General features: G+C 39.2%; 2 protein-coding genes across 5 annotated transcripts; one reads left to right on the top strand and one right to left on the bottom strand.

The window, feature by feature from the left end:
• Positions 1-37,095: 37,095 nt before the first annotated feature.
• On the top strand, positions 37,096-103,595 carry MORC4 (MORC family CW-type zinc finger 4). Of its 4 annotated transcripts, none has more exons than XM_036226715.1 (17): positions 37,096-37,450; positions 37,567-37,639; positions 43,271-43,403; positions 48,467-48,684; positions 49,427-49,574; positions 51,856-51,988; positions 52,301-52,429; positions 55,029-55,148; positions 56,553-56,653; positions 65,719-65,817; positions 68,580-68,708; positions 70,404-70,472; positions 70,880-70,931; positions 72,313-72,488; positions 81,853-82,546; positions 82,844-83,127; positions 103,508-103,595. In XM_036226715.1, exons 1-17 carry the CDS (start codon positions 37,349-37,351, stop codon positions 103,578-103,580), a joined length of 2,733 nt encoding a protein of 910 aa, XP_036082608.1. In that variant the 5' UTR covers positions 37,096-37,348; the 3' UTR covers positions 103,581-103,595. The 4 variants fall into 4 exon arrangements, with proteins under 4 accessions (XP_036082608.1, XP_016004060.2, XP_016004052.2 ...); XM_016148574.2 differs by lacking the exon at positions 103,508-103,595 and adding an exon at positions 83,440-88,362 and having other exon boundaries at positions 82,844-83,089; XM_016148566.2 differs by lacking the exon at positions 103,508-103,595 and adding an exon at positions 83,440-88,362.
• Positions 89,860-96,739, bottom strand: CLDN2 (claudin 2). The gene has a single exon (XM_016148597.2). The coding sequence runs from the start codon at positions 96,560-96,562 to the stop codon at positions 95,870-95,872; it is 693 nt and encodes a 230-aa protein (XP_016004083.1). The 5' UTR covers positions 96,563-96,739; the 3' UTR covers positions 89,860-95,869.
• Positions 103,596-115,813: the final 12,218 nt, after the last annotated feature.

Here is a 115,813-nt window from a genome sequence, read left to right as displayed (position 1 = left end):
GGAAGGAAGGAAGGAAGGAAGGAAGAAAGAAACTGTCAGAATTGACTTTTTAGGAAACCTCAAAATTAACCAAGGGCTTTCAGCAATATAAGGAGCACTTACACAGAAAAAACAGCTGATTCTCAGGAAGAACAGCAAGTTCTGTGGTGTTTTAACTTACTCTATTCCCATCCCCCACCATCCAGCTCAGGGTAATCTTGAAAATAGCAGCCCATGTTCCCAGTACCAGAGGTAGAAGAATGCACTGCATTAGTAAAGAATTAAACAATGTTCATCTTAGCTAAAAAGTGGAAACAACCCAGATGTATATCAACTGATGAACAGATAAACAAAATGTGGTACATTTGTACAATGAAATATTATTCAACCCTAAAAAGGAATGAGGTACTGATACATGGATTAACCTTGAAAACATTATGCTGAATGAAAGAGACCAGATACAAAAGACTACATGTTGTTTGATCTTATTTATATAAAATGTCCAGACCAGGCAAATCCATAAGGATAGAAAACAGATTAGTGGTTTCTAGGGAATGAGAGGAGGGTGCACTGGGAGTGACTGCTAACAGGTAAGAAGATTAATTTTGGAATGATGAAAATTTTCTGAAATTAGATAGAGGTAATGATTCCACAACATTGTAAATATGCTAAAAACTGTACAAATTAAAATGATGAATTTTGTGTTACTTGAATCTCAAAATTGCTCTCTCTCACACACACACACACACAGACACACACACACGCACACACACACACAGCTCAAGGAGATCAACAACTTCCCTACGACCCTATTAATTGTAGTTTTATGATTCGATCAACATCAAAATCCCTGTTAAAGCTGTTGTAATTAGGAACATTGTGTGAAAGTGACTAAGATGTTGGCATGTGGAAGAGAAGCTGTCCCACTGCTTAGGATAGCTGGTCTGGGTTACATACAAACCACCATCACAGGCTGTTCTCTTTAGGCTCAAGGCCAATTTTAGGAGTTATAAAGACCTTGGACACAGTCTTCTGAGGGGTATGGCAAAAGTCAGTCGATTTCACACTTTGTTGAGGAACAGCTAACATCTTGAATTCCATAAAAACACAAGGCCAAGACAAACAATAATGATTGAAAATGACCTATAATTAGATGAATGTAAGTAATTGAATTCTAAGTAGATTTCTGGTACTAGCTACAAAGTGGAAAAGAAGAAGTTGATGATCTTGATTTGAAAGATGTCTTTATTGTTTTACGGCCATCATTATCATGAGTATAAGTGATGCCACACCATTCTGGATAATTTTTATGTGCCAGACCTTGGGAAATGTGCTTTAAGTGCTAGTACATATAGAAAGTATTAGTATTATTCTCTTTATACGTATAGATTCAGTATAAAGAGGTCAAGAAGATCCAGGATTGGCACACGAAGCTCATGTTTCCAACTTATTCCCAAACTATCCCCTGGAGTGCCTGTCTAGTAACCAACTCCAATATCCTCTCATGAACATTTTAGCCTAAATTGCTAGTTTTTTGTTGGCACTGAGACACTGAATAGAAACAATTAGAGCTCTGGGAACCTGTCTGCATTCCCTTTAGAAGTATTGTATGGCTCCACTGGCCTTAGGGGAAGAGCCAATTCCCACATCAAGGTCAGGTTTTGTTTTGTTGTGTTTTTTTGTTGCTGTTGTTGTTGTTTTTGTGAACAGAAGGTAAGCTGAGACAGAGACTAACAAAAATTCGGTGGGGCCAGATGGAAGACAGACTCTTAAGGAAGAGATGTAGGTTCACACACAGTGGATGCTGGAAATGAAGAGCAGGTTTGGGTCTGAGAGAATTATAGGGAACTCACAAGCAGAATTTCTAGGCTATGTACTTCAAGCCTCACCCAAAATGGATGCAATGTGAATCCTGATTCCACCTATATCCTTATAGACAGCTACTTTCCTTCAATAGATAGGTGGTTGGGCCCTGGTCCCTTGGTTCCAATCAAACAGCCCTTACAGAGATAACATACTCAACATCATTAAGCTGAGTGTCCTCGTAATTGTGTGTGTGTGTGTGTGTGTGTGTGTATATATATATATATATATATATATATATATATATAGAGAGAGAGAGAGAGAGAGAGAGAGAGAGAGAGAGAGAGAGAGTCCATTTACCCCTTAGCAACATTTTCTCCAAAGGCACTCATATTTCTGACAAATAACAAACTAGCAAACAGGATTTAAAATGCCACCCACCTGAATTCCCAGTTGCAGAGATGAAGTCTTCAAACCTTGTTTCTTTTTTTCCTGAATCCACAGCCATAGCTGCATCATTGCTCACTCATTCTCTTCATCCTCCCATGTAGACCTGTCACAGAGTCAACCACTTACAAATCATCTGTGTAATTCCCATGTCAGATGAGAATGAGTCCTGCATGACTATGATTTTTTAACCAAATAAAAGTTTGAGCACAAATTTCAATAAATACAGTACCTACAGCCACTCAACTCAGTGAGTCTGGACATCAGCATCATACAAAAAAAGAAAACACACTAAAATTAATGAACACATTCTGTCTATTGATTCATGTGTTTTTAAATGGAAAACTGAAGGAGAAATTGGGATGAAAAATTCACAAATAATTGAAGCAGTCCATGTTGGAATGATAGAAATGAGATAGGTGCTAGAAGTGTATCACAACATGCATCTGGATGTGATATTTAGGCCATGCCGGTTAGGAATAAAAGCTACTAGACCATTAGGTTTGGAGGTGATTTTGTGATGAACTGTGTCTCCCGACTGATCAACAGGGTTAAGTTAGCTACAGTAGATGGTCAGAGAGGAGTTCTCTTTCTCTATCAGGAGCCCTATGTATGTCTCCAAAGCTAAATATTTTGTTGGAAAGTATATTTTCTCAAAATAAAAAGAGCCATTCTTTTCTAAAGAATCCCATGTAGACTCCCAGAACTGCCACATTTGTGCTACTCCCTTAAAATATAATAATTCTCCAATGCAATGAATCTCCACCATACAAAGCAGAGGTTATGGTATCATTAGATCCTGTACTCTTCAGTATGAGAACTCTTTGAACACACCAGGAAAAAAACAGTAAATTTAGTCATAATAAGGTAGAATGAAAACACCTTATACTAACAGATGTCAGTCAAGAAGAAATTGGCACTTTCACATTTGGGTAAATTTAGAGGATAATTCAAGGCTGTAACAGGCTCATTTTAAATAGGAAAGGACTTTCATGTGTAGTAGGTAATAGATATGCTGGCTAAGCATGTAGGATATCTGGAGTTAGAAAACTTGAGTAGAGTTCCTTCCTCCAACTCTTCCCAACTATGTGAACTTGAGCATAACTTAGTTAACCTAAATCTCAATGTTCTCATCTGTAAAATGATTTAGTTTTTTCCTCTTGGATACTCCAATGGCATCTTGTACATCCTGCTTTCATTTTAGTATTGATCCCGCTATGTCGTAATTGCCTAGTGACTTATCTGTATCACTCACATTTTCACAGTATCATTCCCTGTCTATAATGTAGAGATTTTCCTCTCACACCTACAGGTGTAATTACTGAGCCTTGGGGAATGCTTATCAGGTGTTTCTGAATGGCTCTCTAAAGTGGTTGAAACAATTTGTACTCCCATAAGAAGTGTGTGAATTCCTACTTCCCAACATTATCACCTCACTTGATGTTTTCAGTCATTGAATTTTTTCAATGATGACTATACAATGAGCAATCATTTTAATATGCATTTACCAGATTACTAGCAAGGTTGAGTATTTTTATATGCTTCTTGTCCAGTTGGGTGTCTTTTTTTATAAAGTGCCAAATTACATCCTTGGCCCATTTTCCTGTTGGGCTGTTTGTCATGTTGATTTGTTGTCACTCTATATATTCTATGTATAAATATATTCTATGGCTTTAGAAATCTTCAGTCTGTCTGTGTGTCTTGACTTTTCACTTTTTATAATGTCTTTTGAATCATTTATACCAGTTGGTATTAATAAGTCAGTATTCTGTGTATTTGAACATTTCATCACAAGCATTTGAAACAAGTAAATTATAAAGGGTTTAAATGTAGGTTACAAGGAATTAATTAAAGATTAGTAGTACTAGGAGAATTCTTATCTTTTCCTGTTCAAGTGCTGGGAGATTGAGAATAAGTTTAAAGCAAAAATGCAATTATCTTGAGACATTTCCTTGGCCTTCGAAATCTAGGTAGCAAAAGTTTATTCTTAAAAAAAAATTTAAAAGGCGACACCAAATACTAGCAAGGTAGTGAAACAACAGGAACTCTCATTCGTTGCTGGTGAGAATGCAAAATGGTATAGCCAATTTGGAAGACAGTCTGGCAGTTTCTTACAAAAATAATTGCTTCATCAAAACCATATAATCCAGCAGTTGCATTCCTTGGTATTTACCCAAATAAGCTGAAAACTTATAACCACACAAAAACCTGCACACAAATGTATATAGCAGCTTTATTCATAACTGCCCAAACTTGGAAGAAACCAAGGTATTTTTCAATAGGTGAATAGATTAATAAATTGTGGCATATCCAAATAATGGAATATTATTTAATGCTAAAAAAAGAGCTACCAAGCCATGAAAAGACATGGAGGAACCTTCAATGGACATTATTAAGTGAAAGAAACGAATCTGAAAAGGCAACATACTGAATAATTCCAACTACATGACATTTTTGAAAATGCAGAACTATGAAGACAGTATAAAAGTCAGTGGCTGTCAGGAGTTGGGAGAAAGGGATGAATAAGTGGAGCACAGAATAATTTTAAGGCAATGAAAATACTTTGTATGATTATATAAGGATGGATACATGTCATTACAGATTTGTTAAAACCTATAAAATGTACACCAGGAGCAGATTGTAATATAAACTGTGGACTTTGGGTTATGGATGTATCAGTGTAGGTTCATCAGTTGTAAGAAATGTACAACTCTGGTGGGGGACGCTGATAATGGGAGAGGCTACATATGTGTGGGTGCAGGGGGTATATGGGGAATATCTTTATATGTGCGTGTATAGAAGTCTAAGTTCAAACCTTCCTTTTAATTTTGTTGTGAACCTAAAATTGCTCTAAAAAATTGTCTAAATAAATAAAATGCATTTCTCCGAAGAATAAAGTTGAATACTTTTTAATATGTTTAGGTGACATTTTAACATTCTTTCTCATGACTGTCTTTTCAAACATTTTTTGCAGAACTTTTGGTCTTTTATTCCTCTATTAAAAAATTCTGCATATATTTGCAACATTAGCCTTTTAACTATAATATAAATTTTCTAAATGTTTTCTCCTAGTTTTTTCACTTTAATAATCGTTTGTTATTATAGAAACAGTACATATGGATCGTAATAAAATTCGATAATATAAAAGAGTGAGAATAAAAATTAAATTACATATCCCCACTATCCAGAGATTACCACCATTATCATAATTAGATTATTTTGTATCATCTCAAAATTTCTTGTTTAAATTCTTCTGAGCCATGATATAATGATTTCGAATACATAGCTAGGTTTCACTAATATTTTATTTATGACATACCTATTCTCATTGGTAAAAGTGCTCTATTGTCATGGTTCTTTTTCTCAGGTGTAATATTGAATTTACTATCGTATTTGGTTGCAGAATATTAATACAGGTTTATACAGATAATTATTTATAAACTTGTAGTGATTTAAACTTGTGTGCAAATTATTTCACATTTTTACCATTGAGAGGCAGGGTCTATATCTCCTCTCCTTAAATCTAAGCTTAAAACAGCTTACCCTGAAATAGCCTTACACTCTTCATTTACCTGATAGGAAAAGAAGCTTTATTCAAAAGTTTTTTCCAAAAATGAGCTAACTTGACAGCAGAATTTAATAAATTAGTGGTCTCTAATACTTTTGGCATGTGACATATCTAAGTATATTCATGACTTTTATTAGAGCTTTTTAAATTAAACTTTAAAAAAATGAAGTCAAAATAAAAGGTTATGAACTGATGTACCTCCGCTATACCCATATTAGTCAGCTAAAGTTGCCAAAATACCACAGACTGGGTGGCTTAAACAACAGAAATTTATTTTCTCACAATTATGGAATCTAGAAGTCCAAGTTTAAGGTGCCGTCTGGGTTGGTTTCTGGTAAGGATTCTTCCTAGCTTGTATGTAGATGTCTTCTCACATGGCCTTTCTTCTGCAGCGAGTGGGGCGGGGTTGGGCAGAGAGAGAGAGAGAGAGAGAGAGAGAGAGAGAGAGAAAATTGTCTGATATCTCTACCTCTTATAAGGACACCGGTCTTATTGGATTAAGGCCCTATCTTCATGACCTCATTCAGCTTTCGTTACCTCTTTACAGGCCCTATCTATAATATAGTCACATTGTTAGTTATGGCTTTAACATGAATTTTGGGGGAAAACAATTTAGTCTATAACAATATCCTCGAATTCCTGGAAACATATTGGGGGAAAAAACTAATCAAATTCAGCTTGCTTCTTTGTCCTATGAGGAAATAGGCCCAGAAGAGTACTGTGGCGTTCTCGACTTAATATAGCTAGACTATAACTCACGTCTCTCAACTATCGAGGGCTTCTCCTGCTACAACAAAAGAGATGCTTTTCCTTCTTTTGTTCTTACCCATTTTAGTCTAAAAGCTTCCTCTAGTTTTCCATAGGGCTCCTTGCCTAGGAGCATTCTTTACTGAACTGTTTGAAAACATCTATTTTTCCCAAGCAGTTGGCAGAGAACTAAGATTCAAAACCTAACTCAGCCTGAACTTGGCTGAACCTTGGTACTCTCCACTCCATAGCACACAGCTAACTCTGGCAAGTTATTGTCTCCTGGGCCTCAGCCCCACTGGTAAATTTGGGCCGACTATGCTTTACCTGCCAAATGGCTGGGCTGAGTCAGGGAAGCCACAAGACCCTCTAGCTCTAGGATTAATGAGAACTGACTGGAACCTACAATTCTGTGACATAGACTACTTCCTCCTTACCCTCTCATCATATTTAGTGATTAGCAGAAACACATTGTGAAAGGCATCAGCCCTCCTTTCCATTCCTTACATTGACAGAACCTCTTTCCATTCCTGGGATGGTGGAGGTTGTAAAGGTGGAGTTATCATTACACTAGCAGAGTCAGTTATAAGAAGGCCCTGGTCTCTAAAGCCCTTTCTTTACTTAGGGTATTCCAAGAAACCCTGACCTTGCTGAGGATTCTGTCTGTATAATAATTATTAGTTTTTTGTTTATTGAGATGTAATTCACACACCATCACCACAATCAATTTTAAAACATTTTTGAGCCCCCAAAGAAACCTCATATGCATTAGCATTTCTTTCCCCATTCTCTTCCCCAGCTCTAACCAAACACTAATCTACTTTCTATCTCTATAGGTTTACCTATTATGGATAAGCTTTTGATTAATTTCCAACATTTTTAAAGTTATTGTCACCATTTTTGATAGTACTTATATTGCTATTATGGAGAACTGTGGATGAAAAAGTAACCACATACAAAACCTGACAAGCTCAGGGGAGGCCTGCATAGAGAACCTTACAAACTCAGGTACTGAAAGTAACCACAAAGGACAGTTTGAACACAAAAATTCCTAAGTAAAAGCAGGTCGTGGTGGGTAGTCATGTCCTAGGCCTGTATCTTCCTTGACAAAGGTCAATCTTTATCTCAAGTGAGACTATCTATTGTCTTTTTGCATTTAAGATAACATACCTTTGAATGTCAGTGTAATCTTTTTTTCCAGACCTCTTGGGCACAACCACCGCACCAGAACACAAGACAACAGAAACCTTCATAGTTATCTTGTTCCCTGCATACCATCTCCATGTGCTATAAATGTTTATTGTTAACTCTCCTGTACCCACCAATGTGAAAAAAAGTGTATGTTTCTCTATTTTTGCTGTTTTATCCAATCTCAGAGATTCCCCTACTTTGCTTTCTCCCATCCATTTGATCTACCACCAATGGATTTCATGTAACCCTCCTTATGTCTCCTCCTTTTATTTTAATGTATAAAATAAGCTGCAAAACTGCCATTCTCCAGAGCATTTTCTAAATCTGTTGAGATTTTGCTTCCTAGAAATTGTCATCAGTTTGGCTCAAATAAACTCATAAAAATTCTCGACAGGTTTGGACATTTCTTACATTGACAGAACAGAATTTTCAAAGGTCCTTACTCTGAAATCGCTGCTGAAGTCACCACTCAGTAACTTTCATGTTTACAATTCAGCAGCAAGCCCAAACTGGCATGGTAGATTTTACAAGCTACTGTGGCTCCTGGTAATTGTTTAAATTTACTATATTTCCTTGTATTCGAACTTTAAAATTTCATTATGTAAGTCGGTACTTGAAACTATGTAATTATAATATCAAGATTAGTTTACAACTAAATCATATTATAATTTAAATAATTGTTTTTATAAATTGGTTCATATAAAAACTCAGGCAATATTGTAGAATTATATAAACCTAACAATCATTTCTATTTAAATCTTCTCATTGAAGTTTAAGAATGTAATTGTACTTTTTTTAAAAAATTAATACTTTGTGTTGTGGTGTCAACGTGAATATATTTTCTGACATTCAAAAAATGACACTTAGGACTTGAGACCATAAAATAGAGAGATAATAATATCTATAACTATTTAAATAATTATAAAATGTAGGTTTTAACATTAAGATATTCGGTATTGTTAAAGAGACAACCACAGGCCCAAAATGGTGTCGCTTGTGCTAAAGCCCATGTTACCAAATCTAGATTTAAAACCTGACCTAATTGCTATTTCAACCTCTCCCAGAAACATAATCTTAATCAACTAGTCTGGAATTTTCTGGTCAACACCAATGAGGTAATCAGTCAAGTGGGCCAGCTCCATCCCCTATGGAAAAATGAGGCAATTTGCATGATAAAAACTCTTGCCATTCCTTTCCCCCCACAAGAAGATATGTCTAAAAATAATCTTTTATTTTCTTTTGTTAATAGCTCCCTTGCCCCACCTGTGTTCCTACAAAAACCTTCCACTTTGTACAATACCTTGGGGTGGCCTTCTAGTTGCTAGATGGGATGCTGCCAGATTCATGAATCACTTAGTGAAGCCAAGTAGGTCTTCAAATTTACTCAATTGAGTTTTGTTCTTTTACAGTATAAAAATTAAAAAAAAAGAATACAAGGCCACTATACAACCCCTGTGTGAGCTCTATGTATTTTTGTCTAAATATAAACTACATCAACTTTCTAAAGCTTGAAGTAAAATGATAACTAATGTATTATGACTATTATCTTAATTATATATTTTAATAAGACAGCGATGCTTTTAAAACTTATTTTTATACATTAAATAGCATTACAATTTAAGTGTTAGGAATAATTACATATAGTGTAGTATATCAAATTTAATAAAATAAAATATATGAGAGAAAAATCAATAAATCAGGAAAAATAGAGAGGCTTTTGTAACCACAGAACCAGCTCAAAATTTTCCTATCTTGTTTAAGGAGATACTAAGTTGCTTTTCAGAGACAACAGTCTAAAATCACAAGTTGTGCACTAAAGCATGTGCAGAGAAGAGAACTTTGACTCCCCAGCTGCACCTGAAACCCAAAGTCTAGCCCTCCCCACCCCACCCCCACTGTCCCCGAACCAAAGGGCCAGGATATAACTGGAACTTGAACGTCAGAACCCTTTCAGAAGCAAAAGGTCCGTTGTCCAGGAAGAGCTGGTGTTGACGGCTCTTTACCATAAGCAGTCATGTTCCAAGGTCCTCCAATGAAAAGTTGTCACACCAGGGCTTCTGCATACTTGTTTTCCCTAACCCCTTAAAAATCCTTAACCTAGTCCAGCGAACAAAATGGATCTGAGACACTGTTAGGTCTCTCATCTTCTTGATTGGTAACTTCCTGATCAATAAACATTTTCTTACTCCAAACTCTGACATTTTGAGTTTTGGCCTTTCAAAGCATCATACACACAAACTTGGGTTAAGTAACACTTTCTTAAGAAAATAAAAAATGATAATAATGCTGTATTTTCATATTCTGTTCACTCTCCAATGTCTCTGTTTCTTTCATACCATCTTTCTTCTCATCGAATCTTCAACATCTTCTCCCCCATCCTCAACCTCAGCTGGTAACCTTGCTTTATATTCATTAAGAAAACAAACATTTAGAAGAGAATTGCCAATTAAAAGAATATTTTTATAAAACTACCACCTATGTAATCATCATCCTGGAGAAGAAATAGAATACTTTGATAACCCCCACTCCCCATTCCTCTTTCCTTCGGGCCCCCTTTTCCCAGCTGATGATGTTCCTTTCCTTATCCTAGAGGTAACCCCTATCCTAACTATAGTGATATCGTTTTTTGCTTTTCTTTATAGGTTTATATCTTCCCTATAAACATCCCTAAACAACACAGTTTTGATTTACAGATGTTTGAACTTCATATACTTGTAATTGTTAATATGTATTGTTTTGTGACTATCTTTTTTTACTCCACATTGTTTGTGATATTCTTACATGTTATTGCAAATAGCTGTAGATTGGTCACCTATATTGTGGTACAGTATACCATTGTATGAATATACCACAATTTGCCCATTCTAACTTTGATGGACTTTCTGGATGTTTCCATTTTTTTATTGTCGTACAATAGTGCTACCATGAATATTCTTGTACATGTCTCCTAGGAATACATAAGCACTTGGATTCTGTCTGATTGCAGAGCTGGTAGATTAATAGTTTTCTGGGGCCAATGTGCCTATGGGCTTGGTTTGTATTCAGAAGGTCAAAGAAGGAATTTTCCATCTGGCATCTGGGATAGGAATGGGAAGTGAGAACAACAGTGGGGAAGGGATGAGGGGATGCTGCTATAACCCTTCCCTTCCTTCCACCCTGACTCGCTTTTCACCATAGCACAGTCTTAACATCTCAAGGGCCAAGATCAGCCACCTTCTTAATGAATGGGAAATAATATGTATGCTGGTTAAGAGTGAAATGTCTAAAGTTAGAAAACGTGAGTATACTTCCCTCCTCCAACTCTTCTCAGCTGTAAGTGTGTGACCTTGATCACAACTTAATTAACCTAAGTCTCGGTTTTCTCATCTATAAAATGGGAATAAGAATAATTCTTTAAAGTGAGTTTTTGTGGGGTAAGATGAGTTGAGACCTGGCTGTGGTTAATGTGCTATTTTTACCTCTAACTTGGATTAAACAGAATACAGTGAAATCATCAAAAAGTGTTTTGGAAAACTTTAACTTTTAAGAACTTGTTTTTGATTACTTTGAAGAGCTGAGACTGACAGAAAAGTAATTCTGTTTAGCTGATGTCAGCACTAATAGAATGAATGATTTCTTCTTTTGTCAGAGCTCATCTGGCTAGCTGTGCTAAAATGAGTGGACTTGCACATATGGGCCATAGCTTGTGGGAGTCAGACTAATAGTTGGGGGGTTGAATATGGACTCTGCACTATTGTTTCAGTTATCAATTGCTATATGACAAAAGACAAAAATACAGTGACAAAGTAACCTGTTATTTGCCAACCATGATGAGGTCAGAGATTCAGGAAAGTGAGGAATAAAACTAGTTTCTTATTTAAAAAACTATATAGGAACTAAGAATGAAGAATAAAACCTTTTTTTATTTAAAAAAAAAGAAATTCAGGCAGGGCTCAGGAGGCTGCCTGTACTCCACATGGCCCCAGTCACATGTCTGGAATCTTGGTTCTGATTCTTGGGTGGCATGTCTCAGTTCTCCATGTAGCTTCTTTCCAGTAAAATAGCTCCCCAAAAAGCAAAAGCAGAAGCTACTGAGGCCTCTTTGGGAATTGTGCATCACTTCTGCTGCATTCTATTTACCAAAGCTATTCACAGAGCCAGCCTGGATTTAAGGACAAAGAAAGTACTCTCTTTTGCTTGATGGGAGGAGCAGCAAAGTCATATTGCAAGTGGGTCTGCAGGATTGAAGGAATTATCGTGGGTCATCTTTGGAAGCAATAGAGTGTGAGCCTTTGAACTTGGAGCTGATTTATCTTTATTAGAACTGGATGTGGCTCTATCTCCATTTACTAGTCCCAGGTGATGAGGAGGAAGAATATTATGAAGTTTTTGTGGGGCAAGATGTGTGGGGAAGATGAGAGAAATAGCAAAAGAGACTGAGAAAGTGCCTCCCATAAAGAAGAAAGAAAACAAAGAGGGCGTGGGGACCTGGAGGCTAAGTGAGGAGGGAATGATCAACAAATGTTGTTGAGGAGTTGAGTAAAATACATACACTTTTTCTGGGGAGAACTATAAGAAACTGATAAACAGTAATTATCTTAAAGAAGAAGTAGAGGGGGAAGGGAAGGCTTCCACTTATCATAACCTACCTTCTTCTGTTTGAGTTTTCTAACCTAGTATATGAATTACTTTTTTCTAATATAAATTATCTGAAAAGTGAGATTATGGACATTTTCTTTAAAATCTTTTTGTAAAGAGCTCCTTACCACCAACAACTTTTCTCATCCTCAGACTAAAGTTAGACAATAAAAAAGACCAAGTGCAAGATTATTCAGGTCAATGTTCCTTGTGTTCTTTGCCACTTTTTCCCTTGGGTATGATATATAATCTATAACGAGGGAGGCAGAAATCAAATTCAGTTTCATTAAGGGTAGTTTCTACCTTACAGGATGCTGTTCTATGAGAGAATTCAGTGAAAATTGGAAAGTGTTACAGATATGACTCTGAACCACTTTCGGCTGTTCATTCCCTTCTCCCCATGTTCATCGGTGGAAGGTCCCAGGGCAAGACCTGTTCCTGCACATGAGGCCCTTACCAACCTGTAACTTCCTCTTCTTCTATCTGTAGTGCCTGACCTCCGAATGTTCTGCTCCTTATCCTCTGCCTCACACTCAGCACTGTCTCAGCTAGGTCTGCCTGCCATGCTGAGAATCTTTGCATAGTCACACTTTCCCCATGCAAGTGCCTCACCACCTACCCCAAAGCCCTGCGGATAGGGCTGAGGCTTACCCCAGCTTGGGGCCTGACAAAGTCTGCAGCCTCTGCTCATCCTTCCACTTAGATTGGCCAAGGTGACCAGCCCTGATAAGGATATACATATATACACAAATATACACATTGAAATATGCAAATACACACCATACACACATACATACATACACACATTCATGCATATGTAGATATAATGAATAAACATAAAAACAGAGACACATGCACTTCGTTGGGAACCATCCTCAGGCCAGTACACATACAGCCTTACGAACACACACACACACACACACACACACACACACACACACACATATACATGCACAAATACATGCACAAATACACACACACACACACACATACACATACATACATTGGAGGGGCCACTCTCAGACCCAGTGAGGGCACCAGCCAGCCACAGAGACTATGTGTGGGTTTGATGTTATTTAGACATGATGGAGGATTCCAAATTGCTCTATATAGTATTAGAGAGGTCAAGTGATAATTTTAAAGGACATCCGGTCCATTTTACCAGTTCCTAGATAGTCCCACCACCCTCAGCTACATGGACCTTTTCACATACAAGTGAATAATTTCCCTGTTTTCATTTTTGGAAAGGTTACTTTGTCCCAGGTACCTTGCCAAGTATTTTGCATATATCACCTCATTTTATTCTCACAGTAACCCAATGATAAACACTGTAAACTATAAACACTATGCTATGCTGCTTCCTTTCTTAATACAACACAGGTGGCCTTTCCATCTTTTGGTTTCCAAAGCACTTTCATATGTATCACTTTAAGTTGATTTTGAGTCTTCCAATAACACTGTGAAACAAGAAAGCTTGGTGCAATTCCCGTTTTGCAGCTGAGACTCACATAGATTAAGAAACTTTCTTAAGACTATAACAACTAATAAATAAAAGCTTGATCTAAACCCTCCATCTACATACTCCAGTTCCAGTAATTTTGCATATTTATTATTTTGTCAATTTATTGTATGTTTATGCTTCCTACCCATTTCCAGAGACTGTACCAGGCAGTATAAAAACAAAAAACTGAATAAGATACAGTCTTGATTTTGAAATAGCTGACATTCTCAAAGGGAGGAAAGACTGGTAGAGAGATATATCATAATATCACATGCCAGATGCTCGGATAGAGACTTGGACAAACTGGGTGGAATAACTGGTTCTGCTGAGGAAGCCAGCATCAAAAGCAGGCCATGTATAACAGACAACTCAAAGGCCATGCTTTGTCCATGTCTTTGGAACATCTGCTTTGTGTGTGAAATAGATGGTGGTGAGCCTAGTTGGTCTCTGAAAAATTGTAAAGTCAGTCACATTCACCTTTTCCTTCTGCAAGGTATAAAAGTCAGTGGTAATTAATTGGAGTACTGTTTCTAAGCCAAAACAACTTAGTATATCAATTATATAGGGACCAATAGGATTTCTGTTTGTCACAAATAGCTAAGTTATTATAAGTGAAAAACTACATAATCGAATATGTCCCTTCATATGCTTGTGTAGTTTCCTAACTATTTTAGTGAGTTACAGGAAATAACTCTAGTCTACACAAGATCAAAAGTAATTTGCATAAGGGTCTTATGATTTTTTTTTGCTTTGTTTTTTACTTTTAATTATTAGATGCCTTTATTTCTCTCTCTCTCTCTCTCTTTCTCTCTCTCTCTCTCTCAGACATTTTCAAACCTACCCAAGAGTAGAGAGAATAATATAATCCATATCCATCATCTAGTTTCAATAATTATCAACATTTTATTAATCTTGTTTCATCAATTTTTTCACATAGCCACACTTATTTTTCTGGAGTATCTTAAAGTAACTACAGTCTTATTTTTGAGAAAAGTTTGAAGGGGTGTGAAATTAGAATGAGAAAATATATGTTTTTCCAAACCTCATGGTTCTTTAGCCCTAATTAAATTGCCAGCATGATTTTTAAAAAACTATTCCAGGTTTAGTAAAATTTCTTTTATGGCATTAGCTCAGCTAGGAATGCACAGTTCAACTGGGCAAGGTGTCTTTTGGCCCTTCTCCCTTTGAATGAGTTCTGCCAGAACAAACAGAATGGAAAAGTTTTTGACCTAACACTTTGGATAAGAACAAAGCATAGTGCAGAAATAGATACATAGGGGTTTTGGCTGAATATAAAGGATACCATTGTTGTCACTGTTCTGCAAGAGTCAGTATATTTGGGTTTTAAGGTAACGCATTTGTCCTTTCTGTCATTGGAACTATGATTTCATTTATTTCCTTGTCCTCTATTTTCAGGAGAGTGGCCTCTTAGTCAATAGGCTCAAGATATCCTGGAATTCACTGTGATGAATGCAAGGTGAAAAGTTCTAAGTACCTTACCGGATGGAGTACAAAAGTTAGGCAACCCCATCATCAGCATTAGAAATGAGCAATGTTTTCGAATTCAGGTAGTTTTATTCCTAAAGATACAAACTTCAATGCTACTTAAAATAGTAAAACAATAGAAACAACTTAAATGTTGAATAAAAGGAGAGTGATAAAGTAAATCAGAGTGCATTTATCTATATAAATGGAATCTTATAAAAGCATGGTTTTTTGGAAATTGCTTATTTTATCACATTACATGATAAAAGCAGTATATGAAATTATATGTCCAAGATGAGCTCAACTATGTAAAAAGTACATGGAAACAAAATTGGAAGGTAATAATGCCAAAAAGTTAACAGTGGTTGCCTTTGAGTGGTAGAGTTATGAGTTATTCTTCTGTTTATTTTAATACCTTCTGTCTTTTTTTTTTTAATTTACTACAGTGAGCATGTAATTACTTGTATAATCAGAAAAACATTTTTTTCTGAATAAAAAGGACAAGCAAGTCTCAAAAACCCAGTGTCAGAAGATTAGCAATCTGTTTTGAATGTTTCCAAGGCAGTGAACCAGGCAAAAGTAAGACGGATGATTTCAGAGTCCCCAGGGGAGACTTGTATAGTTAGTTCCTAGGAAACCAGAAGTTTTAGCCACTCAAAACACATGTAAGTGTTTTTTGGTGTGAATCAAAACCTTCCATTAGATATAATTGCAACAGCAGCTGTTACACAACCTGTATAAACTATTTTTGGTGTGAACCAAAAATTTAAAACATAGAAACTTTGTTAACCACTTCATGGTCACCACTGGCCAGGTTTGGCTGCACTAATAGAGGGGAAATTCCTGATGCTGTGGTGGAGCTTTCGGGGAAGGCTTAGCCAAGAATTAAGACTACTTGTCTGAATGTTTCTTTTTTCTTCTTCATCTTATTCTCTTAGGGGGGGGAAAAGCAATTCGGAAATGGCTTTAAAGTTTATTGGATTTCTTAAAATGTCATAAGTGATTCATGTCTATTGTAATAAGAATAACAAAAGTATATAAAGAAAGGTATAATCTCCTGGTTCTTTTCCATCCACTTCTTCTGGTTCCATCCACTTAGATACGTCCACTTAGATATATTAATTTGATGTATCTTTACACATTTTTCTATGCTCATATAGTATGTACACACACACACACATGAATAAAAACTTTCTCTTTCCCTTATTTTCTTTACAAAATGAAATACTTTATACCCAAATAAATATAATCATAGAATTACCTTGAGTATTTGTTTCATTTTTATTTTTTAATTATTTTTATTTAGTTTCAAGTATACAGTACATTGGTTAGACATCTATATATTTCATAATACAATCCCTTCAATTACTCCCTCCCTCCCTTGACCCTCCACCTAGCCATCATATTAATGCTAACTGCATTCCCTATGCCATGCTCCCCATCCCAGTGACCATCCATCAGCTACTAATTTGTACTTCTTTGGCCCTTCATCCATTCTCCCAAAATCCCCTCCCCTCTATCCAACACCAAATTGTCCACTATATTTGAGTCTGTTTTTGATTAATTTGTTCATTTTATTCCTTAAATTCCATATATAAATGAAATCATATAGTGTTTATCTTTCTCTGTCTGACTTAAATACCTTCTAAGTCCATCAAAGAAATGTCTTTTTCCATCCCCTTCCTTTTCATATGTAGAGATCTTGTTTTGTTTTGTTTTGTTTTTAATCTTTTCAGCTACTCTATCTTTTGGTTGGAGCGCGTAATTCTTTTCCACTTAAGGTACTTGTTAATAGGAATGTAGTTGTTACCATTCTTTATTCCTGTTTTTAATACATGTTTCTCTTCTTCTAAAAGAAGTCCCTCCAACATTTGGTGGTGATAAATTCCTTTAGCTTATTTTTGTCTTGGAAGCTCTTTATCTGTCCTTTAACTATAAATGGTAGCTTTGCTGGATAAATTATTCTTGGTTGTAGGCCCTAGGTCTTCATCCTACAGTATATTTTTTTGCCAAGTCCTTCTTTCCTGCATAGTTTCTTTTGAGAAATCAGCTGCCAGTCTTATGGGTGCACCCTTGTAGGTAACTCACTGCTTTTCTGTTGCTGCTTTTAAGATTCTTTCTTTGTCTTTAACCTTTGGCATTTTAACTATGATGTGTCTTGGCGTGGGCCTCTTTGGATCCCTGGTTTTTGGAATTTTCTGAGCTTCCTGGGGTTTTATGTCCATTTCCTTTACCAGGTTAGAAAAGTTTTCTATCATTATTTCTTCAAACAGCTATTCAACACCTTGATTTCCTTCAGTTATGCCAATCAGACGAATATTTGGAACCTTAATAGTGTCCCATATGCTCCCAAAATTATTTTTATAGTCTTGGCATCTTTTTTCTTGCCATTCTGATTAAATGTCCTGATTGGCCTTCCTGTTTTCTAGATAGGGCATTTGATCCTCTCCTTTATTCACTTTCTTTATACCTTTGTTTATTCCATTTAATACACTTCTCATCTCAGATAATGTGTTCTTCATTTCACACTGCTTCCCTTGTATAATTTCTACTTCCATTTTTAAGATTTTTAAAATCATTTTGTTAAAGCTCTCACTGAATTTATCTACATTTCCCAAAAATTCATTGAGCGTCTTTATAACCAGTGTTCTGAATTCTGCACATGTTAGATTAGTTGACTCCATTATATTTGGATCTCTGTTCTCTTCCCTCATATGGTTTCTGCTTCTTTGTCTTCCCATTTTGGCTGCCTTTACGTGTCTGTTTCTATGTACTAAGCAAAGCTTCTAAGTCTCCCAGTCTTATTAGTGTGGATTTGTGAAGTAGGTGTCCAGTGGCAGTCCTGAGAGGGGTTCAGCTGCAGGCCAAACTTAACCCAAGCCTCTGTCCCTCTAGAGCCACCTGTTAAGATTCAGCAGGCAATCCACAGATGCTGTGCTTATAGTTGCTTCAAAAGGCCACACCAGAAACCAAGGCTGCCTCCAGTGTCTCAGCAAGGAGCACCTGACTTGCTGAGGATACATCTGGATGTGGCTTGGGTGGGGCCGCAAGTTAGGGGATGTGGGGTTTGAGGGAATCCTCTGTGCGGAGCGACATCTGTTATCCAGTTTGATGACATCACAGCTCTGGTGGCGCTGTGTCCAGAACACTGGTAGTGGGGGAGGGCTCAACAGGGAACAATGGATAACACCGACATTTCTGTACTTAGCGAGTCTTGCCTCAGCCCTCAGACAATGTCACCATGTAAGTCCCTGATGCCCACTGCATGCAGCCAAACCAGCACTGATGCTCAGAGCAAGCGGGTCCATCATCATGAAAATCCACTCACAGATGTGGCCCCTTTAAGAGACGTCTGCCACTGCCACAGCCTCCATCCCACTCAGTTGCTCGGGACCAGGCAGCCCCAAGTCCTCGCTCCATCCCACCTTCTGCCATTGCAGTGTGTTTTCTTGGATTTCTCCCTAGTTGTATGGCTTGTTCATTTAGATTCCAGGGAATTTTTCCTTACTGTTGCTCCTTGTTTCTGTCACAACTTTGATTTGGTTGCCAGAGGGATGAACAGAGCCTCTATCATCTATGCCATTTGTTTCTCTCTATTTGTTTTTAAAACAAACTGTTTCAAGTTTGACTCCACCCTAAACGTATCAAATCTGAGCTTTCAAATAAGTTTAGTGAGTTCTGTTATCAAAAAAAAGTTTGATAAATGCTGTTCTATATATTATTTGACAACTTGCTTTTATCTCTTAACAATATATCATGGTTATCCTTCCAGGTTAATGCCTATACATCAAAGTCGTTATATTTTGGTAGGTATAGGGAAAGATGAACAGATTCAATTAAAAAAAAACCTAAATTATTTGTTTTGCAAAAGATATTATAAATGAAGTTAAGGCAAAGACAGACTAGAAGAAAATATCTGCAACACAAATAACAGAGGGTTAATATTCTTAATACACAAAGAGGTCTTATAAATGGAGAAATGAGTAAATAAATAGGTAAATAAGTAAAAAGGGGAGGCACTATGGTAAGAAGCAGACTCTTGAAATGGTGTTAGTAAGTAGCATGTTAATTAATTAACCTTTAGATTAATACCTAGAGAAGGGAGAAGGAAGCAAGAGTGAACATAGAGAGAATTAGAGCTGTGATGCAGGCCCAAAGATAGTTTCAACTATAATGGCCCTTCAAAATCATCCCTCATCACTTTCTTTCAAGGCTATCATGATTGGGGCTGCATTCATTTTCAGCTTACACCCACGCACCTTAGCAATCCATCCATGAAACATACTCAGGCTTTTTCCTCCTTTGTCAACTGGTCATAAGTGTGAGAATAAGAAGAGATGCTGGTAAAATAGTGGTGGATGACATAGGAATCTGGGCCACCTGCTCATATACCTACTTGTGCCTTCTGGTCCTTCTTGTGCTGGATTTATCACATCCTTATGAGAGCTTATTGTTATTCCCATTTGACCTTCAGATTTAGTTGATCTGACACAACATAGCTCATGATAAGTAATTGTGGCCACATGCTTACCTGGTATCCCATGATCAGCTTGCTTAATTTCTACCAGGACCAAGTAGCATACTGGGAGTTATTTTTCAAAGATATATAATTCTCCTCTGAAGATGGCACAGCCTAGCTCTAAACCCTAGGGGTCAACATTGTAATTATCCCACGAGATTTGCCATAAATGCCACATAGCATTTTTTTCTCACCATTACTACCTTTAATACCACAGAATATTCTGGTCATAAGGCTCAAACAGCAGGGCTGCTTCTATTGTACTATAGACCTACTGCATGCAGGGTGCTCCCTGCTTTGAGCTCCACTCAAAGTTGTCAGTCTTACATCACTCAAAGTATGGGTCAGAGCAGTATTCTCAAGTGAGTAATATACTGCCTCCAGAACTAGAAGAACCCTACCAGATGTAGCACTTTCCTTCTTTGTGGCGAGAGGTGCAAAGTGCAATAATTTGTCCTTTACCTTGGATGGCATTACTTGGTATGCCCCTAACCAATGGACACCTAAGAAATTTATTGATGTGCCAAGCCCCTGAATCATTTCAGGGTTTATCTCCCATGTTGTAAGTAATTGCATATTACTAAGATTACAAACGTGCAAGATATTTTTTGTTTATCCAGTTTGATTAGCATGATTTATTTCATATAATGGATTAACGTGATGTTCTGCAGGATATCCAGATCTCCCCAGACTGTATATGACAGAGGGTAAGAGAGTTAACATAGCCCTGTAACAAAATTAGAAATGTATATTGTTGTCTGTCCCATATGGATCGGAAGTTTTTCTGATCCTCTTTTCTGAATAGTATAGAAAAGAATACATTCACTGAATTAATGGCAGCATACCATGTACCTGAGGTTGGGTAATCTGGTCTAGCAGATGCTGTTCAGTTGCTCATGGGCGCCATTACACCAGCGGGAATGTGGCTCAATACCTAAGATGGCCGACGGCTCACGACCAAAGTTACAGCAGAGACTTCCCGGGCGGCAAGATCAGCCAAACAGAAAAGTCCCTGCCCTGTAACCCCACCGACATCCTGGGCCAAACCCTTTGAAAAACACGCCTATACCCCAGGCACTTGCGACTTCCCTGGCCCCTTTGCTGGACCAGCGAAGCTCGCCCGCAGACCCTAATAAAGCTCGTTTTATACTTCGCTTTGGCTCAATCTCACCCTCATTTTCATCTCCTCTGGCCGATCAGATATACCACATCTATACCACTTCTGCCAGTACAGTGGCAGAAGTTAGGACCACTATTTGTTTGAGTTTACAATAGTCTGTCATTCTCCAAAATCTATCCGCTTTTTTTTTTCCAGGGGTCAGATTGGTGAATTAAATATAGATATGACAGGGTCTAACACCCTGTCATATCTATATTTAATTCACCAATCTGACCCCTGGAAAAAAAAAAGCAGATTATTAAGAATGACACTAATTATTAAGAATGATTATTAAGCAGATTATTAAGAATGACACTAATTTTCATACTTCCTTGCCAAATACAGGATTATTCTTCCCACTATTCCATTATGGGAAAAATTTCTAACTTACAAGAAATTCAAAATGTGATACATTTAACCCCCTTTTAGACATCAATAAGGTTCTAAATGTTACATTTTATTATGTTTGTTTTATCAAATATTAATCATTTTTCTGTTTATCACACCACCTAATTTTTTGATGAATTTCAAAGTAAGTTGCAGAGATCAGGAGCTCCCTCCCCTTGAAACAATTCAGCATATATATCATTCGAGTTCAATGTTTACAATTATTATTTCAGGTAAAATTTACATATAATGAAAAAAATCTTAAGAGTACCATTTGATGACTTTGGCAAGTGCATATAACCTATATATCATACCGTTTAATTACCCATCCCCAAAATACACATACACATCTAGACTAGCTCCACCTGGGTAAGTGAACAGGCTACTCATCCAGTCCTTTGTGCATTTCTGCCTTCTTCCCTCTGAACACTGCGTATTTGGGGAACACATCTCTATGACTCACAGCAAAAGACTGACCCCATGGCAAGGTGGCACCAGGAGCACTCCCAGGGACAGTCAGCTTTTGGTGAGCTAACAGCACTCTCCTGCCTGCTCTGAAGCTCCCACCCACGCCATAGGTTCCTGCTTCCCATCCCTTCAGGCACCTGGAGTTTCCTCCTTCCCCCTGAGGTGCTCTGGGATTCTTGTTAGGTAGAAACCAGGAGACAGGCTCCCCCAGATCTGTCACAGTGAAAACGAAAATCACAAAGCACATATACTCTGCACTGACCAAGGCGCCAGTCCTGGGGCAGGTCCACTCAGGCCCCTAATTAGACCCTAGGAACAGAAAGAAGGAGAAAGAGTTCATTAAAAAGGCAACGAAGCCCAGAAACGAGAGTGACTTTTTCTAGGAAGGCTTTGTGCCAGCATTGAGTTGGAGGAAAACTGGGAAAAGAGAGAGAGCTGCATGCAGGCCTTGCTGGAGCACTGAGAAGGAGAATAAGAGGCTCATTCAACACTTTATTCCTGCCGTCTCCCTCAGACTGGCAGGTACACAGGTGAGTGTCAAATCCTCTCCCAGCAAGCCTTTTATGGAGCCGTCACTCTGACTGGGACATTCTTTAGTTGTCCATGCTATCCTGGCCCTTAGGCCTGAGCCCCAGATGTGCCCTCTGGGCATCTCCCACAGAGCTCCCTTCCATCCCTGGTCTCCTATCCAGGCCCTCAGCCAGCCCTGCTGTCCCCACCCCACTCCTTCCCTGGTAAGGGCTCCATGGCTTACTATGCTCCCTGCATCCCCCTGTTCCTCTTGATGTAAAGCTGCCTAATTTAGCTCTTTGGCCTTGATCTGTCATTTGGAGAGTGTATCTTTCTCCTCCTCAACACTTTATTTTTTTTTTATTTTCTGAAATCTGTTTGTCTTCCCCGAGTCTTCACAATTGGAACTGAAATCAGAGCTGTAAAACATATGTCGATGGCTGTAATGAAACTAAATCTCTGTTCAAAATGCGTATTTATTTTGTGTTCCAGATGTTCTGTTTCATATGCTGAAGCTTTTATCAGTAGCAACAAGCCATTGGAGAAATAAGTACTAAATGTAAATCAAGTTAGAACAACCGTGGGTCCTATTCGAAATAACTGGTCAGAACAGATAAATTCAAAGAGTAAAGTGGAAAGAGAGTTTTCTTAGAATTAGCAAACAATTATCCTCTCCATCAGTATGTTTTGTCTTTCTTTGTATCTTCTGTGTGGTAAGGGTGAAAGAAGTATCTAGAGAATGGGGAGGTTGAAAAAGCAAATTCAGTTCATCCTGTATCATTAATTTAGTTTGCAGTCCAGGTCAGTGGTGATTCTCCAACTTGATTGAGCCTGTATCAGAATCACCTGTAGTGGGGTATGGGGCGAGAACTGAGAATTTGTGTTTCTAACAGGTTCCAAGGTGATACCGATGCTATTGGTCTGGGGATCACACTTAGAAATCAGAAATTTTGAGTCCTCCTACTTCGTTCTTCCTTTTCTGGATTATTTTGGCCATTCTGGATCCCTTGCAATGCCATGCGAATTTTAAAAGCAGCTTGTCAATTTCTACAAAGAAAGTCAGCCAGGATTCTAATAGGGATTATGTTGAATCTGCAGATCAATTTGGGGAGTATTGCCATCTAACAAAATTAAGCCTTCCCATCCATGAACATGAGATGTTTTGCTATTTATTTAGAGCCACTTTAATATCTTTCAACAATGTCTTGTTCAGAGAATAAGTTTTGCACTTCTCTTGTTAAACTTATTCCTAAGTATTTTATTTTTAAATGTTGTTGCTAATGGATTTTCTTAATTTCATTTTCAGATTCTTCTTGTAAGTGTGTAGAAATACAATTGATTTTTATGTATTAATCTTGAATTATGAAACTTTGCTGAATTTATTTATTAGCTCTAATAGTGCGTGTGTGTGTGTGTGTGTGTGTGTGTGTGTATTCTTTAGGATTCTCTATAGTGTGAGATCATGTCATCTGCAAATAGAGGTAGTTTTTGCCTGTTCCTTTCCAATACGAATGCCTTTCATTTCTTTTTCTTGTTTAATTGCCCTGGCCAAACCTCCACTACAATGTTGAATAGAAGTGATGAGAGTGGACCTCCTTGTCCCTGATCTTAGGGGGGAAACATAAGTGTTTTACCACTAAGCATTCGTTGAGTGTTTTTATCATGAAAAGGTATTGCATTTTTTCAAATAATTGTTTTTTGTCTATTGAGATAATCATTCGATTTTTAGATTTTATTCTATTGATATGGTTTGTGACATTCATTGATTTTCAGCTATTAAACCAACCTTACATTCCTGGGCTAAATCCAAATAGGTCGTGGTGTTTAATTGTTTATACCATTTACTGGATTTGGCTTGCTGATATTTTGTCGCGTATTTTTGCATGCATACTCACAAGACATACTGATCTGTAATTTTCTTGTGTGGCCTTTGTCTGATTTTGGTGTCAGGTTTTGCTGACCTCATAGATGAAGTTGGGCTGTGCTCCCTCTCTTCTATTTTTGGAGAAGTTTGTGAAGAATTAGTGTTAATTTATATATCAATATTTGGTAGAATTCACCAGTGAAACTGTCTCTTATTGGGCTTTCCTTCGTGGGTAGTTTTTGAATTATTAATTCAGTCTCTTAAATTTCTTCACTTATTAAGGTCTATTCAGATTTTCTTCTTAAGTCGCTTATAGTAGTTTGTTTTTTTCTACAAATTTGTCTATTTCACCTAAGTTACCAAATTTATTGGCATACAATTGTTAACAGTATTCCTCCTAATCCTTTCTATTTCTCTAAGGTCAGTAGTAATGGGGGCCACACTTTGAGAACCAGTGCTTTAGAGGCAGTGCCAGGCAGGCTTGCAGGTCAGGAGTCTGTGGTCCTGGGAGGACTTGCCCAGGAGCAGGGACGGCACCATGTGACCTGGAAGAGGGTTTAGTTCAGGGAGGCCGGGCCTTGGGCAGAGCCCAGCAACCCACTCCTGAGGCTCCTACCATAGTCAAAGAGACAGGTTATACCCCGGACCTCCTGTCAAAGGCCCAGTATGTACTGGAGTCATCTAATTCCTGCCAACATGTCTTCCTCTTCCTGGAAGGTGGAGGGAACGGAAGCACTGGTAAACCCTGGGGCATGTGGCCCATGCTGTAGAGCAGAGGTGCTTCTCAAACTGGATCACCTGAGGCAGGAGTGCTTGATAAAACCCAGATTTCTGAGCCCACGTCGCAGCTTCCGGTAGATAGGTCTGGGATGGTGGTGGCTGAGAATGTGCATTTCCAACAAGTTCCCTGGTGGTGCTGACTGATGCCTCTTGGTCAAGGGAATACAAAGACTTCTGTGTTCTTATGACTGAAGCAGAGAGGCCTTGGCTGCTGAGAAAGACGCAGGCCAGGGAGCAGGCTGAACAGAGACTGAGGATTGACGTGGCACCAGACTAAGAATACTGTGTGACTTGATTTTTCTCGAGTAGGGGTTACTGAAAAAAGTGCCAAATATGTGCCATTTATTCATTCTAAATATATTTGAAACTAATCATTGAATGATGTTTAGGTTCAGCTATTTCAACAAAGGGAAGAGGAAAGAGAACCAACATTTATTGAGTTAAACTTCATACTCGTTCCTTTATATGTGTTACCTCATTTGCGTCTCACAACAAGTATACAAAAAAAAAATAAAAATAATAAAAATAATGACATCCCCATTTTTTCAGTTGAGGAAATTGAGCCTCAGAGAGCTTAAGCGATATACTTAAGATCACATATCTAATAAGAGCTGGACCTAGGATTTCACTCCAGGTCTGGTTCTGAAGCCCTTTCCTCTATACCCTGCTCATGAATTCATAAAGGACGCATCCTTATTGAAAGGTCAGAGGAAAGGAGGGAGAGTATTTTCAGGGAAAACGTGTTAGAAACCAAATGTTCACCCTGGAGAGTAAATAATAAGGAAGGAGATTGAAGAGATAGGTAAGACCTAGATCATGCAGGGCCTTGAAAGTCACCTAAGAAATTTATAGTCAATGAGGGGTCACTACAAAAAGTTAAGAAAGGGTGGGAGGTTACATTAGGTGTAGCCTAAGAGAAAGTGAGCTGGTGGTGAGAGCAGAGGTGTGGGCTGGTGGAATCATAGGGCTCCAGAGCTGGAAGGGATCCTAGAGCTAGTCCTTGTCACTCATGTGACAGATGAGAAAACTGGGTTCTGGAGAGGGGAAGAAGTTTGCTGAGAGGATGCTGTGGGGGCACTGCCCAGCTCCACCCATACCCTTTATTGCCAAAGGCCTCATTTCTCCAGCTGTAGGGAGTGATGGTGATGGCCAGTGCACAGCTGAGCCCCTCGCCAGGAAAGGCCCTGGGCTGAAGAGGGCCATCATACCCAAGGTCATGTACCCATTCAAGAGGACTGGTCAGTGCAGGAGCATAAATCCCTGGCCCCGTCACCACAATTTAGGACAACTCTGAAGGTCCCCGCTTGCTCCAGAGCTCCCCATGGGAGCCTTTGCTGTGCTTGCATCACAGTTCAACTTCCTCTTCTCCTGGTTGCCCTCTTTTCTTCACCCACCAAAAGTGCTGATCCTAGGAGAGCTCCCCAAGAAACCTCCTGCCCTAAAAGCTCTGTCTTGCCTTCTGTTTGTCTCAGAACATGACCTTGATGCTTCCCCAAGGTCACAGGCCAATTCGGTGGAGTCGGGGCAAGAACCTGTGCCATCTGACTCTCGACCTTTCTACCATGCCTGGCTGACCTCCCACACTGATTCTTCTTAGGCTTTCATCCTGTCACATCCATCTGGGAACTTGAGACAAGTGACCTTAGGGACTGGATCAAAAGATGCTAGGAGAAACCCCTTTCCTTCCTCATGGTGATGATTACATGTATGTGTTGAACATGTCCAGCTTCCTGTTATAGGAGGAAATGTTAGGTGCCTCTCTGGCTCCTCCCGGCTGCTCCACTTGCTAGGGACAGTGGCTAGGGAAACTCAGCCTGGACCAGGCTGAAGTTAAAAAGATCATGCAGATGGCTCAGGGCTTTGGTCCCAAGGCCCTGGATCAGGACAAGTGTGGCCTTGAGGTGTAAAGCTCTGCCCCAAGACAGAAGCAGGCTAGGGACTCTCAGAGCCCCCTCCCCCTACACACATACCTAGCTGACACACTTTCCTGCTCCTCATTTTGCAGCAAGACCCAGGGGTTTGCAGTGAGTGTTGTGCCCACTCACAGGCTCTGTTCACTGGACTCCTTCCTCACAACGCGTCCGCTGCTGCTGCCACCTTGTTTCCAGGTGAAATATGTGGAACCTCACGTTATGGCCTTTTTACTGCCCTGTGGAGCCACAGTCATGGGGTTTGTATGGATTCATTTGCTGCTTTTGTTTATTGGTGAGTGGCGGCTGCAAGGCCTGGAGGAGGCCAAACCCTAGACTTTCAGGAGCTCCCTTGACACCTCAGGATCGCTCCTCTGCCTTGGGGAGCTGGAGAGAGGCTGAGAGGAGGCCTCTGACCCCAGCTGCCAATCAGGAGGCCAAACACTTGGGAGGAAACTAAGCTTTTGTTTATATACCAAGTCTCTCAAGTAGTAAACATATCAATACTTAGTGCAGCATTCACAGTGCCCCAAAGTCAGTGAGACCGATGGACCACACACCTTAGAAAGCAGTAACTGGGCAGTTTTAGAAGTTCTAAGTCTTGAGTCAAATAAGTGCGAAGGCCAGACATGGCTTTCAAAATGTGCTGTGCTGAGAGGAAGAAATGTCTGTGCAGGGAAGATTATGAATGCTTGACCCGCACATAAGGGTTATGGTTTAAATATCACCAGAATAGACATTTATTGTCCCTGCCCTATGATCTCTATCTTTTCAGAGCCCTACAAATCCCCAATGCTATTAAGAGCCTAGTCCTGAAATGGCCCTTCCCACTGTCAGGCCTAACCTGCACAGGAGAGCCAGTGCTGAATTTCTTAATGGTGCTGGTGTCCCTCTTACCAGCTTGTTCCTCATCCTTGGTACATGGTGTATCCTGTGCCCTTTTTTCTTTTTTTTAAGCTGTCTAGCCTTGTTCACTATATCTACTCTTATGCTCACTTCGGAATCTTTTTATCCATTCTTCCACTACTGCCAGAATAGTGCTGGCATTTTGACCTCACCTAGTGTGGATCCCCACTTTCTATACCTCTAGGAGCTATCCTAGTAGTGAGTTTCAACCATTTCTTATGGTCTTTGCCAGGGTTATTAAACCCTATATTCCAGGAGAGTGTTCCCGTGTTGATAAACTCCCCTTTATCCAAGCTTATACTCTAACTCCTTTGATCAAGCACTTTTAGAATCTAATTTCATGTGAACTCTTCCAGCTCTTGCCAATCCATGTGGCTAGATCTTACAGCTCCTGGGGTATTAGTCACTTTCCTCTTTTATCGGGCCTAGGATGTATATGCTGTGCCTTAACACTTGTTATAGGCCTAGTGGTCAGGAGGGGAAATGAGTGCATATATTGTCATGTGGGAGAGAACCTCTGTATCATCTCTAAGCAAGAGATGGGGGACTATCAGTAGAAAAGTCAGGCCAGTTCTTTAGGCTCAGGGAGTTCAGGGAAATCTAGAGAATCAAAATGTTGGTGGCATCAATCTAGATATCCCCAAATCATGTGTCAGGGTCTTATTCTTCCCCAAGAAGCATCCTGATTTTGGCATAGCAAATCTAACTTCATTGAGAGTTTAATCTTCTTTGGAGCTCAATAACCACAAAATTCTATGTGTCTTATAGTTCTGTTTCCCTCATATTTCTCAAACATTCAATACATCACACCAGATTATACTTTTCCTTCTATCAGTATACCACTCACTACCTGGTGGAGGTCTTAACAATAATAGGACTGCCACCTTGTGGCAGGGGGCTATCTATGCTCCACCTACCCTCTATAATATGGTCCCCATTGCCAACTGTCCAGTGAGTAATCTAGCTCCCAAATCCCATCTACATGATGGATTTCTTAGATAACTCTCAGTTTCAAGTGTCATAATTTGAGTTTCCCAGGAAACTGACTCCAAGACAGAATGTAGCATTCAGGATGCTTATTAAGAGGTGTCTTTCAGATTAACATCTACGGAAGGAAGCAGGCATGGGCAGAGGGGGAAGTTGAACTCCATTGCAAGCCCAACATTATCCTCAACCAATCCCACAGAGAGATCTGGAGTTGGAACAAACCTTCAGAATTGTGCTAAATTGGACTGAGATGGCCAAGCTGTTATATCCCTTCTTTGCTCAGTTACTCGGGGCTGCCCTAGAATACCTTATGACCTTGAGTGAGGCAACAATCTGTACCTAAGGCAATCCCTGAAGGGGCTAACTGCTGAAGGCAGCTTGCCAACAATTCTCTCAGCAGCTCAGCCAAAAAGTCATTTATTGAAATGGGAGATGGGCTGGCACATCACAGTATCCACTACAGATACCAACTCTTTATTCTGTCATTAATTAAAAGTAAAGAATTAAGGAGCTCCCAGTCAAGATGGTGTAATAAGAAAATGCTGTACTCGCCTCCTACCAGGCCACATCAAAATTACAACTAATCTATAGAACTGCCGTCATTGAGAACCTCCTGAAGTCTGGTTGAATGGCAGTCCTATAACTAAGGATATAAGAAGAAGCCAAATAGAGACTGATAGGATGGCAGAGCTATGGAATGTGTTGGTCCCACACCTGTGTGTGGCATTTAAAAATTGAAAGGACTATCATGGCTGTGGACTATCATGGTTCCTCCTGAAGACTGAAGGGACCCAGCTCCGTACCAGATACTCCAGTCCAGGGTTCCAGTGCCTGGAAGATACGACCCCATAACTTCTGGCTGTGAAAACCAGTGGAGATTGTGGCTAAGGAGAGAGAGGGAGATTGGAGTCCCAGGCATTCCTGTTAAAGGGTCTGTGTATGGACTTACTCACTGATGGACTAACTTGCTCTGAGCTCTAGCACTGAGGCAGCACCTCAAGAAGCACCAGATTCATACAGAGAGGAGCTAAATTATGAGGCTTCAGGGTGAGGGCTGAAGTAGCAGCTTTCCCCCAGATAGAAGTACTGGCAGAAGCCATTGTTCACTTGTTAAGCCCTCCCTGCCTCAGCCTGTGCATGCAGGTAGACACCAGGTTGAGTCTCCATCAACCTGGCTAACATCATTTGCCCTTCCCTGGTAACTCCCTGAGACCCTGCCCCACCCAACTTGAGGGCCCACCCAAGCTACTTCCAGTGGCTTTTCCATAAAACAGCCCATCTTGGCTCATGCTGCGGACTTTCTTAAAAATCTCTCAGAGATTCACAAAGCTCAAGCAAGCAGCATTTGGCCTTAGTGTGCTTTGTACCTCTTGATAAGCAGCCCCTAGCATGGCACTAGTGGCAGCCAACCTCAGTGCACAGCTTAGCCTCTCCTAGGAGCCTCCAAGCCCAACACAGGTGGCAACCTTCTGCAAACCACTTTGTAGCTCATACCAAGTAGCCCTTGGCCTGCACCAAAGCCCCTTCCAAGAGAGGCCTCAGAACCAACACACCAGTGGCCAGCTTTGGAACATACCAGAGCAGCAAACAACTATCCCCGCAAATGACACACCCACAGGACATATTAGGCAGGCAATAAAATCCCACTAAAGTGAATCCTGCTCCATAATGTCGACCACTGCAGAGCGGCTTCACTACTATAGTCACAGCAGTCAAGGGTCAACTAAAACAGGAGGGTACACACAACCCACACAAGGGACATATGTGGAGCACCCAGCTCAGGTGGCCAGAGAGACTGCATCACTGTGTCCCACAGGACACCTACTACATAAGCCCACTCTACTTAGAATGAGAGATATAGCAGCTCTACCTAATGTACAAAAACAAACACAGGGAGGCAGTCAAAATGGGGAGACAAAGAAACATGTCTTAAATGAGAGACCAGTACAAAACTCCAGAAAAAGAACTAAACAAAATAGAGACAAGCAATCTACCAGATACAGAGTTCAAAACACTGGTTATAAGGAAGCTCAATGATCTCAGAACTTTAACAATGAGATAGGAAACAAAAAAATAACCAGTTAGAAATGAAAAATAGAATAACTGAAATGAAGAATACATTAAAGAGAATCAACAGTAAATTAGATGAAGAGGAGGATTGAATCAGCGATTTGGAAAATAAAGTAGCAGAAAATACCCAATCAGAACAGCAACAAGAAAAAATAATCCAAAAAAAATCAGGACAGTTTAAGGGGCCTCTGGGACACCATCGAGCATATAACATTTGTGTCATAGGGGTACTAGAAAGAGAAGAGAGAGAGCAAAGGATTGAAAACCTATTTGAACAAATAATGAGGAAAAACTTCCCTAATCACATGAAGGAAATAGACATACAAGCCCAGGAAGCACAGAGTCCAAACAAAATGAAGTCAAAGAGGTCCACACCAAGACACGCTATCATAAAAATACCAAAGATTAAAGACAAAGAGAGAATTTTAAAAGGAGCAAGAGAAAAACAGCTACCTTGAAGAGAGCTCCCATAAGACTGTCAGCTGATTTCTCAATGGAAAATTTGCAGGCCAAAACAGATTGGCAGGAAATATTCAAAGTGATGAAAAGAAAGGACCAACGACCAAGATTACCCAGCAAAGCTATCATTTAATCAAAAGACAGATAAAGAGATTCCCAGAAAAGAAAAAGCTAAAGGCATTCATCACCACCAAACTGGTATTACAAGAAATGTTAAAGGGACTTCTTTAAGAAGAAGAAAAAAGAAAAAAGGATAAAACATATGAATAATGAAATGGCAATAACTACATATCTATTAAGGATTACTTTAAATGTAAATGGATTAATGCTCCAATCAAATGACATAGGATGACCGAACAGATAAGAAAACAAAGCCCCCATTGCAGCATTATTTACAGTAGGAAAGATATGGAAGCAACCATAAGCATCCATCAATAAATGAATGGATAAAGAAGAAATGGTACATATATATAATAGAATATTACTCAGGCATAAAAAGAACAAAATGTTGCCACCTATAACAATACGGATGGAACTGGAGGGTATTGTGCTAAGTGAAATAAGTCAGACAGAAAAAAAATGCCATATGATTTCACTTATATTTGGAATCAGGAAAATGAAATAAATGAACAAACAAAACAGAAATAAACTCATAGATACAGAGAACATTTTGATGGTTGTCAGATGGGAGGAAGTTTGGGGGGACAAGTGAAAATGTGGAAGGCTATTAAGAAGTACAAATTGGTAGTTAAAAAATAGTCATGGGGATGTGAAATACAGCATAAGGAATATAGTCAATAATATTGTAATAACTATGTATAGAGTCAGATGGGTACTAGATTTATTGGGGTGATTACTTCATAAGCTTTATAAGTATCTAATTATTATATTGTACACCTTAAACTAATATAAAATTGTATGTCAACTGTAATTGAAAAATAAAAATTATTTTAAAAATAAAATAAATAAAAGTAAAGAATTAAGCAATTGTCCTGCTCTTCCTGTACAAATTGTATTTCAAAGTAATACATGAGGGTAAGTTCTATACAGAAGGATCCAGTTAATCAGTTACAAGAAATGATGGAATTAGACTATCATCATTTTGTAACTCCAATAAATTATTTTCAGACAATGAACATCAATTGATGAAACCATAACTTAAGAGGTCGATTCGAAACTTTATATGTTCATTCTTTGTTTTATTGTGCCTCACTTTGTTTGCAGATACTGTGTTGTTTTGAAGCTTCGTGGCAACTGTGCCTCAAACAAGTCTGTCGGTGCCATTTTTCCAACAGCATCTGCTCACTTCAAGTCTCTGTGTAACATTTTGGTAATTCTCACAATATTTCAAACTTTTTCATTATTATTATATTTGTTATGGTGACATGTGATCAACAGTCTTTGATATTACTATTGTAATTGTTTTGAGACATCACAAACTATGCCCATATAAACGTTGTGTGTGTTCTGAATGATCCACTGACTAGCTGTTCTCCCATCTCTCTCTCTCTCTCTCTCTCTCTCTCTCTCTCTCTCTCTCTCTCTCTCTCTCTCTCTCTCTCCCACCCCCTTCAGCCTCTCTGTCCTCTGAGATATAACAATATTAAAATTAGGCCAATTTATAATCCTATAATGGCCTCTACATGTTCAAGTGAAGGAAAGTTGCATGTCTCTCACTTTAAGTCAAAATCTAGAAATGATTAAGCTTAATAAGAAAGGTATGTCAAAAGTCAAGATAGGCCCAAAGCTATGCCTCTTGCAACAAACAGTTAGCCAAGTTATGAATGCAAAGAAAAAGGGTTTGAAAGATATTAAAAGTGCTACTTCTGTGAACACACAATGATAAGAAAGGGAAACCGCCTTTTTGCTGATATGGAGAAAGTGTTCGTGGTCTGGATAGGAGATCAAACCAGTCATAGCATTCCCTTACACCAAAGCCTGATCCAGAGCAAGGCCCTAATTCTGTTCAATTCTACAAAGGCTAAGAGAGGTGAGAAAACTGAGGGAAAAAAATTTTGAAGGTAGCAGAGGTAGGTTCATGAGGTTTAAGGAAAGAAGTCTTCTTCATAACAAAGAAGTGCAAGGTGAAGCAGCAAGTGCTAATATAGAAGCTGCAGCAAGTTATCTAGAAGATCTAAATAAGATAATTAATGAAGGTGGCTACACTAAACAGATTTTCAACATAGACAGTACAGTTTTAGGTTGAAAAAATATGCCTTCTAGGGCTTTCACAGCTAGAAAGAAGTCGATGCCTGGTTTCAAAACTTCAAAGGACAGGCTGACTCTCTCATTAGGGGTTAATGCAGCTGATAACTTTAAGTTGAAGCCGATGTTCACTTACCATTTCAAAAATCCTGGGGCCCTTAAGAATTATGCTAAATCTATTCTGCCTGTGCTCTATAAATAAAACAACAAAGCCTAAATGACAGCACATCTTCTTACTACATGGTTTATTTAATATTTTAAGCCCACTTCGAGACCTACTGCTCAGAAAAAAAAAGACTATTTTCAAAATATTGCTGCTTGTTGATAGTGGACGCGGTCACCAAGAGCTCTGATGGAGAGATGTACAATGTGATTAATGTTATTTTCATGCCCGCTCACATGACATCCATTCTGCAGCCCATGGATAGAGGAGGAATTTCTACTTTCAGTTCTTATTAGTTAAGAAATACATTTCGTAAGGCTATCATTTCCATAGATGGCGATTCCTCTGATGGATCTGGGCAATGTAAATTGAAAACTTTCTGTAGATGATTCACTCTACTATATGCCATTGAGAACATCTGTAATTCATGGGAAGTGGTCAAAATATTGACATTAACAGGAGTTTGGAAGAAATTGATTCCAACCTTTATGGATGGCTTGGAGGAATTCAAGACTTCAGCGGAGGAAGTAACTGCTGATGTGGTGGAAATACCAAGAGAACTAGAATTATAAATGGAGCCTGAAGATATGACAAAATTGCTGCAATCTCAGGATAAAACTTTAACAGATGAGGTGTCGCTTCTTATGGATGAGCAAATAAACTGGTTTCTTGAGATGGAATCTACTCCTGGTAAAGATATTGTGAAGCTTGTTGAAATGACAACACAAGATTTAGAATATTAAATAAACTTTTTTGATAAAGCAGCTGTAGGATTTGAGAGGATTGACTTCAATTTCAAAAGAAATTCTATTGTGTGTAAAAACGCTATTAGAGAGCATCATACACTACAGATAAATTATTCCTGAAAGGAAGAGTCAATTGATGCAGCAAACTTTATTGCGGTTTAATTTTAAGGAATTGCCACAGCCACCTCATCCTTCGGCAACTATCACCCTGATCAGTCAGCAGACATCAACATCAAGGCAAGATCCTCCACCAGCAAAAAGATTATGACTTGCTGAAGCCTCGGATGAAAGTTAGCATCTTTTAGCCATAAAGCATTTTCATTTTTAAATACTTTTTAAATATCTCCATTACAGTTGGCATATAATATTTTACTAGTTTCAGGTATATAACAGAGAGATTAGACATTCGTATCAGTAAAGTATTTTAAAATTAAGGTGTGTACACTTTTTTAGACATAATGTTTTGCATACATAACATGACAGTATAGTGTAAACATAATTTTTGTATTTACTTGGAAACCAACACATTCTTGTGACTCACTTTATTGTGATAGTCACTTTACTGGGATGGTCTGGAACTGAACCCACAATATCTCCAAGGTGTGCCTGTAGTGGAACATTCAGGCTAGGTTCACCTGAATTGACTGACCAACCTGACCATCACTAAGTGTTGAACAGTATGTACCTCCTGATGTGATGCAATAGGAAGCATACAGCACCATCTATGAGCATTCCTGCTTAAAAAAAAAAAAGCAAAACAAAAAACAAACCAAAAAAACATTGTACTGGTATCCAATGAAGCCTTTAGAGCCAACTTATGATTTCTAGTTAGGTTATACTTATTCCTCTAAAAGAAAAGCAAGCTAAGTGATAACACGAAGATGCAAACTGAAAATGAGAATGTAGGCATTCAACAGTACAAGTGACCTGATTTCTTTGACAATTCGATAGCATAAAAAAGATAGAAGAGGGAGACTGTTTTAAAGTAGATCGAAGACACATATCCAAGTGCAATGTGTGCATCTTATTTTGATCTAGATTTAAACAAATCAAATGTAAGACGGTATTTTTTGAGATGGCTGAAATCAGAATATGGACTAGGTGTTAGGGGACATTAAATAATTATTATGAATTTTGATTAGTGTGAAGGTAGTAAAGTGGTTATGTTTTTTAGAGGACACTGAAGTATATAGGATAAAATGACATGATGTTTGAGATTTGCTCTAAAATATTTACAGAAATAAAAAAAGAATGTGTAAAGCAGGTAAAGTAGTGAGTATTTTTTATTTTGATTTTGAGTGATAAGTATTTGGGGATTTGCTATGTTATTCTCTGTACTTTTGTGTATTTAAACTTTTTAAAGATACTAAAAAAAAAAAAGACAAGTGCAAAGGACCCAGTAGGGGGAAATGATGCTCAAAGGACATAAACAGGTATTTACAGAAGAGAAGATAGAAGCGTACAATAAACATTTGAGACGATATCCAGTTTCACTGGTAGTCGGGGAAATGTAAATTAAAACAATAAGGAGATACTATTTTTTTTTCAAAAGATTGGCAAAAAGTTAAAAGAGCAGGACCATCTAGTTCTGACCATTGCTGGAAGGTCAAATCACCTCCATCTTACAGTATTTATTAAGAGTAAATATGACATTACACACAATAATATTCTGTAGAAATAATAGTACCCGAAATTAATGATCTGTATGTAAGGATGACTGAAGCAGCACTTTTGTATTAATAAAAAAAATTTTTTTGGAAAATAAATTATGGCTCATCCATACCAGGGAATGCTATATATTTTTTAAATTAAAAATCTTTTTAAAAAAATAATCGAACAATGTATATAATAGTACAGAAAATAGAAAGTACGAATGAGAAAAAAGGTGAAAAATCATAATTCCAGACCTGCAGAGATCATCTTGGAATATAGCATTTCAAGTGTTTCTGTGTGTGTCAGTGTGTGTATGGAAATGCATGCGTATGTATGTATACTTGTTTTTCCAACACTCATTTTTCCATAAAAAGGTATCACATTACACAGTATGTCGTAACCTCTTGTTTCTTTCATTCCCTCATAAATATTTTCCACATCAATGTTCATCGACAAACATGACCTTTAAGAACTGCGCAGTATTCCTTTTTGTGGATACTTCGTAACTTAAGCAATCTCTATTTTGGGGTATTTAAGCGCATTCCAATTTCTCCTTCTGTAAACAGCCTCAGAGCAGGCTTGCCAGTCTTTGAAGATGATTTGCCGAGTGCCTTCTGGAAAGTTCTGGGTGCTCCTAGAGACATCCGAGCCAGAGTAGTCAGAATTCTTTACCATCACACAAGCCTGCTATCTTCCCAGATAGCACAACTGTGGTCTTTAGAACTTTTAAGACCTGTCTTATCCTGCCCGTTAGTCATGCCGCCTAACTGGAACTCTGTGCCAGAGATCCTTACGCTCTCTCCCTCCTTTCGCCTCATTGCCGCCCCTCCCCGCGCCCCCGCCCCCCCCCCCACACCCCCACCCCTTTCCCGCTCGGCGGCCTGGCCTATGGCAAACGCCAAGAATTAATTAGGGGCGGGGATCAAGGAGCGGCTGTCAGGAGGTCGCCATATTTCTGTACGGCCGGGAGGCCGCCCGGGCAGTCAGCGGGTCGGGAGAGGTGCTGACAGGGCGGGGCCGCTGCTCGGCTCTGCCGGCCTCGCTCCTCCCGCCCAGGACAGGTGGCTGGAGCGCGCCCCGCCCCCGCCGGCTGAGGGTGGGAGAGGCGGAGGGCCAGCCCCGGACGGCCGCCGCCAGCCGCGAGCGCGAGTGAGTGAGGGCCAGCCCGGGACGGCCGGGCGAGGAGTCCGGAGGCAGCAAGCGAGTATCGTGGCGGCCAAAAAAATGCTCCTATACCGAGGGGCCCCCGCGGGCCCTGGCGCGCAGGGCAGCGGGCCGGCCCGGCCGGGCAGCGGCCCGCAGGCCTTTGGGATCCGCCTGAGCACGGTAGGTTGGGGGCCAGAGGGGGTGGACGCGCGCGGGCCCCGGGGCTGTGGGGGTCGCGCGGGGACAGCCCGGCGGGCCGAGGCCTCACACGGGACGGGACCTTCTCTCGCCCCCAGATGAGCCCCCGCTACCTACAGAGCAACTCCAGCAGCCACACGCGACCCTTCAGTGCCATCGCGGAGCTGCTAGGTGAGTGGCGAGGGCGGGCCTGGCCGCGATCCCGCGAGGCAGTGGTGCCAGCGTGGTGCCGAGGACCCTAGAGGAATGTGCGGAGCCGCGCAGGGCCGGCCGCGGCTAGGGTGGGGGCGTCGGGACCGGCCCCGGCTTCGCAGGCGGAGTAGGGCTTCGGCTCTCCCGCCAGGGACAAGGTTTTAGGGAAAAGCTGAGGAAACAAGGTGCGTCCAAAGAGTTAGGACTCCTGTGTGGCTTGTCTTTATGGCTCGTGATATTCCGGGCACTTTGGAAGAACTGGATTAATAATCAGAAGGATATGCGAAAAAGTATCGGACCCCAAGGCAGCTGGGATCCACAGGGAACAGCGACCGACGGAAGGCGCCAAACTAGTAAATGAGCGTTGTAGTGCACCGGATAGGGTCATGAGGAAAGGGCTGCAAAATGAAATTCTTGAACTTTGGGGACCAGAGAATCTAAGAATGACGGGACATCTCTTAAGAGATGACACGAGTGCATTTGGCTCCCTGCGACTACGGAGGGCTGGGTCTGTGGTCGACGAGCGCCCTCACACCGCTGGAATGAATACTGAGCACTTAACCTCGCTCCACCGATGTTTGCTTTTAAAGCGTTTTCAATTGATCCCTTGAAGCCAACCAAGTACACCAGCTTTTGCAATAGTGTGCTAAATAGTGTGTGGAAAACAAAGAAGAAGAGCATTCCTGGAAAAAATGCAGCAGCATACAGAGCACATCATTAACGTTTCAACAGTTGAAAGAAAGATATTTATGGGGCCACGTAGCACAGAGCAAAATCTCAAAAAAGGTTTCAAAGCTCCCCAAAGGAGCCCCAGTCACTACTTAAGCAATTGGTGTGGCCATGCATGTGAGTTGTCCAGGAAAAGAAGTTAGTGGACAGCAGGAGATGGTCAAGAGGGTTATTTGGAAGGGTGACAGGGACCTTTTATAATTCGTTTGACCATAACACAGAATGCTTACAATGTGTATGACTGACTGTTCGTTAGAGGTAAAGGGGGAAAAAGTGACATTAACACATTTTGAATCCCAGAGAACAGGGATTGTATCTTTAAGGTTTTTCACTGTGCCTTGAGTAAAACTCTACACAGTGGAATGAGATCTATGTGCATGTAATTTACAAAAAAAACAAAAGGGAAAAGTAACAATTTATATAGTGGGAAATGGAAGACAAATGGGTTGTTAGCTCAGTTACACTCAGCAAAACCATATATATCTATACTCGACTGTGTACTGAATTTTACAAGTGATTTAAAGTATGTTCCATTGGTAGTTCTGCATAAATGTGATTTTCGTCTTAAGCATTAACTTAAAGAACCCAGGCCTGGCCCGAGATGTCCCATATGAGTACAGGTATTTATGTGTATTTTGTATATACACACACACACATAAATATGTGTGCATGTGTGTGATGTGTGTGTTTGATGTGTAAATATATATATATATATACACACGTCACACATATATATGTATACACACACATACACATCACACACACACGCACACATCAAACACACAGGTTTAAAACCAAATCACAAGTATTTGTGGTCATATTAATAATAAAGAAAAGAGAGAGCAAAGTGTTAACTGGTAATCCAAAGCTTTTTTTTAGGTTTTCCTTCAACTGTTTTCTCCTCCACTTGTGCATTTTCTAGTGAATCATTCATTCAGTAAATATTTATTGAGTATTCACTGTGGGCAAGGCCACCATGGTAGGTACAAAAATTCACTTTTCTAGTAAGAGAGATAAAATATGTACCAGAGTTTATGCTTTGTATAACAACAAAATACAAAGTGATGTATCAGCAAAGATATACATACTGAGTGCTGTGGGAGTTCAGAGGAGGGAGGGATGACTTCCAGCTTACCAGGAAGAGGAGGATTAGGAAAGGCTTTGTAGATGAGGCGACATTTGAGCTGAGATTTGAAGGATTGGAACATGTGGATATGGGTGTGGGGAGGGGAGGGCATTCCAAGCAAAAGGAACAACTGCATGAACAAAGGCATAAAGAATACTGAGTAGTTATGTTTAATTAGAGCATGGAGTTCACAAATAGTCAAAACTCAAGGTCCTTCAAGAGTTTATAAAGAGCTTTCACAAATATATTTTGAACTTTACCCTTTGAGGTAAATGACATTATTATTATTATTATTATTATTATTATTATTATTATTAAATGACATTATCATCATCGTCATTATTATCATCATTTGACAGATAAGGATACAGAAGCTCAGAGCACTTAATTGACTTTTCCAAGGTTACATGTCTAGCAAGTGGCAGATCCAGGGTTCAAACACAGGTCTTTTCACTCCAAGTAAGTAGGGAATGAGGTTCGAAAGGTGAACTGGAATCAGGTTATGTTTGGGAGGTTTGGGTGTTTGGCCTTTTACTCTGAAGTTTTCTGAGCAGGGGAATGCCATGATCAGAGCTGTGCACCAGGAAAGTTTATCTTGTAGCAATGTATAAGGTGGGTTGGAGAAGAGAGAGAGAGATGGCTTTGAAAGACTGGTTAAGACGTTCTTGCAATAATCCAAATGAGAGGGAATACTCTGTAATCTAAGTGACAGTGGGAATAGAAATAGCAACATGCAAGAGAGCCTAGAGGATGTATAGGGTAAAAGAGAGGGAGGAATGAAAAATGACTTTCAAATTTCAAACTTGTGTATATATAGAGAGAAGAGAGGAAAACAATAGCTTGTGTCAGAAGATGATCCCTTTAATCTTAGATGAGAATGCTGTCAGATACTTGCAAGATGTCTGTAGGGCAATAGTTTGGCCCTGACGAACTTGCAGGAATCCACATAGGCCAGCCTCCTGGGACAGTAGGGGAAGGGAAGCTTGTGAAGTGCTAACTCAAAGCCATATCCCCACTCACCATCCTGCTTCTCCAGGGAGGCTGTTATGGGACAGTTTCTCATTGCCTCTCAGGTTCTGATGAGGTGCGAAGCTTCTATTTCAATGCTTTTTTTTAGAAGACTGGGATTGGATGGACCATGTTAAGGGATATAAGATCGCCTGTGATCTGGTTTTCCATGCTCTTGCTTAAGTGGTGGGCAAGGGGAGGTAGGGTCCTCCCACTAAGGATAACATGGACCAGGTTAGGAGAGATAAAACCCTTTGGCATCTGATAGTGCATGAAATTGTGTGAGGTTAGGGGATAAAGACATCCCAGAATCTGTTAGTGCAGCTCTCGCCTAAGTGGTGGATGAGGGGAGGGGAGCAGGGTTTCCCTCAGTGTCTGACCTGTTCATAAGGCTGGGTGGGCTGGGCAATAGGAGAAAATAGATTCCCTGGGATCTGGTAGCATATGCTAAGTGTGGATAAATTTTTGGAAGGTTAAGTAAGCAGCAGGAGGTGAGATTGGTGCCTTATTATTATAAGTTCATTGTTGAGGCTGATTTTGTTATTATTATTTTATGTGTTGAAGCCAAGTGAAATGCCACTTAAAACTGAAATTAAATGCAAAGCTGTACATACTGCCGCTGGGTACTGCTGCAGCCCAGCTGCAGATCTCTTGTTCCCTGCTGCTCCAGCTGACCCTGGCCTCTTGGCATGCCCCCACCCCCTGTACTCCACCAGCTTCCAGTCAGGGAGATAAAATGTTTAGCTGCTCCTGGCTGCTACCTTGTAACTCCTGAAATGCCCATGTTAAAACTCGTTGGTGTGTTCCTGTGAAAAAAAGCACCTAGTAAAAGTTTGGGCAAAATTTGGGGTAAAGAGGAAAAAAGTGAAAGTGATTTTTTGAGAGGCCTACAAGTTGATTTCATCGAATGCACTGCTGCAATTAGAATTGATATGTTATATGTTTGAACTGTGAATGTTCATAAAGTGTTAGAAAATTTTTCTTTATATCTGAAGTTTTCAAAGTAGAAATGATGTCCTGTTAGTTGACAAGTTAAAGGTATCAATCTCAATGGCCCTGGCTTCCTGCCAACGGGAGTGACCGATGGGTCCTAAAACAATTCAGGGCCTACTTGCCAAGTAGTTTCTTGAAATAATGTAGGCAGCTTCATAATTCTGAATCCTCTTGTCAGTTAAAGGAAAAAAAAAACAAAAACAAAACACTGCTGCCTCTTATACAAAGTAAAACATTTATTTTTAATAAAGCCACTCTTGCATGTCAAACTTATAATTCCTACCAAAATTTGGCCCCCTGATTTACTACATGACACAGGGTTTTGGCCCCATCCAGTCCTTAAAGATTGACTACATCAGACCTCTTAACCCCCTTCTGGGACCATTAGTGATGCCTTCTGTTAAGACTATTTTGGGTTACAATCAGTGACAGTTTTATCACCGGCTCTGGTGACATCATTGTGGTCCTTGAAACTAATCTGTCTTGTTTTATTTGATGAACATTCAACAGATCCAAGTAGTTATAACTGATAATGTTAATTGTGTTGTAGAAATTGATATTTTGGATATGTGTAATACTTTTCTTGCTTGTAAGGATGTTCCCAGTATATAATGCCACAATTTCAACAGTGGTAATGGGACCAATATACAGCCAGCCCTGCAGCTGGATCTCTCAGCCCAGCCACATGGTATCAGTAAAGCAGTATAGGATGCTAGGGAAAGGGAAGAGGATGGAAGGGAAGGTCTCAGTCTTGATTAAAGAGCTGATAGAGACAGGAGTACTTAAGGAACCTATCCAACAGCTGGCACAAACTGCCCTCCCACTTTGGCCATTGAGTCCTAATGAGACTTCTGTACCACATGTGTCAGTGACTGACAATTATGTGAGCTAGCACCTCTGGCAAAAAGATGTGGCCACTAGACAATGGCACGCTCTGGGGGTATGGACATGGCGCATATGTTAGAATATGGCTATATTTGATGTCTTCATAGTCTTAAATAACCCATTATGAAGACCTAACTCAGGAGGAATCGTGAAACTTTCTCTACTTTTTTAATTCTATGCCCTCCATTTAATGAGGGTTGGACTGCCTCACCTTTAACATTACAGAGTAGTACCTAAGTAGAATTACTCTTTCTCTCTAAGCAAGCTTCTTACAATTGTTGGGATCGAGGCAAGCAATTCAATGTTTTGATTTTAACCCCTAATTCTTTTAACACCTCTTAGGCTATAAACAGAAATGGTGATGATATATATGTTCTTTAACAGAGGAGGTGATATAAAAAAAGTTGAAAATATATTTTTCACAAATAAACTATAATGTATGTAATATGCATCTGTTTATACCAAAATTGCGATTCACCTCTTCTCCACAGCCACCCTTTACTTTATGTGTACATGAGCAGTAACGTGGCTAAAAGATAAAAAATAAAGAAATTAAAACTGAGTAAAATGCTTTGTATATATGGGGAGTTATTTTTCCCACAGACCCTGAAGTTTGAAGGGAGGAGGGTGGATTTCAGATCAGTCATTATATAAAATCTATAAGTTAGCTTATAACCTCATCTGCTGTCATATCTGTTGTCATCTATAACCTAGTAAGTACACTACCTTTAATGCTTCCTGCTCACTTCCTGGGACATCCACATGAAGGGAATAAAGGACATTTTCTATGTCTGAAGGCCGCTGAACTAGAAATTTTAATAGAATATTAGAAAAAGAGATCTAATATCACAGATTTCTCCCTTTTGCAGATAACGCTGTAGATCCAGATGTATCAGCCAGGACGGTCTTCATAGATGTTGAAGAGGTCAAGAATAAATCTTGTTTGACCTTTACTGATGATGGATGTGGGATGACACCTCATAAACTACACCGAATGCTCAGGTACAAATATCTTTATTCTTTTTCTCTTGTCTTAAGTTCATGAACTCTATTTAAGGCTTAATGATTTTCTTTAATATTTTACTTTCCCTTTATTTGTTCAGCAAGTATTTATTGAACGTCTATTATGTGCCAGGGCAGTGGTTATGAAATAGACACTGTTCTTGCCTGCAGAAAACTTATAGTCTAGCTGGCACTTCAGACAATTAAGCAGTAATCATTAAAAAGTAAATGTGATAGGAAATATAGGATGTAATGGGATAAATCAACAGAGAAACCTAATCTGATCCAGGAGGTCAGGACAAGGCTCATAGATAAAGTGATTTTTATGCTTGAGATCTAAGGGTGAGCAGTAGAATTTCACAAGGTAAAAGCAAGGCGCAAGGAATGAGAGTTCAGGCAGAGAGAAAAGCAAGTGTAAAGACTGAGAGGCCTTCACTGGTCTGAGACCTTCTCCGTTTTTATTAACCTAAACTCACTTTTAGATCAGGAGTATTAGAATTGGGATGATTTTGGGGTTAGAACCATGAACATACCTGGGTATAATCAAGCCCCGTGAAAGATAAATAGAAGGCATTCATACATAGTCTGTGAAGGTTTTGCAGTAGAATTGCAAAGTTAGGGAATTCTCTTTTCTAACTGCTGAACCTGGTGATATAGATTTCTCTTACCACTCCAGTCCATTTAATTACTTGAAAAGGTTTGTAGTTGAGAATGTAAGTTCTTACTTTATTATCTTACATATCACGCAGTAAAAGATGAGCATTTCCTTAATTCCTTTCTTCTTTCTTCCTTTTTTAGTAGATGAGGTAGATTACTCTCCAGGTGGCTTCCTGAACTACTATGAAGCATGAGTAACAATGGAGGGATTCTGTGGAGGAGGGAAAGGTCTTCAAGCTATGGAAATGGAAAACATTCATTTGGTTGTAGTTCTCTTTGAAGCTATTCTGATTCTGTAACCCTGTTTGTAGGGAAATCCCTTTGAGCTATCAAAGAAAAGGAATGAAATTTGGGCACAACCAATTATAAATTTGGTTGTGTTTTAACCACTCAGCAGTCCGTGTACCTGTGTCTCAGACCCTCATAATTAGAAGAATATTTGAGGAAAGCTTCTGGAAATGAGATAAGAATGTGGCCAGTAAGTTGGTGAATTATGGAGCTGGCCCTGTCTTTTAACTTATAGCATCACTTTCATCTCCTAAAGTTAATATTTTATATTAAGAAAAATACAATTTTAGGTGGGATAGAAGCAGATATTTATGTATCTAATTCTTTATGTACTGGCCTTTTTCTCCCTAAGCCATCTTCTTAATGACTGTTTTCCTCTACACCTTATCCCAGTGACATGGGTGTCAAATGGTGGGCGCAGCAAATCCTACTGCTTTTCATTTTGTCATGGAACTACTTTTGCGAAAGTTGGTGCTTAGAGTGACAAGGCAGGAGGGAGGAGGCGGGTAATTTCAAAATAATTGCTACAATTTTTATTCTATATTTATTCAACAAATTTTTACTGAATACCTATATGAATGTCACTAGAGATAAAGTGGTGAACCAGACAGACATGATCCTTGCTCTCAAGGGGCTGACAATTTAGTGAGAAATATAGAAAAAGATTGCCTAGTAATACAACTAAATAGGCTCTCTCCCACCTGTGATAATTGGTACGAAGGAAGAGTACATTTTCTTTGAGTGCGTATAACAGAGGGATCTGTTCTAATTGTTAGACTCGAAAAGTGCCACTCTGAAGAAATAACATTTGAGTTGTAACATGGAGGATGAGTATCATCCATTTAAAATTTCGTTCCTTTCCCAAGGAACAAAACAGACCAAAACAGGCAGAAACTTCTTTAGCTATAGAATTTTTTGGCATCACCATGGCAATTTGAGCTGGATGATTTTTCCTGATATTTAAAAATTAATTTTAGAGAAATTGTTAATGAGTCCTATGTTATGTAGAGTAATTATGCTGTATTTATTTTTGATGGTATCTTAAAACATACTTGAAGCCATTAGAAGGTGCCATGTATTGAGAAAAGATCACTTAATCCAATCATAACTTCTAGCCAAAGATTCCACTTACCATAATTTCTTTTTCAAATGATTGAACTTTAGAGGTAGCTTTGAAAAATATTAAGTATATTAATATTTTGGGGGGTTGGGCATATTACTTTTATATTTGAAAAACTAATAGAGATAGTCATGCAAAATTATTAAGCCTACAGAAATTCTGTTTGATCTATAACATGTTTTTAATCCTATCCACATTTTCCAACTCTTTATGCTACTCTTCCTATTTTCAGGCTAATAAAATAGCTGTGTAATTGCAGCAACAGTTTCTCCCATAAATACAGAATCCATGAAAATCAAACTAAAAAGGAAAAGCCTATCATTGAATTTCTTTAAGACCCATAATTAATACTCTTTAAATTCTGAGGTTAGTGTATGAACCAGCTAGTTTTATATTCAGCTGACTTTTTCAGCAAGGTGGAAATCCTCTTCTTTCAAAGGTCAAGGATTAAAAGCAGCCACAGATCTGTGGATTAAAGGTATTTGCTCCCTCCGCTCAGAAGTGCATTTCCCAGTAGATCTGTTATAAAACAACAGCCAGAAAATAACAGTGTGCTTAGCAGTCTTCCATTACGTTATATTACATATTACATCACCAATATATCTAGGAAACAGCAGTGTCCACCCTTGTATGTCCATGGATTTCCTAAGGTTTGTTTCATTGGTCAGAGCCCCAGTTTAAATTTACTTCTCTAGATTCTAGAATCTTGACATTTTAAGGAACTCAGGAGCAAGCTGCTGTCTTCCTTGATTCTACTCAAAGAGCCGGTATTCAAGCCTCCTTGGTGTGTAAACACCGTTGTTTCCTACATAAGAAGATAGAACAGGACTTACTAGTGAGGAAAAACCACCTAAGCCAAGATATCTCTGTGGAAAATGAGTGTGCTATACCAAACCATAGAAAATTCATTTCTACCATTCTACTATTTATTAGGAGGGTTTTTATATTAGTTATTTGATTGGTATTTGGCATCCACTCTTCTGTTTTCAGTTAAAAAAATACCGAACGTTGGAACATTAAGTGGAATAAAGGAACATGGGAAGAATTAAGTGGAACATCACAACAACATCCAGAGCTTCCAGCTCCTCTCTTCTCATTATTCTTATCCTTTTCTATTTCTGGTTCTGGCCCTGCCCTACTGCTTACCTTCTTAACCTTAGCCATGTGATGTGATGTCCCCAAACTAAGTAACGCAATGAGGGTTTATACTACAAAGGAAAGGCAGAAGAGGCAGGGATGGCTAGGAAATTAAGAGTAATATAGTCTCCTTATTTTCACCACTTTTTCTTGATGACCTAATTGAAGCTTTTGTGGCATTAGAGAAGATTTAAGTCCAGATATCCATATAGATACATTTTTTATGGTAGGTTACTGCTTATGAAGAGCCCTGAATTTTAGATATTACATTAGATCTGAAGTAGAACTAGAGGATAGCACATGACAATTCTCAGAGTGACTTCTAGAGTTAGTTTAAAATCAAAGTTTGAATACTGCTCTATAGCATACATACAGTGTATAATTTAATCATCATAATGACTGTATCTTTTCTAGCCAATTCTTCCACAAGAGGAATAGGAATGCCTGAATCTTACTGACTTCTCTAAGTTCATTTCCTGGAATACTAAGGCCCATAGACAGCAGAAACTCAGGTTCTTTTGAGATTTTCAAAGGAACTACTGCCCTAAAAATTACCTTTTTCTGTGGTTAGATTTATTTGTAGGATACACAAAGCTTCTGTCAAGTGTCTATTTTAGAAGGACTTAATAGTATTATCATATAGCACTTTGAAATATAAAAGTAAAAGGTGATGCTCTTAGGGAGTAAACCAAGCAACTCGACCCTGCTCAAAAGAATGAGAGCCAAGGTCAAGCTGCTCAGATATGGCATATAGAGTGTCTGTTTTATTAATGGGGAAGTATCTAATCTGTAATATATAAAATCTTTCCTTAGACTGTAAACCACACTGGTATACTATTAACTGTTGTGTCTCCAGTGCTTAACACAATGCATAGCACATAGTAGGTATGTGGCAAATATTTGTTGAATGAATGGTAGTGTACAACATTGTAAATTTAGTCAATCCGGAGAGAAACAATCGTTAAAATTAGTTTTATTTGTGGCGAGGGAAGGTGTTTGAGAAAGATAATCATTATTTTCTAGATTTCATATCTTTAATTTTTTTGGTTCTATTATTTTGTCATGTGTTCGAATGGAGAATATATGCAAGGGAAAAGATCCTGCCCCCAGATTAAGCTGGTCATAAGGGGCTACAGAATTTGTTGAATTGATTCAGTGAAAAGCCCTTAATATAACAAGACAGACTTTATACTGCAGCTGTTTGAGGATATTCAGAGGAAGAACTACCTATTTTTATCCCTTGCCCACATTCCAATACTGTCCCAGCAGATGGAGCAGAGGGTAAGAGTTGGAAGGGTTGTATTTTGGGTGGAGAGCTGAAATTGTAAGGGGACATGAGTGTGTGTGTGTGTGTGTGTGTGTGTGTGTGTGTCCGTCCTCTGGCTTTTAGATTTGTGTGGATGCCTAGTCTAGTACCTGTAACCAGTGCCACGATCTGGTACTTTTGTTACCCTCTCTAGGGTGTACTCTGATATAACCACCCTTTTAACCTTAACTGGTAACAGTCAGAGTCATTTTAAATAGACAAGAAAGACAGCTACCCGTGGCCTTCTCCAGCTATCTCTGTTAATAAAACGAGGCTACCTTTACATTTATAAAGTGTGACTCTAATGTAGTAGACGTGTTTATGTATACATAAAGCACACCAGAAAATCAGTCTCATTACCCCCATATTAATTTCCTACGTTTTCAACTTACTAGTTTTTCCCAGAGGTATCAGAAGTAAGAAAAAAGGGGGGACTTTTTACAAGTATTCTTCATTTGAAAGCTAAACATTCTGCCTGTCACCTATCTTGGGATGCTTTTTTACCTTTCTGGTTTCTTTTTTTCTGATTTATTTTTTTTTCTTGTGTAATTACAGCTTTGGTTTTACAGATAAAGTAATAAAGAAGAGCCAGTGTCCCATCGGGGTCTTTGGTAATGGTTTCAAGTCAGGCTCCATGCGACTAGGAAAGGATGCTCTTGTCTTCACCAAGAATGGGGGTACTCTCACTGTTGGACTCCTATCACAGACCTACCTGGAATGTGTCCAGGCCCAGGCAGTTATTGTACCAATTGTTCCATTCAACCAGCAAAGCAATATCCTTTTTGGAAATGGAGAATGTTGGTGAAAAATTAGTCTAATCTGACTGTTTTGATAGAAACCTCTTTTCTCTTCAGGTCAAATCCGACTATTAAGTTTTAATATTTGAAGAGTTATTCAGCTGTCTTAGATTTAACTGGAATTTCCCCCTACTAATAAATTTTGAAAATAAGTGGACCATTGACCAAAGCTTAGAAATGTTTTTGATGTATGGGAATTTTCATTGTTATATGACTTGTTCTGTTACCCCTACCACCACCACCACCACTCCCTTGGTAAAGTTCTCTTTTTAACCCCTAAGGGTAGCTACATTTGCATTATACCCCTAGAAACATTCTATTCATCAGCTTATGTGATGGCTGAATGGCTCGTTTCCCCAGACCTGGACTACCTATTTTTTCTGTTGGATACCAGGTATCTTGACCCAAGCAGTATAGCAGCAAATTTGAACTTATTTCTTCCAAAAAGTCTGAAAATTCAGCCTTTAATTTATTTCCTAAATATAGGATTGTCTTTATTTACATTGTATCTTTGAAGCTATATTCTATAGGGGTAACTGGTTTTTGTGTTTGTCTTTAACAACCTTTCTTTATTTTCCCTTTTCTTCTGTAGAAGTAATGCCCATGCTTCATGCCTCTGTTTATATTTTGTCCAAACATGCAACCCAAAATGTAAATCTTCCTAGCTGATAGCATCCTCTTAAAATATTAATTTTCCTTTGACTATATTTGGTTTTACAAAAAATGGTTATTACTGAGGACTCCTTGCCCAGCCTAGAAGCCATCTTGAACTATTCAATTTTCAACAGAGAAAACGACCTGCTGTCCCAGTTTGATGCCATCCCAGGCAAAAAAGGCACTCGTGTTCTCATTTGGAACATCCGCAGGTATAGTATTCTAAGGGTGATACAGTCTAATAAGCAAAAATAATATGATGGAGCGCATTATAATAAATCTCTAGAGAGGCAGAATAGATAAATTTTGCTACGTATTCATATCTCATTGCATACTTTTCCTTAACTTTCTTAGCTCTATTTGAGGTAGTGGTTCTTATTAGTAAAATGTGGAGCTTGATAAGGTAGAGACATGCATATCCTGAGCCTATTATTGTCACAGATAATCAATGTAGTTCAGTGTTGTTCTAAAATCTTCAGAATCCGCTATAAATATCTATATTATATCCATAAACACTGTTTTGATGTAGGTAAGTGATAGTTTAACCTTTTTAACAATGAAACTCAAGTATACAAAGCGACATTAGGGTAACAAAGCACAACACAATCTTTAAAAATAATGATATCGGTATTATTAGTGCTTTAACTATCTGGATTAGAAGTAGAAAAATCTTTGAAGCAGATAAACTGTAATGAGGCTGGTTTCAGGTAATGTGCTGAGAGCTAATAAAACAATCTAGAAATACTCTAGGCTACATCATATGTTTAATCACGTCAAGTGGAATACATTTGTGACCACTAAACTTAAAAGTCTTTCTTATAAAATAGAGATGTTACTGGTATCAGATATATTCATTCTTTTTCTCCTTGAGACAAGAATTTCACCTCATTTTTAAGCTGGGTTAAACTTATGTAAAAACCATGCTGGTTTGTATAGAAAGTACTTTCAACTAAAAAAAAAATTAAGGAGTTTTTTCACACATTGCTAATTTAGATCTTCCTTTGTCCTACTGAGAAACCCTCAAATAATATAAAGGATCATTTTTCTAAGGTATTTCCAGTGATTTAAACAGATTAAAGACTGTTTTCTTCATACATTGTTTCTCAGTTATATGGTACTGGGTGTTATATAAATAAAGGGTTCTGTGGTCAACTAACTTTGGGAAAAGCTGGCTTAAACCAAGTTTACCATATAGGACTTCTCAGAGGCTTTAATATGCAAATGTTGCTACATTATGCATTGAAAATATTTAAGAGATATACAGTATTTTCTAGTTTTAAAAAATGTTTCTCCAGATCTCTTTTCTTTGGATGGTGAGTGGTGAGAAGCAAAGAGGACAAGGAACCTCCTCAGAGTATATGTTAGAGTAGGTAGCAAAATCCAGAATATTGTAGTGACAAGGACTTTATACAAACTATATACCATAATGGCTATGGTCCAGCCCTGAAGAAGTAGCTGCATTTTCACCACAGGAGTTCTGAGCTTGCAGAGCCTGAAGTATGGTTGGAGGTATCACTAGACCTTTGAGGTGGTTCTGAGAGCCTGGAATTACTTCTCAATTTTATTTGCTCATGCAACCAACCTATCTTCTCTTTCTTCCCTTCTCTTCCCTTCCCTTCCTTCTTTTTTCTCTATTTTTTTCTCTCTCTCTCTCTCTCCCTCCCTGCCTCCCGCCCTCATTTAAGAGTATTTTGGGGGACTACTGTTCCACAGAACAAATTTGAGAAACTGTTCTGATATATATGTTTTCTCCATAACCTGTTATATTTTTTCTGAGTTTTTTCTAGGAACAAAGGTGGGTCTTGGCTTTTTCCCCTGACAGTTGTTAGTGATATAGTCTAGGGTCTTGGAATGGACCAAAGCTAAGTGGCCCAAAAGGACTATGAGAAGAATAAAGGTCTTTATGAAAGGAACATGAATACTATTATATTTTAATGATAATTCCATAAATGATATTCTAGAGGACTGGCAGATATATGCTGTTTCTATAACCTTTTTTTTTCCTTCTAAGAAATAGGATTAGATCTGGGGGAATCTCGATATCTCATTAGCCCTTATACTATTGCTAAAGTTAGAAGACGTAGCTTTTGATTCTCCTATTTATTGTTAGGGAAAATTATGTTAAATGACCTACCTAACAATACCCCCAAAGTTGGGATCTATTGTAAGTTCCTTTTTCGAGGATAGCTGACATCCACTTGATTTATTAGATTACATACATACCCACCTTCCTTTTTTTCCCTTTCTTTCTGTACTTAGCATTACCACCTATGAGATATAGTTGATTTGTTCAGACTGGAAATACCGTAAATATCGTAAATATCGTGTGATCTTCAAACCAAGTAATTTGCAATTCCTAAGTACTGGTAGTGAGGGAAAGAAATAGATATCTGAGTTTTGGGCTCATATCGTTTCTTTTCACTTGGGTTCCTAGTGCATTTTTGTCCCTTGGAACCAGTTTTTTTTAGATTGGTACTTGTCTCTTTTACCCAGAAATAAAGATGGAAAGTCTGAATTGGACTTTGATACAGATAAATATGACATCCTGGTATCAGACTTCGGCACAGAAGAAAAAGAGACTGCTGGTGTTACCGCTGAGCTGCCAGAAACAGAGTATTCTTTACGGGTGAGTAAGAGTGGTTTTTCTTCAACAATGAGAGGTAAGATTTCCTATAACATGAAAATCTATAGGACAGGATATCCCTTTAGATGACAGCCTTTTAGCCCTGTGTTAGGATTCCTTTTCACTGTCTCTGCCAAAGCAGTTTAGTGAATGTAGTCAGCAGCACTTTAGTGTGGAATTGGACATAGTATAACAAGATATAGAAACTGAGCTAAATCTTTGCCCAGAATTGTCCTCAGTTGCTAGCTATGTTTTATGGGAATGTCAGTAGAATTGATAATATCATATATTAACTTTCCTTTCACTGTTCCATAGGCATTTTGTGGTATTCTGTATATGAAGCCACGAATGAAAATTTTTCTGCGTCAAAAGAAGGTGACTACCCAGCTGATTGCCAAGAGCCTGGCCAATGTAGCATATGATATATATAAACCTACATTCACAGTATCCTTACAACTATGTGAAGTTTACCTCTTTGTTTCTGGATTAGATTTCAAAGCTGGCACAGAAAAACAAAAACCTTTCCTTTTCCAGTTCAAGAGTATGTGTTATAGTACAAATCCTATTACAGTGTACTCTGAGGAGGTATTTATTAAATATCAATCTATGCACCAGTTTTATCAGAAATCACCTAGAAATTATGAAAATAATACAGAAGTCTGAGACTTTGAAGTTTCTGGTTCAGTAGTTTCTGAAATCTCTTTTTTAACAAGAAACATTTATTTTTAAACTCTCAGCTGATTCTCATGAGGAGCCAAATTTGAGAATCTCTGCTTTAAGGCGCACACCATTTGGTTGGTATTAGAATTTTGTTATATATTACATTGATTAAGCAAAATGTTGACTTGAATGTTTTGATCTTTTGGATACAGTATGATTTTTGTCATGACAAGTCCAGACTCATGTTGATGGATGTTAGGAGAGTGGAAATTAGAGGTTGATAATAGATTTCCTGGTACTTCTGATAATGGCAGCCATTCAGAGAAGTTATTACTCATTTTCACTTCTACCTCCACCATTGCGCTGAGAATGAATTTCAGACATTTGGGAAAACCTTAAGATTAGGGAAATTAGGGTTATCTATGTTGATGGCTTTTCAAGCAAAAAAAAAAAAAAGACAAAGGTTGAGAACTCGTAAGCAGTTATGAAGAATTGCTATTGTAAGTTATTTCCTAGTAACTAAGCACAGCTCTTGGACTAAGAAACACACTCTTGTTTACTTTATCAAATACATTATTTATCTTGCTTTGTGTTTATTCCCCTGACAATAATTAGAAATCATTATTCTCTTTTAAAAAGCTTTGTTTTTGTTACTCATAAGCAGATTGAGTTTCTCCTTTTGAGGAACAATACCTTGTCTACTAAGAGAAGTTTTTTTAAGCTGTAGACAAACCTAACTTAACAAAGCTAATGACGTTAGCATCTGTTGATAAATTAATTATATCACTGTATGTAGGCTAGGATCTTAGTGCCATAGTTTTCCAACTACTGGTTCAGGATATTTACCACGTTTCTGTCACTAGCTTCTTTCTTTTATGGGTTTTTATCAAGGCAACTCCTAAGCATGCATTCTCTATATACCTTAACTCTTTAACTCTCCCTTCTTATTAAACTAGTTACCTTCTCTAATAGAATTTGGGTGAAACACATTCACTACATGCAAGAGTGAAATGAAACTCCTAATAAAATTTACCCCAAGATCACTGAGGGACAAGATCACTGATGCTGATTTATTTATTCCTCAGTTATCAAAGGCCTCTTTCCTCCTCTTGCCCTCTCTCCTTATACTAATTTGGGGAACCTCCTACCACCTATTATAAGGTCTTCTCACCCTATAATTTAGAATTTTAAAAGTATACAATAGAAATAATTTGACATTTATCTTTAAAATGTTAATTTTATGGTGTAGAGTTTTAGTTTGTTTATTTGGGGGGAGTTTTGTGCTGTTTAGTTTTTGCATTGGAATAGAGTCTTTCTTCAGGTTCGATTTGAGCTTCTGGAGCCCAGAATATTATATGTTCTGAGCCAAACATTGCTGTGTTATGTACCCACTCATATTATGACTTTATATCATGCCCGACCCATTTGTCACATGGATATCATTTTTTGAATGTGTAACAAAAATAAATTTTTAACTCATTTGGACATGAAGATTTCTTAGTAATTGTTTTAATGAAAATCTCAGTTTCCCTATCTCCCCTTTATCTTTCTCACACTCTTACCTTGGTTTATAAATCAGATAAGACTAGTTAATGACTCATCATTGTTCTTGTTTTATGTATAATAATTAGTTCTCTTTATTTCATCTATCCAAGCTTGTTAACTTCTTTCCATGAAATATATTACAACAGGACTATTCATCTGCCTTTTACCTTTAAAAGTGATTTGATTCTTTGTGCTTTTACTTTCATTTTTTTGAATGATTAGCAGGACTTATTTTATTGCTCATACTTGTGTAGATTTGTGTTCTACCATTTACAACTCTTTATCAGAATCCGAGAGACCTAGCAGTAAACTGAACAACTAGCAAGGTTAAGAAATGTTTCATGATTATGAATTTTTAAATCACTGATGGCATTTCAGTATATTTTCTCACAGTCTTGTATGTATATATTTATATATACATATTTTTAGGCATTGCATGTTGATGTATTCTGGACTGTTCCCAAACGTTTTTCAAGGACTTAGTTTTAAAACTGCATAATAGACCATGTGGCTATACCCACATTTATTTAATCATCCCTTAATGTCAAATATTTAAATTATTTATATTGTTCTGCATTGTAACTAATTGGTAAATCTCTGTAACTCATAAACCTTTATGGGCTTCCCTGTTTCTGTAGGATAAATTCCTAGAAAAAGAACTACTTGGTCAAAGGTTAAGAACATTTTTAAAGCTATTACTACAGATTTTTAAAATGCCTTCTAGAAAGGTTGTACCAATTTACATCCAATGGTGTTTGATGTTCTTTGCTATTATAGAGCGCAACATTTTGTCTGCTAAAGCCCCTGGTGTTTGTCTCCTTAATGATTTTCTTCTCAGAATAAGCAGGTGAAAATAACTTTTGGGTTCTCTTGCAAGAATAATAACCAATTTGGAGTAATGATGTATCATAATAACCGACTCATAAGGTCCTTCAAGAAGGTGGGATGCCAGGTGAAGGTGAGTGCTTAATGTTTCTTTGTCATAGGAAACTGAAAAGAGTAGGAAGAAGATTTAAAATGTTCTAAGGGGATAAGTCATTAATAGCTTTTACTCCCATCAGTGGTTGTTAAATCTGATCCTGGAATTCTGTGTTCCCAGTGAGCCATTTTGTGTTGAAAACCTCTACTTCTCATTCTTAATAAATATTAATTAACCCAAGAACTTTACAGAATACATCCTCTAGTTAGCTGTTAATAAGAGGTAGGATTAGAACACTAGCAACTCTGCCATATGTTCTATGTGTGCCATGAAGGTAGCTATTTATATGTTCTTGGGGAGACAATAAGGCAGAGTTGAAGATGCATCAAATTTAGTGGTTGATGACCTGGATTTGAGTCCTGACTTTTCCACTTAGAACCCGTGCAACCTTGGCTGAATTGTTTAATTTCTCAGAGGCTCATATTCCTTATCTGTAAAATGGAAACAACAACAATAATTATACCTGCCCCGCCTACCTTACAACTTACAAAGTTGAGAGATTTAGATAGGATGAATTATGTGAAAATACTTTAGAAAGTGAGCTATACAAATATTACCATCGTCTTCAATGTTTTAATGACATTTTAAAGTAGAAATATCCATAAGTATCCCATTCATTCTGATTTTACAGAAAAGATTGCTAAAGCACAAAGAGTGATAAACTGGTTTACATTACACAGTAGTACAAAGTTATATAAGACCCAGAATAGCTAGTCTTCAGCCTATATTGATCTTCCTGTTACATCATCTTTACACAACTCATGTTTGTGAGCCAGCCTAATTATACCTTGACTCAGTTCCTTCCATTAAAGAATAAAAAAAGATTTTAAATCCAAAAATCTTTTGTATCAATTTGTAATAAATAACCACTGTAAGTCTGACTCAACTTGTAGTTATTTGGCAGCCTACATATATATAAAAGATGTTTATTTTAATAGAGTGTGATGATTACATAGCATCCTTAAATTATTTTCAGATGAAGTTTGGTTTCAATTCCCTAGAACAGTAATATATATAACCTTGATTTTCTATCAGTATCATTTTTTTGTTCGAATGAAATCTTATGGCAATCCCAGAACATAAAACAGATGAAAGTGGATGTAATGTGGGTGTAGTTGAGAAGGCTATTAATCCTTGGTAAACCCTAGGGAAGCTGTGGATTATAGTTTGAAAATCTCTGCCCTAGAGTTTGCCAGAGGTTCCAGTTCAGTGTAATAGTTGCAGTCTACTGAAGTACATTCTGAGTGTTTCTCTAGATCCCATTGGTCTTTCCTTGCCCATGAATGTTATGTAACCTCTTTATTATTGTTTGGAATCAAAAGGAAGCTACCTCCAGGCAGTCAACAGTAATGTAAGTGTTGAAATTAATATTTTTCTTCTAAGTCACCTCATGGAGAAGGTGTGGGAGTAATCGGAGTCATTGAGTGCAATTTCTTAAAACCTGCCTACAACAAACAAGACTTTGAGTACACCAAGGAGTACCGGTGAGTCACTCCCAACCTGATGTGTTACTGATAGTTTGTTCAGATATGATTCTATTCTCTGAAATCACTAAAAATGTCTCTAAAAAAACAGGCAGATAAATTAACTGAGAATTCCTTCAAATCTATTTTCTAAGATTAGAGATAAAATTATTTTATTTTTGAATTAAAGCTTACTGATACATGATATATGGAGCCCAGTGGAGATAAACCTGACCTTTAAAAATTATTGAAAGAGCATAGTAGTCATTTAGTAACATACTTCTGGTGAAACAAAGAGCCTTAGAATTATCATAATGAAAAGAGATGAGTGGACCTGAAGTAATTGAATATGTTTTGGGGAAAAGAACCAACAGTTTGAAGTTTGTTCTAAAAGATTTTCTCGAAGCCATTGAACAGATTGAGAGGAAACTACTGGAGGAGCAGGAAAGACATGTGTTTTCATGGACAGATCTAGATTTAATAGGTAAGACAAATAGGTAAGAATCAGAAAGGAATTGGGCATCGAGGCCAAACTAGCAAGGATATTTTTTAGAAGGCCAAGAAAGGAGATATTAAAGGATGTAAAAGTTTGTTTTAAAACTTCGGGAGAGGAATGTGCCAGGTACTAGGGACATACGAATGAAAGAAGAATCCTTCATGCCTATGAGAATATGGGATGAGATATATGCAAACAAAAAAGTTAAATACCTATAAAATGATTGTTTTAATGGACGAGATACATAAAATGGGAAGAAACTTTAATTATGCCTAAAAGAGTCGAGGAAGGCTTCACAAAGCAGATCATTTTTGAGCTCAAACTTGAGGGGAAAATTGGAATTTGCTGGATGGACAAATAGGGGAAGGACATTCTATGCGGAGGGAAGTATAGACAAGGACATTAAAGGGCAAGAGGTGTTCTTAGGGTATGGAGAAAGAAGGCAGAACATTTTGTGTCATTTTATTGAAAGTCTCAATAGAAATATTCTTCTTAAAGTGTGGGAAAAGCAATTCCTCAAATTTCTTTTTTGTGTGTGTGCCCCAAACTATAACAAAATTAGTTAAATGTTGTACCTTAATTTATCTGGAACCATAAGAATTTTAGGTTTAGTGCTTGACAGAGAGACGATTGTTTGGATAGCAACCCCAAATTAATTCCAGGATAATTGCTTCCTGGTCGCTACAGCTACTCAATGGTTATGGTAACTACACACCCTCAGTTTTAAGTAAAATGGTCTTTTAACTATGAGTCTGGCCTGTAGTGGAGATCTTTGACTAGGACTTGACTCTTAAGATTCAAAGTTTATATATGACATTGTTTGATAAAAGTCTCATAGTCAAGGCATTCTGTTTCTCTTGAGTAAAAGGAATAGTGACTTTCTGGTGATTAAGCTAAGAGTTAAGATTTGTGAAATTCAAATTTTAGACGTTAAAAATTAACATCTTTCTTATACCATCTTTGCCAAACCTTCATCTACCTTTTAAATTTTAGAGGTATTAGACCCTTGATTTGTAATGTTTAGGTTCAATATGATGAGTTTGAGGTGATTGCAGGGATCCAGATGTATTTCATCGCCAGTAGGTTTATTCAGTTTGACATACAGGTTTTCCGGCTTAGGTAGCTTAATATCTGCTACACATTTTATTAAAAACAAAAAACTAGTATACTATCCCACATATAAAGTCTTTTGAGAATAAAAATTTGTATAACCCTTATCCCAATTCTGGCATCATGTTTTATTTTTTACTCAATTTTTTAAATATAAAATGAAACTGTTTAGTTCAAAAACATAAGGGAATTTGAAAGGGGGATTATAGAAGGTTGTCTACTTTCACAAACTCATCTTAAGAGTGTTATGGATACCATAACTGCAACTGCTGAAAGAGATACCAGCCATCATACTGCTGGAATGTCTACAAATGAATCATCTGTAATACCACTTTTAATAGTTGTGGATATCAGATTTCAGTTGCAACTATTAGAGCTCAAACTTAAAAAATTTCAGCCTAAGAAACACAACCAGTACATACTAACTGAACACCCCGCTGTTGCAGGCACAGTGACTAGACTTGGTGGAATTTGCTAAGAAATTCAAGATATGGTTACTGTCTTTGAGGAGCTTAGAATCTGTTTGTAATCATGGATTGCCACATATGTGAAACAATTTAGAGAGTAATAAAATTGCTTTTTGATCAATCAAAACTTAAGCGGTGTGGTATAGGAAAAATGCCCTGAGAGAACAGATTGAGAAGGTTTTAGGTAGCAGGTATGACTTAAGATTTACCTTAAAGGATACAGGATTTAGAAAAGGGAGGGGAGGGACAGCCAGGGTGGAATTATAGCATGAGCTAAGGTGGTGACCGGAACCCAGAATGGTAAGAATATGGGGAGTGAAGTTAGAGGGATGTAACTAGAGAGAGGGAAATAAAATCAGATGGATAGAGTAGGGCTGTATCCTAGAGCACAGATTGGCAAACTTCTCTTGTGAAAGATCAGGAGGTATATATTTTAGGCTTTGTGGACCATGTGGTCTCTGTCACAACTACTCACTCAATTCTGCCATAGTATAAGAACAACCACAGACAGACAATAAGTAAAGGAATGAGCACATCTGTATCCAGTACAGTTTTGTTCACAAAAACAGGCAGTGGCTTATATTTAGCCCACAGGCTATAGTTTGCCTACCCCTGTCCTAGAGCCACAGTTCCAAGACTATGCTGAGCTGAACCCACAGGGGAGCCACAGGATATTTTAAAATTTTGAGGTGATACTTGTCTTCTGTTTATAAATAATAGAAATTGTTTTCTATTACTGTCATAGCGAATTACTACAAACTTAATGAATTAAGACACTACTAATTTATTATTATAGATTTCTGTAGGTTAGAAGTCCAATATAGGTCTCATTGGGCTACAATCAAGGTGTTGACAGGGCTGCATTTCTTTCCGGAGGCTCTAGAGGAGAATCTATTCCCTTGCCTGGTCTAGTTTCTAGAGGCTGCCAGCATTCCTTGTCCCATGGCAATTCTTCCTCCATCCTTAAAGCCAACACGGTAGGTTGAGTCCTGCTCACATAGCATCACTCCAGTGACCTTGCTTCTATCATTACATATCTAATTCCGACTCTTCTGCCTCAATTTTCCACTTTTAAGGACCCTAATGATTACATTGGATGATTCAAGATAATCTCTCTATTTTAAGGTCAGCTGATGAGTAACCTTAAATCCATCTGCAACCTTAATTCCCCCTGGCTATGTAACCTAATATATTCATAAATTTCAAGGATTATGACATAGATCATCTTTGGAGGACTACTATTCTACCTGTCACAGTATGCCCTTTGCCCCCCTAAGATCCACCTACATCTCACATGCAAAATCCCAGCATCTCCCAAAATCTCGACTATTATAGCAACTCAAGGTCTAAACTCCCATCTCTATGTCATCAGCTCAAAATTTCAAAATCTCATCATATAAATCAGGTATTCACCAATACTCTGAGTCTGATGCATCCTGAGGTAAAATTACTCTTCATCTGTAGACATGTCTTTTTTTTTTTATTTTTGCTCCCAAAATACAGTGGTGAGGCATAGGATACCAGTTATAGATATTCCAGTTCAAATGGGAAGGAAAGTTGAAGGAAAAAGGAGTCACTGGTCCCAAGCAATTTCAAATTCCAGCCAAGCTAATTCCATTAAATTTCAAGGCCTGGGAATTATCTTCTGGGGCTTGTAGCTCCACATTCTGGATTTAAGGTTCTACCCTTTGGGCTCGTGGCTCCATCCTCAGCATCATCTTTCATTTTTTCATGAAGGGTAGCTTGTATTTGCAGCTAAGTAGTTTCATCAGCCTTTTTCCTGATTAGATATTTTTGGAGGTCTAAAGGCCTTCTTTCATTTTCTACTGTCTTCATCCCTTTTAGTATAATCTAGTAGTTTTTGTGCTAGTATACTATCTCAAGAACCTTGTGGATCTCACATGTATGTCATGGATATTCACTCCATTAGATCAGAGGCTCCTGACAGGTCTTTCCTAGATAATCCTATTTCTGTTCTTAGCTTCTGCTGAGATCTGAGTCACATGTTTAATCTTTCCAGAGAGCTTTTGTATGTCTGAATACTCTGACTTTGATCTTTCTGAGATACTAGCAAAAGGTAGTCCAGTCAGAGGCTTGGCTTTTTCTCTAGAGCATGCTTTCCTGACAGTGAATCTTAAAATCGTAACATCTTTTATAATCTCGATAGGCTGATAATTTCCAAAATCATTAAGTCCTGGTTCTGTCATTCCTCTCACATTTTCCATATGCAGCAAGAAGACACCAAGCCACACTTTCAACACTTTGATCGGAAATCTCAGCTAAATGTTTCATCACTTACAAGTTCTGCTTTCCACATAACTGTAGGATACAATTCTGCTAAGCTTTCTAACACTATATAACAAGGATCACCTTCCCTCCAGTTTTCCAATAACATGTTCCTCATTTCCTTCTGAGCCTTTACCAGCAATACCTTTAACATCTATAATTTTACTAACAGACCATTCACAATGATTTTGGTATTCTCTAAGGAAATTTGTGTTTTCTCTACCATGCTCCTTACTTCCTTCAGAGTCTTCACCAGTGGGATGTTTAATATCCATATTTCTATGAACAGTCTGTTCAAGCACTCTAGGCTATTTCTGTCAAGTGTCTCAAATGCTTCCACCCTCTACCCATTGTCTAATCCTAAACAAACTTCCACATTCTTAGTTTTTTTGTTATAGCTTTACCCCCACTTCCATGCACCAAAATCTGCTGCATTCCTTTTGGTTACTTCATATCTTTGTGAAACTGGGTTTTCAGTGATTGCTGTGATACAAAACAAGTAATACATGAAAATCAGTATCAAATAAGAAATGAGGAAAACTGTGTCCAATCCGATTCCAAGGTTTGAGAAGTTGTACAGTACCCAACAGACATACACTTCCCATTAGTAAACAGTTGTGGTTATGCATGAAATAGAAATATTTTTTCAATTTATATGTAGCATTTTTTTCAAATGGATTCTAAATTTTAGTCCATAACACTTACTAAGTTGTTGGTACCTTGAACAACGTACCAACGTACCAATAAATGTAACTGATACATGTTTCTTTTGACTTAAGAGTGCCATGAAAAACTTGAGACACTAAGGGTGCCACGAACCAAGAAGGTTTGAGAACTGTCATAGAGGGACATTCTGTAGTAGTAGTTGATGCCTTATGCAATGAGAATTCATTGTGTATTCGTGAATAAAGGAATGACTGGACACACTATCTTAAGAATATAGTACAGTTGACCCTTGAACAACAAAGGAGTTAGGGGTGCCAACCACCCAGACAGTCACAAATCCACATATAACTTAAATTGGTCCTCCCCATATGTGGATTCTCAACTATGGATCAAAATTACAGTTGACCCTTGAACAATGTGTGTTTGAACTGCGCTTATATGCAGATTAGAAAAAAAATTAAATCCACATATAAGTGGACTGGCACAGTTCAAACCCACGTTGTTCAAGGGTCAAGTGTATATTATACTTGTATACTGATATATGGTTTATAAGGTGCTTTACATGAATTATGTCAGTTGATGTATCTGGCAACAGGAAGTGAGGTGGATTAAAGGAAGGATTAAAGGCTATTGGAGTAATCTAACTGTGCGGTGAAGGTTTGAGATAAGAGTAACTGTGAAAAAGAAGTATATGACCGACACTATGAAAATAAGATGAAAAGAATTTAGTGGTATATCAATAATGCGATATGGGAGATAAAGGAGAGGGAAGAATCAAAGGTCTCTTCAAAGTCTCAAATTTAGTAGATTGTGATATTGGTGGGATCATTGATAGAATAATGGGGTTGAGAAAAAGAACAGTGTCATGGAGTGGCAATGGTGGAAACTAGATTGTAGAGGATTGAGACAGGAGAATGAAGACAAGAATATAGTAGATATAGACTACATATACCAGTATTTGGAAAGTAAAAGGAAGGTGATTAATAGAATAGTAGGGTAAAGCCAGGGTTTTTGTCATAAAAATGGGGTTTCAAAATACATGAAAAACTGTATATTGATTGAAGTGATGGTTACATGACTGTATGCATTTGTCAAAAATGATAGAACTACACACTTGAAAAGATGAATTTTACTCTGTAAATTTTACCTCAGTAAATTTTCCTTGAGTGCATGAGAACAGAGGTGTATTTTTTCAATTGAGATACAGCTCTCATACTTTAAAGGTCACCATTTTAAAGTGTACAATCCAGTGGTTTTTTATATATTCACAAAATTGTGCAACTGTCGCCATTACCTATCGCCAAAACTTTCATAATCCCAGAAGAAACCCCTGTTTATTAGAATTCACAACACATTCCTCCTTCTCTCTAACCTCTGACAACTACATATCTACTTCCTTTTTTCAATTTTTTATTGTGGTAAAATATATTCAACGTGACCATCTTAACCATTCTTAAGTGTACAGTTCAGTGGCACTATGTACACTCACACTGCTGTGCAACCATCACCATCATCTATCTCCAGAATTATTTTCATCTTGCAGAAGTGAAACTCTATACCCATTCAACAATAATTCCTCACTCCTCACCACCAGCCCCTGGCAAACACCATTCCACTTTCTGTCTCTATGATTTTGACTACTGTAAATACCTCACATAAGTGAAATAGTACAGTGTTTGTCTTTTTGTGATTTGCTTGTTTCACTGAGCATAGTATCCTCAAGACTCATCCATGTTGTAGTCTATGTCAGAATTTTCTTCCTTTTTAAAGGCCGAAAATATTCCATCGTGTGTATCTACATTTGCTCATCCATCCAAACAGTAATGGACATTTAGGTTACTTCCACGTTTCAGCTATAGTGATTTATAGTGGACAGTAGTCCCCCCTTATCCATGGGGGATACATTCCAAGACCCATTATGGATACATGATATCACGGATGATACCAAACCCTATGTATACTGTTTTTTTCTATACATACATGCCTATGATAAAGCTTAATTTGTAAATTAGCCACAGCAGGAGATTAACAACAACAATTATAAAACAGAACAATGATAATAATATGCTCTAATAAAAGTTGTATGGACGTGATGTCTTAAAATATCTTAGATATTGTACACACAGTGTGAATATGCTAGACAAAGGCATGAGTCATGTTCTGAGTGGGATGGAGTGGGACAATGCAAGATATCATTCTGCTACTCAGAACAGAACACAATTTAAAACTTAAGAATTGTTTATTTCTGGAATTTTTTATTTAATATTTTTGGACCACAGTTGACCATGGGTAACTGAAACTGCAGACATCAAAACCACAGATAAAGTGGTTCAGCTGTATTGTGTCTGATATTAGTATAGCTACCCTTGATCTCTTTTGGTTACTATTTACATGGAATATCCTTTTCCATGCCTTCACTTTCAACCTATTTGTGTCTTTGTATCTCAAGTTAGTCTTCTGCAGACAGTATGCATTTGGATCATGGATTTTTTTTTAACCCATTCTACTGATCTCTGTCTTTTTATTGGAGAATCTAATCCATTTACATTTAATTTAAAATAATTACTGATAAGGAGGGACTTCCATCACTTTGCTATTAGTTTTCTGTATGCTTTATAGATTTTTGACTCTTATTTTCTGCATTTCTGTCTTTTGTGTTCAATTCATTTTTCATAGTGAAACATTTAAATCTTCTCATTTCCTTTTGTGCATATTATAGCTATTTTCTTTGTAGTTACCATGGTGATACATGATCCTGTGATCAGGAGCAGCAAATAGCGATCAGAGCACCGGTCCCCGATATTTGAAGGTCAGAGTCGTTTTTACCCACCCTGGCTCCTGCAGGCTGCTCTTAGTATGTGTGCACAGCTGCCTGCCCCCGGGCTGGGAGTAAGGGATCATAGCTGCTATTATGCTAAGAGCTGAAATTTGACAGTTTACCACCCAAGCCTTCCCATGGAAGTTGCAACCCTTCAATAGATGCCACGGTTCCAAATAGTTACATCAGAAAGGTTCTGCTAGTGCAATTGTTGTCTAGGTGAGGAGTCAGATACCTGGTACTTTCTCCTCCATTATCTTCCCAGAATCCTGTCTAATTTACTTCTTTTTAAAGTAGATTTAAAGTAGAATTTTAAGAGAAAACAAGGACTAGTTATTCATCTGTGACTTGAGAATAGGATATAAACATAGAGGTAGGAACATTTGGAGGTCGGATGGGAATAGGAGTTGATGTGGGGAGCTGATGTATGGTTATTTTAATCTTCTCTCTGTAGTCAGAATCTATTTCAATATGAGTAAGGCTGAGGTAAGGAAGAATTCCCCTCAAGGAGAGAAGAGATCAGCAAAAACCTTGGGAATGATCCAGGGAGTCAAGAGATTTTTAAACATACCAAATTGATGGTATTTCAGGTGTGTACAGCTCTACATTAAGTTGTAATCCTGAGTTGTAGAATTAAATATGAATTAGTCATTAGAAATTGGCAATTTTTAAAAGTAAAATTCCTGTTTTGACTTAAATATATATTATATTTTTTGACCCTGGAGCACAGCCAGAACTGGGGTATAGCCTCCAGTGGTTTGAAGGGGACTTTCTTGCCTGTTGGCAAGATCTGATCGGCATTTGCATGGAGAGAAACTTTATAGACATTTTTAGGTTTGTATTTGATTGATCTGTAATAGACAGGGTGTTGTATTTGATCCTCTGACTTTCAACTTGTTCCTGAATTGTTTACCTGTAGTCATCTGACAATCAAATAACTTGTCCATATTTGGCTCTATCCTAGCTCTGTAATTTAGTCCTCTGTCATTGTCTCTTGTCAACTCCCCACCCCTCATGATTTGAAAAGCCCTGAAAATTTGGAGAACACAGTATTTTTTAGGACTTGCGACCATTTTACCTTTTCAACCAAAGTGACTATTTAACATTATAACATAATTTGCAAGGCAGTGGCTTCCTATTTTGATTCCTTTAAGTGTAGGTGTTCAAACCTATGCCGAATATTCGAAATTCTTGTTCAACAAATCCTCAACATTGACATGCTGCTTTTTATTTTTTCTTTCAGGTTGACGATAAATGCCCTTGCCCAGAAGCTCAATGCTTATTGGAAGGAAAAGACATCCCAAGAGAATTTTGAGACCTCAGCCATAGCCAGGACAATACCGTGAGTAGTAAATATAGAATATAAAAGTATCAGGGATAATTTTCATAGAGCAAATGGAAGAAATAAAGGTAAGATGGTGCTTTTCACATAAGGAGGTTTAATAACTAAAACTGGAAAATCACAGGTACTAATTTCATTATTTTCTAGACCTCTTCATTCTGGTTTAACAGTCGTGTGGTTTGAATCTGCTTCTTAATAGTTGGGTGAGCTTGGGTAAGCCGCTTTACCTCTTTGAGTACATTAAATTAGATGATATAACATTTTTGGCACAGTGCCTAGCATATAGTAAGTATTCAGAAATGTTAGCAAACTTTTCTTCTTTTTATTCCTAATGGACATTGTTGTAACTATACAAAGGAATTTGAAAGTAGAAGTAGAGAACCCTGCATATCAGAAAAAAAAGATAGAATTTATTGACTCTAAGACAGGTAATTACACACAGAATCAAGATGGAATGCCTCAGTAGGCCAGGAAAGGAGCATAATACAGAAGATAGAATGTGTAATAACACATACGCAGTCAGTGACACCACTATCAAAACAAATATTAGAGTGTTAAAAGTTCATTTTGAGTTAGGGTCCCACCGGTGTGTTTTTTTTAATGGAAATCATCAGAAAAATGTATAATATAAATTTTTTGTTTCAAATGCAACCTGATTACTGCTTGAATATCAGTATTTTATTCTAAATATTTTGCTCATGTCCAACCTCCATGGTTTTCAAAAACATGCCAATTAAGATGAGATGCCATTTTTCGGCCTTTCAAATAAGCAGTGTGATTAATGCATTGAAACAGATGTTCATACATTGCTGGAATAGGTATATGTATGTTATACAGTCTTTCTGGAGGCAGAGTTGTAATAATGATTGTTATTTATTGAGTACGTATATACCAGGCACTGGTCTAAATTCTTTACTTGTATTTACATTTGTTTATCACAACAACCCTATGAGATAGACAGATTATATTATTCTTTACAAATGTAAACACTGATACACTTAGTGCTTAAGTACCTTGCTCGAGATTAGATAGGTAGAAAGTGGTAGATCTAAGGTTCAAATATAGGCTATCAGGCTCCCAAACCCAAGTTCTTTACATGACACTATTCTGGAAGGATACAATGAGAGGAATATGGTATAGCCCCTTTAACTACATATTTATTGCAAGCACAAGCTAAAAGCCTCTTCTGTCTGGATGGATGGACATCTCTACCGTGTTCTGCATGTAACCTGAGGCAGAGTGTTGCTCTCTCTAGTGTTTATCCCCAAGAGAGTAATACTGTCATGCTTTTGCCAGATACTCTTTTGTGCACGTACATGTAAATCCAAAGCTAATATGACCTTTTCTCTCCCCTCCCACTACTGCTGAAACTGCTTTTTGCTGCTGTGGCTCTAAATAAGACACTGGCTGTATGGAAATATATATATATAGACACCAGAGGTCAGCCCTGAGCTTAGAGCTCAGAGGTTGCAAGGCTGGAGCTGCCTGGAAGTAGGAGACAGGAAGCTATATATCCAAAAATGTGTATGACATTGTATTTGAGTGGTAGAATTATGAGTGTCTTTTATTTTCTTTTCATGTCTTTCTGTATTTTCCAGTTTTTTTAATAATGAGCTTATATTACTTTTACAGCTAGAAAAAAAGCACTATTTAAAAGATAAGAAAAATATTGAACTAAGATATAAAAAATCCACCACTCTATTGAAATGTCTAGTATAAGAGCAATATAAATGTAACATACACAAAAACTACCCTAGGCTAAATTACATGTTTTTCAAATTGGTCCTAGTTGGCCCTCTACCCTCTTTCTGTGTCTCTTCTCCATCCTTCCCACTTCCCACTCCTTTCACACCTTAAATGCTGACTGCTTCTATTATGTATGGACCACTTCCTTTCACAGAGAAACAAATTCACTCTAAGGTGTAGGTGACTGGATTATGCTTCCTGGGTGGGATGGGAGTGGATATGTGTTTTAAGATAGAACTCTGGAAGAATTTACCTTAATAACATAATCCAATTGTTGGACTGGAGCCATCATTTCTAGTTATGAAATTTAATCAAAGTTATATTACTTTTTTAGATTAATTTTGGGAATATCAACCTAATAAAATTTTGACTAAGTATAAACGAAGAACGTTTTTGAAAAGAAAAAAAAAATGGGAGTAGGGATCTGCAGGGAATTGGGGGAGACATTTTGATGACTGTTCAATGACTCACACAAATGCATTTTAAACTTGTCACAAGATTGGATAGAACCAGATAAAATGATTCTATGGGTTTTATTTCTTGGTACTATTGTAGTATATATAAAATTTTTCCTAGATAATTAATTTCAGAGTTAAAATTATCTTGCCTCAGTGCGATATAAGCCTTACTGTTAAATTTTACACCTGAAACTTACTGGATTTTGTTAACCAAAGTCATCAGAATAAAAATTAATTAAAAAAAAAAAAAATTATCCTCTTGCTTGCTTGGAACAAGAGATTCCAGGATAAATATTATTGACCTCCATAAATAATGGTAGCTTACCATGTTAATATTTGTTACTGTTTTTTATATCCATCTATATCTGGTGTAGTTCTATTATTATTTTTTTCTGTGAATTTCAAGATATATACATTTTAGACACCTAAGCTATAATACTTCTAATGTAATTCATGTATAAAATTATGTTCTTTCACTTTTAAGGTGTGCTTTCTTAATCTAAGACAGAGCACAGAACTAGGGTAAACATAGTCACACTTCTGTTTTCCTTTACTCAGGAAGGTTCCTGACCAGACATGGGTACAGTGTGATGAGTGTCTTAAATGGAGGAAGCTTCCTGGCAAGGTCGATCCATCTATATTACCTGCAAGGTGGTTTTGTTACTATAATTCCCATCCAAAGTACAGGTAAGGTTAGGATTCAGTATTATGCCAGAAATAACTCCTGATCTGTCTCTATATTCTAAAATACTTTTCATCTCAGGTCCACACTCTTCAGTGTGGCATTCAAGCGCCTGTGCCACCTGGTCACACCCTACTTATCCAGCCTTATTCTTATTGTACCGTAACTCAAACCCTATGCTTTAGCCAGACCTGTGGCTTCACTGTTTCAAACACGTGCCACGCTTATTCCCTCCTCCAAGACTTGATAGTGTCATTGCACTTGCTTAGAATGACTTTATGTATTGTATCTGCCTTTCCAAACAATATCCATCTGGGATGCTTAAGTATTTTGTGTGGTACTTCTCCTGTTGACAGTAGTTTACAGAATTTTACTCTGGCTTCCTGTGGTATTCTTGACATTTGTTCACATACTCTTTTGTATTTTGTGGATGTTTTTCATCTGTCTATACTTTGGCTCCTCAAGAGATTAAAAGCTATTCGAGAACAAGGGCTTTATATTTCAGGTTGAGTTGGTTTTCTTCATATGCTTCTTATACCTGAATCTGTTGTAGTATCTATTGAACATTCAATGCTGTTTGTTTCCATGTTCGTCTTCTTAATCCACCATGTGTTCCTCGTAGCACCTAACATCTATATAGTGTCCGGCATATCCATGGACATTCGTTTCAATTTAAAAAGATTATTTGATTCAGTGTCACATAGGTTTATAACAATAATTCACTTTACTTCATTTCAGCTTTGATGTAATATTTTTTTCCCTCAGGATAAATGCTGATAGAATCAAAACTCTAAAACAGAGTATGCCTTTTAGGAAAAAAAATGCTTAAAATGGAGGAAATTAAATAAATGAAGTCTAAGTCTGTAATGAGTAAGCATTTCCCCATAGTCTCCAGCTGTGCCTAAGTACCTCTCTGTGGAGAATAACTAGGACTGTATGATTAGAAGTCTTATTTTGAAACCTGTATCTCTTATCAGTTTACACTTAGCCCAGGAGACACAGCCTTCAAGGATATTTTGCCCCTTTATAAAATGGGTATAGTATAGGCTTACCAATTATTATTAATTTTTATTTATTTCTAGAATTACCTTTGACCATTGAATATATTTACTAGTACTGCATTCAGTTTTTACTCCTCTAAAATCTTCTTCCTCATGTTTTATATATAGCAATTAATTTTCATTTATAGAGTTTTCCTTTTTCTTCTCTTTGCTACTCCATTCTGTTCTTTTTATGATATAAGCTCCTACTCCCTTATTGCTTCTCTCTATCATAGCCTCTGATATTCTTCAGTCATCATCACCTAGTTTAGGGATTCTCATGCTTCTAGTCTACACCATGGGAATTACTTTGTTCGTAAATGAGAGACGAAAGACCTAGGTTCTTGTTCTTGAACTTCTCTGTGTAAAAATAGAGATTATGCTTCCTGTTGTCTACCATAATAGGAATTTTGTAGCTGTCAAGTACTTTTAATGTCTTGAGAGAAAAGTGATATAAGCACCCCCCAAAAAATTAGATGACAGTGTGCCTTGAAATAAGAATTAGTATATGTTAACCTGCATACAGGTTTTGTAATGTGGGTGGAATCTGACTCTATGATGTGAGAGGATTGTTAACCTGCCATAGTTGTGAGGCAAATGAAGGGTAAAAGTGAAGGGCACGTTTTGTTTCCAAAAGATAATTTCTTTTCTGTATTGCAGGAGATGCTCTGTTCCAGAGGAACACGAACTCATTGATGAAGGCCTGTACTTGAGCAAAGCTAAGAAACAGTTGAGTATACTGAAGGTGGTATTTTATATCATACAGTCAAGGAGCCTGACTCTTCCTAGTAGAGCAGGGAGTTTTGAGAAAAGAGCTGATTTTTTTTTCTTTCTTTCTGGGTTTTTAATGATTTTCTTCCTCACCTCTCTGTTCTCCCAGTTCTTTATTCCTTCTAGTCATCTCCTGAGTGTCTTAACTAGTGATTGTCTTTAGCCTCTCTCCTTTCCCTCCCCCTCTGTCTTTTGATGGGGAATCTGAAATTTCTCTTCAGTAACAGAGTTCAGGAAGGCACTTGGTGAGACCCACACTATTTCTAATTTGGAACGAATATTATAACATAAATCTACAATTGGTAACCTATTTCAGATTGAGAAATTTCATGAGTGAACTAAATAGCACTTTTATCCTCTCCTAGAGATCAAACTGTTGAGAAGAAGAAGGTGCCGATGGAAAATGAGACATACCAGGTGAGACAGTCTGCCCTCTTCCTTTTTTCACACAAATTTTTTCCAACAGAAGACATAGGTTGAAGGAAGTAGCAGTTTGAAAGCTGCATAGAAATAATGAACCATTTCTTCTGGTGGTCTTTTTTTTTCATTGCATCTTTTAATTTTGCTTTGATCTGCTGTTACTGATATTCAGATCACCAAAAATAGAAGAGCCAAATCATTAATTTCCCAGATTTGAATTCAGTACTGATTCTGGACAGTGTGAATGTACCCTCCGTGTCACAGAATTATCAGGGTTATGTTCCATCCTCATACAGGCTGTTCCTGTTGAGTGTCTGGTTTTCCTCAGCCTTCTTGCTTCCAAGATTTTGGGGTGATTCTTCCTCCTTCCTATTGGGAAGAAGGGGTGGTTCTTTGTGCCCCTCCCCATCCCTGCTTTCAGGCTGGCTGGCTTTATAAAGACTCTGCTGTTTTGAATTTTCAGGAGCACTGTCTCTCGGACATGGTTGCCCAGCTCCGGACGCTGAAGGGTGCAATAAGGTTGGCCGTCCTTTCAGGGACACTCCTTTCCTGACAGCCACCATAGCACCCATTTATCTTCCCCCTTCCCAACCTTGCCTTTCTGCATGATTTTCCTGTTGACCCTCTTTCCCAGAGATATCTGCTAGCCGCATGTTAGATTCACCTTCCACCCACTCAATCAGGGTAGGTCAAGACTGGTGAGGATAGAGGCAATTTAATACTAATTCTTCTCCTGACAGTCTACCAAGACCCAGGTATATGAATATTCAGGTTTCATGCCTTAATGTCTTGGTTTCATAGTCTGTTCTAGAGATTGGGAGATTTCCTGGGGCTGCCTTGTCCTCATTCAGTTTACCTCCCCCTTATATCCCTTCATCTTCATCATCCATACTATTTTCATAAGCTGGCTCTCCTACAAAATCCCAGATGCATGTCTCTGTGTGTGTGCACCATGAATAAATGTCTATGTCTCGCATGCATTTCTCCAAAACCAGCACCAATACATGCTGCAGTGCTTATTCCCTCTACCGCTACCCTCATCGCAGATCTCAGAGGAGTGAAAACCCAGCCTTAAACTGGGTCACAAGAGAGAATTAGACACTGACTAGGGGGCTTGGGTTTATGTTGTGGGTGGGATGACTCGAGGAGCCAATAAGTGAGTTGGGGAGGTCTGTTGGCCTCCAGCAGATAAGGCTATAACTGAACGTGCCTGAGTTCAGTGTTCTAGTGTACATTACAGTGCGCTGTTTGTTTTGTGTAGGAAACAGTTTCTTTTTATTTGGCTAAGTATTCTTTCCTAGCATCAGAAGGATTGACTCTCATCCTTTGGTATTTAGGTTGAAATTGGGATTTTTACGAATCATTTCTTTTTTGCTAGGTATTCACTAATCCACCAAAGATCCCTACTATTCAAGATATGGATGAATTGAATAATAAGACAACTGGATGTGAGGGAATTGATAGTCCTAACCGGCTTCCATCTATTGGGAAAGAAAGCAGAACACCTTCTCTTCAACTTAAGCCTCTGGATTCCAGTGTCTTTCAGTTTTCCAGGTGGGTAAAAAACATAGTCTCTCTTTGGTAGTAAACTTCAGGCTCTGTTTTCCTGTAAAGTGTGGTGTGCTTATCACGTTTTATGTTTTTCATAAGGCCTAGCATGGAATTCAGAAGGAGAAACACCATTTGGAGTTGACAGAATTGTGTATTGCATGTATCCCCAATTTTTCAACATTACAACTGCTATGTCAAGTCTGTCTATCCTTTTTGAAAAAAACTTTTTTGAGGTTGTCATCTGACAAATTCTTTTTTATGTGTTATGTATTCACATTATGTTGGGAATTGTGTAAGTGAAGAAATAGACATGAAAACTCTTTGAAAAGCATAATGTGCTATAGAAATGTAAGGTTAAATTAAGTAGATAAATGTTGTTTCTTTCATTAAGTTTAGGGGGTCCCATAGGCCTAGCACGTGTTGGTCACATATAAAAATTACCATTAGAAGTTTGTGCCATTAGGTAAGCCTTCTAGTTCATTATTTCCTAGAGTAAATTATTAGCATAAGTATAGCTTTAGCCTTTGCTTGTTCATCTTCTAGCTCCTCTTCAATATTATTTTGTTAGTCTTTATAATAAGAAGGCTTATATCATTTCTTTTTCTTAAATATCAGGAATATTCGAAGCACTGAAATCTATGACTGCCCCTATACTGCCATGAGACTGGAACTCGGGACTCTCAATTAAGAATTGCTTTCTCCTCTCTGTTATGCTTCTCACTTCTGGCAGAGCCAAGCCGTAGGGCAGGTAGAGTTGCTCTCTAATAGTAGAAACTTCTATAGTCATCAATAATGTGACTTTTATCTACTGGGTTGGGAACTTTTCATTGACCCTTTTTGCTTTGGATATCTTAACATTGTGTTGCAGGACAGAAGCAATGGAATACATAATAGGGTAAAATGACTCCTGTTTTTTCTCCCAATGTTACTGATTTTTTCCTTGTTTCTTGCTTCTTAGGTGGGTCTTTTCAGCTTCTCATCTAGACAGACATCTCTACATGTGTGCAAGTCCCCTATTCAGTGATTCTTCCACAATTAAACCCTGTAGATATTGGAAGAACCCCATGACCCCCCTGAACATGAACAAAAAGTCTCAAGAGGAAGTAAGCTATTAGGAGCAAAACTAATAAAACTCTAAAGTAATTAAATAAGCATTTGTATGAAAGCATCTAGAGGTACTCATTAAATAAAGACTGAATTTGAGTCATATTGAGGGAGCAATTTCTAAGACTGAACTATGCAGCAAGGGGCTAAGAAATATAGGCCAGTCTTGGAGACTTGACCCTGATTTTACTCTGTTCCCATCTATAATTTTCCAGCTCCCATATTAGATTGGGAAGGGAGTGTGTGTTTTTGAAGCATATTGCTACCTCTCTCCCTCAGTCTCATTGAGATGGTCATGTATCAGAATTGCCACTGAAGTATCCAGGTATCATTGCTCTTGAAGGCTATACTTTCCCTGCTGTGACCACCTTCCCTTTATCTTTAGCGTTTCTTTTGTTACTCTGTACTGGCTTTTGGTAACCTGAAGGAGATTTACAAATGCTAACGTGTGTGTGTGTGTGTGTGTGTGTTATGATGTTATGAGTGCAGTATGTCCGTCTATCCATTGGGTGGCATACTACATCAGTCTTTCTTGAGATTTCTGTATAAGTCTGTGAAACTGCTGTACCCAGGGTTGGGTTTTGGCTCTAGAGAACAGATTAAGTACTTTGATTGTTCATGTGTAGTTTTAATTTAAGAGAAATATTCTTTCAAAAGAAAGAGATATGTGATAATTGATGTTGCTGCTGCTGTCATGTTTTATGTAAGGTCAGTAAATGATGATTATGTCATTTCAAGCTACACGTATAGGGGGATTCAGGTTAGTTGGAAAGAATCTGCCTTTTTATAAGGGAAAGTGAAGGTGTTCAGGAGTTCACTGAAAATACAGGGTTTTCTGCTAAAACAACGTTGATGGAATAATAGGTTTAATCAAGAGTTACAAATATCTCCTTTGTTGTTATCAAAACCTGAAATTGATAAGGGTCCCTGGGTCATGTAGTACAGCTCTCTAACTCTAGGTAAATAAAAGCCTACACTATCCAAAAGAGTTTTTTAAAATTTCTAGCGGGGTAGGTTATGTGACCTAGTAAGGCCTCCTGAGGTGTCACTGGAAACAGCTTTGTGAGTCTCACAAATCTGGCAAGGGGAGGGGAGCACTTACTATGAAGAATAGGTTCAGCCAGTATGAAACAGGTATAAATTTTTTAGTGAAAGACAGCTTATTTTTGTTAAAGGAAATAGTTCCCTTCTGTTTATTCCTCCTACATATATTTGAGCACTTACTGTATGAAAGGCAGTGTTCTAAGGCAGTGATGGAATCAAAGATGAAGGAGCTTATGGTAGTCAAATTTTTATATGTAAGTATCCCCAGTTCATTCTAGGTTTTATGTGAGTAGTACAAACGAAGGTCCAAAGTAGACATAAACATATGGTGAGAATTAGTGGCTGTAATTTATTTAGATATTTAGAGAGCCTTTGAGTAAGCTATATGTCAAAAGCTAATTTGTTCATGCTTAAGAAGATAACCAAAAAATAAAATCCAAATTACACGGTAATGGTAGAGAGACATTCTAATATTTTTAAAGGAATATTTGAAACAACAAACATGAGATAGAAAAGAATGATTTTGCAAATGAATAAGTTGATTCAGGGGCCAGTATTAACATTTTAAAATACCTTCAAGAGAGACTTCCACAATAGAGAAATGAGGAATGTGATGGGCACTTTCACCAATAAATAACCATTTAACTGGAAAAACTATTAAACAAAACAAATTAAAACAACCATTCTGAGTTCCAGGAAATTGTCCGAGGGGCATACAGCAAATGGAGAAACGTTTATCCAAGAAAATCTATTAAATATCAGAAAGAACAGCAGGGCTCTTTGGCATTTAGCCTTCTCCTATCCTCCTCCAAGCTGTGTTTTATGAAGACTACTCAGGGAGCTTTATTCCAGGTGTGTGTGGTCAAGGAGTCCAGGGCTCCTTCTTCCCAGGTCTCCTAATGTAGAGCTCTCATTTCACCTGGGAGGGGCAGGCTTCTGACATTTCTCATCTCTCCAAGTTCTGTCTTGCAGAAGCTCTATTCTAGACAAACCCAAGAAAGACTTAGTCTCTCTTCTCCTAGCCAGATTTCTCTTCCTCCACCCAGCCCGCACTCAAGGTGAAAGCATTCACCTGGAAACAACATGCTGAAAATACTAGACCCCTATTGCTTCAGCCTCAGCTTGCTTATAGGGCAGGGGTTCATTCTGTAAGGAGCAAGCCAAAAACCATCCCAGCACACATTCATAAAAGAAAAGATGTCACTCTAAAGAAGATGGCCACTGCCCCTGCCCCCAGCTCTTGCACAGGGGCACAATGTTTCTGCTTAGGGAGAGAGGCAGGCCTTAAAGATGAAGAGCTTCTTAGCTCTACCTGAAAAAACTCAACTTATGTGGAACAGATCATGGACTATTCCACTCCTAAGGGCACTGTCAGAAGCAGTGGAAATCTTGGAGAACGGTGAAGAGGGTACTCATAACTCTACAGTATAAATTACAACAAGCAAAATAGCCAACCAGTTGGATGTTTGTTGACAGAACCAAGGAAAAAGTCCGGAAGAGCTCTCCTGGGAACATGGTCAACCCTGTGGGCTAGGAAGGCTGTGTATAAGCACAAGGCTGCACTTTTTCAGGAGCAATCAGACCAGGATATAAGGTAGACATGGAAGCACTCCTCAGGCCTCACACAGATCAAACAACAAAGGGTTGGAGCCTCAATGGCACTAGGGGCTTAAGTACAACCTCTAACCAACCACTGGCTGTACACTAAGCTACTCTGACCCAGGGACTATGCCTAGTAAGTTGGACTTACAAATAAAACTGCACATGTCCCTGTTGTACTGAAAGACCATGTGCATGGTCAAGGCTGTGCCCTTTCAAAGATAATTTGAGGGAGAAAATCTAAGCTACTACTACCTGGCTGAATGTGGGGTAGAAACATAAATTCCTTGAACTGTGATAGCAGTTCCAGGCCATACACACATCCATGGGTAAAGGGTAAAAATCTAACTAGTTAATGGGCTAAGGCACAACCTTTGATTAATAAGTGGCCTATGCTGGCCCAGGGATGAATCCTGGGTTGCCAGGTAAAAGATAAAAATCAAGAAGAAATATGAGCAGGAACATCAGAGGCTGCACATTATGGGAGCAGTAGAGTTCATGGAGTCAGTTCAGCCAAGTCACTAAATAAACAATGAAGCAATAGCAACCATTCAGAAAGGTGGGATCAGTATCCAGAGTTGCTATGCTATATTATCTAAAATATCCAATCTTCAACAAAAAAATGAGACATGCAAAAACAAAACAGGAAAGTGTAACCTGTACATAGGGACAAAAAAAATAGGCAATTGAAACTGTTCTTGATACCCAGATGTTGGATTTAGCAAAGACATCAAAACAGCCATTATAAATAGGTTCAAAGAACTAAAGGAAACCATATTTCATTAAGTGGAGAATATCGATAAAGGGACACAATTATTTTTAAAAAGAACCAAATGGAAATTCTAGCAGTAAAAAATACAATAGCTAATGTGAAAATGTCAGTAAAAGGACTTGACAGCACATTAAGGTTGGCAGAAGAGTTAGCAAATTGAGGATACATCAGTTATAGATTATGCCAAAAACAGGAAAAAAATGAAAAAAATTAAAAGGTTTGGAGAAATGTGGGATACTGTTAAGTGCCCCCACATATGCAAAAATGGAGTATAGAAAGGAGAAGACAGAGAGGAAAAGGAATAGAAAAAATATTCAAAGAAACAGTGTCTGAAAATTCTCAAATTTGATTAAAAAAAAAAACATTAATCTACACATCCAGGAAACTCAACAGACTCAAAACGGGATAACTGCAAAGCAATTCACAGCCAGACACATCATAGTAAAAATACTGAAAGCCAAAGGCAAAGAAAAGATCTCAAAAGCAAAAAGAGTGGGGAAAAGTACTCATCATATACAGTAGAACTCTAGTAAGAAAAATAGCTGACTTCTCATCAGAAACAATGAAGAGGAATGACATTAAAAGTACTGAAAGAAAGACTGTCAACCACAAACCTTAAATCCAGTAGAACTATCTTCAGAAAATGAAGGTGAAATAAATACATTCCCAGATAAATAAAAGCCAGTTTGTTTCTGGCAAAACTGCTTTGCAAGAAATATTAAAGGGAGTTTTTTAGGCTGAAAGCAAGTGATACCAGATAGTAATTCAGATTCACATGAAAAACAGAGAACTGGCAATGGTAATTGTAAAGGATTATAAAAAACAACGTAATGGCATATTTTATCCTCTTTCTATTCTTAACTGATTAGAGAATAATTGCATAAAACAATAGAAGAATTGAAGAATACTATAAACCAACTTAACCTTATATAAAAACAATATATACATATGTGAAATTATATGTATATAATTTCATAATATGTATATAATTGTCATTGGGTTCATCTGCAGATATAAAATGTTTGACAGTGACAGTGCAAAGGAGGTGAATTGGAGCAAAGCTATATCAGAGTAAGCAAATAACAGCAGGTAGTAACTCAAATCCACAGTAAGAAATGAAAAAAAATTAAAAGTGGAGAAATAAGGTTCAGTCAGCTTCCTCAAGACATAACATTACAGAAAGTAATAATTATAGCAATGTAATGTTAGATTTGTAAATGTTAAACTAGAAAATATCCGCATAACATGAAAAGGGGAATAGTTGAGGAAGAAAGGAACAAAGAAAGCATGACATAGGAAACAGAAAGCTAAGTAGCAAATATAAATTCTATGACATCAATAATAACATGAAATGTGACTAGACTAAACACTCAAATCAAAAGATGGAGGTTATTAGATTTGATTTAAAAAAAAATGTTCAATATACTGTCTACAGGAGACATACTTTAGATTCAAAGATACAAAAAGATAGAAAATAACAGGAGGGAAAATAAATATACTATGTAAACAGCAACCATAAGAGCTTGAGTAGTTATACTGTTAGACAAAATGCATTTTAAACAAAAAAAAATGTCACTAGATCTAAAGAGGGATATTTATAATGATGAAGTCTATCAGGAAGATATGATAATTATACTCCTATATGGACAGAAACCCCCCCCCCATATATATATGAAGCAAAAGCAGACAGAATTGAATGGAGAAATAGACAATTTAATAGTGGAGACTTCAATGTCTCACTGTCAATAATGGGTAGAAGATCATCACAGAAATAGAAAATCAACAAGGAAATAGAAGAATTGAAGAATACTATAAACCAACTTAACCTTACAGACATATACAGAATATCACCCCCAAGCAGCACAATATATATTATTCTTAAGTGCACATGGAATATTCTCCAGGATAGACCATATGTTAGACCATGAAATCAACCTCGATAACTTTAAAAGGATTGATATCATACAAAGGATGTTCTTCAACTGTAAAGGGATAAAATCAGAAATCAACTACAGAAGAAAATTTGGGAAATTCACAAATACGTGGAAATTAACACTTCAAAACAACAAATGAGTAAAAGGAGAAATCACAAGGGAAATTAGAAAACATGAGAAGATGAAAATGAAAAGAAAATATACCAAAATTAATGGGATGAAGCTAAGGAAGTACTTCAAGGGGAAATTGTATTTGTAAATGCTTATATTAAAATTGAAGAAAGTTCTCTAATTAATAACCTAAATTTCCACCTTAAGGAACTACAAAAACAAGAGTAAGCTAAACCCAAATCAAGCAGAAAGAAGGAAATAACAAAGATTGGAATGGAAATGAAATACAGAATAGACCAAAATAGAGAAAGTCAGTGAAATCAAAAGTTGTCTCTTTGAAAAGAACAACAAAAATTAAGAAAATTCCATTTACAGTAGCTTGAAAAGTAAAATAAGATAAAATTGAACAAAAGGGCAAGCAAGGCTTTGTTTACTAAAAACTACAAAATATCATTGAAGAGATTAAAGAAGTTCTAAATAAATGGAAAGACATTTCATGTTCATGGATCAGAAGAGGTAATATTGTTGAGATGGGAGTACACCCCAAATTGAGATACAGATTCAATGAAATCCTTGTCAAAATATCAGCTGGCTTCTCTGCAGACAAGCAGTGGAGGAATATGACAGAAAGAAGAAAGAAAATGAGTGGAAAATATGTAGTTGGAAAATAATTTCTGGTATATAAAATCTAAATTAATCGGTATTAAATGAATAAATGCAGGTCTTGAATAAGAATCGATTCCTAGAGAGAAGAACCAGACCTTTCCTTATAAAACTCATAAGTGTTTATAGAGCCAGTAAGTAAAATCTACTTATTTTTCTTTCATTCACGTAACAGTTTCTTTTGGATTGGTTTTCAATGTGTAACCATTTTGTTCCTGCAACCCTAACTAGCACAAGTATTTAAGATACCTTTTGTCAAGAAGCTCATACATTAGTACATAACCTACAATACACACACACGCGTGCACACATTTGCATGCACAGACACACATGGTAGAAAGTGATAGATATAAATTGTAAGAGAGAAGTGCTCTAGGAATTTAGAAGTGGCATTTGAGCTGGACTTAGACCTGGGAGCAATAAATAAAGACATAATTAGAACAACGTCTTAGGAAGATTAACTTGGCATTGGGTGATCTGGACTGAGAAGAGGCTGGAGAAAGCCACTGCAGTCATCTGGTAGAGGTAATCAGAGCCTGAACTTGAGTATTGATAGTGGCAGAACTATATAAAATTACTGAGAGTTTAGTGGTGTCGTAACACAAATAGGAGAAGGAGCTAGGTTTGACGGTAAAAATGAAAGGTCAATTTTATACATACTACATGTTATACCAGTGGGACTTCCAGAAAGAACTATGTGACAGGCAGTTGGAATCAGGGCTGGGGGAATGACTTGGGAGTTTCTCCCCAGAAATTGTGGCCAAGAGGTTGTATGAGATTACTAAAGAAAAGGAAGTGTAGGGAGAGGAGAGAATTATAGAACCCTTAGATAGGGGAAAATGAAGGAAAGACAGATGGACATTCATAAAACTTTGCTGTTGCTTTCTAGTATCATTTACCCTTCCTTTGTACTCACAAATTGATTGTTTTACTATCTTCCTTAGTACTACAGCTAAATGGTCCATCTGCAGTGGTCCTTATGTGTGTTTAAAGATGGATGCATTTGTTCTTACGTAGCCCCTAAATCCTTTTGCTTTCCCAGCTGACACAGTAAGATCTATTAAGATGGCAGAGCAGCTTTATTTCTGGGTAAACACTAGCTTTGAAGAACATTTAGGACATTATAAGAAGCTAATGTTTGAGATGTCTCACAGATGTTCTCAGAAGTTGCAGAGAAATATGAGCAACCTTGAAATACCATGAGTTGTCCAAGAACATGCCTGACTCTTTCTCATTGAAACTTTGAAAGTTCATTTTAATCTTGAAATTTCTTCATTTTCTGCAGAGACGGCAAAATAGTTGTACGGAAAAAATGGGGATCCATTTCTGCCGCATGATGTAAAATTGCCTATAGATTTCACTGGCGTCTGTTGCTTTGTTTCTTCCTTCAACCTTTCGTGCATGTAGCAGCCAGAAATGGAATGTGGTTGAGGTCACCATCCTGGGCTTTCCTGAGGGAGTGCCTGTTTGCCCCAACGGAGGGAAATTCTTTTTGCCATAAGAAGGAAGTGACTTGAATTGCCTGTTTTAGTTTCTTTGTTTATGACCAGTGCCCTGTGTTTTAATTAAATTTTACAGGTGAATAATGGGCAATAGCCACAGTGCAGTTGGCTGGCAAAGGAATCGTATGGTGTTCATTGCAATATAAAAAATGTGCATAAGTCTGATACTGGGAACTTTTTGTGACACTTTAAAATTAATGAGCTGGCTCAGTTCTCCACATACTCCGCTAGGCTTTTTATGACCTTTTCCCACATTCTCGTATTAGGGGATTTTGCATGTGTCATTTTTTGTTTGTTTTCCTTCCTTTACTTGCATTTCAGAAACTTCTAAGTCATGATGGTTTCAGTCCTGTTTTCAGTATTCTTATCAAGGTCATCCTGGTCCTGTTTTATACAGATGTTAACTCTTCATACATTTTGATTTCATCTCTCCCTGAAGACCAGTTGCTATCTCAGCAAATTGCATAAGTGGAGGGGTTAGGGTTTAGGGGTAGAGTGGTGTTCCTAACCTGAAATGAGCTGTGGAAAACAGCTAGAGTCAGTTTTAACATGGGGATTTTGAAGAGGGGCTCCATAGGGATAAGCATATACTTAGCTTCTATTTCGGTAGCTTAACATTTACTTTCCTCTTCTTACAGTAAGTACAAATGGATCCTAGGTGAGGAACCTGTGGAGAAACGAAGAAGGCTCCCGAATGAGATGACAACACCTCCTCTAGATTATTCCATGCGTGGTTCTTACAAGAGGGTAGAGGCAGCTGTTTCTTACCCAGAAGGGGAAAGCAGCCATGATAAATCTAGTTCCGAGAGAAGCACACCACCATACCTTTCCCCAGAATACCCAGAAGCAAGCAAGAACACCAGTCAAAGTAGGGAGGTTTCAGTTCTGTATTCAGGGGTCCAAGACCAACACCAGGGGTCCCTGCTCCCTGAAGAATTAGAAGATCAGATGCCAAGATTGGTAGCAGAAGAGTCTAATAGAGGCAGCAGAAATGTAAGCAAGGAAGAGGTAAACAAGGGACCTTTTGTAGCTGTTGTTGGTGTTGCAAAAGGTGTGCAAGATTCAGGAGCTCCCATTCAGCTGATCCCTTTTAACCGAGAGGAGCTTGCTGAGAGAAGAAAAGCAGTTGAATCCTGGAATCCAGTGCCTTATTCTTCTGTGGCCTCTACTACAACCCCTGCTGCAGCCACTGGGGAGAAAGGAAGAGGCTACGAGGAGAGTGGAGGTCGTAATACACCGAAGATGAAGAACCAAAAAGAGCTGGAAGAACTAAAAAGAACCACAGAAAAACTGGAACGCGTTCTGGCGGAAAGGAACTTGTTCCAGCAAAAGGTTAGGGCAGCACCTTACCACTAGGAATAAGAGATCATTGTAACCAAGGGACCAAGTATAGTTAGAGCTCTGATGATTTCAGGTTCGGAGGCCTTTAAACAAAATAAGCCATTGCATCATTCTGTGGTATGTCTCGATTGGGTGAACCCTCATGGGCTTCCCACCCATATTTTGGGTTTGAAAGGTCCATAAGTAGAGGGATGTGTGCAGTAGAATGACAGCGTGAATATATTAGGGACTATTTGGGGCGCACTTGTAGCATGTGGGGTCATGGAATTTCTGTTTCTTGAACTGTAGGTGGAGGAGCTGGAACAGGAAAGGAATCACTGGCATTCTGAATTCAAGAAAGTCCAACATGAATTGGTGACCTACAGTACCCAGGAGACGGAAGGCTTGTATTGGAGCAAGAAACACATGGGCTATCGCCAAGCTGAATTCCAAATTCTGAAAGCTGAGCTGGAAAGAACCAAAGAGGAAAAGCAAGAACTAAAAGAGAAACTGAAGGAGACAGAGATGCACCTGGAAGTGCTGCAGAAGGCTCAGGTCTCCTACCGGACCCCAGAGGGAGATGACCTAGAAAGGTTAATTCCTAGGGTTTAGTTATCAGCTTGTGAGTACTAATGGGAAACATCCCTTAGGATCCCAGTTACTAGTCACAGATAGGGGAGGAAGCCTTAATCAATTCATAGGCCACCAAGGATTGAGGAATTACTTCTTAGAGAGCTGCAGCCAGTCTGCCTGTGCTTGGTGGCATTGTGCTTTCTTCTTTCTTTGTAGCTAATGGAAACATAATTGTTGAGAAATGTAGGCCCATTTTTAAGGAGCTTCATTTTGTTCTGTTGGCTAATGACTTCATGTCATCTCTTCTCCTGCCCCCTCACTCCATCATACAGGGCTTTGGCAAAGCTTACGCGGCTGCGTGTCCACGTCAGCTATCTCCTTACTTCTGTCCTCCCTCACTTGGAGCTTCGTGAGATCGGGTTTGACTCAGAACAAGTGGATGGGATCCTGTATACGGTGCTGGAGGCAAATCACATACTGGATTGAGCACTAGACTATATACTCTATATACCCTTCTCTACCTGTCTCTTCTTTACCCTCCTCTTCTCTCTCCTTTTCTCCCTCCCTCACTTCTCTCTCTTATTCATTCATTCTCTCTCTCTCTCTCCACCCCCCACCCACCCCTCTCTCACCTTTATGCCTTATATAGAGAATCTTTGAGTAAACCCTGGCTCTTAATCAGTCTGCTTCTTATTCAGTTTGGTGTGAAAAAAGGCTAGTTCACTAGGCTTTGAAGAGTTCTGGGAACAGAAGAGCAATAGTCACCAAACCAGGTGACTCAAAAGCTTTAATTTTCATTACTTAGATATCTGGCCTATTTTATATCTTTTCTGAAATGGTTTGTATTGATGTAGGTTAAATCAGTCAGCGAATATGGGTCCAATGTACTAGGTGTTTGGGGATAAATTAAGAAGTATAACTCGTGGTTTCAGCCATCAAAGACCTAACAATCTAGTTGGAAACATAAGACACACACCAAGTTGACTAACTTGTACAGACATGATGGGGAAATTCTAGGGGAGGAAAATCAAGGAAAGCATCACCACATAAGTGGGACCCAAACTAAGGTTTGTTTAAAGAGTGAGCATGACCACAGTTAAGAACAGTTGTTCTTTACGTGGTAGGACTGTGGTTGATATTTTTTCTTCTTGCTACCTTCCTGCCTTTTTCAAATTTTCTATAATAAACCAGTTATTATTCTTACATTGAAAAAAAAAACTAATTGTTTTTAAAGAGAATGAGTAGGCTTGGATTTAGGTATCAAGTGAGAGCCTGAGAAAATATAAGTTAATTTTATATTTATACTTCATTATATTTAGCATTATCTCTGGAAGAATAGTATGAACAAAGGCATAGAAAAAGCTAGAATGTGAAAAATGTATTTGGTAGGAGTGATGGGTTACTGTAAAGGGAACTAAAGTTAAATCATGACCCTTCTCTGTGGTGTTTGCATTTTAATAAGGAATTCTCGAAAAATCTTCAGGGCTCAGTTTCAAAAATATATGTATCACCAAACTGTGGGACTTCAGGAAGTAAGGGAGCTATTTTGATATTCCTCAGAATATTCTGCCTACCTGTTCTTCAGGCTAGTGCTGAGTGAGGGGTAGATGTCATATTGCTAGAAATAGTAAAAGTCATACTCTTGTAAAATTAGACATTTTGTTTATTCATTGCTATATGGTATTTATATAGCACATGCTCTCCAAAGAGTTCAAGGTACTCTTCAAAAGACATTGAACAATGAACATGTAAAAACATAGCAACAGTGAAATGCAGGAGAAATAATAAAAGGGAGGTGGGATCAAGCAATTGCAAAGGGATTGGCTAGTCCAGAGGAATGTTTTGGATATTTGCTCTGTTTCTCTTCTGCAGTTACTTCAGAAGACTTTCCTAAAGTTATTGTATCTCCTTTGAGAGGAGGCTCATCATAGATCTTCCAGTGAGACTACAAGGAATAGGGGAAGGCCAGAGCCAGACCTCAACATTAGAATGGGTCCTTAAAGATATTCTCTGCCCCCTTCCGTTCACCTTACTGCAGCTCTAGCCTGCCCTGTGATTGCTTCTCATATCAGACATTTGGACTACGATATGGAGGGCACCAGTTATGTAAATATTACTCAGAGAAGGATGGTGGGGGTGGGGGTAACATTCAGCCATTCTCTTAGTGATGCTTGCTCTTTCCGATGAGGGCTGAGAAAAGTGGGGCTTTGCACATATACAGACAACATGAATGAAAAGGTGGTATAGGACACAATTCAGAGCATTGAAGGTTCAGCCTCTGTGTATGTGTGCATGTGTGTGTAAGAAAGGTATGGTGAACGAGGAGGCAAAGTAGGAAGGAGTATAGGCCATTGGGCTGGTAAAAAGAATGGTGGACAATCTTAACTCATCTTCACTAGTGCTTGCTTTCAGTCCATTTCCTAGTCTCAACCCCATATTGTTTCTTCCAGCAGCAGTTACTGTGTGTGTCCATTTACTACAATACCAGAGCTACCTCTGTTACCTATTCACAATGAAATCAGAATAGATGAGATCCCTTTAACCATTGTTAGACGCCATGGTGGAAAGATTGAAAAGTGTCACCCAGTCATACCAGAGCTTATGATACAGTGTATGTGTGTGTGGGGGGGGGGGGATTCAGAATAACAAAGTGGGTGCCTCCTCCTGGCTATCCTCTTAGGTTAACATAATCATAATTCTTTCAGATGTTTCTCATATTTGCCCTTTAACTTTCCACTTCCACCATCAACATTTAGATTCTTTTTACCTTATGCCTTCATCGCTGAAATAAATTCTTAACTGGCCTCCCTTGCCTCCTATTCTCTCTCCTTCAATCCACCCTACTCACTGTCACTAAATTGCTTTTAATGATCTTATCAGGTTATGCCTCAGCTCGAAGACTTTCTTAGTGTTCCCGGTTGCCCAACAAGCACAATACAAATTCCTATCTGGCTTCAATCATGCCCTCTAGACTCATCTTCCAACATTTCAAACACAAACCATGTTCCATCCAAAATGAACTATTTCTTGGTTTCTGGACCTGCCTTGAGATTTTCACCATCTCTACCTTTGCCTGGAATGTTCTCCCTTAACATCTTCTCTTTGGCTCAAATGTCAACTTTTTTCCTGAAAATTCTTCTGAATAACTCAGCCAGACATTGGGTTTTCTTTAACATGTAAGTTTTTTGCCACCTATAAGGCTCTTATCACAAACTTCCATGTCCTGTCTTCTCTATTAGAAAGCACCAATTCAACTATTCAGCTGCCTACTTGACATTTACACTTAATGTCTCGCAGGCATTTCAAGTAAAACGTTTTACAAATAAGCAGTGATGCAAACCCCAGGACTGTTCCCTCAATTTACCTCATTTGAAAAACTGGCACCTTTACCCAACCAGTCACATGAGCTAGAAACCTGGAAGTCATCCTTAATTTTCCTCTTCTTTAGTCCCCCACATCCAGTCTGTCAGCTCTGTCTCCAAAGTATATCTTGACTTCACTCACTTTTACCACAGCTAACTTAATCCAAACCACCATCTCCCATAGGTAATTACAACTCCTAACTGGTATCCTTGCTTTCATTCTTGTTCCCACAATTGTCTTATCACTATGATAAGACATATGGTCATATGATTCCTTGCTTAAAGCCCTTCAATCACTTCTCAATGCACTTAGATAGAATCCATACTCCTTACAGTGCCCTACGAGACCCCTGCCTTTTTCTTCTACTTTGGTTCTTGCAACTCTTCATCATATCTCACTTTTCCCCTTGCTCACTGCGGTCTTCCCACTGAAACAGGTCAGGCTCTGATTTTATCCATACTGTTCCCTGTCCTAAAATGCTTGTATCTCCAGTCTTGGCATGGCTGGCTATTACTCATTATTCAGGTCTTAGTGTAAGTGTCAACTTCCTCAGACAGGCCTTCCTGGAAACCTTTTCTCTCTGTCTACCCTATTTTATCACTGTTTCCTGTTGTGTTTATTTCATAACACTTTGCACAATTTGCAGTTATATATTTGGCTGTTTACTTTCACTCATCCAACAAATATTTATTGGGTACCTACTACGTTCTGTGTGATGTACAGTGGTGAACATAACACATGTGGTCTCTGTCTGCCCCTTTCACTAATGGTATGTTCCATGAAGGGAAGGGTCATGCCTGTTTTTAGTAATCACTATATCTCAGAGCTTATCATAGTGCCTGGTGTATAGTAGGTAATCAATAAATAATTGTTAGTGGTAGGAACTGTGTTTTGTTCATATTTTCATCTCTCTCAAGAGCCTAAAACAGTGCCTCACTCATAGAAGGGGCTGGATACATAAGAGTATGAATGAGGTAGATAATCCTGGATATTAAATTCTGAAAATGAAAGACTGAGATAATAAGAGCTACAGATTATGGGGGGCAGTCAGTGTGTGCTGGAGTGTCCTAGTGTTTTTCTTTAGCTAATTTTTGAATAATTAGAAAGGCTACCAAAGGAGAAAGGGAAGATGTTCTGAATATTACAGAATTACAGAATTTAGTCAGGAGAACTCCATAGAGACCATATCTTGAGAGTGAAAACTAAAAGAAAAAAAAAATTCTAAGGAGCCTTCTGTTCACTTTTTCCAAGAGTAACCAGTTTATTTCAAGAGAAGAAAGAGGAGCTATCCATAAACAAAGAACAGACAGAACAAGCTTCAAGGAAATAAGTTCCTGGCTCATGTCAGGAAGTCAGTACATTGTTGGATGAACAAATTGGACTTAGCAGAGGACTAGGTCAGAGGCTTTGTGGCCCCAGGGAACAGGAAGATTTGCTCACCCATGTCCAGCGATTGCAAATAATCTGGGGGTAACAACAGAGACACAGGCTTGATTGGCAGGCCCCCAGTTCCCAAAGGCAATCTCCAGATAGAATGTGTTTCAGAGTTCTGTATTATGAATTAAAACCTCTTTAGTACAGTGTTAAGAGTGAAGGTATGGAGGTATGCTCAGGAAAGCTCCAAGTAGTAAGCTCAAGCTAAGCAAAGTGTAATTTCCCCCACCCACCTCCAAATAACTTGTACTTGGTGACAAAGACATTCCTAACTCGTTTCTTAGGCACAGAGGACATTCAGGAACCATACTTTCTGAATCAAGAATCAGGGCACATGGTTAGTTAATAAAGTAGACAATTTGAAAGAACTTACAAATAGTCCTGGGTATATTAAAGTTTTAGTCATTGAGACACATAGCATTCATTTTCTAATGGAAAATAAAATCTGCCAAAAAAAATGTGTTTTGTTACTTGTCTCCATCCCTAAGCCCAGAATTTTCATGCGAATCACCAGAAATCCCCAACCCACTTTTAGATTAGAACAGTTCAAATGTTTTGGGTACCTTCTACATTGCCAAATACATTGCATTCATCTACCCATTGAGTCCTCAGGGGCAGGCAAGATAACTTTAGGCAGAGGGTCAGGAAAGTGTTCCCCAAAGGTCTGATCTTCCAGACGGACTATGGAAACTTGTAAGGATTGGAAAGGTGGACATGTGGCGAGGGGGGGTGGATTTTCCAGGTGTAGGGTATAGTATAAGCAAAGTCACAAGACTGAATGGAGGGGGGTGAATAAAGGAACACTCCAAGAGGGTGTGAGGAATAGTGAATTACTCAGTTTGGAGCATAAGGGCTTGGGAATGCCAGCAAGAGGAAGGCTACACTATATCAGCTTAACAATGGACCTTTGTAGGCCATGAATTAGGAAGCGGCTGGTGAAATCTCCCCAGTTGTCCCTGAGTTTAGGAAATTAAACCCAGAGTGCAGTTCCCTTGGACTAAACTTTTCTCTAGCAGTGGGACCTGATGGATTATGGTTCTTTTCCACCTCAGATTTTCACAGATCTGAATGAAGGTCAAAGAGTGATGACCACCCCTTTCCTCTCCAGCTTCTGAAGTTTGCTTTCCCCCTGGCTTGTGAATGGAATCTGATGAGTAGAAACCTATTTAAGGTCTTCAAAGTATTCAGATTAAGGGGAAGAATATTGAGAAGTTTTGTCCCGGGAAAGACTGTACCCTCACTAATGTAGATTCAGAACTGTAGTAGAAAATATACTTTGTCATCTACCTCCATTCCCCAAAGACACATTTTTGTGTGACTTTGACACTACCCTTTAGGTTGCCAATATGCTTAAGGTATAGATAACCATTTGTTGAAGACCTGCTATCTGCCATGACCTCACTAAAAGATATCTCCATTTCACAGACGAGGAAACGAAAATGTAAAACATTTAAGTAGCTATCCCAAGGCCACACAGCTAGAGAATGCAGAGGCAAAACTAAACCCTTGTCAGACTCCAAAGGCTAGGCTCCTTTCCCACTACACCATACTGCCTATCTTGGAAACAATAGTCTCAGCTTCTTTTAAGAAAATGCCAAAGCCAGCCCATACAAATAGGAACTTCCAAGCAAGAAAGTTCCACAATCCCAAACAATGTTTAACTGTCCTTGTGATCGGGAAATTGTTCACTTAGGTAATGAATATCCCTCCAAACAATGTGGAAATTCATTTCCTCTTGACTGAGTTTTTCATTCAGGGCTGTAACTTGGCAGCTTTCCTGATATCAAAACAGCCATCAAGACCCTCTTACAGTCCAGGAGGTCTTGGACTTGTTGGCCTCTGCCTGTGAGTGTTTTCACTGGCTCCTTTGCACCACCACCCCCACCCCCACATTTCCACCCCCACCCCAGAGAGTGCTGAGTTAGGCAAGTCTCTTGGAGAGTAAAAAAGTGACACTTGAGAACATATTGGTTTATTATTATACTCAGAGGAGTAAAATTAACCACACAAGCTGCCTCTGGAATTGCCAAGGGCACCACCACCTTTTTCATCTTGTCTGCCTTTTTCTTGGTTTCTACTTCATCTCCATTTCTGAAACTGTTAAATCATTTAGTTGAAGGGTGTATGTGTTACTCAGTACTCTGCTCTCCCAAATTCCAGTGTCCATTATCTGAATTAGTGTTCTATTTTTAAAACTCTTCGGACTCTTCTCATTCTGCTTCTTTTTAGGGCTAAACTGAGAAACTAGTGCAAATTCTGGTGTTCATGGCTAATCTTTAGCTGAATGCATTTCTCTTCCCATAAAATACATTTGCTTTTTAATCAAGACATTCAGTGCCTTTAACACAAGGGAGTAAGGTCCTCACAATATCATCAGATATCCATTGTGGGGGTTATTAATCCACCTTCTTGCATCCCGTTGGGCAATTCTAGAGATAAATTCAAGTGAAAGGCTGTAAGGAGTGTCTTCTCTGTACTTTTGGTGTGACTGGCATTTCTTCTGAGAACCCACAGAGAACTTTATCAAATATCACAGACTCTGAAAGTACTATTGAAGTAAAGGAGCTACCACTGAAATGCCGGGTTGTCTGCCACAGTACTCATACTCATTTGACATTTCATTTTACATCCCATTATACTTTCTAATATCTGGTTGAAGGCATGTGAGTTTTATCAATGTTATCTCCACAAGGCCATGTTTATAAATAGAAAGTTCTACGAAGCCCTCCTAGGAAGTGCCTTGTGAAGTGGTGAGGGTGCCATCCTGGAGGAAGGGGACTTCATGGATGACAGAAGAGCAGGATCTGATGATTTGCCCTTGTATGTTGACTTTCCGCTTTGTCAAGCCCCAAGACACTCCTGCTTGTCTTGTGGAGAAATGAGGCCCAGAGCATGGAATTGTAGGCAAGAGTTAACTAGGGATTCCTAAGCTCCAATTCCCAGGGAAGAGGTCGGTTGTGTGAGGCAGAGGGGGTGGTCAAATTACAGCTTCTGTATTGCTGTACCTGATAGCAGCCTGTTAATATTTTATCAGTGATCACATCGCAGCACATATTGAGCCACCACTTTGGGCAAAAGAGAGAGATAACCTGCTGGACTTCCTGTTTGACGCTTTCCCCCCACCCTCCACCCTGTTGAGATAACAAAATTTGTCATCAAAGCTAGGAGCCGCCTGGGCAGGGAGACCAGGTTGGGTGAAGGCCAGGCTTTGGCCAGCTGAGGAGGAGCACAGGCACTTCCCAGCCTGGGGCCTCTCTGTGCCAGAGTGGGCAGCTGAAGGCATGAAAGAGTCCCCTGCTCATGGGCCCAGGGTTGAGTGGGAGGGAACAGTTGACCCTGCAAGGCCTCATTTGCCTTCATTTAGCACTGTGCCCCATCTCCTACATCTGTGTTCCTCCTCTGGTCCAGAGCCAAAAGGCCTCAGGTTACTTAGATAGACACTGTCTCTGCTGCCCCCAGTAATTTCTGAAGACCTGCCCAAGAGAAGGAGACGAGGGAGAAGAGGTTGAGCCCCAGGGTCACTCTGAAAAAGTCATTTAGGGGTTCTGTGAGGCAAGCTCTCAGATATTCTGGGTTAGCTGAGTAGTGTCTCCCTTTTGCCTCCTTAGTGCTGCTCTCCACCCTATTTCTCTATTTCCCACAGTCCTTCAACTAGAAGAAGCAGTTTCTTTTGATCATCCTTTCCCCTAGAAGCTCAAGTAGTGTCAGAGTCTCATTTCATAAGGATTGGGATTTGATTGGACTTTCATACCTTTTTAAACTAGCCCCTGACACCTATATCTTATGGCACTTCCCCCCTCTTGCAGGACAGACTATATTGTGCCTTGGACCACACTTTGGTGTACATATCTTATCTTTCCTGGATCAGCTGTCAGCTCCTACAAGACACAGACTGCCCTTGCTCACCCTTGTAGTCCTCAAAGCCTTTAGCACATTGCCTGACATATACTAAGAGTGCACTTAGTATGGGCTGGCTGGCTACAGAGATGGTTTAATGGCTGTTTAACTGGCTGGATGAAGGTCTCTCAGAAAGTTGGAGCTTGCCTCTCCACCAAGAAGGCAGTTTCAGTCTCCACTTCCCCCATTAATGATCACATAGCAGTGGGTCACTAGGGCCCCAAGCGGGAGAAAAAATGAGTAACCTTATTATCAGAGGAAAGAGGGAGGGCAGAGATATCTCTCCTTGTGCAAGGGTCACAGCTATGAGGCTGCAGCATAAATGAAATGGCCTTTACTATCCCTTTGGTCTGTGGCTAATCTAAATTACTTTATGGTGGAAGGCAATGGGGTTAGCTGAAAACTGTTCAACATGGACCCAGACTCAAGGAGATTTCTAGGAAATTATTTAGATCAAGGCTTTTATTGCTCAGTGAGCCAAAGGGAAAACCAGTCAAAGGCTTTTCTGCTCCATCAGTTGCTCATTGTCAGATCTGCCCTGGTATTTCTAGTTGTGGATGAACTTCTAACTCTTTGCATAGAATCTTCCCAGATTGAAAGGAAGGAGGACCTCCCAGGCAAGCCTTATCTTAAGAGAAAGGGAGCTCTGTGCCCTATTTCCCTCAAAGGCCCTTATATTCCAGTAGCAGATGGGGACAGGAGGGCCGCAGCAATGTGAAGAGCAACAGACACTTTTACACCTTCTAAGCAGAATCTCAGACCCATGTTGCTGTGGGAAGGGTTTCCAAACTTATGTTTAGACTCTGACACTCTGTGACTTCAGGGAATTTATCTCTCTAGGCCTCCACTTTGTTTTGTGGAAAAGACGTGTTCCATTGCTGTATTTGGAACATGCAATGAAATCGGTGGGTCTGAAAGTGCTTTGGTAGCCAGGTGGTAGGTCATCAGATCCCTAACCAGACTGCTGCTCACTCAACATAGCAGATTCAGCAAGGCAAACTCATTTTTAACCTCCAGTGGCCCCCAGTCAAGGGCACTTGCATTTATGGTGCCAGACCAGAGACATGACCTTTTATTAAACTCCTGTTCAGGAAGCCCTCTCTCTCCACCCTCATTCTTACTCACTGCCATTTTTTTCTAAATGGGCTTGGATGTTGGGGTCCCAGTCTCTGCATCAAATAAGGCTTACTTCAGGAATACAGAGGTAGTAGTACCTGTTACAACAGGCTTCTGTGTGCCAAGGACTACTAGGTCCAGGAGGTGGGTAAGCTGAATCTTGTAGGACCCCATTAATGTCAGTGTTGCCATAGTTAACATTGTTATGAATTAGGCTTTGTTGATTCCAAATGAGGTTAGAACAGGGCCAAATCATTGGCCTCCAAAACTCCCACACCTCCAGAGTTAGGGGAATTGGAACTGAGGTGTTGTGACTTATTCAAATGTAAGCTTTGCATCTCCCCAGATGGGACAGTTAATAGGGCCTAAGCTGGCCAGCTTCAGCACAGCAGAAGGGGCAGTTCTAGATGGTATACTCAGTGAATTGGTCCTGCTCTCCCAGATTCCCCTTACAGAAGATCAAGAGAGACTGTATATCCCCAATGTTACCTTGCGGGCCATAAAATGTTTCTCTTAGGCAGTTGAAGGACCTCTAGCAGGCTCTTCCTACTGGCTGTGAATATTGTTGGATCAGCAAAGTCCTATTTTGGGAGTCAGGAGACTGGAGCATTAACATCAACTGTGTGGTCTTGGGAAAGTCTCTTTACTTATGTGGGCCTTAGTTTCCTCATCTGCCAAAAGGGGGATTATCAGATCTATTTCGCTTTCTTCACAATAATGAATCAGAGAATGAAAGGAATAAACACATAGCAAACACATAGCTAACTTAAATGAAACAATTTTGTTGTAAAAAAGGAGGAGCCCTGGGCAAGATAAAAAAGTTAGTTTTCCTGGAGGGAGCAGGGATATCTTACTTTCATATCTTCAGAAAAGTCTAGAATTTTCTATCCACCTAGTGGGAAAAAAGGCTAGTTTCCATCATACCCTCCCTTTAGCTGAGTTCTCTATCACACATGCCTTGTCTGAGCCCTTTTGAATGAATAAAACAGTTTTTCAATCAACAAGTGTTTATTGATCATCTATGTGTGCCCAGCACTCTTACAAATAGTTTTTATCTATAAGTCTGAAGGATGCATAGAGGTCTAAGATATGGCCCCTACCCTCCAAAGGTTTCCAGTGCATTGTGAAATCAGATATACACGCATCAAAATTATGAATGATAAGCATTAAGGAAGTGATTTGTACATTGAGGGAAGGGTAGGAGAGGGATGGAGTGGTTAGAAGAGGCTCAGTGAAGGAGGTGGTGCTGAGCAAGTTCTTCAAGCATGAGGAAGACTTGGCAAAGGGGAGAGGGCCTTCCAGCCTGGGAGAAAAGCTTAAACATAGGCAAGAAAGTGGAAATGTGCAAGGCATGTTAGAGACAATGAATGGACCCTTTCCGCTGGCACTGAGGTTTGGGAGGGTATACTGGAGTTTGTCAGAACTGGTCATTCTAAGGCTGGTGAGGAAAATACCTTTCGTTTGTTTATGACTCCCACCCCAGGGGAGTATTTTCAGACCTTGGAGCTGGAACTGTATACTTAAGGAGCATTCTCTACTCTCCTACCTCATCTGAAACCCCAGGCAGCAGCTCAGCTATGACTCAGATCAAGACCATAGAACTTTGGGCCTGATTATTCTATCCTGAAACCCTTAGATGCCTTCTAGCAACTCTGGAATGTCTGGTGAAGGATGGTGGAGGGAATATGAAGGGTGACAGGAGGCCCACCTGGTGTTACAGTCTTTCAGTGTCTCTTTCCTGCTCTGTGGGTGGCCCCCCAGGGCCAGATCTCAGCCTTTGGGCTGATTTTCTATTATGCCTGAAAATTCTCTGGCGGGGATGGGGGAAGCGGGGAATGCCTCTCTCTGGCCGAATAAAAACACCTGCCAGAGCCACCACACATGTCCACTCAGCTTCTTAAATACAAAAGTTCTTATTTTCTCTTGTGCAGCATCAAGGAGTGGTATCATTTGCAGTCCTCCACAGCTTCCATACTGTCATCCTCCAGCCAAGGGCCTTCTCTAGAAAAACTAGTTTCTCATTCTTAAGGAAACAATTGTGGAGGGCCTTTGGCCTTGGTGTTTAGCAGGAAGCCAGGTCAGGTACCCCAGAGGGAGGCAGGAGCTTCAATGAAAGTTAGGGCTGCAGCTTCTGAGGCAGTTCTTCAGCAAAGTCAGTCTGCTGCTGCCTGGAGCTTTCTGCCATACCTTCTTTTCTTGTGCTTTCCTCTAGCTGTGGGCTAGATATTCAACCCACAAGCATGAAAGAATTCTGGGAAATACCCTGAGCAGTGCTTCTGATGTTTTTAAGTCCTCAGCTACCTTGCCTTCCTCTCATCATGTATCCAGTTGCTTTCTGTTCACTCGATACAGTGGAATGGCTCTCTTTCAGTTCATGCACAAACCAGTCTGGACACCGTGGAATCATAACAAGAGTGGGACGGAAGCTCCAGGGCCCATTACTAGCCAATCCGGTTCTTTGGAGGGAGGCTTGAGAAGGAGGTTAGATCTACTCCTTCTTCCCCAATCATCCAGTAATGAACTACAAGCCAACCTCAGTCAGAGGGAGGGTCTTTGATCATAGAAAGGGTCAGTCAGTGAGATGTGATTAGTGGGTTTACGGATGGAATCCCAGGTAAATCAAAGGGCAGAGGGAAGCCTGGATGGTCTTGCCTAGAGTAGAGGGTCGGTTTGGAGTTGAGGGTTGGGAGACTCAGGGTGTGGGGTGGGGGACCAAGGTAAAGGAAACAGAAAGGCTGGCTTGGCAAGCATCTTGACAAGTCAACCTGGATGCTGTCACACCAGCTCCCATTTCTGCCTTCTCTTGATCCAGTGGCCAAAGTCAGTCTATCCTCGGCAGCACCTTCTTACATGATTCAGTGGCAATGTCCCTCACCTGTTGGCCCTGGCATGGGGGTTGTCCACTGGTTTTCACAGACCCAGCCACCCCCTCCAACTCGGGCCCCTGGTTCTTCACACATACCCTGTCAGGCTGTAGGAGTTAAACTCATTCTTGACTTTAGGTGGTTGACCAGGCCTTGGAGAGCTCCTAGTGGCAAGAGGTTGAGCCTGGTAGGCATCGTAGTAGTTGGAGCGATTTCCCTGGGGTGAGCAGGAAAAACAGAGGATGATTCCAGCTACTAGGGAGAACAAGGAGGAAATGATGCCCAAGTAAAGAGCCTCTCCAATCTCAAATTTCATGCTGTCAGGTACCAGTGGGGAATAGAAGTCTTGCAGGATCCCATGAAGATTCCAGGCAACAGGGATGAAGCCTAGGATGCCCCCAAGGATGAAGAAGACTCCGCCCACGACTGCCACTCTGTCCTTGGCTCGGGAGTCCTGGCAGAAAACCGTGCATCTCATGCCCACCACAGAGATAATGCATGCCAAAGAAGAGATTGCACTAGATGTCACCATCATGGCCTGAGCAGCCTGGATGTCAGCGGGCAGGCCTAGGAGGGTGCTGTAGATGTCACACTGGGTGATGCCTGTGCTGTGTGTGGCACACTCCATCCAGAGTCCTTTGGAGAAGCCGACTGCTGTCACAATGCTGGCACCAACATAAGAACTCGTTCGCCAGCTAGGGAGCAACATAGCAACCAGGGTGCCCAACAACCCTAGAAGGCCCAGAATGTAGCCTATAAGTTGGAGGCCGAGAGAGGCCATGGCAGACCTCTCAATAAAAGTGTCTTCAGAGCCTGCTCTCTTGTCTGTTGGCTGCAGCTCTTGCTCCTTGGATCCCAGCCTCTATTCCTTCATTTCAGAGTGTCTCTGCTAGGCTGACTTCTCTCCTCCTTACAAGTGTCTGTGGGTGTCCACAAGCAGGCTCAAGAAGGCATCTAGAAGACCTAAAAAAATCCATAAACTGGATTAAATATTGACCAGAAGCTTATGAGCAACCAGAAAATGCTGGATGCCTTTTGACCTTTGTTATCTTTAGAAATAACACATGAGAAAGGGGAAAAAAAACTTTGGAAGTAGAGCCAAAATGTCATCAGCTCCTGCGTAGGCACATGCCTTAGGCTGGCAGCCAGACAAAACCAAGGGCCAGACAGGTGGCTGCTTTCCGAGAAGGTGGTGATGGCAATGGCAGTTGTGTTAACTCCAGGTCAGGCTGTTGGCTGGCATAGTTCTGTCTCCAAGGCCTGCTGTTTGACACATTTCTCAGCAACAGTGTCACAGGACTCCTCAATTGCAGACTGAGGCCAAATTCCAGGAGACTGGATCAGGCCCTAGGATATAGCCTTGGACTCCAGGTAATTAAGGCCTCTTGGATCTTCAAGGGCCCAGAAAGCAGTGAATTAGCCCTGAATCATCCTATCCATGGTGAAAATTTACTCCAGGGCAGTTTGGGGCAGGCAACAAATTCTTCTGTCTGCACTCTGAGAGTTCAAGTCTTCTTGGACCTGTCCCATCCCCCTCCACGGGCTAGCCTAAGTCCTCCTGCATGTATAACACACCCAGACATTTCCCATCTGCTCTCCTAATAATGCCCCCACCAGCCCTAGGCCTCTCAGATGATGCTGGAAGACTCTGGAGCAGAGGTTGTTTCAGGGCTTGGAGGGAGCCCTGAGGTTCCTGGGGCTCTCTTTTAGGGTGGACAGAGGAAAGGGAAGCTGTTCTAAAATAGAGGGCTTTGTAAGAGGCAAGCATCTAAGCTAATCCTTTGGAATCTCAGAGCTGTCCAGGATTTTGCAGTGTTAAAGGAGCCTCTTCTCTTGCCTCTTCTCAAAACACTAAGGGTTAAAGGCACATTCTTCTCCCCATCCTCTACAGAACCCTCCAGCCCACTACAAGTTGGAGGGTCATCACTACTTTCAACCCACCACAATCTGGCTATTCCGTTTTAGCCTTCTTCAAAATTTCTCTTTCCCTACCCATCTCTTAAAGGTGAGTATTCCTCAGGATTCCACCATTTTCTCAATGAACACTCTTTTCCTGAACACACTTATCCACACCAATGACTTAATCTCACACCTATTCACTGGCATTCCCAAATTTATATTTCTAGTATAGGTCACTGTCTCACAAATTCTAGCACTTGATTCTGTGTCAAATCCATGATACCCTTCTCTCCATCCCCACTGCTATGTCCCCAGTTCAGGGTTTCATCATCCTAAGGTGTCTGGACGTGTTATACATGCAGGAGGCCTTACGCTAGTCTTCCGGACTATATTAGTGAGTTCCTAACTGGTATTACATCCAATCTTGCCTCCTCGAATTCATTCTCCATACTGTTGCTAAGGCGATCTTTCAACACTTTAATCTGATCAAGTCACTACTCTACATAAAACATTCCAATGGCTCCCCACCAGCTAAAGGATAAAGTCCAAACTTGCTTGTACTCTATGACCCCTCAAGCTTCATCTCTTGCTATTGCCCTCCTCATGCTCTGTGCTCTTGCTAAACTAAATTACTTTCAGTTCCTCAATCAGATCATGTTGTCTTTTGCTTACAAACCTGAGTACAGGCTGTACCTTCTATGCAGAATGCCTGGCATTCTTCTCCTTCTGTTTAGTGCCTTCTCATCCATTAGGACTGAGCTCAGATGTCTCTTACTTTAGCCTGTATCAAGTGCCTTTTATGTTCTTACAGTGTTTTGTGTTTATTTATCATACTAGTAATAAGAAGAATAGTAATACTTATGTAGTGTTTCTTATGTGACTATTATAAGCAGTTCACATGTTAACACATTTATTATCACAGTAACACTTTGTGGTACTGAAATCTTTATTGTACAGATGATGAAATTGTTTAAATTTCCTGTTTAAATTCTTATTCTTCTCCACTAGTCTGTGAGCTACTTGAAGCCAAGAACTGTATTTTATTAATTTCTGTCTCTCAAGTGCCTTACACAATACATTACCCAGAGCTAGTGTTCAAAAATGTCTTCTTAATGAAAAACTAAAAGTGGTAAAGAGGTTTGAGGGACTATAAGATACGGACTTTTTAATGAGTCAATGTTGGGAAAGAAAATTGAGAGAAGGTATCAGAGGAAGAAGGAGGGGGGTGGAGAGAGAAAGACAGAGAGACAGAGAGAGACAGAGACAGAGAGACAGAGACAGACAGAGACAGAGACAGAGAGAGAGGGAGACAGAGAGGAAAAGAGAGAAACAGAGTTTCAGCATTTTATATGTGTATATATTTGTTGATTATCTGGTCTCTTTAACCTAATTCTAAACAATTTGAGAGAAGAAACCATATATTAAACTTCTGTTGTGACTGCAGCATTGGACAGGCTCATGGTTGATAGTCGCTAGTATCCATCAGTGATGGACATGACAATGCAAACGTTGATGAAAAGCAGTGCAGAACAGGGAACAATAAACATTTGGTAGAAGGTGGAGAGGGAAATGTAGTTTGAATTTCATCTCTGTCACTTACCAGTGATGCTGTGCAAGTCCCTTCCAGGCATTACTTTTCTTATTGCTAAATGGGGCATAGTTCTACCTATCCTGATCCTGACTGTGCATATCAGTGGGGCCTTCAGGGCTACTTGGAAGTCCTTATACTTCTCCCTGGTGAGCATCTCCAGGTGACTACTTCAAATTCTTATTACTCTTTTTGAGCCACCCTCCTCCCTATTGACAACATTTTCTTTGAAGCCAAGATTCTTAAACAAGCCATTTAATATTGATGTCTTTACTCTCTTCCCACTCCCACTCACTCACTGTTCAACCCTCTGAAGTCTTGCTTCTGCCATTAGCCCTCTACTGAAAATATTTTCACTAAGATTATCAATAATTTCCTTGTCCAAAAATCAGATGGCCATATCTGTGTCATCTCACCTTGTCCCTCTCCTTCGCATAACTGTCCTCTTTGTTTTCTGTAACACCGCTACCAGTCTTCCCTGCCCCTCAAAATGTTTCTCGTAGATGTCCTTTGTAAGTCTTCTTCTGCCCACTCTATAAATCTGACTATTCCATCCAGGATTTCATCTAGACTTCTATCTAGACTTCTTATTCTTCACGTTATCTGTGGGTGATCTCATCCACTCTGTCTCTATGGCAATAACTCCTGAATCCATACCTCTGGCACAGATCTCTCTCCTGAACTACAGATTTGTACATTCAACTGCATTTGGAATGGCCCCTCTGAATGTTTTAATGGCACCTCAAACTCAACATTTGCAAACCTGAAATCATTTGCCCTCTTCTCTCTCCACAACCAAAACTATTCCTCACATAGTGTTTCCTATTTCAGTGAGACCATCACTCATCCAGCAACCCAAGACAGTCATCCTTTATTCATCACCTTTTCTTGACATATAGTCAATTCTGAAGTCCTATCAGATCTACAGTCAAAATACATCCTGATTAAATCAACTTTTTTCCATCCCCATTGTTTAAACTTTAGTTCAAATGATGCAACTATTATCTCTTGTCCGTGTGGAAATCTCATGGACACCTCAAATTGGTCTCTCTACTCCACTTTTCCTCCACCTCTGCAATCTCCTATCCACCTAGTAGTCAAGGATCTTTCTAAAATGGAAATTAAGTAATAGGTGCTTTAAAAAACTTCAGGACTTCTTAATTGCTTTCAGTACGAAGTTGAAACTCTCTAGCCCAGGGACCCAGGAGAATTCTCAATTGTATGATTCCTACTTTCCTTCCCAGCCTCCTCCAACCTCATAACCTCATGTGTGCTTGTGCACACAGGATCCAACTATACCTGAACACATGCACTTCTCTGAATTTGTCTCTTTTTCTGTTTCTAAGCCATTAAGCATGCTGTTCTGCCATCCACTATTTGCCTGACTAATTGCTAGCCATACTTCAGGACTCATCTTCTCCTTGAAATCTTCTTTGGACACCTCTTCGCACCCAGGCTGGATTAAAAACTTTCCCTTTCTACTTCCTTTCTATATCTGGGCTTTCAGTGAGAGTTAGTGAGCTATCTTGAGGTTTTTGGAGAGAAGACCTCTTGCTTCCCTGAAGAACAGATCCTGCTTAAAGCCTTCTTGGGATAGTGGCAGAAGAGCCCAACTTGAGTTTCTCATGGGAGTCAACAATGTCTCCAAGAAGATAGTCTCTCCTCAGAGCCACTTCTTACTCAGTAGGAGTAAGTAGGAAACTAATTTGGAGTAGGGGGAAGCTAGAATTAAAAAAAAAATGTCATTCATTGAGTTTTATAACTCTAAAGAGTCTGACTTGGCATAGCTGGGCAGGAAGAAGAACAAGTTATTGGAGCTTATTCAATTGAGAAAAATGGCCCAATGGCGGTCAGCTTTCAGCCAGGGTCAGGAAAGTAAGGGTCGACAAAATAGCAAGTAGTTGGTTGGTAAGCCAGGCTAGATTCTGTTTTTGGTTTTGTGATGAGTAGTAGAGGGTTTAGAGAAAGAGTCTCAACCTCAGAATCGAACAACCTTGGAAATTTCTATTCATGTGCGCTGGGTTTAACATTTTCTTATCAAATGAAAGATGCTAAGGCTAATCATTTTCAAGATAGGAAGTATGGTGTAGTGGGAAAGGAGCCTAGGCTTTGGAATCAGACAAGGGTTAATGTTACCTCTGCATTCTCTAGCTGTGTGGCCTTGGGAGAGTCACTTAAATTCCTTACACTTTAGTTTCTTCATCTAAAACGGGGATGATCCCTGCCTCTTAGTGTGGTCATGACACATAGTAGGTCCTCAACAAATGGTTAACTGTATTCTAAGCATATTGATGACCTAAAGGGTAGTGTCAAACTCACACCGAAATGTGCGTCTCGGTTCTACCTGGAACCTGTTGAGGAAGTTTCCTAACTTCTCCAGTCCCTAGTTTGCTCATCTTTAAGATTTTGAGCCTCAAATAAGGTAATGGGGACAGGAAGCCACTCTGACAAATGTAGAAGACCAAATAGCTGTAATTAGAAGTAGGCAACTCTACAAGAAACTCTTCTCTTTGAGGGACCCTCCTAAAAGTCAAGTCCTGGCTGCTTTGGAGGAACAGAGAACTGTAGGCCTTGCCAGCTGAACTTGTCTTCTGGGCATGGGTCCAACACACTCCATGGCCCAAGGACTGGGCAAGAAGGCTTCATTTAGGATCCTTACCTAATCTTCCTTACAGGAGGGATTGGAACTGCAGGAGAGGATTAGAGGGGTCAACCCTGACAGCAGCTTATGAATTAACCCCTTCTTGCCCTGCTAGTCTCCCCACTTCCATTTCTTGCTCTAAGAGTCTTGTATATGGTACCCTATTTGTGGAAGCACTTTCATAACACTGAGTGGGACAAGACAGGTGGAGTTCTCACACATAAGAAAGTACCTCATGTGGCATCTTGGGGGTGATGGAGTCCACCACAGCCCTGTTCTGTTTGTCAGCCTCATTTCTCCATTCCTTGGTCTCACAGCTCCTCACAGGAATCTGAGACACTTGCTCTCCTCTCCACCTCACCCCCAGTTGCCAAGAGCTCTAGAAAGTGACAAAGCCATCCCTTTGAAGCCCTACTTTCTGGAAAGTTTGTCCTTAGAGCAGTTCAATTTTCCTTCTGCGCTAATTGATTGATGACAGCTCAGGGAACTACAACTGAATTAAGAGATTTTCTAATTGCTTTAAAAAGAAGTTTATTTTTTTCCTTATCATCAAAGTAAAGCACTGTCATTTTAGAAATCTAGAAAATGCAGAAAGGCAGAATTTAGAAAACAGACATTACCTACAATCTCCTCAACTAAAATGCTGTTAAAGTTTTGTTCCATGTCTGTTTCAAAGAAGACACTTGAAGAGAATAATGTCTCAGTCCAAAGAATGAATTTCTTTTGTTTTATTGATATGTAATTGACATATAACATTGTATCAGTTTTAGGTGTGCAAAATAATGATTAAATATATGTATGTATCGTGAGTGATCACCACAATAAGCTTAGTTAATGCCCATCACCACATAGTTACAAATTTTTAATTTTCCTTATGATGAGAACTTTTAAGATCTACTATCTTGGCAACTTTCAAATATGCAATTACAGTGTTGTTAACTATAGTCACTATACCATACATTACATTCCCAGGACGTATTTTATAACTAGAAGTTTGTACCTTTTGTGCCCCTTCACCCATTTCATCCACCCACACCCACCCTATCCCTGCTACTGGCACCTATCAATCCGTTCTCTGTATCTGTGAGCTCTGATTTGTCTTAGATTCCACATTTAAACATGAATATACAGTGTTTGTAGTTCTCTGACTTATTTCACTTGGCGTAATGCCCTCAAGGTCCATCCATGTTGTCCCAAATGGCAGGATTTCCTTCAAAGAAGGGATTCTAATGACAGACTTGCAGACCAGTGGGGAAGAGTTATTTAAGGGCTTGAAGGAGAGACTTTATGACTTCACTCAAAAATCTACCTTCTGAGTCCTTGAGCCTTCATGCTAAGGAAGGCACTGGAACTGTCTGTGAGGGAGCACCCCTTTCAATCTTCCTTAGCCCTTGTAGTTAGACAGAGGAGTAAACTGTAGCTTCTTTCCTACCATCTCATTTCTTTTGCCCTCAAAATCTCCATTCAGAAATTATTATCTGATTTGGAGAGTGCTTTCTCTGGCCCTGTAGTTTCAAAGGCTGGAAACTTTGTGGTAGCCTTGAGGAAACAAATACTACCAACCCGCCTGAATTTTCTCTCCCATGACCTTCCCTCAGAAACCCAAGGTGGCCCAGCCTGGCTGCATCATGGACCAAATTGACAGCAACTAGGAAGCAAGAACCCACGTAAGTGATTTTAAAAGACAGCAAATAAATTAGAATTGAGACACTTACGAAGTTCTTTTGCAGGGTCTTGGAAGAGAAGTGTGGCCCTGGAGAGGATCCTGAAGGGATCCTGAAGGAAGGGAGAAAGGTGCAAGGGGCCCCAGGCTGAGGTGATAAAGGATTTCTAATTGTTAGCAGCAGCTCTGCAAATCCATCTGGAAATCTCAGTGTTGGGTCAGAGACTTATTACAGATCAGAATTAAACCCCTGGAGGCTGTGGAAGATTGAGGTACTTAAAAAAAGTTTGGTGAGTTTTGTGTTTTTCCTGTCAAAAACTCCCGCTGGGCTTTTGTGTGGTGACCTCTATGAGCTCAAGAGAGGACTTGGGGGGAGAGTAGTATGGCCCAAAGAGGAATTTGGAATATTTAAGCTTTGGGCGTAGGGAGAGGAGGGGGTTCTCTTATGCCCATTAGGTGTTCCTGGCTAGCAGCCTTATAGCTCAGCAGGAAGTAAGCCTCAAAAACACAACGAGTAAGCTAGTGCTTTAGCAGTCCTGTACTATCTAAAGCCCCGCAGACCGTTCCACCTAGATTTGTTTTTCATCAGCAAGCCCCCAAACCTACCCTACTGCTAAGGTTTATCTCAAGGTACAAGGGCAAACATGTGTATTGTAGGTTCAGATTTTGTTGGGTTCAAAGAGCAAGTCCTTACAAGGTAGAGTTGAGGCATTCATTATAACCATGGGCCTCCTCTTTATACCACACACAGGAGTACCATACTCTGAGTTGTTTCAGTCTCCTGTAAGGTCTGTGGTGTGGATTGCAGAGATTGGGTTTCTTCTCCAAATGGGGAAAAAAAAGCTATCCTGTTTTTTCTAATTTTTAAAAAATACTAGAGGCTATTGCAAAGGATTCAGAAAATGAAGTATGAAGAAAGCAGAGGCTTTGATAACACCACCAACAAAAGGTGTACTGTTAATCATTGTTAACATTTCGATGTGCTGTAAAATCACATTATACCTTGCAATTCTGTAACCTTTTATCATTTCTAAATAATGTAATGATGTAATATTGACACGGTCATATTTCTACATTGATTAAAAATAGATCTGGATCATTCTCTTATAGCTGCATTGTATTTTATTATATACAAATAGAATTTGTTTAACCATTACCTATTAGACATTTTTGTTATTTCCAATTTTTTCCACTATTATAACTTAGAGTCTTTATACATAATACTGACAAGTTCCCAGGAACAGAATAATTATGGCAAAAAGTATGCATGATTTAAAGGCTAAAACAACATATTACAGAAGTAGGGCAGCTATGACCATTTCCAGATGAGAAAGCCTAGACCAAAGAAATAAAATGAATGAGTTACTCAGCATCACTAGTTGGGCAATAATAGACCTGGAATCTAGGTCTCAAGGTGTCTTGTTCAGTAAACTTTCCAATGTATAACACTGGCTCCCTCCCAAGGATTCCTATGTAGAAATGACAAAACTAGTGGCCACAATTCATTGGACACTTTCTAGGTGTCAGGCACTGTGCTCAGGGTTTTCTATATATTATCTTATGAATTGCTGTTGAGCCAGGGCACCAGCCATAAGAGATGAAATATTGCCATTTGTGACAACATGGATTAACCTTGAGATAATCATGCTAAGCAGAATAAGCCAGACAGAAAAAATTGAACATCACATGATATCACTTACATGTGGGATATAAACCTAAAAGCAACAAATGAGCGGGACAAACAGAGACTCATTGACCTGGAATATAGACCAGTGTTTACCAGAGGACTATAGAGTAGTGGTTACTAGTGGGGATGGTGAGGAGTGGGGGGTAGATGGCATAAAGGGGGTCAAATCTAGGGGGTAGGGGGAGGGTGAAGTGGGTAAAGGGGATCCAATATATGGTAGCTAAAGGAAACTGGATTTTGGGTGGTAAACACACAATAGAATATACAGATGTGAAATGATAATGTACACCTGAAAATTATATAAATGTATTAACCAATGTTACCCCAATAAACTTAATTTAAAAAATGCTGTTGAATGCAAGACAGAATTTGTAATAGAGGGAGACGTTATCGCTCACAGTGATTTTCTATATTTGAGAATAGGAAAAAGCAGACTCAGGATCAGGTGCCAGGGAGGATAAGGGTACTATGTTGGCAGGATGTGGTTACCAGACTGGCAATCACTCAAGGACTAGGTTCTAGCACTTTTTCCTACAGGTCGGCACTATCAGATCCTCGTGGAATCATGCCAAAGACTATGACTCCTCAGCGTTGAATTCAGGAGGCTCCTTAGTAATCTGCTGAGACCTTTGCTGAGATCCAGGGAGCCTGCATAGATGGGCAAATGGAGAGGGGTCTGAAAGCCGGGAGGAAAGAATAGCAGTCAGAGAAAAGCAGTATCTGGTTTAGGAGAGGAGTGAGCAGTGAGAGAATAGAGGGAGGAAAATGAGGGTCTGTGAAAAGATGAGTTAGAAAAGAAAGCAGGAGAAGAGGTGGGGGGGTCTTTGAGGAAGAAAATCTAAGAGAAGTCTGTATAAAGCAAGGTCTTGAGGGAGACGGAAGAGATGGTGCTATGAAAAGAAGGAGCCTGGAAGGAGAAATAAGAGAGATTCTAGGGGCAAAGAGGGCAGGGATGAGAGGGCTATGGAAGAAAGAGTCAGGGTCCTGGGCAGAGAGAGAGAATTAGAGGCATTCCATCTCCACTATTCCACCAAACAAAGAAAATTTCACCAAGGTCATAAATGACCCCCATGTCAGCAAATCCAATGGCCACTTTTCAGTCTTTAACTTTCTTGACCTCTATTGCAGCATTCGATGCCAATAACTTTACCCCTCTTGAAATGTTTTCTTCTCTTGGCTTCTGTGATACAACTCTCCCCCCATGTTCCTCTTATCTCTCTGGTTACTTCTTTATTGACTCCACCTCCTCTGCTAGATCCTTAAATATAGGTGTTTCTCAGGAGCCTGACCTAGGTCTTCAATTACCTTTTAATACTCTGATGACTTCTTCATTTTCAACTCAGCCTTCTCTGAAATTCAGACTCTTATATAGTAACATTTGCATTTGGATAGCTTAAAAGCATCTCAAACTCAACATGTCCAAAGTTATATCTTCGATTCCCTTGGAACTAAAACCAGTTCTCCCTCAGTCTTCTCCATTCGTGAAACCAGTTATTTAAGCCAGAAACCTCAAATTTAGACTTAATTTCACTCTTTTCTTTTTCTCTGGCCCTCCATACCCCATCTCATCTGATGTGTAAATCTTTCCAATCCTACCTCCAAAATGTAGTTCTTTCATCTATCTAATGGTTTCCTATATAAAGATGATACCTCCATTACCATTATCTCTCAAAATTTGTGGCCTTGGGACCACTTTACACTTTAAAAAATATTTAAGAAACAGCCCGATGCCCTTAAACTAGTGAATGGATAAACTGTGGCACATCTGTACAATGGAATACTATTCAGCAATAAAAAGGAATGTACTATTGGTACAGACAATTACACAGATGAAATTCAAATGTATTATGCTGAGTGAAAGAAGCCAGATTCAAAAAGCTGCTTACTGTATGATTCTAATTATATGACATCTTTGAAATGCCCAAACTATAGGAATGGAGATCAGATTAGTGGTTGCCAGGGGTTGGGGTGAGAGAAGGGGTTGGCTACAGTGGTGTGGCACAAGGAATTATGTTGAGTGTTGAGACTGTAAAGATTTGTGCATAACTACACATTTTGTCAAAATTCATGAAACTTTACACCCAAGAGAATGAGTTTTATACTTCCTTCCACATTTTGTCATACAGAATATTAAAATGACATGTATGTATATTTAAAAATAAATAAATAAAAGGTATTAGTTAAAAATAAAGATTCCAAAGGTCTTTTATTTTTATGGGTTATATCTATTGATATTTAATATATTTAGAATATTTAGAAATTAAAACTGATGAAGTTAAAAACTATTTTCTTAATTTAAAATCACAAAGAAAAAACATTTGCATATAAAAATAAATAATTATGAAAAATAACCATTTTCCAAAACAAAAAATTTTCAACAAAAGTGACATATTATTACATTTGTGCAAATTTCTTTACTATTTGGCTGAATAAAAGGTGGCCAAATTCTCATATCTGCTCTTGTATTCAATTTGTTGCAGTATGTTGTTCTGCTTAAAGTATATGAAGAAAATCCAGCCTCATAAAGAAATGTAGTTAGAGATGGGGATTATTTAATAGCTTTTTAGGCAGAATTCTAAGGATGACCCCAAAATGACCCTCACCTGTGTATAAATTCTCTCTCCTTTGAGAGTGGGTGTTTATGATGTTTATCACTCTCATGATTATGTTAATTATTTGGCAAAGAGAAATTATCCAGGTGGGCCTAATCTAATCGTGTGAGTCCTTTCAAAGCAGAGTGCTTTTTCCATTGAGTGGCAGGAAAGGAAGTCCGAGAAATTCAAAGTGTAAGAAGTACTTAACTTGTCATTGATGGTTCAAAAATGGAAGGGGCCACATGAGAAGGAATGTGGGCAACTTCTAGGAGCAAAGAGTAACATTTGGATGACTGCCAGCAAGGCAACAGACACCTCAGGCCTACAACTTGAAAGATCTTGATTATTCTAACATTCTGAGTGATCTTGGAAATAGATTCCCCACCCCACCCCCCATCACAAGAGTCTCCAGGTAAGAGCCCAGTCTGGCCAACAACTTGACTTCAGCTTTATGAGACAGTAGAGAACTCAGGTGAACCCACCTGAACTTCTGATCTACAGAACTGTGAAATAATAAATGGTGTTGTGTTAAAGTTGTTAAGTTTGTAGTAATTTGCTGTGGCAGCAATAGAAGACTAACATATTGTATATTGTTCTTTGGTTCTAGACCTAAACTTTACAAGTTGTAGTTCCTTAATGTTTATTTGCAACGTTGAATTTGAAACTGTATCAATGAACCTTTCATACTCTGTGACATTGAAATCCATTGGTCTATCTTGCACTTTGAAAGGATCCATGCATGATTTTGTAACATCATGTATTAGTCATTTGGAAAATATTGGCCCAAGCAGTTATGTAGATATTCCAATGGCTGACTCATTTCATTATATAATATAAAAAAACAACACATTCATTAATATCACTACTAATCTTATCATAAATGTCCTTAAGGTATTGAGAAAACCTCAAGCTCAAAGTAGCGGATACAGGTTTTCTAAACTTCTACTTTTCTACTTGAAAGCTTAAATTTTATTATTGACAACAAATACTACAAGTCATTTTCCTTGAGATATTATGATCACTTTGTTCATTTTCAACAAAATGTTGGCCAAATACCCAAGTCTGAAAGATCATAGTTTGTCATTCATTCTTTCAATTAAAATAGAAATGTTCCATAAAAAACTGGTTAGTTTAGCTTTCAATTCAATCACACAAGTGCTTTGCCTCATGACAAACGTTACACTTCAGTATGAAGTAGAAGTGCTTTATACATTCTTCTTATTTTGTATTCAAAGGAATGATTTAAAAAATTAATAATCTTTACTGTTTCATCAATACATTCTTAAATGAAACTGACATTTCTGCTACCAGGAAGAAATGCATTGATAATGAAGAATAACATGAATATAGTTTGGTGCCATTGCCTTGATCCATGCTAATGTGCCAGCATTTCCACCCACTATTACTTTTACTTCATTGGTGCAAATGCCAACACAGTGAAAACAACATAATGTCTTAGCGTTATCATGAAAGTCTTTCTATATTTTAATGAAAAGGATTTTATTATTATTATCAGAAAAAATTGTGGTTACTATATGTGATTTGAAGATGTATCATAATAATAATAATTATTATTATTTTTAAATTTATTTATTTTATTTAGTTTCAAGGATACAATACATTGGTTAGACATCTATATAGTTCAAAAAACGATTCCCCCGATTGCTCCCTCCCTCCCCTGACCCTCCATCTAGCTGACATATTAATGCTAAGGACAACATCTGTGGATTGCTTGTTGAATCTTAACAGGTGACCATGGAGGGGCAGAGGCTTGGGTTAAGCTTGGCCTGCAGCTAAACCCCTCTCAGGACTGTGCCACTGGACACCTACTTCACAAATCCACACTGATAAGACTGGGAGACTTAGGGAACTTTGTTTAATACATAGAAACAGACAGGGAGCACTGCATTCCCTATGCCGTGCTCCCCATCACTGTGACCATCTATCGGCTACTAATTTGCACTTCTTTAACCCTCACTCCATTCTCCCAGCCCCACGAACTCCACTCCTCTCTGTCTGCCACCAAATTGTCCACTATATTTGTGAGTCTGTTTTTGATCAATTTCTTCTTTTTATTAAAGAAGTCTCAACAACATTTCCTGTAACACTGGCTCGTTGGTGATAAATGTCTTTAGTTTATTTTTGGCTGGGAAGCTCTTTATCTGTCCTTCAACTCTAAATGATAGCTTTGCTAGATAAATTATTCTTGGTTGTAAGTCCTGGGTCTTCATCCTGTTGAATATTTTTGGCCAAGCTCTTCTGTCCTGCAGAGTTTCTTTTGAGAAATCAGCTGCCAGTCGTATGGGTGCACCCCTGTAGGTAACTCACTGCTTTTCTGTTGCTGCTTTTAAGATTCTTTCTATGTCTTTAACCTTCGGCATTTTAATTATGATGTGTCTTGGAGTGGGCCTCTTTGGATCCCTGGTTTCTAGAATTTTCTGAGCTTCCTGGGGTTTTATGTTCATTTCCTTCAACAGGTTGGGGAAGTTTTCCATTATTATTTCTTCAAACAACTGTTCAACATCTTGATTTTCTTCAGCTACGCCGATCAGATGGATATTTGGACCCTTAATAGTGTCCCATATGCTCCTTAAATTATTTTTATGGTCTTGGCATCTTACCTCTTGCCATTCTGATTGAGTGTCCTTGGCTTTCCCATCCTCTAGATAGGGCATTTGATACTTTTCTTTATTCACTTTGTTTATTCTTTTGTTTATTCCATTTAATATACTTCTCATCTCAGATAATGTGTTCTTCATTTCATACTAGTTCCCTTTTATAATTTCCATTTCCATTCTTATGTTTCTTATCTCTTTATTGAAGTTCTCTGCACTTTCCAAAAGTTCATTGGGCATCTTTATAACCAGTGTTCTGAATTCTGCACATGTTAGATTACTTGACTCCATTATATCTGGATCTCTGTTCTCTTCTCTCATATGGTTTATGCTTCTTCGTCTTCCCATTTTGGCTGCCTTTCCATGTCTGTTTCTATGTATTAAACAAAGTTCCCTAAGTCTCCCAGTCTTATCAGTGTGGATTTGTGAAGTAGGTGTCCAGTGGCACAGTCCTGAGAGGGGTTTAGCTGCAGGCCAAGCTTAACCCAAGCCTCTGCCCCTCCGTGGTCACCTGTTAAGATTCAACAAGCAATCCACAGATGTTGTCCTTATAGTTACCTCAAAAGGCCTCACCAGAAACCAAGGCTGCCTCCAGTGTGAGTCTCAGCAAGGAACGTCTGACTTGCCGAGGATAGACCTGGATGTGGCTTGGGTGGGGCCACAAATTGGGGGAGGCAGGATTTCAGGGAATACTCTGGGCGGAGCGACCTCTGTTATCCAGTTTGATGATGTCTCCACTATGGAGGCACCGTGTTGTGCACTGGGAGTGGGGAGGGCTCAGCAGGGGACAATGGATATCGCCAGCACTTCTGTATGGAGTAAGTCTTACCTCGGCCCTCCCTCCAACAATGTCTCCCTGTAAGTCCCTGGTGCCCCCTGCACACAGCCCAATTGGCACTGGTTCGCAGAGCGAGCAGGTCTGTCACAGTGAAAATCCACTCCTGGACACAGCCCCTTTAAGAGGCATCTGCCACTGCTGCTGCCACAGCCTCCATCTCACTCAGCCACTCAAGATGGGGCGGCCTCGAGTCCTCACCCTGTCCTACATAGAAGTCACACTAGCTCTAGGTAGTGGGGTAGAGATGATCACTTTTAAAGCCCAGTGCAGTCACAAGCCTGCTGGAAGTGAGGGAAATACCTGGGTGGAGTTGGAAGCAAAGCTGAAAATATAAGGAAAATTATGAATGCCTGACTTATTCTTAGTCATGGGTTGTGAGTGCAGGTGTGTGAGCAGGATGGAAGCTGTGTTTTAAGAAGCCAAATGTGTGGAAAATGTCTGAAAGTATGTGGGACAAAATATACTAATACCATTTTACCTCCAGTATTTCATTTCATATTCATTCCAACCCTGTGAGATTGGTACTAGTGTTTTCATCCCCCCCCCCCAAACTTGAGACTTAAAGACTGGATAACTTACCCAAGATCATCTGGATGATATACTGCTGAGGAAAGACTTCAACTCAGGCCTGTTTCTGAAGACTCTGCTCTGGATAACCAGTGATGAAGGGGGAAAATAAGAATATTTATAATAATGACAGCAGCCACATGGAGTGCTAAACATGTGTTGGGCTGAACAATCTAAACATGCTTTCATCAAATCTTCACTACAACCTTGTGAGGTAGGGACTATTATTATCTCATTTAACAAATAGGAAAACTAAGAAGAGAGGTTAGGCCATTTGCTCCAGGCCACAAAGCTAAATATTGGAGCTGGGAGACATACCCAAGGCTAATTCTAGAGCCCAAGTTTTTTCACTTAAAGGTCTACTGCAGAAATAAAGACATTAGATGATAAGGACCTGAGCCAGAGTGGTAGCCAAATCGCTCTACAACAATGGCTTGTGAGGGCTGAGTCGAGAGCTGTCATGAAGGAAACACTCATACAACTTTTGGTTGTTCCCATTTGGCAGTCGGGAAGTGGTCCATTGACAACTCAGGCCCAGCCCCAGAGCACTGGCAATAGCTATGATGAAGACTTGCTCAGATTGTGGCATCAGTCATCCACTTCCATTGGCCCCTTCTGCAATCTGCCTTACTCCACAGCAGTACGTGGGCCCCTGGAGCAATTACCAAATGAACCATATCCTCTGCAGAGTTGTTTTCTAGAATCTCAGAGAGTCTGAAATGAAGCAGACCTGAACTCCAATCTCAGATCTTTTACTCACTAACTATTTGGTAAATCATTTAACCTTTCTGTGTCTTAGTTTTCTGCTCATTTTTAAATAGGAGCAATAGTAATATCTACCTCATAGAATTTCCATAAGCGTATATGAAATAATAAAAGCATTAAAGTGCTCAGCACACAATGCCTGGCACATTGTAAGCAGTCAATAAATGGTACCTATTTATTTTGTGGTGGTTACTCTTATTAGTTGGTCAGGGTCTATCTCCCAGGAAGATATCCTGCACTAGTTATTAGTATCTGTTGTTTACTTAGGCAGGGTCAGCAGAATGATAAGACTAAAAAGAAAATAGAATAGTGTGTACTGAGAGTTCAGCATCACTGTGTCTTCCCATGGCCACAGGCTAGGCTGAGAAAGTAGGTTGTCTTGGAGAAGAAGGCCCGGAGAAGCTGGCTAGAGGAGCCAGGGATGGGGCTGACTGGATTAAATGGGGCAGGGAGGAGCCTGGCTGGGAGTGACCTTCCCAGGCACTGTCCCTCCCACTTCTCCTGATTCCTCAGAGCTGTTTTTCTAGGCCCCTGCAGTGCAAATGAAGAGCAAATGGGGAGCTGCAAGGGGCTCTGCCAAGAGAGTCTCACACCACATGGGCCACGACCCTGGCTCAAACGGCTGGCCAAGAGGCACAGGGTGCAGGAGGAATGCTGACCCAGCAACAAACTGTTCTCCAGAGGGGACCCCCTGTCCCAGGAACCCGAAGGGCTGGCAGTCCAAGGCTTGGCACATTTGGAACATTTGGACTTGAGGGCAGAGGTCCCAGGCGCCATTTGCTATTTTCCTGGCGGGGGCGGGGCAGGCTTGGGTTGGGGAGAGAATCTTTCCCTTTCCTCCTTTCTCAAAGCAGATCATGCCTTGCTTCTTGTCTCCACCTGGCCCCTGTTAGGCTTCCTGCCCCCAACCCTAGGGGCTCTGGCTCAAAAGGCAGAGGGTAGAGGGAAAGAGTAAGATCTCCTTTCCTGAGGTAAGAGCAGAACATGTTCTGGGGCTTTCAACCTGGAAATATAGAGCCTCCTCCATCTGTTTCCTGCTGGCCTAGGCTCTCACTGATCCCTGGACAGCCCCTTCTCTCACTAGTCCCCAGTGGCAGTGCAGTGTGCCCAGCAGTGTATTGTGGTGATTAAGAGCACAGAGATGACCTGAGTTCAAACCCCAGCCGTGTCACTTTTAACTCTATGACCTCAGACAAGTATCTTAATCTCATCTATAAAATGAGGCTTGTAAATAGTATCTTCCTCAGAGGGTTGTTTATGAGACCTAAATTAATCCATGCAAAATGCTTAGAACAGTGCCCGGTACATAAATGTTTAACAAATGTTCTCTCTTCTTACTATTGGCTTCTATGCCAGTTCTCCCTGCCAGGATTACATTTCCCCTTCTCACTGCCTATTTAAGCCCAGCTCAGCTCAAACACCTCCTCTGTGAGGTCTCCCTGGCATTACCTGTTCTCTTGACCTGTTATACTCCACAGTGAGACTAGACCCATTTTGTGATATAAGGACTCACTAAATGAATCACAAAATAATATCTAGTTTCCTTAATACAGTGAAATTTTTCAACTGAGGCCCACAGTAAGAAATATATTTTATAGCACGTCTCAGTACATGCATTTGTGTATCTTTAAATCTAGATCTAGATATATGACTAAAACAAAAGTTTGACAGAACAATGTATGCCCTTACCACATGTGATTCATTCTTCTCTTTACTATTCATTCATTTTGTTAAATGCTGGCTGCAACCCACTAAATCGATTTTAAGCCCTGCCTTTGGTTATGACCCACAGTGTTCTCTGTGATCAGCCCTGTACAAGGTGGGCTTAAGACCTGAAGGCCCTAAACTCTGGAAAGACTGCAGGTGAAAGTCCATGGCCTATTTATGGAGAGGAGATGAAGTCAAGGGGAGCTGCAGTGGGGGATGTGTGGAGGGGACTGGAGGTAGAAGACTGGAGAGGCAGGCTAGGCTTAGGCAGCAAAAGGCTTCAATTGTCACACAAAGGAGTTTGGACATTTCCTATAGGCAACTAGGACTCACTAGAAGATGCTAAGTACAGGAGGATCAGTTCCATGTTGTAGAAAGATCACTGGGGTGGCTGCGAGGAGGATGGATTGAAAAGGCCAAGTCAAGGACAGGGGAACTTATCTGGAAGCTGTTTCAGGCACCCAGGTGAGAGAGGACAGATGAGGCCATAATGAAGAAACAACTGGGAAAGTGGGGAGCACAAAGGAGGCAAATGTGAGAAATGGTGACGACTACAATTAACGTGGATCGGTGGCTGAGGTTTTTAGCTTGAGCAACTGGGTCAATATGACACTGGTTACCGGAGGTAGGTATAGAGGAAGTTTGTGGAGGGAGAAAAATGGTTCCATTTTAGAATAAGTATGAGATATCTACAGGGAGAATTTCAGGCTGGAAATATAATTCCTGATCTTTCAATCAAAAAATGTTAATGAGACTAATATGGAGAAAATAATATTTTATTTCAACATTAAAGAAATAAAATAAAATCCACTATTACCATCATTCTGAAAAAGAGAATATTTTGGCACCAAAAAAATAAGGAGTGTATAATCTCAGAATAAAGGGCAGTCCTTTTATAATTGAATAAATTTAGATTATTGAAAAACTCTACAGTAGATGTTTTCCCCATCTTTCTGTGACTCATTGAAAACACCACTGTGTATCAGCCTGATCTGTGGATTATACTTGAGAACAATGAATTTGAGGAATAGGCAGAGGAAGAGAAGTCAGTGAAAAATACCAAGAAGAATGGTTTCAGGAGTAGAAGGAAAACCAGGAGAGAGTGATCATGGAGGATGAGAGGAAGGAGAGTTTTAGAAGTGAGGAGTTGGCTAATAGTGTCTGTTGCCACCCAGAGTTCAAAGAGATCATTGAGTTTGACAATTAGGAGGTCATTGGTGACCTTTGGCAGTGCCCTTTCAGTAGGAGGATGTGGCTGGGGCCAAATCACAGTAGGTTGAGGTGCAAATGGGAAGTTAGAAAAAGTGGCAGTATATAGTGTAGACTCTACTTTCAACAAATTTGAGGGCAAAGGAAATAAAAGGGAGGAGAAAGGAGGGAGGGGGACAGAGATAAAGAGATTGAAAAAAGAGAAAGAGAACAAATAATATCAGGTCTTTTGGAGTTTTTTTTTTTAGAAAATTCAGAA

This window comes from Rousettus aegyptiacus, unplaced genomic scaffold, assembly GCF_014176215.1.
Source record: "Rousettus aegyptiacus isolate mRouAeg1 unplaced genomic scaffold, mRouAeg1.p scaffold_m13_p_9, whole genome shotgun sequence".
Taxonomy (NCBI): Eukaryota; Metazoa; Chordata; class Mammalia; order Chiroptera; family Pteropodidae; genus Rousettus; species Rousettus aegyptiacus.
This window is presented reverse-complemented; position numbering and strand designations above follow the sequence as displayed.

Excerpts from the sequence above, each read along its gene's own strand:
- CLDN2 (XM_016148597.2), bottom strand. The coding sequence starts at position 96,562 with ATGGCCTCTCTCGGCCTCCAACTTATAGGCTACATTCTGGGCCTTCTA.
- MORC4 (XM_016148566.2), top strand. The coding sequence starts at position 37,349 with ATGCTCCTATACCGAGGGGCCCCCGCGGGCCCTGGCGCGCAGGGCAGC. Across the intron at positions 56,654-65,718 it reads GAGTACACCAAGGAGTACCG|GTTGACGATAAATGCCCTTG; the intron begins GTGAGTCACTCC and ends TTTTTCTTTCAG. Across the intron at positions 72,489-81,852 it reads AGTGTCTTTCAGTTTTCCAG|TAAGTACAAATGGATCCTAG; the intron begins GTGGGTAAAAAA and ends CTCTTCTTACAG.